This window comes from Sceloporus undulatus, chromosome 3 (assembly GCF_019175285.1).
Source record: "Sceloporus undulatus isolate JIND9_A2432 ecotype Alabama chromosome 3, SceUnd_v1.1, whole genome shotgun sequence".
Lineage (NCBI taxonomy): Eukaryota > Metazoa > Chordata > Lepidosauria > Squamata > Phrynosomatidae > Sceloporus > Sceloporus undulatus.
Window position 1 is genome coordinate 209,236,387 of NC_056524.1, and position 144,179 is coordinate 209,380,565.

General features: G+C 40.1%; 6 protein-coding genes across 13 annotated transcripts in view; 4 read left to right on the plus strand and 2 right to left on the minus strand.

Annotated features, from left to right (window-relative positions):
• Positions 1 to 9,051: 9,051 nt before the first annotated feature.
• Positions 9,052 to 28,333, plus strand: CALHM2 (calcium homeostasis modulator family member 2). The gene is made up of 4 exons (XM_042456777.1): positions 9,052 to 9,149; positions 19,231 to 19,289; positions 22,181 to 22,819; positions 25,829 to 28,333. The coding sequence occupies exons 3-4, from the start codon at positions 22,277 to 22,279 to the stop codon at positions 26,243 to 26,245; spliced, it is 960 nt and encodes a 319-aa protein (XP_042312711.1). The 5' UTR covers positions 9,052 to 9,149; positions 19,231 to 19,289; positions 22,181 to 22,276; the 3' UTR covers positions 26,246 to 28,333.
• Positions 28,334 to 32,120: 3,787 nt separating this feature from the next.
• On the minus strand, positions 32,121 to 69,295 carry PDCD11 (programmed cell death 11). Of its 3 annotated transcripts, none has more exons than XM_042456776.1 (36): positions 69,207 to 69,295; positions 68,216 to 68,330; positions 67,822 to 67,953; positions 67,087 to 67,254; positions 66,216 to 66,377; positions 65,572 to 65,695; positions 65,022 to 65,203; positions 63,890 to 63,997; positions 63,460 to 63,666; positions 62,715 to 62,839; positions 61,692 to 61,752; positions 60,991 to 61,137; positions 59,670 to 59,921; positions 59,078 to 59,221; positions 58,163 to 58,357; positions 56,240 to 56,410; positions 55,171 to 55,390; positions 54,609 to 54,761; positions 53,884 to 53,999; positions 52,063 to 52,577; positions 50,726 to 50,788; positions 49,370 to 49,478; positions 48,888 to 48,977; positions 47,705 to 47,807; positions 45,807 to 45,984; positions 44,211 to 44,267; positions 41,968 to 42,090; positions 40,718 to 40,840; positions 40,176 to 40,326; positions 39,781 to 39,891; positions 39,519 to 39,653; positions 37,459 to 37,709; positions 36,607 to 36,775; positions 34,899 to 35,052; positions 34,032 to 34,197; positions 32,121 to 32,833 (listed from the first exon to the last, which is right to left on the minus strand). In XM_042456776.1, exons 2-36 carry the CDS (start codon positions 68,318 to 68,320, stop codon positions 32,662 to 32,664), a joined length of 5,442 nt encoding a protein of 1,813 aa, XP_042312710.1. In that variant the 5' UTR covers positions 68,321 to 68,330; positions 69,207 to 69,295; the 3' UTR covers positions 32,121 to 32,661. The 3 variants fall into 3 exon arrangements, with proteins under 3 accessions (XP_042312710.1, XP_042312708.1, XP_042312709.1); XM_042456774.1 differs by having other exon boundaries at positions 39,519 to 39,656; XM_042456775.1 differs by having other exon boundaries at positions 39,519 to 39,656; positions 68,216 to 68,327; positions 69,207 to 69,257.
• Positions 69,296 to 69,343: 48 nt separating this feature from the next.
• On the plus strand, positions 69,344 to 75,213 carry ATP5MK (ATP synthase membrane subunit k). The gene is made up of 4 exons (XM_042456778.1): positions 69,344 to 69,498; positions 73,518 to 73,618; positions 73,900 to 73,997; positions 75,125 to 75,213. Exons 2-3 carry the CDS (start codon positions 73,529 to 73,531, stop codon positions 73,990 to 73,992), a joined length of 183 nt encoding a protein of 60 aa, XP_042312712.1. The 5' UTR covers positions 69,344 to 69,498; positions 73,518 to 73,528; the 3' UTR covers positions 73,993 to 73,997; positions 75,125 to 75,213.
• Positions 75,214 to 79,699: 4,486 nt separating this feature from the next.
• Positions 79,700 to 100,091, minus strand: TAF5 (TATA-box binding protein associated factor 5). Its single transcript, XM_042456765.1, has 11 exons — positions 99,511 to 100,091; positions 95,812 to 96,046; positions 94,097 to 94,412; positions 91,885 to 92,048; positions 90,937 to 91,072; positions 90,050 to 90,170; positions 84,863 to 84,992; positions 84,142 to 84,306; positions 83,634 to 83,811; positions 81,947 to 82,124; positions 79,700 to 80,758 (listed from the first exon to the last, which is right to left on the minus strand). Exons 1-11 carry the CDS (start codon positions 100,031 to 100,033, stop codon positions 80,541 to 80,543), a joined length of 2,364 nt encoding a protein of 787 aa, XP_042312699.1. The 5' UTR covers positions 100,034 to 100,091; the 3' UTR covers positions 79,700 to 80,540.
• Positions 100,092 to 101,483: 1,392 nt separating this feature from the next.
• Positions 101,484 to 118,389, plus strand: PCGF6 (polycomb group ring finger 6). Of its 2 annotated transcripts, none has more exons than XM_042456767.1 (10): positions 101,484 to 101,818; positions 105,245 to 105,344; positions 106,963 to 107,059; positions 107,425 to 107,480; positions 108,785 to 108,844; positions 111,578 to 111,683; positions 114,447 to 114,474; positions 115,068 to 115,166; positions 116,183 to 116,269; positions 117,824 to 118,389. In XM_042456767.1, the coding sequence occupies exons 1-10, from the start codon at positions 101,591 to 101,593 to the stop codon at positions 117,890 to 117,892; spliced, it is 930 nt and encodes a 309-aa protein (XP_042312701.1). In that variant the 5' UTR covers positions 101,484 to 101,590; the 3' UTR covers positions 117,893 to 118,389. The 2 variants fall into 2 exon arrangements, with proteins under 2 accessions (XP_042312701.1, XP_042312700.1); XM_042456766.1 differs by having other exon boundaries at positions 101,485 to 101,818; positions 111,575 to 111,683.
• Positions 118,390 to 140,940: 22,551 nt separating this feature from the next.
• NT5C2 (5'-nucleotidase, cytosolic II) overlaps positions 140,941 to 144,179 on the plus strand; it is a 101,648-nt gene continuing 98,409 nt past the window's right edge. For 2 of the 5 annotated variants that reach the window (XM_042458939.1, XM_042458937.1), the window contains exon 1: positions 143,726 to 143,764. Coding sequence is in view for 1 of the 5 variants with exons in the window: in XM_042458936.1 (XP_042314870.1) it covers positions 143,763 to 143,764 (2 nt within the window). In the remaining 4 variants the exon portion in view is untranslated. Of the gene's footprint in view, positions 141,055 to 143,714; positions 143,765 to 144,179 lie in introns of those variants that run through there. The other 3 variants (XM_042458934.1, XM_042458936.1, XM_042458935.1) reach the window with 3 other exon arrangements.

Genomic DNA, 144,179 nt, shown 5'->3' on the forward strand with positions numbered 1-144,179 from the left:
TGGGTGCAAATGGAAAATACATCTCTCTTCAGAGAAAGACCTTGTTTGAACCATGTTTCCATCAAGAAGGTCCTTCAAGCATTCAGCTGTTATAAGCATAGCATCCAAAAGATCTGACCAGAAATTTATTGCAAATCTCTTCTGTGGGCAAAACAGAGTTAAGGTTGCTAGCTTGATAAAGAGGCAATTAACACAGATAGTGCTCAGCACCTAAGTCAGTCTGGGAGAAAAGGGAGGCTAGGAAGACACAGGTGGTGCAGGTGAAGATGGCAGCTTAAATTCAGTGGCTGCTGTGATACAATCAGGATAACCAAAAAAAAAACCTGATGGGTGTTTCTTCTTTGGTACTGTTCATAGGATCCTTGTTGCTTAGTGGGAACTTTCTTCCCTGTTTGCCTCAAAGGGCAGTGTATTCCTACTCATTTATCTCAGCTGCAAGTAAAGTCAAATTTCACACAAAGAGCACCTGGGTCCTTAGTGCGAATAAATGACAAAAAATTATTCCTGTAAGAGAAGACACTGAACCAATGGGCACATGTTGTTGGTAGCAAAATGAAACGTACACTTTTAAGAATATTTCAGGCATGAACCAGTATTTCAAAGGCACTAGGGGGCACTATAAATCAGCAAGAGATACCTGACTATAGCACACAGAGTACTGTAGTTGTTTCTACCTTTCATTTGTACAAGATGTATATCTTTTATTATATGCTGAGAGAAAAATAGCTTGGAGTGAAAAAAATGTGCTCTGTAGAACAGAAAGGAGCAGACTGAATTCGTGTACTTAGAAGGAAGTATTATAAATCCACTAATATGTAAAGCAGGAGACCACATCCCAAAATACAGAATCAACCAAAATGAAAAGCCTTGTAGCTAAATAAATCAACAGCTTCTCTATGGTTGGTTTCATGGTGTTTGGACATTTGGTAAATACATAACAGCTCCTCAAACTATCCTGGGCAGCTCCTCTAAACACTGAAAACTGAAGAAACTGTCCAGTTCAAGCATCCATTCCCAGTGTCCCCAATAGAATCTTGCTTGATTTCAGTGGGATTCCACAGGAAGAATTATGGCTATTTTACTGGAACTGTAATTTGCATTTTAATGATCTCGTAATTTGTATCAGCATTGTAATTAGGAGAATGTGAGGCAGAGCTAACCATCTCAGGCCTCTTAGGGCTTACATAATTTGCTTCCTTCTTCCTGAGGTAGGATATCCTTGTGCCCACCCTCATAATCTTCTCTTGAAACAGCGGTCACAGGACAGTCCTCTATTCTGACAGGGACCACTAGGTGAAGTACTGTCCAAATAGATAAAGATAAAGAAGCCACAAGAAAGGAGATCAAGAATCTTATCAGTTCTCATCAGCACATGCACTTGGACAAATACACAGCCAAGTCATACATAGTCTTCCCCACTTTGGTGGAGTGTATTAGAGAGCCAGCATGATGTAGTGGCTTCACTGTTGGGACATTATCACATGGGAGGAATGTCTCTCAATTTTGAAAGAAAAGAAAGTAGGGCCAATTAAAAAATGAACGCTATTACGTGGCTGGTTATCATACGCACAGAAGAACACAGCACCCACCCCAAAGCCAAAGTAGTGTGAATGCAAAAGAAGTTATCAGATGAGTACATACCCTTCATAGCCTAGAGTTCAAATTAGCATCCCTGCACATGCGCAATGAGGGCAGAATCGGACTGTGACCTTTTTACACTTCCAGCGGGGCTTGGCTCCAGTTCCCATGGTTTTGCTTTGTTTCATGTTATCTATTCATTCATTACCCTTTATTTCACATTATTTAGGCAATTCACATTATTTATTCATTCATTACCCCTGATTTCATGTTATGTAGGCAATTCACCAATTCAAAATCAGTCCAAAGCAACCTTGTATTTGATTTGAGCATTGGACTATGACTCTAGAAGGCAGGGATGGAATCCCACTGGGTGACCTGGTGCAAGTCACACTCTCTCAGCCTCCTCAGAAAATGGCAATGGCAATCCCCATATGAATAAACCTGCCAAGAAAACCCTGTGACAGGGTAGCGCTAGAGAGAGCCAATCTCTTCCCTCCATTTGGAGAGGATGAGTTTGCAAAGGGAAAGAACCAGAAAGGGCTGAGAGGAGGAGGAAGGCAGTGTGTGTGGGTCTCTGTGGGGAGGGCTGCTTCATCCCCAAAACAGCTCCAGAACTCCGAGAGGAGAGAAAAGTCCCCCCACACCTGGAGGGAGGGACGGAGGGGAAAACTGCAGCCAGCAAAGGAGCCTGGGAATTGTAGTCTGATTTTCCCCAAATTTACACATCTCTTGGTTGACCCTGCATTGGGTTTGAATTGACCTAGCATTGACTTTGATTACGTGTGATAACCTCTCGCACAATAACATGAATCCGCATGATTGCATCTGGCATCACACTGCATTGACCTTCCAATTCCCTCCGTGTGATAATGACCTTGGACTAAGCCACCAGGAGACCAGAGAAACTTCTTGAGTGACTTTGGGCAACTCAGATTCTATCAGCCTAAGTGGAAGGCAATGGCAAACTTACTCTGAATCCAACTTGCCCAAAAGCCTCATGATAGAGTTGCCATAAATTTGAGTTGACTTGATGTTACACAGCAACAATATTGTTCTCCTATTTAAATAACAGCAATGATATCTAATTTTGCCCTGTACACATAAATTAACATATGCATATTTCATACAAACTAGTGTTCTTTTTAAAATTTAAAATACATTAGTTGCTTGAAGTCACATGTACCTGAGCATACTCTTTGCAGTGCATGTTTCCTTTGGAGAAGACAAGTGTGGTCACTTATGATGTATTATTAGGTTCACCATAGGAAGAGAAAGGCAAAAGCCTGGATGCAAGGGAGAGGATAACTGCTTGTTTTGTTAGTGTTATACTGTATATAGTGTATGCCTTGCTTCTTTCAATCACCCTACTAAGATACACACCTAGCCCTCAAAGATGTGTAAACCCGTTCTTAGTCTGTACAGCTTTAGACTGCAAGTGAAGTTTGCACTGAGGGAGAAAGATTCTAGACTAGATTTCTTTGCAACATCTAGTTCTGTTTTTAACATGGACTTGGAAGGGATATCTGTTGTTGTTGATTTTAATGTGGCTCAAATTTCAATCTCAGTGCAGAATAAACTAATCAAATAGTGAAGATTCACAACTGGTCTCCTGGTTGGGTTGGGTTTTGATATAGTTATGGTGAGTTACACTTTTGATTAGAGCAATGGAAAGAGGAGATTTTGAACCTTTTCTGATTTCCTAAAGCTGTTTTTCTTTCAGCAGGATATAGGATGAAGTGGCCCATTGTCTCCCCTCATGACTTGGTGGCTGGAAAACAGCTGGGGAAGTACAGTACATCTTTAATTTTAAAAAGAACCTGAAGGGAGAGAGTGAAGCATATTCTCTCCTAATGCTGCTCCAATTAAATTTACAGGTTATCATCATCTATGCAAAAATTAGAAAAATGCTTATAAATCTCCCCTGGGTCATCTAATTTGGACTTGAGGACTGCACATTTTGCCTGAAGATGTAGCAGGCCTTCATGGCTGGTGTTATCCTAGCACCCTTACTTTTAAAAGAGCAGCATGTTCTTTTTCTCTGATGCTGTCAAAACTGATGATCTCTATAATGACTTGTTTGCTTACAAGTGGACAGGTTCAGCATGTACAGGTTCAGCGGGTACTACAAGAATGCTCAAAGCACAGGAAATGTTAGGGCAAATTCGCACTTGCACATTCAACACCCAGTGACTTCAACATTAAGTGACATTATGCAGGTGTGGAAGCCATCACAAATCCCACCATATAATGTCAAACACGTTGAAGTTTATCGCACTGCGTTCCTTCCGTGCGTTCTGAGCACGGAACGGAAGGAGCAGGGCCGAGTGTGGAACGAGTGGGGGACGGATTTTACCGCACGCACCCGTCCCTCATTCGTTCCGTTCCCCCTCTCTTCCGTTCTTAATCCGTTCCAGAGGGGGAAATTTTTGAGAACTGTTCTGAACAGTTTTCAAAAAGCGTCCCCTCTGGAATGGAAGGGGCAGGGAAGAGAGGGGGGAAACGAGTGAGGGACGGTTTTGTGTGCGGTTAAACTCGTCCCCCCACTCGTTTCGTCGGGCCGAGCCGAGAACCCGGTGCGATAAAGTTCATAATTTAGCAATCTGTGCCACTGCAATTGTGGAAGACCTTCCCCTTGCAATCTCCTTGAACCCTTACACTTTAATTAGGCACTTAATAAAAACATGGCAATGCACTAAAGATTTTGAAGCCTAATTGATTTATAGTATTCCAACAAGTTTATGCATATAGTTTTTAATTCTTTTATTCTTTTTAACCTGTTTTTAACGTGACAGCTCCTTGTTTCTAGTGTTTTAACAATATTTTATTGCTTTCAATTGTTTAATCTGTTGAATTTACTTGTACTACACCCTGAGATCTTCTAATATAGAGTGGGACATAAATATTTTAATAAATATAATTTTAATAAATAAATAATATAGCTACAAGTTGTGAAATGGTGAGACCAAGCAATGGACAGGTATATGCAAGTGTCCTGAAGCAGGATCACACACCCTAAAATTCTGGTTAGTTCTCTGCATAGGAAAATCCAGATTATTGTCTCTTTCTGGATTTTGTTTTTAGCTTCTAAGGCAGCATCTACTCTGCAGAAATAATGCAGTTTGACCCCACTTTACTGCCATGGCTCAACATTACGGAATCCTGAGATCTGTAATTTGTTGTGGCACCAGATAACAGAGAAGGCTAAATACCTCACAAAACTACAAATCCTAGAATCCCATAGCATTGAGCCATGGCAGTTAAACCAACGTGAAGCTGCATTAAAAAGAAGATGATGACTGGCATGCTTTGGTATAGAATGCTAATACTCTTACAGGGGGATAGGATTTCCAGGGATTTTTTTAAAGTTTTTCATTTACATGGCAAGCGAATGGCAATCCAGATAGATTTGAAAGACTCAAAGGACGGTGTCAGGAGTGGCTTATTCCGTACTCTGAAATTAATGCCTACTATATCAGCACACTCTGTCCAACTAAAGACCCAAGAGGAAAGCCTCAGTGATATGAGGCACTGAAATATCTCACAACAGTTTAGAGAGATGGTAGAAAATAAGAAACCTAAAATGAAATAAAGATGCTTTATTTATATGTTTGTAGTTAGTATCTTTTTTTAATGTAGCAAATATTGTGAAGTCTGAGCATAAAATGTGTTTGTGGGATTTTTTTTCCATTAGTGGCTACATCTACACTGCCCAATTAATGCAGTTTGACACTGCTTTAACTACTGTTCTATGCTATGGAATCCTGGGACTTGTAGTTTTGTGAGGGGGGTTGTGTGAGATATTAGTCTTCTCTGTCAGAGAGGTCTGGTGCCACAACAAACTACAAACCCCAGCATTCTGTAGCATGGATCCATGGCAGTTAAAGCAATGTCAAATTGCAGTGTGGTGGCCAATATATTTCTTTAATAGCAGCTCTCTGGGTGCTGTTGTTGTTGTTTTCTTAGGACAAAATGAGTCATGTTTTCAATAGGTTGAAACTAAAGGCACCCACTTGGAACACAGCAAACATTCACCTAATGCTCTAAATTTGTTACTTGCTTCTATGGCAGTTTTTTAATTAATTTTTGTATTTGCTTCAAAATATATAATCCTAAACCTGTCAGAGTGAGAAGGGTTTAATTTAAATATACAGTTATAGACTGGTAAGTTGGAGGAAAAAACCTCTAAAGTAAATTTAATCAAGTTTTCATCCTCTTTCAGTAAGCATTTTCTATATCCAAATGTCCTAACAGATTATAAACTAATACATGAAAAAAAAACCTCAGCATATGGTGGTTCAGAGTGCCTCCTGATATACATAATGAGCAGTGGATTCTCTTTCATTTCCATCAGGGGTACAATCTTCTGACAAGTAGATTTTATTTAAAGGCATGTAGCATTTCTGAAGTACAGGCCAGGGGAAAGATATTGAAATGAATGTTTGCTTAGCTGATTAGTATATCTATCATTTGGCATTCTGAACATAGGCGTAAACCAGACTCACCTTGCCATGGGGAACAGGTGCTGCAAATTTTGGTCTTAAGTACATCTACATTATATTCATCAAGAATCATCAAGACATCACAAGAGATGTACTCTGGAAAAAGCACTTGAAGAGCAGCAAATTCACTTTTAAAAATAACTCCAGACTGATCAAACAAGCCATTGTAAAGTTTTATATAAAATCATTTCTTAATCACCATTTCCTTTTCATCACTGTGTGCTTCCTTTGTCACATACCAGAAATTAAAGGCTAACTACTAAAATTAATTAGCCGTACCTCACATATGAGACACACAAACCTGGTACAACCCTTCCTTTTCTCTCTTTTGGTTTTGAATGATTTACACAGTTCTTCCCATGGCGTTCTTCATCCCCTCCCCTTCCTTCCTTTTCTGTCTATGCTTAGTAGCTCATCATGCTCTCTTTCCAGAAAGTGGCCTTTATAGTGGTTTTTCTAGTGGGTTTTTCTTTCTTGCAGCAGTCTGACAATACTCATTAAGATGTTTGATAGGGGCTTTTTACTTCCAGGAATACCAATCCCAGAATCCTCTCCCTGCCCCAACCTGCATGGTTACTGGTGATGCGAGTAAAGAGTTCTGGGGAGTGGGGCTGTAATCTAAAATGTGCTTGTACTACAGTTGCTTTCCCCACAACTTTGACAGTAGAATGGAAGGCTGATGTAGTATGGAGCTCAGATCTTCAGATCAACTGCATCAGGGATCTATGTCATTATTGGATAGCTGATACCTCAGAGGACAGGATCAAAATTCAAAATTATCTTAATTATTAATTTTGTTAGCTTTGGCCCAGCTTTCTTATCTATTAAGGCTTAACAGATTAGAAAGCTGGGCCAAAGCTAACAAAATGAGTTTCAACACTGACAAATGTAAGGTACTGCACTTAGGGCAAAAATATTGAAAAGCATAGATATAGGATGGGGGAACCACCTGGCTCAACAAAACTACGTGTGAAAGGGATCTAGGAGTCCTAGTAGACCACAAGTTGAACACGAGTCAACAGTAATGCAACAGCCTTGGAGCATGGTGGGGTCTCCTTCCTTGGAAATCTTTAAACAGAGGCTGGATGGCCATCTGTTGGGGATGCTTTGATTGTGGTTTCCTGCTGGATTTCCAAGACTGGATGGCCCTTGTGGTCCCTTCCAACTCTACAATTCTATGATTCTGTGATTACTCTGCAATGAAGACAGGGTCTCCTCTGTTTGGACATCAGGGTTTCATCTTGCTTGTGGGATGATTGTAGGTACCAGATGAAATCAGGCAGTCCATTGAAGCTGAATTACAATAGCATAAACATGATACTCTGTTGCCACAAGAGGAAGAAAGGTTTGGTTTCTGATTGTTGTTGTTACAGTCATCCCTCCTTATCCACAGATTTTTTATCCACAGATTCAAGCATCCACAGCTTGAAAAAGCATAAATTCCAAATAGCAAACCTTGTTTTTATATAAGGGACACCATTTTGTTATGCAATTGAATTGAATGGGACTTGAGCATCCACAGATTTTGTTATCCATGGGGGGGGGGGGAGGTCCTAGAACCAAACCCAACCGGATAACCACTGTAATTGCAATTTGGTTAGCTTCAACATATGGTGATCCTATGAATGGAAGACCTCCAAGACTACCTGTCATCAACAGCCCTGCTCAGGTCTTGCAGACTCAGAGCCCTGGATTCTTTGATGAAGTCAATTCACCTATAATGCAGTTTTCCTCTTTTCCTGGCTCCCACTTTACCAAGCATTCTCATCTTTTCTAATGAGTCATGTTGTTCTCATGATGTTGCCAAAGCATGAAATTGGCATTTCAGCCTCTAGAGAGAGTTCAGGCTTGATTTGCTATCCGACCCATGAATATAGTAATGTTGGCAGTCCATGGTATTTGTAGAACTCTCCTCCAAAGCACCACCTTTCCAATAAATAAATCATTGTTCTGCTACCTGATTTTATGAATTCCTGCTAAAAATAAGAGATTTTACATACCATACCTATTAAGTCATTTTGTGTGCATTTGCATTGGCTGCTAGTTTTGGTGGAAAGGCAGAATATAAATGAAGATGATGATGATGATGGTATGTGGGTGTTTGAAGAATATAAAAATGTTTTTAAATGATACAAATTAACATGATAGGGAAGCATATCATTTTTGTAACCTCATATTTATAGCAGGAACCCATAAAGTAAGGTAGCAAAACAAAAAGGAGCACCAAATTCATCCTCAGCATCTTTTAAAGTTTTCATTTGGGGTTAAATTACATGTTAAGAGAATTATTTAATACGTACCTATATTTAACCCACTTTCCAATAACCAGTCAGAAAATAAAGCACATTAAATAAAAGACATATTGGTAAAGAAAACCACACACTGTCACAAACAGACATCATTTGGAGGAGAATCTCTGTAAAAATACCAATAAATGCAACTTCTAATTTGATCTTTAGTATCTCAAGGCCCACTGTTGTGGTCTGATTTACACCTCTAGGGAAGGGATCCTGCTAAATAGTACATATATCTTAGAGGACTGTTCCTAAGGCAGATTTACTTAGCTTTATCCAGTGGACGCACAGGAGCAGGACTGACCTCAGATGTTTAATAAAGTACAGCAGGAGCATAGTTTGGATAAACCAAGCAACTGAAAGCAAAGAGTTCCTTCTTTCTGATGCCAAGCCATGTTGACGTGGCTATGGAGCGTTTCATTTTTTCCACTAATTTTCCTGTGCAATTCTTTGCCTTAAAGGCACATTTTTTCTCTCTGAAAGCAGCACAGTAAACCCCATATTTTCCTTTCCTCTCTTTCTCCTTCCCCCTCTGTACAATCCCCACCCTGACGGTTCTTTTTTTCCCTCCCCTCTCACATGAAAAAAAAAAAACTTTTGTAAGCAAAAGGAAACTACTGGAAACCAGCACACCCACTCTTTTTAAACCATTTCTTCAGTTAGGCGCAATTTCTACATCTGATTCCATTCTGCATTCTCATGTGCACAACTAGCAGATATGTTTGAAGTAAATTGAGTCAGCTAAAAAGCCCAAGAAACTGGATAACCCTCTGAAGTAAGTGCCATCTATTTATTTTCTCTTTCTGTTATGTTTTAGTTGGGTATGGGGAGAACCAACATAAAATTAAAATATGTGCATTATTCATGGTGCAACAAGAATCTTTCCCAACTGCCCAAAGACTGAGAGTGATTGTTAGCTCTGCTTTAATCAGGAAAGGAGTTTGCTGGGCTGCCGGATGTCAGAGCTATAGAACTGGAACAGATTAGATTTGCTGCTTATTTCCTCCCACAGGGAAGATCAGTTACCATTCTGGCATTTATGTCCAGCAACAACAAACTGAAAACACAGGAGAGTGAGCACTTTACACACTACAGTCCTCTGCCTTCTCTGTCAGCAGATCTCTACCACATCATCAAGATTTCAGTTTCATGTGGTGTTTTTATGTTATTCTGATTTTATCAGCCTCTATACAAGTCCAGCTTTTAAACAAATGGAAGATATCTTTACAGAACTGTCACTAACAGGCGAGGGTGTTTAATTGTTTTTAACATTCGGCACTTGATGGAAGGGTGGGGCATTCAGGCAGCAAGATGACATGTGAATTGCCAGGCGTACATGTTTTTAGCATTTATGTTCCAACTGTGGCATAAGACTAACAAATTCCATTATTGTTAACAAAGAGCTATACTGTACATTCATGTATTTCTGAAGATTACACCGTCAAGGGGGGAGGAAGGAGAGAATGACAAAAGCTATACATTTCAGCTTCAGGTTCTCATCTGCAAGCCATCACTTCTTGTATATATTGCTAATCCAGTTTAGTTTTTCCCAAATATATTTTGGGGATCTCTTGTTGGTCTAAAAGTTGGACTTGGCACATTTCTTCAGGAGTCCAGAGGCCATGACTCAGTTGTATATGTGAGTAAGTGGAACAGAATGCCCCAATAGTGTCTCTCTCGCTTGCATTATCATTCTTAATTGCCACTGTCAAATTTACTGTACTACAGAGACTGCAGATGCATAAGTATTTAGCCAGCTGCAACTTTTAATCTATAGATTAATAAATTAAGAAGAATGTTGATTAGGATTGATGGTGGCCAGTTGTAAACAATGGGGGCATATCTTAGTTTATGGAGTAGATGCTGCAAATAAGCCTGGTTGTTTGGCCACTTCATCACTATTCTCTGACCAGGGAGTGATAGTCTGAAATGGAAACTACTGTATAGGAAATAAGTCAAAATATGAAAAATATGGACCATACATAGCCCCCAGGAATCTGGTAATCTTCAAGGGCCATTCCTGTGCTACTTCCTTCCAAATAGAACTAAACTGTCTGCAATATTCCTTCAGCAGGACAGCTTGTAGTTCAGGGATGTTTCCTGAACTACAGATTCTTCCACCAGGATTTGATGAACTGTTAGCCATAGGCTGCCACCATTCTGATCTGGGCATTCAGTAGACTGAGGCCAGGTCCGCACAGGCCAAATAACACATCCTTCCCCCAGTCCTCATGGGGATCAGTCCAGACAATGCACAGCCCAATCTCCTATTCCGGTGCAATTGCCCTGACAGCATATGGCCAGTTCAATACCAAACCCATTGTACACTCACCCATACAAAAAGTCACTTTTTATTCCAGATCTTCCCAGAAAATACAGAACCTTCTAAAGCGATACTGTAACTGTTTACTGTGTGTTCTCTGTGCTGTTTGGCAGCACCAGAGGTGGCACAAGTAATTCCCTCTGAAGTCAGAACAAGGCACCCAACCATGTGTTCAACTCTAGGCACCTTAGGTTCAGCCTCAGGGGAAGTAACTCCAGTGGCAGAAGCAGGAGGCTGCACATCCACAGCAGGATTCAACTGCAAGCAGCTGCCCAGCATTATTCCAGAGTGCCCAGGTAACAGTGGGACTTTAGGGCATCTTTGGGGCCATAATACTCTGGGCTGTTCCTGGAGTATTCTGGCCCATGCAGACACAGCCTGAGAGGCTATTTTGGTTCTGTGGGATTTCTGTAATATGGAATAAACCATAAAATATTAAATATAGCTGTTCCTTTTGTGTTAGGTTTTTATTCTATAACAATTTTATATTGTTTTTGTTCCTTAGATAAGCTTTTTTAAGGCATGGCACAACTGCTGAAAATATTAAAAAGAAACAAAGAAAATAGAAACACATTTTGTTATCTCAAATAGGCATATTGGGGTTCCTGCAATACAGTTGGCCCCTCATATCCACAGATTCTATATCCATAGATTCCACTATCCACAGCTTGAAATTATTCCCCCCACTAAAAAAAAAATCCAAAAAGTCAACCTTGATGTTGCCACTTTTAAAGGAAGGACACCATTTTACTACACTGTTGTATATAATGCGACTTGAGCATCCATAGAATTTGATATCCATGGGGGTCATGGAACCAATTGCAGTGGATACCAAGGGCCTATTGCATGTACAGTCAGCCCTTCTTATACATGGATTTTTTATACACGGATTCAAGCATACACGGTTTGAAAATGTTAAAGTATAAAAGTATAAATTTCAACTACTGAACCTTGATTTTCCATTTTTTATAAGAAACACCATTTTGCTATGTCATATTTAATGGGACTTGAGCATACACGGATTTTGTGATACACAAGGGATCTTGGAACCAAACCCCAGTGTATAACAAGGATCCACTGTACTTTTATTTGCATTGTTTTGTTTAATCAATCACAATAAATTAGAACTTTTTAGTTGTAAAAACAGTACTTGTAACTATATACTACAATCTTAGCTGGGGTCTCTGGAACTTGTACTCCAAAAGTTACATTCTCCAGCTCTGTTTAGATTTCAGTGCAAGATTCAGTAACAAATTGGCTTTAACTGAACTTGGCATGTGGCAGGGATGCAGTGGTGTGTGGAGCATTGCCAGTGACCCAGAAAATGTGTAGGTACTATACCTATCTTCCTCTGGCAATTTGATTTAATGCTGAACAGGTGCCTGTGAGATGATGTAAGTCACAGGCAAATTTGTAGTGAAGTTATGTGGAATCAGTGAATACAGTATAATCCTCTCAAATGCTTGTAAATGTTGGTTCACAGTGAGAACAACACAGTCATAGTTAATTTTTATTCCCTCACCAGAAATCAGAGGGTTAGTTAAAGGAATACTAAAACATATTGTTATAAGCACTGGGGCCTAAATACCCAAAAGATATCCGATCCCTTCTGACCTGGGAGGCTAAGCAGAGTTAACTCTAGTTAGTACTTGAACAGAAGACCGCCAAAGAATACCAGGTACTGCCAGCTATATTTCAGAGGAAGAAACTGGCAAAACCAATTTTGAGTATTACTTGCCTAAGAAAACCCTATGAAATGCATGGCATCACCATAAGTTGATGGGTGACTTGAAGGCACATCCATACACACAGTGGCTGAATCCGCATTGTGGAAATAATCCAGTTTGACACCACTTAAACTGCCAAAGCTCAGAGCTATGGAATTCTGGAAATTGTAGTTGATTTATAGCCTTCTCTCTCAGAGAGCTCTGGTGCCATAACAAACTACAATCCCAGGATTCCATAGGATTGAGCCATGGTAGTTAAAGTGGTATCAAACTGGATTATTTCTTCAGTGTGGATGCTACCATTGTTGCAAGGGACAAACCTCCTTGGGAATTTGTTTTTAATGCAAAATGCTCAAATGCAAAGTACAGTGGACCTTGGTATCAGTGGTGTCATTAGAGAGGTGCAGGTGTGTGTGCAAAGTGCATCAGGTGACAACCTTGATTCTCAAACATCTGTATTTTGGCAGAAACAAGCTGTGGCATTTTCCTGTGTGTCTTTAAAATGCTGAAGAAATGGTTTAAGTGGGGAGAGGGTCAGTAGGACTAGAAAGGAAAGGTCCCAGTTTTTAAAAAAATCAAATTTCAAAATGTAATTTTTGATTTTTTTAAAAAAAATTAAATTGTTGATTTTTAAAAATATATATTTAAAAACATCACATTTTACCAAATTTTCACTTTAAATCACATGAAACTATGTATATGTAAACACATTTATTCTGTGCATGAGATATTGTAATTTAAAGATCATTTTAATTTTGCTAGTTGTTTATGTCACAATTATTACCATTAGATTCAGCAATATATGGGAATTATGATTTATGAGTAAATCAGAACTAAAAGCATGGCTAAGGGTGTGTAGTATGGATGGAGGTCAGTGCGGGAGGGGGGTGACACCAAGAATTACTGCACTGGGTGACACCAACCTTAGTGACACCACTGCTTGGTATCCGCTGGGGTTTGGTTCCAAGGATCTCACCCACCAACCCAGGAATATCAAAATCTGTGAATGCTCAAGTCCCGTTAGAAACAATGGCATAGTGAAATGATGTCCCTTCTATAAAATGGTAAAATCAAGGTTTGCTTTTTTCCAAGCATGGATAGTTGAATCTGTGGATAAAAAATATATGGAGAGACAACTGTATGCCACAGATTAGAAAAGGCATTTTCAAGTCTGAAAGAATGGAACAGTGGTTAAAAATACCCGAGTGGAGGAGGCTATAAAAAGGAAGAAGGCATCCTTCAAAAAGTGAAAGTTCCTGCCCAGTGAAGAAGAAGAAAAGGCCCAAACACTGACAATAAGGAAGGCATAGGATAGGAAGAACTGAGAATGACTGAAAATACTGAAAATAGAATAGTTAAAATTCTTTGGAAATCAGCTAGAAAGGCATTGGTCTGTTAGATAACAGAGAAGTTAAAATAGTCCTAAACAAACCGGGCAATCATTTAAGCAAATGTAGAGCTTGAGGCAGAAAGGAATATGCCCTTTTATGGATGTGTAGCAGGCTAAATGTCAGGAAACAGAGAATATTAATAAAACAAGCATTTTAACAGTGAAGAGAACAAAACAGTTGTAATGATTTGAGTGCTGGACTAGGACCCTTTAGACCAGGGTTTGAATCCCCACTCAGCTATAGAAACCCACTGAATTAACTTAAGCAAGTCACACCCTCTCAGCTTCAAAGGAAAGCAATGTCAAAAAACCCTCTGAAGACATTTTGCCAGGAACACCCATGATAGGGTTTCCATAAGTTGGAAATGATGTGAAGGCACATGATAGCAACCACAAGGATGGTTATAAACCATCAACTTATGAATAAATGATACAGAAATTAGGTGAAGCAGTGAAGTGACCAAATTTGAAGGTGACATTAACTAATTCAATTAACCAGATGGGGAAGAACTCCAGAAGGTCCTGTCCAAACTGAGTCAATTATATATAAGCAAGAAAGTGACAGACACTAATTATTTGCTGTTCCATGCAGTTGAGTTCTTTGAGCAACGAGAATTCCATGGGTGCAGAACGACTCAATGTTCATTTCCTTTGGGATGACCTTACTGGAGGCTTACACAAACTTAGTAATATTTGTGTCTATTTATACGTATGCAGGTTGAGAACAGATAAGGGTTCACAAGTTATGAATTTTAAGTGCATCCTTCACTTTCCCTGACACAGAACTGAATAAAGGGTTTAATAGGGCCTTGGGCAGCAGTGGCATCATTAGGGGTGTGCAGGGTGTATGGTCTGCACCAGCTGACACCCTAAAGGGGTGTGTGACACTACTGCTCCTCAAACAGCTACCTTTTAGCAGAAATGGGTTGTGGCATTCACCTGCTTCCCTTTAAAAGGCTTTAAAAGATGGTGGAAATGGAGTAAAGCTCAGTGGGAGGAGAAAGGAGAAGCCTCAGAATTTCTTAAACTTAAAATTTCTAATTTAAATTTTTTAATTTAATTTTTGAATTATTTTTGAAATTTTAAGAAATTTTAATTATTTTTAAATGTTCTTTAAAACATCACATTTTAACCAAATTCTTTGTAAATGCATTTAGGTTGTGGATATGACCGTGTAATTTGAAGGTATAATTTTAATTTTGCTAGTTGGGTATGTCACAGCTATTAGCATGACATTCAGTGATATATGGGAATTATGATTTATGGGTAACATTAGTCCAAAAAAGCATTACTAAGGATTCTCTATGGTGTGAAATGGTCAATGGGGGGTGGGGTGACACCAACCCTAGGGATGCCACTGTTAGGCAGACATGTTTCTAAGAGCCCTAGAGCCATCATGGAAGGACAAAATGAGGAAATTGTCCTTTAAATAAGAATTCTCTCCCTCCAGTGAAATGATCCTTCAGTCTTCTAGTTTCCAGTATTGCAAAGAGTGACATACTGAAAATCATTTGCTTCTGGAATTCCTCTAATTGCTATATTCAATTCCCTTGATATTTATGCATGCCCTTTTGCTCTCATTGTAAACTTCTAAATAGTTTTTTGTGGGATTTTCAGGCTATGTGGCCATGTTCTAAAAGAGTTTATTCCTAACCTTTGTAAAAGCCCTAAGTTCCTTGTCACAATGATAGTGTACTTGGACAGGGACATCTAGATAAACTCCTTCAATTCTACTGCAAATTTCAACCAGGTTTGCATACTCCAGTTATTTAATCAAGAACCACACAGTTCAAAGGGACCTACAGACAATTTAACCCAATGCGCTAAGCTTACAGCAATATAATTGGAACACAGTACACAATGGAACAAAACATATATTCCTGTCATATCAGAAGCAACAATGCATCTGGAAGAGTCGAAGTATGGTAGAAACATTGAGGAGCATGTCTTTTGTTGGTTTGTGCTACTGTTTTTGCCCAAACAGTTTGTGTGTGACTGGAGTTTATCAGAGAAGGGAAATTGGAAGTATAATCCAATGGCAATCTGAACACAATCAGGGGGTTTAACGTTACTGCATGATAGACTACCACATGCAATTTTGGGCAATGGCAATCTATTTTTGGGCAATGGAAAATCAGTTCGAATGCAATTCAAATTCACATAAATTTGATGAACTAGCGAATTCAGGTGAATGCGTTCTGGCCCCACTTTCTTTTCATTCGAAATTAAGAGAAATTCCTTCCGTGTGATAAACTCCTATGTGTGGAAGAAATCAAGCTTTGGGCAGTGATGGTGAACCTTTTAGAGGCCGAGTGCCCAAACTGCAACCCAAAACCCACTTATTTATTGCAAAGTGCCATGTCCCTCTGGCTTTCTAGTAACAAACTCTGACAAACTCTGTGCTGGCGTGACGGCACATGTGCCCACAGAGAGGGCTCTAAGTGCCACCTCTGGCACGCGTGCCATAGGTTCGCCATCACTTAGTCCTTCTGCCTAGGAAATAGCATCACTCCTACTTTAATGGTTTTCTACCACTGCTAGCACAGAGGTTTGGAACAGGAGGATATCTCAAACCTTTAATTTTTAAAAACTTTAAACTCAACCTTTAACTTATTAGAGTAACCAGTGGTGATGACTAGTCACTAGTTTTGAGTGGAAAGTGGTCATTATACCATCTTTCTTTCTTTAAAAAAAAACCCTTTCATTTTCATAGTGGAAAGCACAATGGTTCAGATGTAAAGCACATGCTTCACATGTCAAAATTCTAGTCCTTGGAATAATTTAAGAGGACAGGTAACAGAAGAAAAGACTACAACTCCCATATGAACATGGTGGCCCGGGGGGATGGGATTCTAGGACTTGTAGCCCATATCTCAAAATCTGGAAGATCCCACAAGCTCCCCTCACTCTTCCTAGCAGCAAACATTCAGCCACAAAATTAATCTGTTGCCCTTCATGCCCAAAACCAGTTGGCTGAGGTGGAGGTATCCATACTGTGATGTTAGGCAAAGCCTGCCTCCCTGATGGACAATACAGTGGACCCTTGTTATACACTGGGGTTTGGTTCCAAGATCCCCTGTGTATAACAAAATCCATGTACGCTCAAGTCCCATTAAATATGACACAGCAAAATGGTGTCCCTTATAAAAAAAATGGAAAATCAAATTTTGATATTTGAAATTTGTACTTTTTTTAAACATTTTCAAACCGTGTATAAAAAATCCGTGTATAAGAAGAGCCGACTATAGTAATAATAATAACAATAATAATAATGTTTATTTTTAGCCCGCCTCTCCCAACGCCCAACAGATTGAGGCAGCAGGTCACAAAATAACAGTTTTTATGGATGAACAGTTAGATCTGGTAGAAGCTAACTTTACTGAAAGATATGGCTGTCTCCATTATAGCTTGCTTGTAATTTGGACACAGGATGTGGCTGACCACTGATGGTGAAGGCAGAATACTGGAGTTGGACTATGGACCTTTAGTATGACTCAGAAAAGTAGTTTTTAAGGCCTTATGCACTGATTGTCTTGCAAACTCTGTTATTCACATTAGAAACCAGGAGACGAATTCATAAGGAACTAGAAGAAATCTAAATTCGAACCTGGATTTTTTCTGTTGGGTATGGTAAAGGATGTAAAACTTGAAAAAGATTTTGGAAAAATTATCTTTTATATGATAACAGCTGCTCGGATGGTGATTGCAAGAAGATGGAAAAGTAAAGAAGCCCTACTGATATCGGATTGGTACTTGAAAGTGTTTGATATGATAGAATCAGATAGACTCACAAATATATTGAGAGATGGAGAGGAGTCAAGATGGGAGGGAATATGGGCACCCATTATTGAACATTGTAAAGAGCAAATAAAGAAAGCACAGAAATAAAGAACAGAAAAGAAATATAGATAAAAATATAGCACGGGAAAAGACTGTTAAATATTAATAGTGTGCTTAGTGAATATAACAAGACGAGTCAAGCTTTGAAAATAAAAGAATGATTGATAGTACACAAAGGAAAAAGAAACACGAAGTGATATGAAGTGTACAATAGAAAATGGAGTTAATAGAATACAGTACAGGAAAAATATATATTCATAGGGGACATTAACAAATATGTATCTGTTAGCTAAATGTTACATAATGTTACAATCTATAATGGTAATGGATACAATTAACACAATATTAATAACATTGAAGGGGTAGCTTTCAATAATCTGCAACAAAGAAAGGAAGAATGTAAAGGAAGAAAGTACACAAACGACAGATGTCTTTAATTTGAAGGAAGGGAAGGGTTTTTAAATGTAAGTTGTTTTTGTTTAATGTGGTTATGGTGGTGTTATTGTTTTGATATTTTGTTGATTTTTTTCTTTGCGTTATGTTTTGTTTGTATGTTTTTAATCAATAAAAAATTTAAAATATATATATATAAAAAAAAGAGAATTGAAACTGAGGAGAAATCAAAAAAAAGAAAGAAAGAAAGAAAGAAAGAAACCAGGATAGAAGAGGCCTCTCTCTATTTTTCCTTTTCTCCTTCAAACAGGGAAGACCCCCTCCCCGACGCCACTCCCTCATGGGTCACATGTCCTTCTGATCAAGGCACAAAAACAAAAAACAGACATCTGGGAATGTATGGCCCGTAAGATACTATTGGACTACAACTCTCAGAAGCCACCCCTAGAGTAGACTGTGGCAAGAGAAGATGGGTGTTACACTCCAATCATGTTAAAAGGGCTACATGTTCCCCAGCCTTTCCTAAAATTCAGATATATTAATTTTGGGTTTAATATACATGAGAATGTCCCAACTGGAACATTTCTCTTGAAGTATTACTCATCCTGCCAATGCAATTTATTTTATTGGAGTTGTTGAGAACTGATTCTGTGGTAATACCTGCAGGTCTTATACCTGTGATTGCTATGGCAATCGTATGGCTGATTGCTATGGCAGCAAATCCCCTTTTCTTTGGCATTTTCTGTACCAAACATGTGTCATTAATCATATTGTCACTAGAGGTCATTTAGTGATGCATTATGCACACTGCTCAAATGAGGTCGAGTGGCTATACTTGTTAGGATACATAGCTGTGTCATGCAAAATGTTGGATTCAAGTTGTCCTTGTTACTCCCATTGATTCAAATTAGTCAGACAATAACTAGTTACTCCTTATCATCTCATCCAACAAGGGCCATTTATTCAGCCCAACCCATGCAGACTAATTTAGTAAATTCATTTTAATATTTCCATGTTGATAAGAATAAATAGTCTGGTCAGAGAGTTAAGAGTCATAACTAGCAAATGGAAGCACAACAAAAATGAAGTTCACAGAGCAAAGTTGGGAAGAAAGGACACAGATGGTATCCAAGATCAACAGCATTGTATTCCAGACTCTCATAATAGTCTTGCTTCATTGCAGATTCCAAAAAACTCCAGTAGATCATTAAAACTCATAGCAACCAGCTGATGGGTAAAAAGGTAAGACAAACTTAAATGTTCTCTTGTAAATATAGGGGAGAATGGAGAATGGAAAATCAGATGGAGATCTAAGAAAATTATGAGAGGGAGAATTCCTCCCCTCCCCAGATAAAGAAATACTCAGTTCATTCTATTTTTCTATTATGATTAATGAAACCAGTTGATAAGCTGGCTGAAGAAAAAGAATGTGCTTTTTTTAATTATTGTGTGCTGTCTGTATTTGACAAAATAAATGTATTTCAGTACATGCCAGTTTGATAACATGATATTTCAATAACTTTTGAAATATCAACATCAGAGTATATAACCATCTAGCACTAGATGGTACATTTTCTAGTGAAATTGCATGAATCTGTATGTTTTTATTGTCATACATTTCTCTGCTAAAATAAATAGGGGTCAGAACTTATTCATGAATGCATAACCTAGAGTCACACATGAATGACTGTTCTCTAGACACAATCCCTAGGCATACCCTAGATCAAGGGATACACAGGGACTGTGAAAGTCCCCCAATTCTCATTTAGCAGGCAGCAGTTGCTGCACTCAATGGGGGTCTGTTTCCCTGGTGATTGGAAAGCAGTTGATTGATATTCCCTCACACCTCACCCCCCTCATGAGAGCGATATCCGATGTGAAAGAGGATTAGGATAGGCACCTTGCTTCTGCTTGTTGCATTGGAAATCACTCACAGGAAGGAAGGGGATGGTTAGTTACTGCTTCCCAATCCTCAAGGGAACAGACCACTGTTGATCACAGCAGCTGCTGCCTGGTAAGACGGGATGGGGGGAGATCAGGTAGGCAGTCACTGCATAGCTATGTAACTGTTCACATCTGCCCATTCCCCACCACCACTCCCTTCTCCTTTTGTGTCATGTCTTCTTAGATTGTAAGCCTGAGGGCAGGGAACCGTCTAACTAAAAGATTGTATGTACAGCACTGTGTAAATTTACAGCGCTATATAAATAAAGGTTAATAATAATAATAATAATAATAATAATAATAATAATAATAATAATAAATGAATTCCAGCCACTGTTTTTAGGATGTTATGTTTCAGTACATGTCAGTAGTTAATTTCTAGTACACCTTACTGATGGGCTCTGAACTGGGAGAGAATGATCAAGAAGATGTTCTTGGGGTTGTGGTGAATAGCTGAATGAAAGTTTCAGCCAAGTATGCAGCTGCTGTAACAAAGGAAATGTCATGTTTGGAATATTTAGAAAAATCAAAAATAAAATTACCACTGTAACACTGTCCTTATAAAACTATATGGTGTGAGTGCATCTGGTGTACTGCACATAATTCTGGCCACTGCACCTGAAAAAAGGATGTTGTGGAGCTAGAAAATGTGCAGAAAGAGACAACCAAAACAATCAAGGGGCTGGAGAAACTCCCACATGAGAAAAGGCTATAACATTTAGGGTTCTCAGAATAAAAGAGAGAGCACAAATATAAAGGACAGAAGTGTATAAAATTAGGCACTGTGAGAAGAAAGTAGATGGAAGAAGTGCTTGTCTTCTTTTTGTTGTTCAGTTTGAGATAATCCATTTAAAATGAAAGGTGTGAGATTCGGAAGCGATAAAAGGAAGTACTTCACACAGTACATAGTTAAACTGTGGAAGTTGCTACTACAAAAGATAGTAATTGTTGCCAACATGGATAGCTTTAAAAGGAAACTGAATTAAAAGTGCCTGCCAATATACTGGATTGCACTAACTGCCAATATACTTCTGGTCTCAATGCAAGGTGCTTTGGATGCCATTTAAAATCCTAACAGCATGGGACCTCAATACAGGAAGGAGTGCCTCTCCCTATATGTGCCCAAAGAGTGACATACACTGAGGGGGGCCCCTCTTTTGTGTCCCACCAATGGGGTCAATATACTGTGTTAAAGCATGGGAGAGGGCTTTCTCAGCCATGGCACCCCAATTTGTGTAATCTTTTCTCCTTGGAGGTCTGATTGGTGCCATCACTGATTTCACGCAAGTGCCAAGTGAAAAGTTAGCTATTCATGAAGCCCTTTGCACCTCAGTTGTTCTCAAATACTGAGGTACATAGTTGTTGTTTTTTTAAAATATTTAACATCTATTTACAGTTGGCCCTTCATATCCATGGATTCTTTATCCACAGGTTCGACCATCTATGGTGTGAAAATGTTTTTAAATATATATAAATGCCAAAAAGCAAGCCTTGATTTTGCTATTTTATATAAGGGAAGCCATTTTACTGTGCCATTGTATTTAATAGGATTTGAGCATCCACAGATTTTGGTATCCATAGAGGTCCTAGAGCCAAGTGGCAGCAAATACCAAGGGCCCACTCACTGTACTATGTTTAATGTATTTTTAGTATATTTAAAGTACTTTTTATTATTTTAAACTGTTTTTGTTTCTTTGTTTTAATCCTACTTTTAAGCTGCCCTGAGATCTTTTTTGGTATAGGGCAGAGTAGATACAAATAAATAATATTTAATAAACTGTGCACATTCATGCAAAAGAGTCTGTTAGCCATGGTAGATATGTATTTCCTCCAGTTAGAAAAGCAGTGTGCCTTTATATCAGTCACCAGGTGAAGACAAGTACAGGGACAGCATGCAATTGCACTCATGTCCTTGTGGATTTCTCATAGATAACTGGATTGGCACTGTTTGAACAGAATGCAGGACTAAATAAGTCTTTGACCTGATTCATCATGATTTATTTCTTGTGTACAGAATGTTGATGCTAAAACCTAGACATTGTAAAATGTAAATGTAGGGTTGTTTTTTTACAGTATTGTGTGTATAGGATTATTAATAGATTGGTTTACAAGTTATAGCTGCACTGTATGTTAGTATGTCTCTTCAGCAATCATAGCATTATTTATGAATGATTATTCTGTTGTTGCAGCCAATGGACAAGCAAGAACACAAAAACTCCTTGTGTTTTTAGATATCTTCACTACATCATAATACCTAAAGAGTCAACTGGATACAGAAAACTAACATGGCTGCCCTCATTGCTGAAAACTTCCGTTTTCTCTCACTCTTCTTCAAGAGCAAAGATGTGATGATTTTCAATGGTCTAGTGGCCCTGGGCACTGTTGGGAGTCAGGAACTTTTCTCTGTGGTTGCTTTCCATTGCCCATGCTCCCCAGCTAGGAACTACATCTATGGTCTGGCTGCCATTGGTGTACCAGCCTTGGCCTTATTTGTCATTGGTATCATCTGGAACCACCACACTTGGAACTTGGTGGCCGAATGCCACAAGCGAGGAACTAAGAACTTTTCAGCAGCAGCCAACTTCTTGATCTTTGGCTCTGTCATGGGACGGGCAGCAGTGGCTCCTGTCACATGGTCAGTGATCTCGCTGCTTCGCGGAGAGGCCTATGTGTGTGCCTTGAGTGAATTCATAGATCCCGCCTCCCTAAATAATTTTCCACCCGGCTACGGAGCAGACACTATGGCCAGGTTCCCTTGTGATGATGTTCCAGGGAATGTGACAAGATTTAAAGATGAAGTTATAAGGCGATTAAAGTATGAGTCTCAGGTATGATATTTTACATAGTTGTTCATGTGAAGCAGAGAAAGGGAACTTCCTCCTTACAAGAATATAGAGAAATCTGTTTCCATGTCTAAAATGTGAATTCTTGTCATATTACAATATGGAACACATAACCAAAGCAGTAAATTCATGTATTTATTATGTACAAGTTAATTTTAACATCTTGGTTGACTTCCCCTGCTATTTTGCAGATGCATGTCATTGATTTAAATTACCATTTTCCTTTGATTTCCTCTTTTTATTTATTCCAGGGTATGGATTTGCTGCCTGTGGATATTATAGAAAGATGGGGAGCCAGAGATAATATTTTGCCCACACAATACCACCACCCTGCAGTGGGCCATACCTGTGCTTCTTGGCACACCAGACTGTCCAGACATGATGTTGTGGCACTTTTAGTAACCATTTTGATTGACTATTGGCCTAAGAGGCAGGTTTGGGGGTGAATTCTGGAGTAAGGGAGGGCAACTAGGCACATTTATGTGCAGTTTAGGAATATTTTGGTTTGGTATTCAGGTGAAAATCACCAGAATTTTTTTTAATGAGGGGTTTGGAGCCACAAAAATGGGGTTCAGGGGCCACATGTAGTCCATGGGCTACACTTTGCCCACTCCCATTATAGACTAATCACTAATGCATCAGAAGGCACAGATTTTAAGAAAGGGTGGTCTATAGTTATTTCAAGAATGCATATGAACTTTGGATATTATAATCTCTGTTTCACAGTTTTCCAAGTAATATGTTTACTGGCTTTCTTGAGAATGATCTATGTACTGTAATTGTTTGACCATGCACTCTTGCAATTCAGTCCTAGCTTCTAGTTCAGCTTCTTCTGTAGTTTTTCCAGATCAACCAGTGTAAAGCAGCATAAAGCTCTAACAACCCAGAGCACAATAAGTTTACCCGTGACGCAGCCCCAGTGAATTTAATTAAGCTACATTGCTGTGAGATGTGCAGAAAACTGCAGCCTTAAAAAACAAGCCCTCGATTTTATTTCCCTATCTTTAATGATGGGTTTTAGTCTCTCCACTGGAAGCTTTGCTATAAAATAGAATTCTCCAGTTTCTCTAGGATATAGTATTAATTTACCATCTGTAGGAATTTGTCATTATATAATAAAAGAAGTGTTCGCAGCCAAAAAAAAAAAAAACAGCTTCAGCCCTATTTTGCTCCCAGCCCTAGTTCCTTATATCTGTGTAAACACTTGTTTATGCTGTGTCTAGAGACAATTATTGGTAACAACTAAATGTAAAAGAAGAAATTGTGTAGCATTAATATCACATAGTGAGTGTCAGTGGCTTCAGTGTTGGACTGCAGCTTTGGAGATTAGGGTTCAATTCTCCGCTCAGCCATGACCTTGAGCAAGTCATATGCTCTCAGCCTCAAGAGAAGGCGATGGCAAACCTCATCTGAACAAATCTTGCTAAGAAAACTCCATGATATGTTTTCCTAAAGGTCGCCATAAATTGGAAATGATTTGAAGGCACACAACAACAACAACAACAAATAGCAGTGAGCAGGCTTGTGACATTTTAATTGACTCTAATTAGGTATTAGACTTCTGATGTTTTAAACAATTTTCCCCTAATGGGTCCACGCAGTTGCCTGCAGTTTTTATAACTGCATGCCTGGCAGATTATGGTTGGGGTAATCAAAAAAAAAAATTAACTTTTCCAAACTCTGGCTCTGTATTGAACTTTTGGACATTAATGAATGCATAGTGACTATGTGGCATAATGAAGTCTTATTTTCTTATCTTGAATATTCATGGCATTCTTCAAAACAACAGCAATGCTACTTGTCTCTAAGCCTGTCTCTTAAAGTCTGAAAGAGACCTGTTGGGTCTTAAAAGGTATGTCCAAATACTTAGGATTCTTATTTCTTCCTTTAGAAAAATCTACAACTGTGGGTTCAAGTTTAAACCTGTGTGTATGTCCAAACTCCTGGGTGCTTTTGTCAGCATCTAGAAAGCTCCTTTAGAACAGTGGTTCTCAATCTTCTTAATGCCGCAACCCTTTAAAGCAGTTCCTCATGTTGTGATGACCCCCAACCGATGGTCTCAGTTCCTAAGACCATTGGAAATATGTGTTTTCCGATGATCTTAGGTGACCCCTGTGAAAGGGTCATTCAACCCCCAAAGGGGTCGCAACCCACAGGTTGAGAACCGCTGCTTTAGAAGGTTTTCAAACTTGTGGTTATTAAAAGACAGATTCATCTGATTACTAGGGTAGAAGCCAGCAATGTAACTGTATTCATATCCATGTTTACAATGCTCTATAGTGTAAGAATTTACCTGGATATGGTTCAGTGTTCTCTGCCTGAATCCAGCATGCTCAAGGGAATAAATCAGAGGAAAGGTAAATAATCTGTAAACTACTCAGTGCATTACAGCAGCATCTCAAAATCTGTGACAACTAGAGGATTACTCTAAAGGCATCAGATCCTTTTGGATCTTGAAGGCTAAGCAGGATTGGCCCTGGTTAGTACTTGGATGGAAGACAACAAATGAATATCAGGTGTTGAAGGCTATATTTCAGAAAAAGGAACTGGAAAAATCACCTCTGAGTATTCTTTGCCTAAGAAAACCCTATGAAAAATTCATTGAGTTGTTGGCAGGCAACTTGAAAGCATATACACACAGGAGATTAAGAGAGTTATAGTCCAATAGAGAGATAAAAAGGACCAATATGTTATATTTATAGTAAAGAACTAATTTTTTTAAAAAGTTTATATTGAATAGGGCATGTTTATTACTCTGACACTTTCTTACGCTTCTAGCATGGAATTTAAATATAGATTACACTACTGCATTACAAATCTTACTGGAAGAACTGTGAATAATTCCAGCCGTGATTTTAATTCTCCTCCTGCTTCTTGTCCCAGTTGTGAGCTTTGTGCAGAAGGAATAAACTACTTGAATTTTGGGATGGAGCTCCATAAAACATATGGAAACCAACTCAAACCCTATTTTGCTTTTATTTTTGTCCTGTTCAGCTATTTGGATGGATGCTCATTGGTGTTGTTGCAGTTCTTGTGTTCATCACCAAGTGCCTGAAACACTGCTGTTCACCTCTCAGTTACCGCCAAGAAGCCTACTGGGATCAATACCGCTCCAGTGAGATCCGGCTCTTCCATCGCACTGCTGAGATACATGCCAAGATCATGGCTGCCAATAACGTCAAGAATTTCTTCGGCTTTGTGCAATTAGACAAGGAAGAGCAGGAACAGGTCCAACAGTTTGTGGTGACCAATGTCCAGCCCAGGCCACAATGGGATGCCATCACTGGAGTCTATATCTATCGGGAGAACAATGGCTTTCCCCTCTACAGTCGTCTCCATAAATGGGCCAAAAACGTGACAGGAAACAGCTTAGGTCCTGACAGCCAGGAAACTGCCTTTTTAGCTACCTAATATAATAGAGGCTGCAATGTTATACCTGATAGTAAGTCCCACTGAATGACTTGGGAGTCACTGCTGAGGAGACATGCTCAAATTGCCCTATGAGAGTGTCCAATATTCATAGTATCTCCATGATTTAAATTATCTCCATTTTATGTACTGACCAGACTCTTGGTACTCATTAATTGCATGGGAATTAAAATCCAAGAAACACAAATGAACTAGATGTCATCCCAGGAATAGATGTCAAATCTTGGAAGTTCACCTGCAGAGTGCTGCCCAGACAGACAGAACAATACCTAAAGAAGATAAAGGATGGGGGCATATCTTGCTGCTCTGATGCACAGAGAAAGTCTCCCAAAGCGGTATTTCTATGCACAAAAGAGAATATAAACTGGATGTTCAATTATGTAAAGGGACCTGCCACAATGTTTCCCCTCACTTTTCAGAGAAAACAATACCATCAGGAGGCCTTGCCTTTATTATAGTTACTACTACCTCATCTTACACTTCCTTGACCTACTTCCTCTGAAAACAGCACACTTCATGTAAACACCACAGAGAAAATTAAAATGTCAACAAGCAACAAAATTAGATGGATCAGAGGGCTAACTCAGGAACTTTTCTTCCTGCCGTTGGACTCAAGTACTGCCTGCAACATTTCTTTTTTGGAATACAATTCCCAGAATCCCCCAGTCATTTGGTTGGGGATTCTGGTAGTTATATTAAAAAGTAATTTTCCCAAGCTCTGATTCCAGATATGGGAAGATGGGACTGGCTCCATTCTGCTTCTCCAAGGAACAGTTGTTCTGCTTTTCCTCTACTGGGTTTTTTAAAAAGACTTGTCTAGACTGAATTATCTTCATTAATGGACAGCTTGGAAAGGAAGATATTGCACTGGGCAGATCAATTTTCTATATATCATCCTTGCAAATGAAGGTATCTGTTCTCTACTTTGGATGGCAGCAGCAACATTGCCTCCATCCGTTGGTCTAACAATGTACAGTGGCCTTTATACAAGCTTCACAATAGTCTGAAGGCCAGCTAGGGTCGTCAAGTAAAATAAAGGACAAGGCTCCTGTAACCTAAATAAATGCAAGAAACACCTGCTGAAATTCCATCTTCTGCAAATGCATTAAAGCTACAGGAATCATCCCTTATTTTACCTGGCAACCCTAGGGCCAGCTTTTTATAACAATAAAACAAAACGTATGTATGCAGCTGAATGTAAAAGCAGCTATTCTTAGGGACTGTCACCAAAACTTGGGCTTGCTGTACACTCTCAGCCTTAGAAGGAGACAAAAGCAAATCCACTCTGAATAAACCTTGCTGAGAAAACCCCCTGATAAGGTCACCATAAATCAGAAACGACGTAAAGGCACACAACAACAAATTACATGAGCAGTAGGATAGCATTTCCCTGAATGAGTGAATGTATTTTCCCCACCTTTTAAAATTTTAGATTTGAATCCAAGGGCTAACTCTAAATGTTAGTCCCATCTAAAGACATTGAATCGATTGCATTTACAATTGCTGGTTTACCTTTCAGCAATTTATTCAGTGGGTCTTCTCCAGTTAGGAATAGCAACTGGATTTTGCTATAAATCTCTAATAGGATTGCCAGGTGAAATAAGGAACAGGCCTTGTTCAATAAGCAACCCCTGCTACAATTCCCTCTTCTGTACAACCATTAAAGGGATAGGAACATTGTCCCTTATTTCCCCTAACAACTCTAGTCTCTGATTCACTTCTTTGAAATGGGAGATGTAGCAGATGGTAGTGATTTTAAATCACCTACATCTCCTCTGTACTATGGAATGTGGTGTACCTGCTTCATGTAGTTGTTACATTGTTGTTGCACTTAGGTGCAGATTTTATCTTTGGGTATTAAACTAATTTCACCCCATTCTAGCTAATTCATATGGCAGAAGTGAACATGTGCTCCGATATAAATAACTTTGGGCAGGTTAATTATATTGCTCTTTGACTTTGCATCTTCTATGCAAGGCAATATCCATATTTAGCCACACTTTGCTACAGGAACTAGTTTAGAATAATAATAATAATAATTTTTATTTATAGACCGCTATTCCGAAATGATCATAGCGGTGTACAGTAAAATTGCAAAACAATACAAAAAATTGCAAGGCCTCTCTCCCCCTCAAGATGGTGGTTGGAGGAGGGCTCTTTGTCTTCCAGGCCAGGCCTCTCTCCCCCTCAAGATGGTGGTTGGGGGAGGGCTCTTTGTCTTCCAGGCCTGGCCTCTCTCCCCCTCAAGATGGTGGTTGGAGGAGGGCTCCTTGTCTTCCAGGCCTGGCCTCTCTCCCCCTCAAGATGGTGGTTGGAGGAGGGCTCTTTGTCTTCCAGGCCTGGCCTCTCTCCCCCTCAAGATGGTGGTTGGAGGAGGGCTCTTTGTCTTCCAGGCCTGGCCTGTTCAAATTTGCTGTTAAAGTGCAACAGGAGTAGAATTTGTAATTGTAAATAATTTCTTTCAAAAACCTTTAACATTATTTCTAATTGTCAATATTCTGTCATGCCAATTGGTCTTCAAGAGCACTGAAATCATAAAACTCTTGAAAGCAAGCAGACCAATGCTTCTTCTAACCAGCTGTAACAGCAAACAGAATATATAGGGCTAAAATCCCCAGAACTTTAGTATACTAAAACTTATTAATACTTGTTCAGTGGTAAACAAAAAGGGTGTTTTTCACACATAACCAATATTTTATAGATGTTAAAGCCTAACCTGAGATTATTGAGATAGTAAACCACGTGATTTACATATAAAGCTAAAGATTAAGTGTTTCAGTGCTGGGTGTGGGTGGGAGAGAGATAAAATGCCCTGATTATTCAAGTTTATCCCACTGACAGTTCCTGTTTATAAGACTAAAAAGCCATCCTAAGATGAATAACATCCTTTAGTATTGTGTGTGTGTGTGTGTGTGTGAGAGAGAGAGAGAGAGAGAGAGAAACTGTCTCAACTTATGTCTTACACAGTTTTATCTTGTATCTCTCCCACCCATCCACCATCATTTAGTTCTTAAATATTGTTGCAATTTTCCTTGGTTTCTAAAGTCTTCTTGGGGCCTTCATCACTCTACCATATAAGTAAAATTATTAGTGCAACATAGCTCTGTTTTGTCATATATCAGAATTTAGTCCCAGAAAATGGCAGCAGTCACATTCTGAATGGCTATCAATATTCATTTCAGCCTCTCATCAGCTTTTAAGAGGTTAATAATAGACAGGATCATCACTACAGCTAGAACATTAAGCTGCTAAATTCTGTAGCCAGAAAAGTTAACATTAGACTAGTCTCCCAGATTCTTTGCACATACCAAAATCTATGCATTGTTCTTTTTGCTTCAGGTATACAGTACTGTACTATCTCCCAGGTATACATGAATGCTGTGTCTGTTTTCACAGGTCTTAATATTAATATGCAAAATTAGGGGAAAGGGGAGGCCTTTGGTCTTTCAGTGAAGTGGGACTCCAGTTTCCATCAGTCCCAGTCAAAACAAGAGCAGTTCAGACTTAGAAGGCTTCAGATTTTGAACTCCTGACAAAATGATTAAAAATGTTTTTGCACATGCACACACATAGTACTGGTTTAAGATAAGCAGTCTTCTGTCATTAGAATACAGGCTGACTCTCCCTTATCCGAAATGCTTGAACCAGAAGTGATTTTTATTTCAGACTTCATTATTATTTTGAATACTTGTATTTGCATGTACGTACATAATGAGACCATAGAATCATAGAGTTGGAAGAGACCGTAAGGGCCATCCACTCCAACCCCCTGCCATGCAGGAAATCCAATCAAAGCATCCCCGACAGATGGCCATCCAGCCTCTGCTTAAAGACCTCCAAGGAAGGAGACTTCACTACACTCCGAGGGAGTGTGTTCCACTGTCGAACAGCCCTTACTGTCAGGAAGTTTTTCCTAATGTTGAGGTGGAATCTCTTTTCCTGTAGCTTGCATCCATTGTTCCGAGTCCTGTTCTCTGGAGCAGCAGAAAACAAGCTTGCTCCCTCCTCAATATGACTTCCTTTCAAATATTTAAACAGGGCTATCATATCACCTCTTAACCTTCTCTTCTCTAGGCTAAACATCCCCAGCTCCCTGAGTCGTTCCTCATAGGGCAAGGTTTCCAGACCTTTCACCATTTAAGTTGCCCTCCTTTGGACACACTCATTTCTCAACATCCTTTTTTAATTGTGGTGCCCAGAACTGGACACAATATTCCAGGTGGGGCCTGACCAAAGCAGAATACAGTGGCACTATTACTTCTCTTGATCTAGACACTATACTTTTATTGATGCAGCCTAAAATTGCATTGGCCTTTTTAGCTGCCGCATCGCACTGTTGACTCATGTTCAACTTGTGGTCCACTTGGACTCCCAGATCCTTTTCACATGTAGTTTCATTCAGCCAGGTGTCCCCCATCCTATATCTGTGCATTTTATTTTTCTGCCCTAAGTGCAGTACCTTACATTTATCCGTGTTGAATTTCATTTTGTTAGCTTCGGCCCAGCTTTCCAGACTATCCAGGTCATTTTGAATTTTGATCCTGTCCTCTGAAGTATTAGCTATTCCTCCTAATTTGGTGTCATCTGCAAATTTGATAAGTATGCTCCCAATCCTGTCATCCAGGTCATTGATAAAGCTGTTGAATAGCACTGGCCCCAGGACAGACCCCTGTGGGACCCCACTGGTCACTTCTCTCCAGGATGAAAAGGAGCCACTGTTGAGCACCCTTTGGGTTCGGCCGGTCAACCAGTTACAAATCCATGTAACAATTACCTTGTCTAGCCCACCTTTTACAAGCTTGTTTGCAAGAATGTCATGGGAAACTTTGTTAAAAGCCTTACTGAAATCAAGATACACTACATCCACAGCATTCCCCTCATCTACCAAGCTTGTAATTTTATCAAAGAAAGAGATTAGATTTGTCTGGCATGACTTCTCTGAAACCCATGTTGACTTTTTGTGATTATGGAATTAGCTTCTAGATGTTCAGAGACTCTCTTTTTAATGATCTGCTCTAGAATCTTTCCTGGTATTGATGTCAGACTAACTGGACGATAATTGTTGGGATCCTCTTTTTTTCCCTTTTGAAGATGGGAACATTTGCCCTCCTCCAGTCTGCTTGCTCCTTATCTTGGAGATGGGAACCAAGTCTAAACACAAAATTCATTTGTTTCATATATACCTTTTACACATAGCCTGAAGGTAACTTTAAATAATATTTTTTTATAATTTTGTGCATGAAACAAAGTCTGTGTGGACTATCAGAAAGCAAAGGTGTAACTACCTCAACCATCCATAAAAAATGTGTTATTTTTTGGAGCATTCGGGATTTTGGGATTCTGGATAGCCTATATATCCTGCTTGCCATGTTTGTACTATTGCAGATCTTTTGGTGATAGTTGCAGTTGATAGGGAAAGGAAACAAATTTTTATAAAGACAATAAAATGTTTAAAGCAACCTTCCCCAACCCAGTGATTCTCAGATGTTTTGGACTTCAACTTCCAGACAGCCTGGGCAGGAAAACTGGCACATACAGCCGAAACCTTTACCTAAGGGTATTAAGCTAATGCAGGCTGGTTTTCAGCCTAAATGCAAAACATGACTCCTATATTAAAATAAAAAAACCTCCTATATTAAAATAAAATAAAAACATCTTAAGGGAATGCACCACCATAGAAAATAATGGAATTTAACCATACACGGTTTTTCCCATATGCAAGGGGGGATGGGGGGATGGATCCCCTGCATATAGGAAGGGGCCACTGTATAACTACAAAAGGAGGCATGGAACTGAAAAACTGTTACCATCTCTTACACGAGACAGACAGTAATTTCCAGGCTTAAACAACAACATGTATCATTTCATACATACACATTTATGTATAAAACATGAATTATCAGTGAATAAGTGCAACTCATACATATTGGCCTAGTCAAAAGCTTTCTCTAATTCAGATTTAGGAAGGAATAGATATGTGTGAGAGAATGAATAAATTAAAACAGGACAAGCCACATTATTAACTTATGACAGAATATACATCCTAAAATACAAGGAAGAGATCAGATATATTCCATACTTTTTAGTAGAAGAAATTTCAATGAATTTAATAAGAAAAACCATCTCCACAGGAAAGCACAAGTTAGTGACTGTTTAAAAAAACAACAACACCAGCACTTAAATAAAACTCCAAACATACATCCTTCTATTTAAAAATTTGGGGAAGGTACAAAAGGTGTACAGTTCTTGAAATGCCATGATTTGGTCATGGCTAACCCATTCTGCTGTTGAGATCATAAAGAAATGTAGTTCTAGAAGAAAAACTCTCCTTTGTACAATTGTGATATGTCCTTTTCTCAAAATACAGGGAAAGCAATTAAGTTTGTCTGCTCTAGAAATTAGTGCTCAGCAAGACCACCCTTAGATTCCACATACTCCAGCGCTGCTGCCTTCACAACCTGGACTGTTTCTGCAGTGCCATACTTCTTCTCATATTCCAAGTAGCGCTTAAAGAAAAACTTCATCTTCTTTGCTGCTAGGCTCAGGTGTATTACTCGTTCAAAAATCTCCCTGTGAAAAATGCAGAATGCTGTTCAGAAAAGTTTTTTTATTCAGATGCCTCTGTTTAAAATGGCTAGACAGCTACTGATGCATGTGTATCATGTTTGTCTTTCAAAATTCAGGCCTCCTTCAGGGGTCATTATGCAATCTTCACACTACCCATCAAACAATACAGACACAGATTTAGCAAACTCCAGGCTGAGTTCATAGCCCAGGATTCTACTGTAGCAATAGGATCCACAGCTGGATCCTGGCTGTTCTGTGAGCTGTATCACTAACTTCCCTACTTACACAAGTGGGAGAGCTGCAGACACATGATAGTGGTAACATTGGGTGGTGGCAGCTTTCTCTGAGGGATCTTCAAAGCCAAGGCACAAGAAGAGTGGTAGCGTAGGTATCCCTGTATCATGGCACAGGTAGTTCTCCAAGGCACTGTTTCCAAAGTGCCTTGGCCTTGAGGATCTCCCCTCTCCTGCAAGTTAGTTGGCTCCCCTCCCATCAGTACTTCATCTTTCTGTTGCTACCACTTTCTTTATTGCTCATGACTACTGCTCCACCACTTCCACCTTTAGCATAACTACACAAGCAGATCCACAGGATCTCAGCCAAAGCCACTTTGTCAACTGCAAGCACTTTATTCGCAGTGCTCAGTCACATAGTAGTATTAAGAGTCCAACCACCCTCAACTGTCTTTTGATACCAGGGAAGGTTTTGGATCTCTCCACATGTACATCACCCTTCAGAGTTCAGAATACACATTTGCTCAAAGACTGAGCACACTGGAAACTATGAAATTGATAAGCTCTTTATAAACCTGGCAGGGGATTTGCCCACATTTATTTCATTAAGTGCAGGCTTTAGGGTCAGTCTGAAGGAGGGGTAGGCAGTTTTGAGATCAATTTTCTGTCCCAGACACCATTGCAATAGCTGCATAAGCTGCCAAATATACCAACAAAACTGGAAAGAGTTAAAAGTCCATTTCTGGTTATGAAAATGGATAAGGTTTTGATGTCAAATGAAGATGGGTGGGCAAGATCTATTTAAAAAAAGAATTGATGCTCATGGAGGCATCCTTTCCTGATCTTAATATTTATTCATAAACACATTATCACCCAACAGGTCTTAATTTCCAGGATAATATGCATTATTTTTCCTGTACTTACACCTTTTCTTAAAGAGTTCAAAAGTTTCCCATGTTAGTACTCACCGTACTTCCTTTTGATTGCCATGTTTTATCATCATGTCTATGTACACTGACCAGATGTCTGTACGTTTAGGGTATGTGGTCAGGGTATTCTCAAAAATGGCCTTGCCATGTTCTGGATCACCAAACTGGAATTCCAGCTGTGCAAGCTTTGAAATCACATCCACATCTGCAAGAGTGCAAAAATGCATTTTATAGCGCTTTCCAATAGTCGTTACTGTCTTTGTTAAAAGTTTGCTCTAGTTATTTTGGCAACGTGATTAGTAATCAATCAAGATGTCCTGCTAGGAAATTCTCAGAATAAACTAGCCAATATTTTTTTTAAAAATGTGTTTCATAATTTAAAAAAAAACAAAAACCTTATTTCAAATAGATTTTAGCTGTATTTTATTTTAATTTGTTGTAAGCTGCCTCAGGTTCCATGCCAGGTCAACGGTTGATCATAAATTAAATCAACAAAAATGTGTATTTATTGCACAAATTGGCAGACTTTATCATTCTAACATTTGGATATGTTTCAGTGTGTTGACAAGTTATGAAATCCTCCCTGTTTCTCAAACAGGGAGCTTTGTAAACAGCTTCATCTAGAAATGGTTACACAAATTTTATCTCCTTATCAAAACTGTGCCCCAGCCCACCAGAGACAAATCCCAACTCCTTTTAAAATTGCCAACAAAGAAAGATTTGAAAGAAGTTGCTAAGTAATTGTCTTTAAAATGTTCAGAATTTCTGCATATTTTGCCTTTCCTGGATTTTACTGCCAATGGCCAAGTAATCAATAAGGAGTTTAAATGACTGGTACAGGAGGTTAAGAGCATAAGCTCTCCAGCAGCTGCTGTCCAGCAGAAAAGCAAATCAAATGGTCCTTACGTTCTTTTTGTGGCAGACACTTTAGTGCACGAGGGAGGAGCCTGTGGGCTGCTTCCACCAAACCTCTTTTCAGAAGGAAAGTGGCATACTTCACCCACACACATTTCTCCTGTCTAAAGCGCTTCAGTATTGTATTGTACAAGTCATCAGCTTCCTGAAAGAAGAGAAAGGATCATTCTAAAAATAGATACATGTTTTTGATTTTGGTTGAAAAACAACCGTTATTTACTATTCTGAGTTTTATTAAATGAATGAGGAAAGCATGAATGTGGGACTCCACAAAACACATAAAGAAGATGCCAAGACTGACTGGTCTTCCAGCTACTGTGAACATTACCAGTGGCTACATCTCTGGCTCAAGGCTGATGAGCACCAACTCCTAGATATTCTCAGGTCTAAAACACACTGCAGAAATAATCCAGTTTGAGGACGCTTTAATTGCCTTGGCTCAATGCTAGGGAATTCTGGGAACTGTAGTTTTGTGAGACATTTAGCCTTCTCTGTCAGTGATAGCTCTGGTGCCACAATAAACTAAAATTCCCAAGATTCCCTAGCACTGAGTCAGGGCAGTTAAAACAGCCTCAAACTGGATTATTTCTGCAGTGTGTTTTGGACCTTAGGTGGAGGCACTGAATATATGACAGAAACAGACATTACTCTCCATACCTTTAGTTCAACCAACAGGTTATTTGGCAAAGAATATATATAAAACATGTTAAAACATGGCTTGCAAACTATGGGTCTCTCCAGGCTTACATTTCCCCTGTTTTGCTCAGATGGTCTACTCTAGATCGTGCCGAGAAATCTCAAATTCAGCTATAAATAAATAAATAAAACAGTGATTCTGTCTCCACTAGACCTACAAAAATGTAGACAACAATTCATATTGCTATAATTCGATTGCCCAACCATGATTGTAAAAAAAGTAATTTGCTGCTTGTTGCTACACATTGGCTGGCTTTCCACTTCATGAAAGGATTTTTCTTTCTGACTCAAATGTCTTTTAAAGGGGGGGGGGGGAATGTATTTTTCAGCCAAACCTCTTAGAAAAAGGTTTAAATTTTCAGTGAACAGAATCCTGGTACAGCATTGACACAAGGGCACCGGACAACAATCACATTGCAGGAGATAATCAAAACAGATGAGTTAACACTATGGCAAGAATAGCAGGTTTCAACAGTTTCTGAGCAGTCCTTGTGTCACCATCACATCAAGCTGTTGTTTTATATGGAAATGAAGGAGAGGCACCAGAAATATGAAGGCGCATTCTACCTAATAACTTTCATTCATACCACGAAGTGGATGGATTACCTTCAACTTTACTGAGTTACTTTTAAATTTCATTTTATGGCTATGCCTTTAGATTTCATCTCCTTCAGACATTTTTAGTGCTGCTATAATTCTAAATATGATTATTACAATTTATAACTGAAAATCCTGCAGCCCTGGAATAGAAATCAGTATTTAGCCACATACACAGAGCAACAGGCTGTATTCCAATACTACCTAGGAGCAACCATGACAAAATAACCCTGTTACCTACCCAAAATACAGTTAACAATCTCAGCATGACAAATCCAAAGTGTAAGAGGAAGTCTACAATCTAGTTGGACAAGTTTACAAGTACTCTTTCCAACAGCAAACAAACAATTTCCTGCCACACTCAGTGAGCTGAAGTGATTTATAACATCAGTATTACTGGACTCACCTTATATTTCTCAGAACCAGTATAGATGTCTGCTAACTGCTGGAAAACTTTCAAAGGTTCATTGTACTGAATGGCTCTTTCAAAGACTTTCATCAGTGCTTCCTCTGTGCCATACATGTTCTCCAAGTTCAGCAGGGCAACCCATACATTGAGCTTTTCTTGTTCTTCTCTGAAAGCAAAAACAAACTCTGCATATGGACCAAAGCTCAGCCTTTTTCCCAACAGCTTACCCAAAAATTTAACCAGGTTGTCTCACTGCCAATGAAAGTTTTCAAAGCTATGTTAGTCTGTTTCAACATAAAAAGAAGAAAAAAGCAGAGCAGTGAAGAAATTCAGCAACAGGTTTAGGTCTAACTGGTTTATTTCAGCATGAGCTTTCATGGGTTTCAATCTGCTTCCTATTTTATTTTCTGAGAAAAATGGAATAAGACCTGGTTTTTGCATTGTTGTAGTAGTTTTCCTAAAATAGCACTTGCAGTATACAGTGGAGCCTTGCCTTATACGAGGGATTTGCGTAAGGCAAATCCCGCGTAAACTCAAGCCCCATTCAATATAATGGGGCTCGTGTTCATGGTGGCACGGTGCACACACACACCATTCATTTAATGGCCACATGGCTTCCCCATAAACAGGAAACTGCATATGGAGCAGGCACACTGTATAAGCTAAGCACAACAGAAGCTATCACAATGTTCTTTCACACCTTGGACAGTAGCTGTGTAGCGAACATGGGAACGCAGGGAAGAGGGAAGAGAGGCATTGCCTATTAATCTCACAGGTATCCATCCTTAAGAGATACAGCTAGGTAAAACACTAAAGTTGAAGGATAACATTTAAGAAAAGTTGATTCACCTAAAGGAGATAGTTTTCAGTGCCCTTTCTGCCACAGCTCTGGCTTTCTCTATCTCTGTAGCCTGTAGATGAAAAGCCATATATTGCAACCAGAGAATGGAGCTGTCAGGATTGCTAAGGACCAAGCGATCAAAATCATCTGCTGTCTGGGGCTGCCGGTTGGGATCCATCAGAGCAGCTTCTAGTTTGGAGAGTTCCTTCTCTGCCTTCTGCCTTTCCAGCTCTTTTTTCTTCTTTGTTTGTTTCTTGGTCTTAAAAACAAATGGTAGGAGTGGGGAGGAGAAGAAACATGACTTTTAGATACACTGAAAAGTGCAGTGCTTTCATTTATATTTAAACCTATTATTAGCACCTGACTGAGGTGGGAACTGTGCCACCCTCCAGGTATTGGTGAACTGCAACTCCCAGTATTCCTGACCACAGGCTGATCTGGCTAGGACTGCTGGGAGCTAGCTGCATTTTCACAATATCAGGATGGGGGGGAGGAACAGCTCTTACTCCTGCGCTATACACTTACCTGGTACTACAAAAGAGTACCCATATTTCTGAATTCAAAACTATGTCATTCTCTTGCAGTACACTGCTTATTCTCCTGTATGTCCACTTGATTACCATGATGTAGCTTCCTCTCTTTTTATTTATTAAAACATATTAAAGCATTCCTTTGTCCTTAAAGATACCAGAGTACAAATGTACCGTAGTTAAAATAAAATCTAATTAAACAATAACAATAAGGTGCAAAAAAAACCTAAAATGAACATAGCAGAGCATAGCTAGGAAAACAGTTTAGCAAACAAAAAGGCTTTGGGCTGGTGTCAAAACAACTCAGTGTTGAGATACAAAGAGGATTCCACAGTTGCAACTCAGAAGGCTCTCCTTCTTGACACTTTGGCAGGAATTCCATTGGTGACACACAGGCATAACATTACACTGCACCTGATAGCTGCATAAGGTAATCAGCACCTGTTTTCTGGGACTGTCAACTTCAACTTATTAATCTCTTGCTTGGGTACACCCTCTCCCAGCCATGGCTATTTATTAGGCAAGGAAAGCCATGCAACAGGCAACAGATGGCTGTGTTTCAGCAGCTGGCCACAGGAGGAAGAAAGCACCTTCAGGGTCCTCTGGAAGTCTAGGAGGACAATATTGTCTTTTTGCACCCAGGTGCTGAAAGATGGAGCCACTGCTCCCCTACTCTGCTTCCCTGGCTACTAAATGGCCATGGAGATGCTACTCCATTGGCAGCTAGGAAGGCTGTGAGTGTGGGGATGTGTGAGGAGGCAGTGATGACTGGTGCGGCTTTATGGTCCACCACTGTAGTGGGAGAAGAGCTTCCCCTTAGGAACCAACGAAGAGAAGGATCATAGGATCACAGAGTTGGAACAGATCTCAAGGCCCATCCAGTCCAACCCCCTGCTATGCAGGAAAACACAAAGCACCCCCATAGAAGTAGACTCCGCATGCTGAAAAAGTGTGTTCTACTGGGATCAGGAAGTTCTCACTGATGTGGAACCTCTTTTTCCCATAGTTTGAACCCATTGGTCCAGGTCCTATTCTCTGTAGCCGCAGAAAACAAATTTGCTCCATCTTCAAGTATTTAAACAGGGCTATCAGATCACCTCTTAACCTTATAGCTACAGTGCCACCTTTGAAGTCCTTAGTCAGCTACATGTGTGTGGGTTGGATAGATGGAGAGAGGGGTGGTGTTTTTTTGGAGTAGGCATAACTAAAAATAAACCTGCATATACAATAGCATATCCATTTTGGATCAAAACAACCTCAAAATAAAACAAGAGATAAAATGAATGTAAAAACCTGAGACCAAAAGCAAAACTTTGAATAAAATAACCCTTGCATGAACCTGAAGCCAAGAAAAGGGCAGTTCAGATCCTGCTACAGCTGTATTTCATCGTCACTGACTGTATCACAAACAAACCATTATCTATATTCTCTGTAGGACAGCAAAGCAGGCCCTTTCACAGAAATACCAAGTTAAAAGATGTGTAAATATGGATTCTAGTTGCCTATAAAAGAAAATCCAAAGCATGTCAATACTGCACCTTGGTCTCTGTATCGTCATCTTCCTCACTGTCAGAGCTCTGCTCCTTTGCTTTCAACATGGTGGCATCCAACACATTCAAGCCCTCTTCCCATACAAAGCTTGTTGAAACCTTCAGCCTTGAAATTTCTTTTCCCTGCTGAGAGGAAAACAAAAAATTGCATCTACATACAAAGAGACACAGACAGCATAATAATCCTACTCAAAATTAAAGCACTGCTCTAGTCATGCCAGAATACCCTTTCCATTCTTCAGTAGTTTACCTTAGATTTCCTCTCACACTTTTCTTCCTCTTCCTCCTCCCGACAGTAGACCTCCACACCACTATCATCATCTTCAGTGCAAGGAGCTCTTTTCTTTGCTGGCTTTAATTGCTGTTATTAGAAGGAGAAATATTCGGTATAACAGCAGCAAATAATTATAATTTTAAAAAATGTATATTTATAAAATGAGTTATCCATAGAATCATAGATTTGGAAAATACCAGAAGGGCCATCCAGTCCAACCCCCTGCCATGCAAGAACTCTCAAGCAAAGCATACCCATCCAGCCTCTGTTTAAAGACTTCCGAGGAGGGAGTTATCCAGTTATGCAATATGGTAAATATACCTGCCAGTTTCTATTACTTTCAAGCCTAATGCCCCTTCCAGAACAAATACCTCCTCGCTTTCAGAGTTTCTTCTTTTTTGCTTTCTTGTCTTCTTAAAGTGTGTATTTGTTTCACCAGAACACGATTCTGGGATGATACTTGGGTTCCCAGTGTCTTCAGGAAGGAGTGAGAGCTCCACCAAGTTCTCCTCTTTATTTATACTGCAGAAGCATTAGAACACAAATTAAGGAAGGAGCAGAAAAAATCTCATAGGACAGATCAAGAATTGCCATGAACATAAATTGTTCCCATTTTGGGTATAAGTGCAACAAACAAAATCTACACAATGCTTTCTTAGACATGCAACATGCTTTACATTCTTTAACTTGTTCAGTCTCATGCCACCTCTAGTGCAGTCATTACTACCATCATTTTAGCACATACTGAAAAGAAAACAAGACAAGAACATTTGTTCCTGATCAACTAGTTATCCAGTGCTATAGTAATAGGTCATGACAGACTCTCCTTTCCTCAAATCTTACTGCATCCCTGTCCGTCCACTACTTTTCCTACCCTAAACTCACTGCTTTATTTAAGAAACTTTACACTTACCTGAAGACCTTGGCAGTGAGGAATTGACCTTGATATATGTACTTTGCACATAAGGAATGATCTGACACCACGAGGGGGCTGATACGTCGCAATGGAATACAACCCACAACAGAGTCAGACAATCTAGCAACAAAAGAACACATTGACTGTAGTAATTCAGAAAAAATGAAAAAAAGAAGCTGCACCTCTTGCTGCAGTCATAAAACCTATAGTAGGCAAAGCAGGAAAGAGCAATAGCCTTTTGACATAACCATCAGCCTAGAGGCACAGCACTCTAGCTCTCATTCCCAGAGAAATAAAACAAGAAAATTCCCGTGGACAAATTAGTAGAAGTCCACCCACCCAGGGTCATGGTATAAAAGAGCAAGCCTTGTCCAGAAGGCTTTCCCAGTGACATCCCCAATGGATAGGGATCTGTTAATTTAGTAGTTCCCAAATTCTGGTCCTCCAGATGTTTCAGACTTCAGCTCCCAGAATTCCTGACTATGGCCAAGTGGCTGGGGCTTCTGGGTGTTGAATCATAGAATAATAGAGTTGGAAGAGACCACAAGGGCCAGCCAGTCCAACCCCCTGCGATGCAGGAGGACCAAAGTTTAGAAATCACTATGCAATGATGATTTTCCTCAGGCATAACAAGGAGTGAAACCACACTGACATACGAATATTCAGACAGCCTATAATGAGGACAGCCTACTTCCATATTATAAAAAAATAATAATTCTGTTTTCTATACATAGGTTGGGAGAAGTGCACAAATACGTTTTGAAGCACAAATTAATTCCCACATGAAAGGCCAGGTTTTTAAAACCTGGTCATATCAAACTTTACGGACTTCACAGTTATGGAATGGTTGTTGTTGTTGTGTGCCTTTCTGACTTATGACGACCCTAAGGAGAACTTATAATGGGGTTTTCTTTGCAAATGTGTCTGCTAATTAACAGCTATGATACATACATATTACAAACATTACTAAAAAGAGATAACATTAAAGGGTGGAATATCAATATTTCTTGTAACTTCGACATATTTATCCTTTCCTTTCAAATGAAATGTTCTGTTGGGCTCAGTCAGGCTGTTTTGTGCTACTTGGCGTATTTTTATCTTTAAGACAGCAGAATCTGAACACTTCACAATTTATTCTGTCTCCACCTCAAGCACATGTATACTTGAGCACAAGCAAGTAGTATGCCAACCCAAATTTATACTTTACAACACAGAATTCACTTTTATGGCCAGCAAGCAAAACTCACCTAAACAAAATGCCTGATGGTGTGATGGATTTGACATAGCCTCTGACGAGCTGATCTTTTTTTATATTATCAAGAGATACAATTTCAGGATCTTCTATCTTACAGTAGCTCTTGGGACTTACCCTATAATAAAGATGGGAATTAATGAAATTCCCTGCTCCTTGGTAGGCAAAGTAAACTGAAACACCTGGAGAGTGTAAAGTAGCAGATCTGGACAATGCAGCCAAAAATCCATACAGACAAAATTCCAGAAACCACTGTAATTCAAGGAATACTAACAATCTCCATAATAATTTTAAGATACCAACAAAATAAATCCGAGGTTTCATGTTTATGGAGAAAATGTAGACTGTGAAATCACTTGATGGGCTGCCAGATCTAGGACATGCCCAGGACCTTATGGATGGGCTGCCTCCAGGTGACAGTAATCAGTTGGCCTGGTTCGATACTGACCTGTAAATCATCCTTTAGCTGTATTGTCTGAATGATCTTGCATTGTGATTGGCCTGTAGAGTTGCTGAGAGGGCTCAAGGGGTGGGCTAGTATCTCAGAAAGTGCCTGACACACTAACCAAGCTGAGTTTCCTATGGTGTAAGACGAATGCGTGAGTTCTGACTTAAACCCAGAGCTGAAGAACTGAAAAACCAAGGGATTGTGCTTTAAACATAGCTAAAGGACCAAACAAGATGGTTCCGCGCAAAGCATTGATGTGACGAAGGTATTTGGCAACCGAGGCGAGGAAAGTCTGAAAACTTGGAAGCTGAGGCGGGGTGCCGTCCAGGTGTGACAAACCATGACCGGGAAGAACCTTATCTCTTGAGTCGCCATGATGAGGAACTGACAGGACAATGGAGAACTTTGAACAGAACGAGTTGCTTTGAACACGGACTGATCTGAACAACCTGTCTGTCCTCCCAAAAGAAGAAATTGAGTAATGGGCTGCAATATTGCAAGACTTCAGCAGCCAAAAGCCAGAGAGAAGAAAAAGTATAAAGACCCTGGACTTTCATCTCCATGTTGTTGGCACCAACCGCGGCAATGGTGTCATCCCCAGCCTTCGAGAACAACTGATCAATGTTCGGCGGAAGGAAAGTGTGTGTGAGTATTGTATGAATGTGTGAATGAAAGAGCTCTTGATAATCAATGGTTGTGTTACTTGTGTGATTCAATACATGTTACATGCATGGTGTTTAAAACCAAATTTGGTGTCTCAATGTCTTTCTCAGCCTTGCTGTGAACAGGTCCACGGAGGGAGAGGTTTTCATTACACGCTCTCAGGATAAATAGGTTGCCCTTACAATCTTGGGCATAACAATGGGAACAACTGAAGTAAACTTTTTGTTCTGGTATTTTTGGTCGAGGAGTAACAAATGGATTTGGGGAGTGACTCACGAAATGAAGAATGCACAAGAATGAATCACAAGATGGAATTTATCAAACCTAGCCTTGCTTGTTTAAAACTTTTTTTAATTTTTAAATCTCTGTAATGGTACTGACCTTGCTTGCTTTCAAAGTAGTTTTCTTTTTTGTAGTAAGTGTAGGGTTTTTAAGTCTCTATGTTTAAGTTATAGTGAACATGCTACAGCAACTTCTGATTTTTAAGGATCGAGTAATGGTGTAGAACACTAATTCATAATCACTCTAATCATAATCTGACAAGTGTAACATTGTTTAGCCTTTTTGTATAAAAATTTAGACAAATAGAAATGGTCCAATTAGTTTCCTTTTTAATATGCTTAAAATAAGCAGGTGGATCTATTTCATGTTTTTGATAAAAAACTTTATCTGGAGATGTCTGGGTAGGGGCCAGTAAAGAACTGTTGTAGGGAACCTTGTATTGGACAGTTTACCAGTTGCCTTTTATCCAAAGTTATTGTAGCCTGCTGTGATACAGATGCTTCATGAGAACAGTTATACAAATGGTTGAGAATTAAAGTAAACTTTTAATTTTAAAAAAAGCAATGATACAATAGGAAATTGAGTGGTATTTCTTTTGTGCCTATTCCTAAGAACTGACAACTCAAAATTAAAAAAAAAAAGCATTCAACTTCAGCAAATATTTATCTCATTTCTAAATAAACTGGAATTAGTTTTTTATTCTCTACAACCAAATGTTATGCTCTATCATCACTAAATCTGAAATAGCAGGACAATTTATGCTAATTATGCTCTTTCTCTTCAATAGCGTAGTGAACAGCTTCTTAAAAACTATTCCTGTCTATACTTCATGTACTGTTCCTTACCTGGATTGCCGGAGAGATACTTTTATTATATTATCTTCATCTGAAAGGACATAACATCTGTATGTAGGAAAAGGAAAACACAAAACATTTATACACCATCCTTTACAGAAAACATCCCCATTATATCATAAATGTTTTAGTCATCACATGTCTGGAATGCTGCAGTGGACTCCATATAGATCTATCTATGGAAAGGACTCTGAAGCCATGGTCCTGAATGAATACAATTGTTATCTAACATTGTATACAGGGACACATCTGACTAACTTATTAAACTATTAAACATATATTTTTTTCTATTTGTTTCAAATTCGGTGTGCTGGCGATGACTTATGAAGCATGAACGATTTAGAAAATGTGCATCTGAAGGACAACCTTTACCAACAGAACCCTGCCAGCTTACTGAGATCAATCTGAGTCCCACCTGTGTATCCAAGCAATGCAAGACGTGGTCAGAACCAGTTTTTATTGTGCCTCTGCCTAGGATTTAAAACTTTAGATCATGCAGTTCTTTAATGTGAACTCCAGAAGAGAAATTAGTTAAAACTTCTCCCTTTAAAGGCAAGAGTTTTGTAGATGGTTGTCTTATTGTTCTGGTTTTCACTGTCTCTTATTCCTTCAAATAACCTTTTTGTTTGTCCTTGGTCAGTGTCTGGTTTTTTTCCAACTGCTGTTTTTATCCCTTGATAATTTTGAAATTGGTGCTTTTAAGTTGTTAATTTATGTTGCAGATGGGAAACTGTTAGAGGCCACATTGGCCTTACAGGAAAGCTTGGAGAGCAATGCCCCCCACACACACTACAACCCTCTTGTAAAAACAATACAAAATTAATTTTATTGCCTCTGAAAACCACCAGTTACCCTCAACAAAGCATGGGAATTTTTTTGCTAATTTTCTGGTCACTTTTAGATTGTTATAGGCCCAAGTGGGGCTTATTTTAGAATAGGAAATGACCTAGGAGTCAACTTACAGATCACTTCCAGTTCTCAAAAAGCCCTCTTCTGAACAGGTGGGATACACAGACCCACCTGTGTATCCAAGCAATGCAAAACGTGGTCAGAAAACAAACAGCAGAAAAGTGGCAAAATATCCCCCGTGAGGGTGTCTGAGGGCATTTGGGAAGATAAACACTTTTTAAAAATTCTTGAGAGCCCTAGTGGCCACAAAAATTGAACTGGAAGTCATATGTGTCCCATGTGCTGCACTTTCCCTGCTCTTTATTTTTGGCTTTACTTCCATCACATCACTTTGATATTTTCTTTGCTAAGGAAAGCTAGGATATAAATGTTTAAAGTCAATTATAAAATGGCACTTCTTGGATATGGACTTTCCTGGACTTGAATTCATTTGAAAATAAAATCCATAAAGAAAACCTAGAAATAGTTTAGGAAAATAGATAATTTGGGGATGGGAGAACACTCATATATATCAGAAGTTAAAATTCAGACTTTTTCAAAATTGGCAACTACCCAGAAATATTCTGCCAGTCAGTGTAATATAAAGTGCTTGATATGAGTACACCGTATTTTGGAAATAAATCATTTATAAAGGAAATTTTTCCACTTACAAAAAAAGGTTTTGCAGGAGGCTATTACCTGACAATATTTCCAATAATGAAATCTTCTAGTGGCTGTTCAGCATATGAGTCACTGAGATGGAAAAAGCTAACTTTGCCAGTCCTTCCAAAGGGAAGCGTAACATGCAGGCCTACATGTGGAATCACTTTTTTTATGCAGCCTAGTGTGATGGTTCCTTTTTCCAGAGAAGAAACTCCTGCAATATGGAGATTCAAAACAGGCTATCAGATATTATAAGCCATGCTCACTTTCAAGATGCTTGAGTGTTAAATGGATTGGATCCTGGACCCCCAAGTACATGCAGAACTAGAATGCATAGTTGAATGGTATCAAGAGCTTTTAACGTTTTTCAACATTTTCTAACTGTTTGTGAATTGTTATTAAGAAATAGTAATTGAATAGTTAATTAGTCACCTTTTTATACTAACTTCCCCATCTTACATGTTAATTCTTTTGCCACATATAAAAGTTTCCTCCAGACTGGAGTACAACATCAGGGATCCTACTGCACTAGTGACAAGGAAAAGACTGTGTGACAGATCTGGGGCCAATTTTCTGTCACCGGGACCTTCAGACCATTTAAAGGATGAATGGCGTTTCTTTTAGGCTTTCCAGAAGGGGCTCTTCATCCTTTTTCTTGGCCGGAAAAAGAGCACCTTGGGGAATATGAACAAGTTGACCACATTTGTTCCACCCTTTAAATCAAATTAAATTTCTAGTAGCAAAAAGAATACATGTAACCTGATCTTCACTCAAAGAAAAACTTTCAATCAATTCAATATGGCATATTCCCAGATAAGTGGACATTGGATTAAAACTGCATTGTCTTGCTTTGCACATCTCATTAAATCATGTTTTGATGAGCTGTACACAAGCCAGAAGCTGACCCTTCAAGCCTCCTGTTCATATTCTTCCCACACTATCAAGACAACAACATTGGCAATATGTACTTTTATTTTCATAGAATCTTGATTTAACAAGCCAACTTTACAATCCATAAAAGCTAGCTTGTTTTGAGACAGGCCATAGTTTGCTATAGACCACATAGTCAACAAGCCAAGATCCTGTAAAAACAAAACAAAATTATACCAAAGTCCTCCTCTCAGACACATGGCAGGTAGAAGGGGGAGAGTGCAAATGTAAGTCCTACTCTAGATGACTGTGCAGAGAGCACTAAGAATAGATAGCACTAAAGGCATATCCATGCTGCAGGATTAACGCAGTTTGACACCACTTTACCTGCCATGATTTTATCCTAGAGAATCCAGTGATTTGTAGTTTGGTGAAGTCTGTCAGAGAGCATTGGTAAAAACTTCAAATCCCAGGATTCTTTAGGACAGAGTTGTGGCAATTAAAGTGCTGTCAAACTGCACTTTGGTATCAAACTTCAAGCCATCATTTAGCACTAAGTGCAAACTGAGCCACTGTCCAGAATCATTATTTACAACTTCACCAAAACTGTGACAGATAACAAAGAGCAATTGCTTAGCTGCCAGACAAACTTTTGAGCTTGCTTACCCTTTTAAGCCAGCATCAGTGACATGCTCATTCACTTTTGCTGACATATGAACAGATTCAGAGCTTCGTAAAAACATCAGTGCACATGGAGCTATCACCTAGCATGACCGTCTCTATCTATTGTGTCATGGGCACTTCCACACACACACACACACACACACACACACACACACACAGTATGAACATACACATGAATCTGGGAGAGACTGGGATAAATGAAAAGCTACCTACGAGTTCCATCAGACAACTGTTATTTTTCATGCACAACCCATGGATGAGAGTTAGAGCATACACACAAAATTATATTTACTGGACACTAAAGATCAGAATGAGGTAAACTGTTATCGGCATCTCGCTTTCCAGGATTTTAATGTAGTGGGCTTTTCTTTTCATCATACCTGATAATGACAGAAAGAGTTTGGTCCCAGTGGTGTCACAACCTGTCACGGTTGCAATCAAAGCCTGCCCATTCTTGAAGTAATTCCCTGGTTTTTTTAAGATCTGATGGGAAAGAAAGATCTGATATTACCAGTAAAAGGGGATAACTTCACAATGTGTTGTGCCTGCAAACAATAATAGCTCACAGGATATACATGAGCCACAGTACATTTTTGGGCAACATCTGCTGGTACCTTTGCTAGTGCTGAACTCCTCGTTAAAAAAAAAACAGTTCTGGGAGAGTCAAAACTATTAATTCTGTTCTTGTTTGGCAAATGCTCAGGGAACAGCTCCCAAGTTTACTTCATATTTGCATTCAAAATCTGACTACAAAGCAGGCTCTACTTGTCTAATTGGTACTCCTCCCTCTGTGAAATACTGAAGTTCCTCCCATTATAAAGCAAACTGTTGGCTAGATAATTTTTTTACACAAAATACAGAATCCTCAAGAGACAGTGACATAACCAGAATGAGAAATGCAAGAAGAGGATGTATGCAGTATCTTAAAGACTAAACAGAATAGAGGCCACAAAAGCTTATGCCACAATATGTGTACTTGATTTTAGCATGCCACAAGCCTTTTCTAATTTTGCTTCAAAGACTGATATAGCTTTCAGTCTAGAAATCAAAGCACATCCTTAACACTTTAAATGGAGTTGTGCCTCCATGCAAGGGGAGGGCAACCATCATGTGTCCCCCTGTGGGCCTCAGCAGACCACTCACACACCCTTGCCCCATATTGTCCAAATTTTTCTTGCCTGCCTGAGCAACAGCCCCTCTAGCAAAGATGTTCTAAGGCTCCTCATATGCAAAGATGCAGAGAAGAGAAAGATTCTGTTGAGGGCATTCCAGTGTGTGGTGCCAAGAAACAATTTCTTGCTTCAGGAACAAGTGAAGTGGGTTGGATTAGCAGAATACAGATGAAAACTTTTCAGTAGGGAAATCACACTACTAAAAGTTTACAGCAGTTTTGTCTGAACCTGGGGGGACTTGAGGAGAATCGGAGGCTGCATGAGATGTGGGAGCCAAATGAGGCCCACTGACTGCACTTTCCACACTCTCTTTATGGCATGTTAAATGTTACTGAACATAGCCTCCTGTATATAAGAGCCCCAAGACCCTTATTCCTGGACAATTGTTTACCTTAGGCTTCAGGGAAAGCAAGAGTTGATGAACTCTCCCTCTGATATCAGGTGTTACTTCCACCTCCAGCCATTTTTTTACAGTGTTGTACTATGAAAAGAAACCATGGGAGAAAAAACAAAGCATATTAGTACAGAAAAATCAGTGTGTGTGTTTATACAGAGGTTTAGGTAAAGGGCCCTAAAATTTCTGCAGGGTATTTCTCCATCAAGTTCCCACCCCATCCTGCACAGAAATTAAATCTGGAAGGTATATATTAGAAAAATGGCTCCCAACAGCTAACACCAGCACCAGCATCATAATTATTCTGAAGGCCACACACCAATAGGCATGATTTCTTAACTTCTGTTCATGCACCCATCAATTGTACTCTGCAGAATTTCATTGTTTCTGAATCTACTGTAGCAACTGGCCCAAAAGTTCAAAGAGAAAAGAAACAAAGTGAACAGACATTACAACCTTTGAAAAGTTTTAATCCTCACCTTCTTAACAAAGCATGTCACTGTCTGCCCAGGCTTGAAGTGTTTCAACATCTCTTCTGATTTACCATCTTCAGGGCCCAGGACTGTTTTGCTTTCCCCTTTCAGCTCACTGATCACAAGAGAAGGTGATGCAATTATGCCTCCAGGTTCTGCACTTTAGTATTCTAATTCTTACTCCCCACTCACTTAAAATATGCCACCTCTACTCATGTCTTCCCATTCAGAGAGTGGCCCAGAGTTAAGGAGTGCCAGTTACAGCAACAAAAAACAAGGTCCATGGCCCACTGAGTTCTTAATTAGAATAAAAAACAAGGTCCACGGCCCACTGAGTTCTTAATTAGAATAAGAAATGCTGGGCATCTACAGAGAGTTGCTCAGACTGGAATCACTGTATATGTCAGTAACCTGTGAATGATCTGAATTCTAAGTTGCTCAATTTTTCATGTATGGGAGAAGGGGATTTCTACTAACTCCTCCCTACATCTGCAGCCCTCCCACATCCTTCCCAAGCAAATGGGCAAAGACAGAAGTCTGCAAAAGGATGAAAACATAAGAAAGACCCACTCTGGAAATTCTGTTGTATTCACAGAATGAAATTTGAGCTCCAATGTAACCCTGTCATAGAACTGAACAACCAATGCAGAATATTAAGCACTAGACACATCTGGTTTAGTCTCTGTAACCACACGTATGATGGGAAGACCAACAGTTTGAGACTCAATTCTTGTCCCCACCAACATTTCTAGGCTGAGATTTACTAATTAATCCAACATTTACTACCTGTAATATCCCTGACCCCCTCTCCTCAGCATAAAGTATTAACCCATCATCCACTAAGAAATGTTATAGCCTATGGCCATTTAGCAACTGAAACTGAAATTGTATACCGTATTAAATCTAAAAAATTATGCCTTAAAATCGACCTCAAAATCCCAGGTATGGGTGTGTATGGTAATGTAATAGCAGCTCTTTCAGATTTCCCCATGCAATGTGAAGAGGCTGAAACCAAAGTTGAAACAAAGCCTCAATTAGTCTCTCTTGCTGCAGGCACACATACACACACTGAAGGAGCCTCCCTATTTTACCTTAGACTTATCCACTGGTCATGGCAAAATCCATAATTTTGGCCCTAAAAACTGACCTCAATTTATACATGAGGTGAAGTATATACGGTGCATATTTGTCTAATAGATTCCCTTCCTGTTATATATTTGATGCAGAATGTTAGGTATACATTTCCTCCTCTGTTCTTGGCATTCAAACCAAGAGCAGATATTTTGAGTTGTGCAGCTGGCTGTATTACATTTAACATGTTCTAAGATTTCAGTTCAACACAGCATTGAAAGGCCTCCTTACCTTGGTCGGATACTGAGCTCTGGCCACGTATGAGTGAAGTGGGGGTGGGTGATAGGCAAATATCTGAAAAGTGACAGCAAGTCAACAACCAGATTAGAAAATTAAAAGCAGATTTAGCAAATCATCCTTGCCCTAGCCACGCTGGTGTTACAAAAGAAATGAAGAAAAAAGAGATGCCATATATACCTCTCTAGCATCAGCAGAATACTAAGCAAATACAAAAAGATAAACAGCTTTTGCAGTGATTAAAAAAAAATCCAAACCAGTATGCTACCCATGGAAGCAGTAACTCTGTTGCCTGAAAGAGGAGATGCTATATAATTTTATTCCTGCTGAGGCTCTCTCTCCACCTGCTTCATTCCAAGGAATGGGGGAAAAACATCGCATTATCTAGCAATTCCCTTAGTGCTATGTATTTGAACAGCACTAGTCTTTTTAGGAATGGGGAGAACCCTGTTCTTCAATTATGTGAGGTCTGTTTCCCAAGAGACCTACCGGTAATATGTTCAATTCCAATTTATCTCAAATAATAGTGAGCAATGCTTCTGAGAAAATATTTATATAAAATGTAAAACCTTGCACTATATACCCATACTGAAATAAAAACTTTTCAGATTTTGTTATTCTTCTCTCTGTCTTATAACTTTATATTTCAGAAGATGTAACTCCAAATGTTATTACAATATTTATTACAGTAAAGACAAAAAGCTAAAAATGAGAAACTCACTCAGGCTTCCTATCCTACCCATGTAAATAAAGACGTTGACAACTTGCAACCTTCCAGATCTCAATGAATTACTATTCCTATCACCTCTGATGGAAATCTGAGTCTAATAATAACTGGAGAATCTACAGGCCTCCAGCCCCAACATTGATGGCCCGCCAAATACTACCTGCATTGTTAGACCCAAAGCATTGAGCAGGTTTCCATTTTCTCTCCTCATCTGCTTCAGAAGGTGGACTGCCTCTGAGAAGGCAAGACCAAAACTGGATGTGGCCCTCTTCACACAAAACTGACAAAGCTTGCCACTGCCACAAGAGAAATGGCAGAGAGCTGGATATGCTTCTCCACCCCCCAATAAAAAAAGTCCAAGCTGCCTCCATATCTGCTCTACATGAAATGAGTATTTATGTAGGAACAGAGCTCAGACCATCTAGCTTTCATATTATTTGAAGGCTGAAAATTATAAGCTAAGCAAAAATTGAATGAGTACACCTGGACTCAGGATACATGCGGAAAGGATTTTGCCTGCTAGATTACTCAGTGATAGTAAGTGAAATAATAGATTACAAATATAAGAAAAGAGACATTTCTAAACTAGAAACATTTCTCTCACCTGTGAGTTCTAATTTCTCTGCCTCCAATGACCCGGGCAGTCACTTTCTGACCAACTTTTAGCAGGGATGTTGGGAAGGTGCCTACAGAAACTTCATCCACAATCTGGGATGCATGAATGGAGCCAGTCAGGTGATCATCAATTGCCACTAGGACATGGGTGGGCTTGACAGACTTCACAGTTCCTTTGACCACATCACCCATATGCAGTGAGTGTTTCACCATGGCCAAAGTCTCATCTAGTGCTTCTGAGTCATGCCGTGACCGGATTACAGCCCTTCTCTTCGCTGCTCCTTGTACAGCAAGCAAGATCCCATAACCCCCTGTTTCCACAGTTTTCAGAACCACTCGAATTGACTGTCCCATCTTCAGTTTTTCAGAATCAAACCGGAATGTGTCATTGAAGTGGGAAGCTACAGGAATAGCAATCAGTTGGCCTGTTCCTACTAATGAAGCAACTGCATGCTCTGTCGCCACATGCTGCACAATGGCTTCATATTGAGAGTCTAGGGTTAACTGAAAAATCAAGAAATAATGAGAAGCACAGGGGAAAAAATTGGGGAGGGTACAGATATATGTGGACATTTTATCATATAACAGAAGTCAGTATTTTTTAACACAATAATCATCATCATCACCACCACCACCACCACCACCACCACCACCACGACAATTCACAATTCACAATTTCATACATATATTGATTACCGGTCAATTATAAAACAATAACAAAATCTTATATTAGATTTTAATCTTGTATTGTACTGTTTTTATAAATCTTGTAAGCCGCCCTGATCATTTCCATGGAAGGGCGGGGTATAAATAAAATTTATTATTTATTATTATTATATAAAAATTATTATTACAATCTATGTGCACTTCATCCCTAGGAGGTAAACATTTTCAGGGTTCAATCATAATAGATCAGGTGGGTATGCCCGCCAGAAGAGATCCGTCTTAAGTGCTTTCTTAAAGGCATCTAGAGTGTTAATAAGACAGATCTCTTCCGGTAGGCCATTCCAGAGTCTTAGGGCAGCAGCAGTAAATGCTTTGTCAAAAGTTGATCTTAGTCTAACTTTGGGATGTTCCAATAGTTTCTTTCCAGAAGTCCTGAGGGTGCGGGGCGGATTGTGTAGGGAGAGGCTTTCCCTTAGTCACATCTGCAAAACTTTCAGTAATGGAACTCCTGAAGCTGACATGCTGCAGTGGTTTGAGTCTTAGACTAGGACTATGGGAGAGCAGGGCTTGTATCCCTGCTCAGCTGTAGAAACTCAATGGGTGACTTTGGCCAAGTCATACTCTCTCAGCCCAAGAAGAGGGCAATAGCAAACTGTCGCTGAATAAAACTTGCCAAGAAAAAACTATAAATCAAAGTAAGCTTCAAGACACATAATAACAATGGAAATTCTACAAGTTTCCTAGACAAGCTTGTAAAATTATTGCAACTCTCCACAGTATAACAGTTTGAATGTTTAAACCCCAACCATAAACAAATGGGAGGAAAAAAATTAAATCAAGAATTCTGAATAGCAGCATTAAATGTTTACGATCCTTATATAACCACACTCTGGGACTATGTGGTTTTGAAATTTGTTCTCATGAGTGAAAAAGTATGTTTCAGCTTAAATCATCTATTCCTTTTCCTTCTCTACAGGACAAAGGAAAAATTGTTCCAAATGAAGACAGCTTTATATGACCTCATAGGCATTCCATTATATATTCTTTATGTGCACCCCAATTCTACAGATGTTATTTGGGTCTCTTCTGCGAATGTGTCTCCCCCTTATCAATGAGTATACTAGACAGTGTCAACTCTTCATACCTTCTTGGGTTTGGGGGACAGCAGCTCCTCTCGAAGAGATACACAGATCTTTGCTTTTAGGTAATCAATATATAGAACCACCACTTTTGCTTTTTCACCCAAAGCAATATTTTTACCTTAAAAAAAATGCACCAGAAATATAACTGTGAGATGCTGATATAATGGACAAGCACAAAAAAGAAACTAAGAACTTTTCCTAAGTGAGATAATCCATATTAAAAATCCAGAATTCACCGTTGCCTTTCTCTCATAAACAGACACACATAGGGTTGGAACAGACTGGCAAGGGGCAGCTTGAAGCTGCCACCACTGAAGACAGATTGAGGCCACAACAAACACATGCTGCAGCCCCAAGCCACTTTGAACCCAGCCCAAATAGGAGCAGAAAAGATCAGTTCCTATTTGGATAGGGAAAGAGACGGCTTTCCCAGCCCTGCCACAGCCCCAGGACAGCTTCAAGACATTCCAGTGGTGTGTGGCATCTAAACACCATGCTGCCAGAGCATCTTGAAGGCACCCATATCTGGTTCCAGGCGTCATCGGAGCATGCAGCGTGTAAACCGCGTGCTCCAGAAGCGAACTTTGTGTGGCCATCTGTTTCGGCTCATAGTCACAGAGAAAAAGGTAATTTTCTGCCATAAATGATGTATTTACCACATGAGAAACAATATACAGAAGGGCAGGGCATAGAAGACAAGAAAGACAGGCCATGAGATGTGGCCTACCTCCAAGATGGTTGTAAGCAGCCATTACAGTCAATCCAGCAACACAGTTTCCACTGAAAATTGCTGAACCATCTGCTTGCACTTCGTGAACCACCAACTGCAGCCTCTGTCCAGGTTTAATTTCACAAAGTTTCTGGGCCACATTTGAATCATCTGAGGATAAAGAGAAGCAGAATTAAAATCCATTTTCCTCTTGGAACTATATTATTAAGCTCTGTGAGTTTTACCTTTTTTTAAAAAAAAGATGAAATATAACCAAATTATGTATGTTTATCTTAATGAGAAAATGAGATACATTTCTCCCCCTTTTAAGCAGTCTAAAGTCATAGGAAGTAACCCACGGTCACACAGAAACAAAATGCACTCAAAGAACCTAACTCTTTTCACGAATACAAAGCGAAACAATAACCACATAACAAGAATGTCATCTTTCTTTAAATAAATTTATGGATGTGAGAAAGCACTCACATGTTTTGCTACAAAATTAGGTTTCTCAAATACAACCACCACCATCCCCCACCCCCCGATAACAACTAGTCACCCCATCCCTAAAGTCTTTTACCTCTTTTGCTCAGGATGCTTTTGATTTCCTGCAGCTCCTTAAAGTACTGTTGCAGCAAGGAGAAGCTCTGTGAAACAGAATCCTCAGAGGAGCAGTCAGACAATTTCATGGATAGCAGAATGCGCTGCTTCTCTTCATCAATGTTGGTCACTTTGGCAATCACAGTCTGACCTATCACAAAATGATCCTTGGTGTCTGTCACAAACTTATCACTCATTGCCTGTAGTGATTAAGAGAAATAATTACTTAAATATTTTTTCTTAAAGTGTGATATCACTTTCAAAATCTCCAGGGGAAAAGAAATACAGTGGTCCCTTCGTTTTCACAGGGATCCGTTATGGAACACCCCCCCAAAACGGAAACTCGCATATATTCAAGTTCCATTGGCTTGAATGGCCACACGCTCACACGCCCGACCGTGCTCGCCCCTCTGTGAGTAATCGAGCCTGCGGACTTCAGATCTGCAAAAACGGAGGGGCAACTGTACATTTCAAAACAGTATCTATAAGCAAACGCTTTGCCGGGGAGGACAACAGTAAACTCATACCCAGAAATTTTCTACATGCTCTCTCTTTTCACAGCACATTCCTTGTTTCCTATTCCATGTTCAGGAAGGTCATATAGTAGACAGAGACAAAAACTTCTCCTTTTCTTAATCTATGATCATTTATAGAATTGTAGACTTCTGTCATATGTGTTTGCATGCACGTGTGCATGTACTGGCGTTTTGTGTCTGTGCATGTGACATTTTTTACGATTCAAGAATATGCATAACCCAGAAGTCTTGCCTCCAATTTTGTTTTGTAACAAATGCTTGAAAGTAAGACATTTCTATCTACAATTAAATGAACTGTTCCCACCCCCCTTCAACACTAGAAAGGTCAATTCAATGGGAAAATTTTAATCCTCAGGGAAAACAGGATTAAAGCACGAGAATGTTTCAAAAAGACCTCTTGTATAATAATAATAATAAATTTTTATTTTTTATTTATATCTCCCGCTTCTCCCTTTGGATCGAATATGCCTGAATAAGCCTGTTTTTAACCAAAGACAGCATGACATGCCTTACCGACTTAGGTGCCAGCCCTGTCAAACCATATGGAAATTCCACAAACACACCATAAGGCATGATGTTTTTCACAAAACCAGTCAACAGCAATCCTGGCTGAATGTCAGAGAAGTTCTTCACTGCATGTTCTTCCTGCACAGCCAAAACCATTGCTGGCTTCCTACTCAGAGTCTAAAGACAATGGGTCAAGGAATAAATCAATTAAAAGGACAGATCTGGGAATTTCTTGCCCTTGGCAACTGCAAGGCGCACATCCAGTTGAAACTTATCAAAATAGAGAGGTATGCAATTTAACTGTCAATGGCACAGAGGCACCAAGGGTCAGTGCTGTCAATGCTAGATCAGTACCTATTTGTTTCCATTCTGATCTTCTCTACTCTCTCCACTGTGGCACTGCTTCTGACCTTTTTGAATGCCTAGACAGGAAAATGGCAGCTGTGGCATCTCTTTGGTGCTTCTCCTCAAAGGAGCTTAAAGAAGAATTGGGCTTCAAAGGATCCTAACAATATATGTGTATATTTGTCAGCTTTTCTTGGTTAAAATCAGGCAAAATTATTATATTAAAGTTAAAGGCTATAATCACTGCTAATGTAGTCACCATTTTCTTTGCTTTGCTTTTTTTATCTTTTATGACATGGGTGTGTTTTCTCAGCCCTGCCCACACCTGGTCACCTCCCCCACACATCACAGAGTCATGATTTTACCATAGTTCCCGCCACATCCATCCAGCCTTTAAGGTACGCACAAATAGTTATGCATACCAGAATTTTGCAAGTTCTTTGGCATGATTCTCCTTTCCTCCATCCTTTAGATGTCCCTAGGTTTTCCCCTTGATTTATCCATGGGTCATATCAGAATCCATATTTTTTACATCAAAACCTGCCCTCAACTTATATATGAAGTCAACTTACAGTCAAGTATATATGGTAAATTAAGGCTGGTATCCAGAAATAAACAAACAAACAAAAAATGCAGGCATGAAAAGGTCACCAAACATTTGCCAGTCAAAGTTATGAAAGACACTGATCAATTATATTCTTGATTGCCAAAGATTTTCTTCCTTTAGACCAGGGATAGGCAACTTTTTTGAGCCGGGGGCCGGGTTGCTGTCCCTCAGACAACTGGGGGGCTGAAGTAAAAAAATAAATAATTAAAAAAATTTTTTTTTAAATTAAATAAATAAATAAACCAGGACAAATGTAGGACAACCTTTTCAAATGGTGGACACTTTTTTTAAAAAAAAGTGGAGGACACGCAAAAAAATTTGCTGATTTTTAAAAAAATGTTAATATAAATGCATGTTTCTGAGGCGTCTATAGACAATTGCCCCACCATGCCCCTCGCACGAGAGGCCCAAGGCCCCAGCGGCAATCGGCGGCAGGATCGGGCTGGGGCCGGTTCCAAGGCCTCGCCGGGCCGCATCCGGCCCGCGGGCCGCAGGTTGCCTACCCCTGCTTTAGACTGTCAAATACAGGAGGAAATCCTACATACTGTACAATGAACTATGAACTATTGAAAAGCAAGACCTACTCACATAAGCAGAATGGGGAGCTTCAACACTAGAACCATTTGCAAGGGAATACATTCCACAATTACAAATGGCACTTGCACAGAATTAAGGTATGATAACACTAGACAGAATCAAGTTATCACCTGCAAGTGATTGGTGAAATATTTCCAGTTTGAAGTGTTTGGAGCACGGAGTGAGAAATGGGGAAAGGATTTTAATGTTGGATACCCTACAAACTGAACATGTTGCAATCCTAAAGCCATACAATTAACAAAGAATTTTATAAGACATGATTAGCAACCAAATTGGTAGCCTAAGGAAGAACTAGTGCAGCATAGTCAGAGTTAACGCCATTGTACAAAATAAAATGACAAATAGGTTCACCAAAGGCCTAGAAGAAATGAAAAGGATACAATATGACGCCCCTTGTCATGGAGGCACACAACATTATGCAGAATATCATCTTCTTTGAGCCAATGACACCACAGTTTGCTATGAGACACAGAGTCAGAGAGATGCATCATGGGAAGGTAGGCAGAAATACTGTTTGGTAAGATTGTAACTTCTAGGCCATCTTCTTTCTTCTTCAGAATTTTCACATCAGCAACCTGAGAACACAAAGATCAGGACAGGTTGCAAACGTTATCACAGTTCTGAGCAACTTGTGGGGACATAGGACCACTCAACCCTTTTTTTCAGCTAGAGGGGTAGAAGTCACTTTCAAAGTTTGAAAATACTTTCCTGGGGCAAAGAGGCCTTGAAAATGAACTCAGATGGCCAACCATTCCACAGGAGTTTGCAGAGGCTCCAGTAGCCAATTTCTTGGGGCCCAATATTGGGGAAGAGCAAAAAAAAAAAAAGGCCTTGTGGCTGCATGGAGCTTGCTGGCTGCTTTTCTCCTACCTCTGAACTACCACTTTACAGTGCAATAGTTCCAGGATCACACTGACGTTTCTTAAAATCCAATGATCTCTACAACAGAAGCTAATATTACTTTAATGTAAAGAAAACCATAAAGTTAGAGGGGCTTATGTATAGTAAGAGCACTAAAATTTGGACACGATATTTCTTTCCTTACTAAGCTAAAATTTTCCTTACATAGCTGAAATTTTTATGTTCACCGGAAGAAACTGACAGAGTGAGAACTATCTAATGACGAAGCTTATAATGAAGGGAAGAAGGATGTGGGATAGAACTCTATGCCTGCAAAGGTAAGTATCCCAGCATGATTTGCACATTTTATTAGATTTTAAAGCCCACCATAATCTCCGGAGGAACAGTCACAATTCCTACAGGGAACAAAAAAGAAATATTTTAAAATAAATTACCTGTCCGGCTTCATATATCACTTCCCGTTTCTTTGAAGCTTTTTCACCTCTACTATCTTTAGCAAGAGGATTATCTGTCAGATTAAATGAGAGGAGCACTTTTTCCTGCTCAGGCTCACATTTTAAGACAATCACTTTGACCACCTGATTTGGAAAACACAAAGAAGCAAAAATAAACATGTACATTCATCACGTTGTACAAGACAAATAGAGAATTGTTATGCCTTCCTCAACTCTGATCACCTGTTTTGACTCTACTTTCTTTCCCTTGTATCCCATTTGTGCCCTGTCTCCTTCTCTTTCCACTGTATATGACTTAAGCATTCTGCAACACTTTATTGAATTTGTTTTTATGAAAATGACATTTGCTAGGATGAGTAGTTTCAAGTTCTACTACTTTGACAAGATTATCAAAATTAGTGTTTTTAAAAAAAGAGAATGAGAACATAATGCTATATCTTATTTCCTAGACTTAAAAATATTCTGCGAGGAAGAAATAATTCACTTTCTAGAATGTAATGATTTTACACACTTTTAAAGATACTTTCCAAATACATACAGTTCTTGCCTTTTATTTTCACTCAATGCTTACCTGACCTTCATAGAAGGCTTCTTGAGGAGGAGTCAAAGGTGGCAAGCCAAGCTCATTCTTGGGAACCAGGCCTTTTAGGTCATTATAGAATTTCACAATGCAGCCAAATTCCCTAGCACACACCACAAAGCCATGGGTGATCAGGCCTGGCTTTGCATCTTCATAACTGGCCAGAACAGGGAGTTTGGAATTGACAAGTGTTTTTTTCAATGTCAGAACAATCTTCCTTGCTTCAGGATTGGAGACAAGAACCTGGGAGAAAAAGACTACATGCTGACTAGGAAAACTGGTTTTGGCCCAAGATGAAAGAAAGGGGAATTATATTATTGGAGTATAAAGTAAGAAAATTTGCACACAGAGAAAATAGTTCCTGCTCAAAAAGTACCACCCATCACTTTGGTTGGGACCCCAGTAGTGTCAAGGGGCATGCCACACCCCTGACATCATCCAACCTGCAAAGAGTCTCCATCTCTCTCCAATTTTGGTTCCTTAGCCCTAAATTACTTCCAATACAGTTGTGGCATGACTAATCAGTTTAGAAACAGAATTGTTCCTGAAGTTAACACACCTATGGGAGACAGAGCTTAAGACTGCTGAATTACATTCTTTGAAGTTAAAGTGGAAGCAACCATTATTCTTTTAGAAAATTAGATCTTTAATTGTACATGTATCTGGCATGAATTAAGTGGGAATTTTTTGAATAAAGTGCATTAATCCTGTAGTTCAGTACAACACACTACATAATTCACATTGGTATTCAAATGGTGATGAACAGGTAGCAGGGATCATTTTCAACAGAATTTATCTATACCATTTGTATCTAATCCTTCCACTTAATCTTTCAGAGCAGAACATAAATTATTCTCCCACATTCTCCCCACAAACTATCCTTTAAATAGCCAAAAGCTTTCACGGCTGGCATACATAGTTTCTTGTGGGTTTTTCAGGCTATGTGGCCATGTTCTGGAAGAGATTATTCCTGACGTCTTGGGAGCATCTCTGAAGATGCCAGCCACAGATGCTGGCAAAACATCAGGAATAAACTCTTCCAGAACACAGCCAGATAGCCTGAAAAACCCACAAAGAACTAACCTGTAAATAGATTAGGCTGAGAGACAGCAACTTGCTCAAAGGTATATAACAAGCATCACAGTATCATATCTACATTCAGCTCAACAAATTAAGCACCTCGACCCCAGAATAATTTAATTTGCAAAGAAGCACTCTGGCCTCCGAACAATCTATGGAGGTTTTTTTCTTACCAAAAAGATCCTTATGACAGCCCAGAATTTCAAGTTTTCCCTTATAGGGAGGACCTTACCCGACACTTGACAGAAGCTCCCACACTGTATTTCTTTTCTGGCTGCTTCAGAGGCACATCTGCCAAATGCAAGGATGGGACTAGGCCCTTGATGTACTCAGTCACCTTTACTTGCATGCCAAATGGCTTCAGAGTTAATACTGTGCCCTAATGTCACAAAGAAAAAGGGTCAAGAGACAATGCTGTGGTCTAGGAAACAAAAGAATGTAGTACTGGAACATATAAGACTAAACTATGGGATAAAGGACTGCCTCAGAGTGTGTGGAGACCCTTTCATCAGAGGTCTTTAAGGGTAGAGGGCAACCAGGAGTGCTTTTGCACTATTTTTCTGCATGGCTGTGGACTAGACAGCCCCTTTGATCTCCTCCAACTCTATGATTCTGTAATTTTAAGTACAATGGGTTCTCCTAATGAAAATAGTGTTGATCTCTAGGAACCAAGGACAAACGTCCAGTTGTTTTTCAGCTACAACGGATGTCAGCTCCTGCCAGCATGGCTACAATAAAATTATTAGTATTGTTATACTAATGTTAAAAATCAGTATTTGGGCCTAAATAACTATACAACATGAAAGTCAAAGGGACTTAATACTTGTTGGAAAAATTAGATAAAACCAATAATCTTTGATTGCATGATAAATGGTTGATTAAGACTATAATGAAAGTTGAGACAGAGTAAAGTTTTGTTACTCTTGAACTTACTTCCAGAACTTGTCCAGGATAAATATCCTGATATCTCAGAAATGGAGCATCTATAAGACGTCTACAAATTTTGAAAAAATAAGAAAGAAAAGCACCAATCTGTTAGGTGGAAGAGGTAATGAAAACAATAGATCCCTTCCATGCTCTTTCCAAAAGACATTCCCGTGTAGCAGCAGCCAGTTATTTTTGCAGCCCATTTTATGAAGGTAAGTGTGCAAAAGTGTCTGACATCTCTTAGTTTGAGCATCTTCACATCCTCTTCAGTCCCTATCTGCCTCAGTTTGTAATCTTCAAATGAAGCAAAACCCATCCAATCCAACATCCATATACAATATTTTCATACTTCTTAATACCAGCATTCTCATTCTCATTTCACCCTTGCAAACAAAGCTTCGTATTGGCCATGACAAGCCAATGTTACTACTAGTACCCACTGCATAAGAAACCCCCAGTATTTTGTGCAGACCTATGATAAGAAATGCTTTTCTCTTGTTTCTCTGTACTCATTCAATCCAAGGCATGACTCCTTTTCTTTTTAATGAAGGACTTACAAAAGATGTTTAGATAACACCGCTAGCTTTTTATATAAGTGAAGCAATAATGTAAAATTGAGTCACTTAAATTATTTAAGTACCTTTCTTTCAGTAGTCTACAAAACTTATAATTTTAATGGGTAGTAAATGAACTTTTTGAACTAAAAGAAACTTCAACTATTTTCCTTGTAGCTTAAGTAGCAAAACGTCATCTGAACAGCAAAAACTCCTGCTTGTTTACAAGCAAGAAAGTTCAACTGATACAAAGCACCTTTTTGAAATGAATAGGCACAATCCACTGTGCAGATGTGAGGCAGATGCACTTTAATCCCTTTGTAAGCCATGAGCACACTTGATCCAGCACTGAAATGTGTCATTTTTAAAGCCGTTGGGAAGTTTAAAAGTAAACAAATGTTTGAAACATGCATTTACAAAGTCATTTAAAAAACCAGGCTTGTTCAAATTGTACTAGGATAAGATAGGAGCTTACTGTTTGAGAGATACCATTGCCACATCATCTATTAGGCTGTAGTCAATAATTCGACATTTGTGTTCATTTCCAGGCTTAAACATCTCTGGCTTGAAACATGTGAGAGTATCTGAAAGATGTTTTCGCTATAAAAAAAAATAAAGAACTAGTTATTTTCCAGCTTACTATCTACCCTATTCTTCTCCAAAACATATAAAGCCAAGAGAATTCACTAGTGTCTAGATTTCATATTCCTGTATGCAATAGAGTACATTCATCCTGAGAGGTTTTTTTTTATATAGCACCACTAATCAGTATTATTACAAAAGAAACTAGAAAAAGTTATTAGGCAACCTCAGATCTAATTTGACTGCAGAAATATTGCAGTTTGATACCACTTTAATGATCATGTCTCCATTCTATGGAATTCTGGGATTTGTAGTTTGTTGTGGCACCAGAGCTCTAACAGAGAAGGCTATCTATCTAACAAAACTACAAATCCCAGAATTCCATAGCACTCTACCATGGCAGATAAAGTAGTGTCAAAATCCATTATTTCTGCAGTGCAGATAAATTTCAGGGCTCTTTTGGATCCTCTTTAGTAAACATCAAGCCTTTATAGGACTCATACTCTTGACAGATGTTGGATTACAGTCATTTCACGCTAATTCAGTAATGGATGAATTGATGATCTATTGCTCTGTACACGTAAGGCAAAATATCTGGGATCAGTCTTATAAGGTACAAAAGGCATTGAGGAACTTACATGTGCAAACCCTAGGCCACCATCATCCAACACAAAGATGGCACCAGTTTTGGGGAGAAAGGTCTTCACTTTTGCGTTTGTCACTACCATCCCAATTCGATCATTGCACAGCTGGCCAAGCTGGATGCCCGGTTGAAGGAAGACTGGGCGTAAAGAAAGGCGTATTGCCTTGGAAGCAGGATTGTTGGAAATAATACAGGCTTTTACCTGCAGGGAAGAAGCAAAGTAGAAGGAGGGTATTTTTTTAAAAATCCCTATTTTGTTAGGCAAATACAGATGTGGCGAGAATATTATCGTTCTTGATCTTTAACATTCTAGCCCACATACATGTAGGGCAAACAATGTAAAAATGCACCCATTCATTTCACAGTTCATTCAAATCCCACAACACTACCTTACATAAATGAACCTTTGATATAATAGCACTTACCATCTGACCTGGTGAGTAGTTTATTGCTTTCAGAGGACCCATATGCATGAAATCAACAATTCCAGTAAAGGAAGAGAGAAAACGTAAAGAAATTCCAGAAGGTGTCACCTGGAAAAAAATTGAATGTAAGATTATATAGGAGAATTTCAGTGACTGATTATGGTGAAGCTTGAGTTCCCAATACAGTTTTCCAAATATTTATGTGTTGTCTATTTTAAATTGCTTTTGCTCTCAGCTGAAGTGATGATTCTCTACTATTAATATGTATTTTAGTTAAGTGTTAAAAGAGAAATCTAGGTGAAGTACAGAGATGAAAAAGATAGCTTTTTAGCTTCATACATATTTTCCCAGAGTTAAGAAGCACAAAGATCTACCATATAGACTTGACTATAATTCAACCACATGTGTAATTCGAGGGTACATTTTGGAGTCAAAGTTGGGGATTTTGGTATGACCCATGCATACGTTGAGGGTAAAATATGGTGGCTGTGCCGCCATTGGGGCACCAGGCTCAAAGTGGCTTACAATTTAAAAGACCCATGCAAATCAAATGAGGACTTGAAGGAACTGGGAAGATAAGCAAAATGGACTCACAACAAATAAAGTAAGTAAAATAGACTCACAACAGGCAAGCAGAGTCCCCCCCACAACGTCCTCCTTTGTTCCCGGGCTCCATTGCTCCTGGATCCCCCAAAAGTCCTCCAGAGGGCACTACTGCTGTCTGTGAAGGCCTTTTTGGGCCTGGTTTACATTAGGCCAGGAGGGGACCTGGGCCTATTTCCAGGCCAGTCTGCAATCTCAGCCCGGCACCAGAGAGTGTGCAGCAGAACTGCATAGGCTCTCCTCCTCCACTGTGTCGTTCACTTCCAAACAGGCGGCAGTCTTCAATGGGTGGACAGCCTTGTCTCTTTGCTGTGTCCTCCTCCTGAGCTGTGTCAGCCATTAAAGGCAATGGAAGCCTCTAGGCCACTCAAAGGTGAATGATACAGCAGCAACAGTGGCAGAGAACAAGGCTGCCTGCCTGCCAAGGCCCCCCTACAGCGTTTGATTGTATAAATACTAAAAAACTCTAAAAGAATTGGGTGTACCACAACAACAACAACAACAACAACAAGAAATTAGGAAAAAATACCTCCTTAACCTGGGCTTTTACCACAAGTCCAGGCAGCAAGTTGCTGAGTGACCAATTTTGTTTTTCTGTGGCAATGGCCATAACAATCTCAGACTGACAGATGGATATGCGGATTATCCTTCCATTGTTCTTCACTTCTTCAATAAGGCAGTTCAGGTACTGCCCTATCTTCAGTTCAGCCCCTGAATAAATAATAATTCTATCAACAGAGGATTTCTATTGCTTTTCTGCCATTATGGTCATATTCTTGCACCTGCTGTTTCTTGAGCACATTTTCATCACAATGAAGAAGAAAAAACTTTCCATCCTAAATCAAAATATTTCATTTCACAAACATATTGAACAGATTTCTAAAAAAAGCATCTGGAAGCAAAACTGTAAAATCCTTATTGCTACTATGATCTTCACTGGAATACCACACTTAGACACAAACACTTGGAAGTGATCCGCCTCTGGCCACTTCCATATCTAAGGTTCCATAACACTTTGAAACATGCATTTCTTCTACTGACAGTTCTATATTCAATACCACTTTTAAGTATAATTGTACCTTTGTTGTTTGACTGCAGGAAACTTTGGGCCTTCTGACGTGGCAGAAATGCTTTTGCTGCTGGGACACCTATGTCAATAATGTAACCATGATCTTCCACACTTGAGATACATCCAGAAAGCAGCTGTGCAGAGAAGTGTTAGTTTAAATTTTGCCATCACATAGTTTACTGCTACCCTGCTCAACCTTAAAATGCACTACATTTCTCTGAAAGAAGAATAGGCCTATGACTCCCACAAATTAGATATTCACGCTTACACACCTCAAGCACCATTATCAGCAGGCTCTCTAGCTACCATGGTGGAAAAAGCTTTTCTTCAATTTATACAGAATATTTGCACTGATTGCTTACTAGAAGCAAGTAAATACATTTTATTTATTCATTCACCCTAATTTAGTGCACTGACTTTTATTATTCTCAGAACAGTTCAGAATTTTCTGGACTTTACAATTCACATTTAAATTTGGAGTTTTACTTTTTTTAAACAGCTTCTGCTCTGTTGCTTTAATTGTCCTGTTGTAACTTGTAATCTATATTTTGCTTAATTGCCTGGTTGTTGTTGTAAATGGTCTCAAATACCTTTACAGAAGCAAGCTATGCATTTATTAAAGGAACAAACACAAGAAACTCGTATTTTTCATACCATGCCAGGTTTCAGAGCTGCAGCATTCAAAGCCTTGTTAACATCCTTGGGGTTAACTGTGAGCTGGATACTCCGACGTCCTGTATTTGTTTTCTCCAGACTAACAACAGCACATCTGACCAGCATTCCTGGAGAGAATAGGTCTGAGAGAGAATTCAGATCCTGCAAAGGACAAGTGAAGAGGATAAACCAAAATAATTGAAGATCTCCAAACAGCAGCAGTAATATCTAAACACTGGCTGTGAAACACTGATCAAAGAAAACATTATATCATTAGCTACTATGTTTGAGTTGTAATAAAGAGAACACTACAATACTGTCAGTCAACGTTTATTGTTTCCATAATAAGGGAGAAACTAATGGCACATTTTCATAAATCACAGATTCTGTCCCATAAGGCCATGAGAACAGACAAATTATAATAAAAATTAAGAACAGCGCAAATTAAAAAATTCTTTTTATTTAACTTTATATATACAGTGGTGCCTCGGGTTACGAAATTAATTCGTTCCGTGGCACCGTTCGTAACCCGAAAAGCCTTCGTAAGCCGAATTGCCATAGGCGCTAATGGGGAAAAGCCGCGATTCCATGCGAAAAAGCCGAAAAAAGCACCAAAAGTTTTTTCGTAACCCGAAAAAACATTCGTAACCCGGAACAATGTTTTCCTATGGGATTTTTTCGTATCCCGAAAATTTCGTAACCTGGGTATTTCGTATCCTGAGGTACCACTGTATTAATTTTCATAGACAGTTTATGGCTTTTCTAGATACCAACTGTGAATGTTTACACTAAAGTGAAGTGTTTTATTAACAGAACCAAATACACATTTACTTTCACTATAGGTTTCCTATAGTAAGACACTATGTCTTACCTCCAAGAGCTCATCAGTAGCCACCTGATTATTCAGAATTTCGTTGTAGGAATCACATATTCGTGTCACTTGAACAAACCCAGTGAGCCCATTTGGCAAACCAATCACCAGCTCCAACTGATGAGATTCTTTCACACATCCTAAGAGCAGCATTCCTTCAGTGAGAGACTGTTTAAAAACACACAAACCATAAGAAGCAAGCAACATAAATACACTCTTCCTAGATTTTTTACTGTGCTGTCCTTGATAGTAAAAAATTAATTAGCTTGCAAAGAAGGCTAATATAAGAAGGCTAGACCTAAAATATCCAAAGCAAAGGAGGAAATCATAACACCACCTTCTACACAAGGAGCTGGCAGCACTGGAATGGCTGTGTAACTTTAGAAGGTTCAGGGGCAAAATTTTGGCATCTAGGATCTTTCATGGACTGCACCAGGCCTAAGCATGAAAGAAGAGAACAAAATCGTCTTCCAGTCCACTTTAGGTTTCTTCTTTCTTTTCCATGGGAGAGCTACAGACACAAAATCACCATTCCAAGGCACCAGAGGTCATAACAATGGCACTGAGAAACTGCCTGTGACCTCATAGGTTGTACTTTGCCCATTCTTATTCTATGTAAACTACAGCTTAGCTCTCAATCTTATTGTGACTCATTCTACAACCAATTCACATGATAAAATCTGAAACAATACTATATATCACCATGTGCAAAATAAACCAAAATTATCCACCAACCTCAGCTGTCAAAAGCTCAAAATCCTTTGGGCTGGTTTTTACAACAACTGTCTCCTCAGACTTGAGCTTTTTGGGTTTCACTTGGTCCTGATGTTTTTTCTTTCTTTTCTGAGTTACCTCTTCATTCTGTGTCTAAAACAAAATAATTAAAAACCAAAAATTACCAAAATTTTTGAAAGGGCAGCTGCTTCCTAATATAACAGACTAAACATTGGAATGCCAAAGAAAGCCATTAATTTAACTGAGAAAGTCCCAGGATCAGTCCTTAACATCTGCAATTTAAAAGACTCTTAAGAAGGCTGAGGGAAAACTCTGCATACGATTTTAGGCAAGCGTATTGGGCTGGATGAACAAATAGCCAGACTCAATAGATGGTAACTTCATATGTTCATACTTGAAATAAATTGTCCTGGTCTACTGTGTGTTGTCTGGATGCCTTTCCTTCTTGTCCTTTCTTCTGTGTGCCGCCTCGAGGGAAGTTTTCTTCTACAGATGACATGGTTGCTCTTCTATGAGGAAGACAACATTATTTTCATCTAAAAATTGCACTCATAATGGCAAAATCAACATATGCACATCCTTTCATTTGAGATCGGCCAAACATAACATGATAATACTGTAATAAAATAAACAGATGCACTTCTGGCAAAGACACATTCTCCAATAAGTGAGCTTTCCTAAGGGGATCATTGCTCTCTTGCAACCTTCCCCAATCTGCACTCCGGATGGTGCAGGGCAACTCCTACCAACACTGAAAATCAGCCATGCTGGCTGGGATCGGAGGCATATCTATTCCGAAACATCAGTGACTACTAGACATGTTAGAAAACACTCAGTTCAGGTGGATATTGCATGTTCTCTTCTTGATAATAAACTAGTGGCTCTTGGTTCATAACTAGTTTGTTCCCTAAATCAAGACAAATCACACCAATGGGTTTTTAATCAGAGTAAAAAAGAAGCAAAGGGGCTTCAGGAAAAGAGGAAGACCACATTCCAGCTGGAAGGACTCAAAGCAAAGAAGCCACAGCCATGAACTGGCAGAAGCTGAGCAGGGAAGTGGACCTGGAGGCCTCTCATCATTCATGGAGTCATCATAGGTCGAAATCAACTCAAAGGCCACTATCAACAACAACAATATCAAGGCTGCATCCACACTGCAGAAATAACCCAGTTTGACACCACTTTAAGTGCCATGGCTCCATGCTATCGAATTCTGAGAATTGTAATTGACTGTGGCGCTAGAGCTCTCTCTGACGGAGAAGGCTAAAAGTCTTGCAAAAGCTACAACTCCCAGAATTCCATAGCATTGAGCCAGGGAAAAAGGGGTATCAAAACTGGATTATTTCTGCAGTGCGTTTTGGACCTTTCCCTCCTGCGACGCTTACCGCCTCCTTCACAGTCGCACGGGCTCAAAAGGCACCATCTGTCCCGTAACCCGGAAGCGGAAGCGAGGCCGGGGGAAAAGGTCAACAGGAAGTACGTCGCGCGTGATACAGAGCGGCGGGGAAGCCGCGCTGGGATGACGTCATAATTGACCCTTACCCAATCAAGTAGTAGCATTGGACCAGGGCCCAGCCAATCAGCGCCGAGTGCAAAGCCTCTCCGATTCTCTCTGAGCGTCGCCATCTTGGAGGCGAAGGACATTGAATGGTGGTTGCAGAGACAAGGCAGAGGACGGTAGGCTGCTGCAGGGCTGGGCTTTGTTGGCGTTTTGTGATCTCTAGAGTGGAGGGGCCTCCTTGGGTTGCCGTAGTAAGTTATTCCCCGTTTAGTAAGCGAGTCCCTGGCCATAGATGGAAGGGTCAATGTTTGTGAGCCGCCTTGGGACCCTTTCTGGGAGAAAGGCGGCTTACAAAATAAATAAGTAAAATAATAATAATAATAATATGTTGTTGTTTTTACTCCTGGTAGCCCCAATAATAATAATAATGATAAATTTTATTTAGTTGTTCTCTTATTTTCTGTTATTTTTGTACTTTTGTTTTTTTCTCCATCTATAAGGTTGTTTTTTTAAGCTTATTCTATTCTGTAAATTTATATGCCGCCTCTCCTGCAGGATCAAGGCGGCTTTCAACATCAAGTAAAAAACACATTTAAAATACAACATACAGTTAAAATACATCCCATTAATTCCGTCCCTCCTTCCCTCCCTACTACAATAAAATATCAATTAAACAGCCAAGGATTAAAACAATTAAAATTAAATTAAAAATTAAATAATCCACCATTCAAACATTCAGCCGGTCAGGGGCAGGCTAAGCTTTCCCACCCCCATCATAGTTTCTATAGAGAGAGGTGGTGCTGTGACTTGAGCTTTAGAATGTGACTCTGGAGAGCAGGATTCGAATCAGTGCTCCAGAGTGACCTTGGTCATAGAAGCCTAGAGTTGGAAGAGACCGCAAGGGCCATCCAGTCCAGCTCCATTCTGCCCTGCAGGAACTCAAAATCAAAGCATCCCCGACAGATGGCCATCCAGCCTCTGCTTAAAGACCTCCAAAGAAGGAGATTCCACTACACTCCAAGGGAGTTTCTTTCACCGTCAAACAGCCCTTACTGTCAGGAAGGTCCTCCTAATCATCAGATTATAGAATCATAGAGTTGGAAGAGACCACAAGGATAATAATAATAATAATACAGTATAATAAAACTTTATTTATATACAGTACTGCCCTTCGCAAGCATCAGGGCGGTTCCCAACATATATCCATACAATTTAAAATAACAGTGCAATCAATACTTTAAAACCATTAATACAATTACATAAACTGTGCCAGATCTGGATGTCTCACGATGGCTAACGGGAATTGTGAGAGGGGAATTCACAGATCTTCACAGAGGGGGGATTTTCACAAAAGGGCTCTCAGACAGGCTTAAGGATAAGCCTGTCTGAATAAAAACGTCTTTAGCTCCTTTTTAAATTGGGCCAGGGAGGTTGCCGAACGGAGCTCAGTAGGCAGTGTGTTCCAGAGGATGGGAGCCGAGGTCGAAAAGGCCCTTCTGGTGGTATTCTGTAATCTGACCTCTGGAACTTTCAGTAACTGCTGCCCACTAGATCTGAGTGTGCGGGGCGGATTATACAGAGAGAGGCGGTCCTTCAAGTACTCTGGGCCCAAGCCATTTAGGGCTTTATAGGTTATAACCAACACCTTGTATTGCGCCCGGAAGCGGATAGGCAGCCAATGTAGGTCTTTTAAGACCGGTGTTATATGGCTGGTCCTAGATGTAGAAGGACCATCCAGTCCAACCCCTTGCCATACAGGAACTCTCAAAGCATCCCTGACAGATGGCCATCCAACCTCTGCTTAAAGATCTCTAAAGAAGGAGACTCCATTACTCTCTGAAGGAGCATGCTCCACGGTCGAACAGCCCTTACTGTCAGGAAGTTCCTCCTAATGTTGAGGTGGAATCTTTTCCTGGAGCTTCCATCCATTGCTCTGGCTCCTGTTTTCTGGAGCAGAGAACTTCAAAAAGGACATTGAGAATCTGGAGTGTATCCAAAGGAGGGCGACCAAAATGGTGAAGAGTCTGGAAACCATGTCCTATGAGGAATGACTTAGGGAGGTGGCGATGTTTTGCCTGGAGAAAAGGTTTTGAAGTGATATGATAGCCCTGTTTAAATATTTGAAGGGATGTCATATTGAGGAGGGAGCAAGCTTGTTTTCATCTGCTCCAGAGACTAGGACCTGGAACAGTGGATGCAAGCTACAGCAAAAGAGATTCCACCTCAACATTAGGAGGAACTTCCTGACAAAAAGAGCTGTTTGAAAGTGGAACAAACTCCCTCGGAGTGTAGTGGAGTCTCCTTCCTTAGAGGTCTTTAAACAGAGGCTGGATGGCCATCTGTTGGGGATGCTTTGATTGTGAGTTCCTGCATGGCAGGGGGTGGACTAGATGGCCCTTGTGGTCTCTTCCAACTCTGTGATTCTATGGCTGACTGGGAATCAAACCTTGGTCTCCAGAGCCATAGTCCATAGCTCATCCTACTACACTACACTCTCTCTTCTGTATACCAGTTGTGCAAACTGTTTTGTTTACCTTCCCCAATGTTCTGGGATTATGTAGTAGTTTATTTATATACAAGTGATTAATAATTTGGTTATCCTTAGTGTTGTGTGCCTTTCTTTGATCCCAAGGGGACGAACCATTTGATTCTGAGTTTCAGAATCAATCCCACTTGCATTTGTGTCCTTGTGGAGAAGGAGTTTACCATCTGAAATTAGGATACCTAATTTGCAAAGCATTTGGTAAATTGCAGCCATATGCCAGGCCCAGTTACCTTCCCCTTAGAATTAGGCTTCTTTCATATTACACAGTTTTAGCACTTTGAAATCATTTTAACTGCTGTGGCTCCATCCATATCGTTTCATGAAATATTTAGAATTGTCTGTGAGAGAGATCTAGTGCCTCACAAACTACAAATTTCAAGATTCTTTAGAATTCTCCCATGGTGTTTAGAATGGTATCAAAGTGCCATAATTATGTATTGTGAAAGAAGTCTTATTTCAATGTATTCCTTGTCTTTTTTGATAACTCCTTTATTGTCACAGAGTAATCCCATCTGAAAATCATTTGGTTTGGGCATCTACAGTACTCAGATTTAGGTCTTTCAGACTGTGGCAGGATATGGTGAGTACAGGGGTCAAATTCCTTTCCCTCATATCCAGCAGTGGCTTGCATCTGGCTGTTTATGACACCAAGACAAATGGAAGTAAGTTCTTCCCATATGTCTTGTGTTCAAAGAAAACTGTAGTTTGTATTCTGCTGCTGTACTCAATTCCATAGTTTGTATTCTACTGTTGTACTCAGTTCCTTTGTTTGCAAAATTGAGTCGGAGGGCTGACAAAAGGGTCAGGGGCTGCATTTGGCTGATGCCAAAAGTACTATAACACTAACCTGACTACAGTATGGCAGTTTATAGTAGTATTCCCCCATATTTGCGGATTTGATTATTCACAGATTTGATTAATATGCTCTCTCTATGGTCAACTTTAACTAAAAGTTGCACTGAAAGGCCTAGAGAGAACACTCCACTAGGCATTTGTAGCTCCTTCAGTGCAGTTCTATGGTCAGTGTCTGTTGGACATTGACCACAGAGTTGCACTGGAGGACCTAGAGATTCTTAGAGAGGTGTCCTCGCAGGTAAAAACATGATATTTTTGTTATTTGCGGTTTTTCCATATTCACAGGGGTCTTGTGCTCCTAAGCCTAGCAAATATGGAAGGACAAGTGTATTTGGATTTTTTAAAATGTGCATTGACCAGTTGAACACTAAAAATGATGTGCTGTGTACCCTGTTCCAGTGTCATAGTTACAGATACCATCTGTTCCACAAATAAGTCTACAATGGTTGCAAATTAATTTATCTGTTAATGAATGTAAGTCAGTTGAGGCAGAAGACACCATATTCTGTCTTCTGGGTTACAGGAACTGTAAGCAGAAATTAAGTTACGTGCTCTTAAATACATCCAAACCTATTAATCTTCTAATGTTAATGCCATCAAAGATATAGAGGTCATTCCACAAAAGATGCAGCACACAATTTAGGATTGTATCAGCATATCTTTGTGTACTAGGGTTAGTTTTCATGGCCAATATACTTATATTTAAGTATACATTAGTGGATGGAGTGAATCTTTTTGACTGGAAAATACTTTAAATACTTTTAAATGCGTTACTAATTTTCTTTTAAAATCTAGGACTAGAAGCAATGGCAGGGCATGATGCACATGGATCACAACATCAGTTCACAGGGTTTCAGAAGTACTTCAATTCATACACCATAACAGGCAGGAGAAATGTAAGTGGCTATGTGAATAATTGTACAGAATGGTTTGGCAGTGATGGCGAACCTATGGCACGCATACCAGAGGTGGCACTCAGAGCGCTCTCTGTGGGCTCACATGCTGTCTCCCTAGCACAGAGTTTGCCAGAGTTTTTTACTAGAAAGCCAGAGGGACGTGGCACTTTGCGATAAATAAGTGGGGTCTGGGTTGCAGTTTGGACACTTGGCCTGTAAAAGGTTCACCATCACTGGCTTGGAGTGTATTTGATCTGACCAATATATTTTTGTGTCTTTAGTATGTGCTAGCCACGTATGCAAGCATTGCAATGATCTTCTTGTACTTTAAACTGAGACCTAAGAAGCAAACTCCAGCTGTGACACAGAAGTAATGCCGGTAAGGGTCTTATTTAGTTTTGTTACTGTCTGCCATTATCTAACAAATGAAGGTTTAAATATAAATTTATTATGATATCACTGGGGCTTCAGTCCTTTAGATATCCATGTGCATGTCTGTATTTGTACATTCATCAAAGACATAATGCCACATCAGGGTTCAAGATACTCATATTGTTACAAATGAATAAAATTCCATAGGACTTAATTCAGGGATGAGAATTGTATAGTTCTCCAGATGGGAGTTGCAATCCAACAGTATCAGTAGGCTCATATGATCCCCTATACAATTTAAACAAATTGATACTATAGGTGAAATTTGTCTGACAAACTCACTAGTGTTTATTTAGCAACAAAATATCACGTGCAGATGTGTGATGTGGGAGCTGGGTTTAATACAGAACCAAATTAGTCTAGCGCATCCGATTTAAAGTCCATTGTCACATTCCACAGATACATTTTGGAGTTAAGAAAAAGTTGAGTAGTAACTGTTGCTTAGTATATGCCAATTAACTGTATCAGTCTTTACCTGGTGGTGTTCAGCTACATGCTTTGTGTCTTGTCATTCTTCACTGTATGGCATAGAGAAGTAACCTTCACTAAAAATATCAGATTAATGCTTTCATATCACTTTCATCTCATATCCAATTGGCTGAAATACATCAGAGGACATATCACAAAATTCCTCTGGGGCAGCGGTAAACCATGTCTATGCTCCTGTAAGACTCCCTTTCCTTCTGTGGAGTTCCCGCTCTACATTTAGTGGCTGAAGTTGAGCAGGGGGGTTGGTGCAAGGGCTCTCTGAAGCCCCCTGTTCTTCACCAGTCACTAAATGGCTGGCAAGTGGGGCACAGGAAAAAGGGGAAGCTTGAGGGGAGAGTTGTTGTTGCATGAAGGAGGTAATTAATTCTGCCATTAGACATCCCACCACTAAAAAGACCCTAGAAACATATGCAGGCATAAGTTGGATTTATTCCTGCATATGTTGCTAACAGGATGCTGGCCAATTGTAAGTCTACTTTTTGTTCTGGACTACAGTCTATTTTTCTTTCCTCATATCGCATTAGAAATTATACCTTTATAGCGATTGTTCAAGATGTGCTGACTGAATAATATTTTCCTTTGCAGGTTGCTGACATGTTGACATTGAACTTTCCCTATTGTTTTGCTGCAACTAGTAGAAACCGATGTTCACATCAATAAATCATGAACAATGATCAAGTTTGTCTTCTGTACACATTACCAAAACAGAAGTGATTGTTCTGTATAAACAGCACACTGATTTTTAATGTCTGCACTTTGTTTAAAGAACTTTTCGTTCATACTGGAAACATTAATGAAGAAGGTAAATGTAGACATTGTGGTATCTTTGGATGTTACTTTGCATTCTGTTTCAGAAATGAAATGTGACTTCCATTAGAACAATTCTTAATCCAACTGTAATAGACCAACATCCTTGATCTATTCTGCGTACTTTACAATCTTGACAGAATAAAATAGGAAGATAGTGCAGTGACAAAATGACACTGAAATCAAAAGTCAAAACAGGTTATTTCATTTACTGTTTCACAGGCATTGATCAGTGTATGGAAATTATTTTTGCAGTGCTGCTTTTAATAATATCAGACAGCCTTTGGAGATGATTTTAGAGAAGTTGGGAAGCTGAAAGAGTGTTAAAACACCTTATTATGCTACTCTTTCTCCAGCATGTTGTAACTCTCAGCTGCTGATCCTTTAAACCAGTGTTTCCTCCAGGTTGTCCTCCAGGTATTTTGGACTTCAAATCCCAGAAGCCCTGGCCAGCTTGGTCAACAGTCAAGAATTCTGGGAATTGAAGTCCAAAACATCTGGAGAACCAGAATTTGAGAACCACTGCTTTAAACTGGTCAGCTGTCACTATACATTAGAGGCCACAGAAACAGTATCTCTGAGGGAGAAATCATTGCATCATAGTTGGAAGAGACCACAAGGGTCATCCAGTCCAACCCCCTGCCATACAGGAACTCACAAACAAAGCAACCTTGACAGATGGCCATCCAACCTCTGTTTAGAAACCTCCAAAGAAGCAGACTCCCATCACTTTCTGAGGGAATGCGTTCCACTACCGAACAGCTCTATCAGGAAGTTCCTCCTAACCTTGAGGTGGAATCTCTTCCTGTAGTTTGAATCCATTGCTACAGGTCCAGTTCTCTGGAGCAGTAGAAAACAAGCTTGCTCCCTCCTCAATATGACACCACTTCAAATATTTAAACAGAGCTATCATATCAGCTCTTAACCTTCTCTTTTCCAAGCTAAACATACCAGCTCCCTAATTCGCTCCTCATAGGACATGGTTTCTAGACCTTTCATCATTTTGGTCACCCTCCTCTGAACACACTCCAGTTTGTCAACATCCTTTTTGATTTGTGGTGCTCAGAACTGGACACTGTATTCCAGGTGAGGCCTGACCATAGCAGACTAGAGTAGTATACAGTATTTCTATTGCTGCAGCCAAAAATCGCATTGCCTTTTTTAGCTGCCGCATCATCTTGTTGACTCATGTTAACTTGTGGTCTACTAGGACTGCTAGATCTCTTTTACATGTAGTTGTCAAGCCATTTGATTAAATGATTAATATTGATGCACTAGAAATAGATTCAGATCTATCTGTAATTGTATCTATAATTGTAAGCCTTTAGGGCTGAAGGGCGAGGTATAAATACTGTAAAATAGTAATAATAATCTGTCAATCCTAACTGCACCCATGGGAAACTTGGAACAAGAAACATTTTACTAAATAGGTATCTAGCCTGTTATGGAAAGTTCTGTATTTTTGTAGACTTTTTTTTAGTGTAGTCAAGTTTCTGTGAACATAAGTGTCCTTTTTTCAGACTTTCAATGCCATTAGAAAGAAATGGCCATGAAAGATTCACTTTAAGATGATGTATTTCTATATTTTCCAAAACAAACCTAAGGATGGTACTAGGCCGCCCAGAGTTTAATGAAGTAAAGCTTGTTAATCTGTTTTAAAGAAGTAAAGCTCATTTAATATTTTAATGCAAAATAACTCTGGTGCCAGAACAAACTACAGGTCCCAATATTCCATTGAAGCCATGGTAGTTAATGTGGTGTCAAACTGCATTATTTCTCCAGTGCGGATGCAGCCTGAGATAGTAAATAAAGACTATAGTTCCTGTAAGGGTTCTGTTCTCTGTAGGTTAGTAGTAATTTTGAGTGCCCATTACAGATAATGTATAGTTGTAAAAGTTGGGCAGATACTTATTCAGCTTATTCGAGATTTAGGGCTGGAGAAGAGTTTTGCAGGTACCCTGGATAAATAAATGGGTCCTAAAGCAAATCAGGCCTGAACTCTCCCTAGAAGCCAAGATTATGACACTAACTTGTACAACTGTAGTGACTGGAGGGGAGCCTTTCCCTGGAGCCGTTGGCGCCCTGTGCGTGGCCCTTTACTCCCAAGGAGTCCCCTCTCGTCACACTTTCCCTTCTAGGTTCTCCTAGGTCCCACTCCCCACTCCCTGCTGAACGGAATGCAATCTCTTGAGGTTCTTTTCCTAAGCTGCCACCACCCAGTGAATTTTATACGTAGCCCCACAGCTACACCTCCCTACACACACACACTGGGACTTGTGAGGGATAGAGGTTTAGTTTCTTTCTGTACTAACCCAGAGCAATCAGTAACCGAGTTCAGGCACGTGTACAGGAGCAAAGAGAGACAGCAGATGCTTTTTAAGAAAGAAGTTTATTTTAAAAAGGGATAGAATAGGATAGAAAGAATTTATATCACTCTTGCAAAGCCCCTTTGCCTTGCAGGTCAAAGAACATGGTTATAGAGTTCATTCCACACAAGCCATTGTTGAAAATAACAAAAGGCCTAAAATGCACTGAGCTAACACGTTCCTAACTACTCACACAGTGATGGGATTTGCAGTCCTTTTGAGTTCCTGGATGCAGGGAGGGCCCCTTACCTCTTGACCTGCATTCCCTTGCGTCTGTGTCTCCCAGACTCCAAGAGACACCATCTGGTTCCCCCCAGGAGAGAACAAAGGGAGAGACGGCAGCCGCATGGCCCAGGGGGGATTTTTATAGGTTCCTCAGGGAATGTTCTTGAATCTTCCCGGTCCTACTCTCAGATTGATCAGTTAGACCTTACATCAGCTATGATGTCACAGCTCATTAGCATGTGATGTCATCTCCCATTAGCATGTACCTCCTCCCAGATTAACCCTTTGTAGTTCAGGAGAAGTCCTCAGGTGACTGGAGGACCAGTCATCACAACAACTACAAATCCATGTTGCTGGAGAAGGACATGCATTTTGTTGTTACTACAGATGGAAACTTTTGAACAATGCTGGTGGGCCAAAATGATTCATATCTCATGTTTACTAGTATATCACCCCCATCTATAGCTAAATCATGCTATCGAGAAGGTAGGGTGAAGAGACAGAAAATAGAATTCAAGCTATTTTTATATTCCATTATGTTTTCCCTTTGGTGATATGTCACTTGCTTTCAAACTGTCTTGTAGTTTGACATATAAATAAACCATGAGATGCTGGCATGTTTGAAAGCTTGCTGGCTAAGTGACAGGATGGGATCCTTTTGCCTATTATGCCAATGTGTTCACTTTTCAAGGGCTGTGTAATTGGCAGGTGGGGCAGGGATGCCCTGCTGGCTACTGAGCAACAGACAGTATGATGGCTTTCTCCTAAACACACCAGGTTTTCCCCAGTTCATCACCAATGCTGCTGTATGAAACAGCAGAATCTTAATTGCTTGCCCTAGCACTGGGCTCTCAAATACTGTCTCTGTGCCTGGGAGCTTCCATTAAGGAGTCATTATTATTTAATCCTCCAATTATATTGATTTTTTAAAAAGGGGTGCTATTTATCATAATCCAGGGAAAGGTATCCAAGGATGAAAAAATACTTTTGAAAATTTGTGTATCTCCTCCAGTCTGCTTCCCACAGAAAAAAAATGTATCTCAGATAAATTTTTATGCAAATGTACAGTTTTCAACCTAGTGCTAAACTTCTAAAGAGGAGATATCACATATGGTGCATCCGCACTGCAGAAATAATCCAATTTCGCACCACCTTAACTGCTATGGCTCAATGCTATGAAATTCTGGGAACTGTAGTTTCTTGTGGCACCAAAGCTCTGACAGAGAAGGCAAAATACCTCACAAACCTAGTTCCCAGAATTCCATAGCACTGAGCCATGGCAGTTAAAGTGGTGTCAAACTGGATTATTGCTGCAGCCATAATCAAGGAAACTCAACTATAAATCAACCTCACGTATAAGTCGATGGCAGGTTTTGAAGGCAAAATTATGGATTTTGATATGACCCTTGGATAAGTTGAGGGTAAAAGAGACATGCAACAAAGGATGATGAAGCAAAGGAAAAATGCCAAAGAGCCTACAAAATTATGGCAGGCATAACTGTTTGTGTTCACACAAAAGACTGAATGGAAAAGAGAGCAGAGGGATTTCAGTGCTTCCAGGTCAAATTGCACTCATGCCTTTCACTAGGGGATGGTTCCCTTTTTAATAAGAGTTAAAGTATAGTATTTACATTGACTCATAGATGTCGACCTTGGTTTTGGGGGGTCAATATTTTGACAATTTCTAGACTTATAATAACAGTAGGGCTGTTTCTGTTTGAATGTTATGAAGATAGGTAAAACTGGATAGAGGAGACATAGCTGGAAAGATATTTACAACATAATTTTTATTATAAAATATCAAAAGTATAAAACTGTACAAAATGCAAAGACACTGCAGGATTTTTTACATTTGATTTCCTCTAAATTTCAATAATTACTATATAGCTGCGACAGTGTTTCATTGAAAACATTAATGAAAGTTACTGACCTTGCCATTATGGAAAAGGTATTGTTTCCTGGCTGTACCTGAAGAAAAAAGGTCTGGGATCCTGGGGTAATAAGGAATTTTAATTCTGTACTAAGGGGCTGGCTTCTTCATTTAAAATTTTTGAAATAATTATGGTTAAAGTCCTCTTAAAACAGCACTCAAATTTCAGCCAGTTTCAGCTTTATCCATTTGTTCAATCCATGCCCTTTGTCTTTCAAATTAGGTTTCTTACATAATCTAATAAAATTTCTGGCCTCCTGTCTTCCCTGTAAATAGACCACATAGTGCTATACAAAAATTCCACTCTTCTATAACTTTTAGAAATAAATCTTACTGATAAGGAAATCTTGGTGTACTGGTCAAACTTGTACTATTGTCAAATTAAGTGCTTTTACAGAGTTATTCATACACTTCCCCAGAGCAACCTGCGCAGTACTTTTGCAGTGCCCATTGCCATTTTTGAACAAGACTGAGCAGTATTCTCATACTAGATGTCAACTTTCTTCCTCAATGATTCCTTTCTACTGTTTGCACAGAGGGACTAAATACAGTGAAAATGTTGTTTAGGTCATAGTGTACAATTTTTGCTTCAGCACAGGTTCAGTTAATTTGTATAATCACTGTGGCTTTCATCTTTCCAAGGCTTATGCAATCAAGTCTTAGGTTTGGTGGGTCACTGAGAACCATATGCGCCAGCAGCAAGAAGCAAATTTCTGCGGGTAAAATGGAGGTGTGTGACAGGGGTTGATTTGGTCATGTATGTACCCAACAACAAGTCCTGAGAGCTTTCAGGCAGGTTTATATGTCCAGTGGCAGTAGTAAAATCATCTGTTTCTAAGTCTTCAAAGGCTTTCACAGCATCCCATAGCTTTACTGTGTTATCCATTGACCCTAACAAAAATGAAGAGAATAAAACCCAAAATTAGTAAGACTTCAATTCACTAATCCAGAGTATAAGGTAACATGATCCACTGTTTCACCATAATCAGCTTGTCACATTTATATCTTATTATACTTATTCCCTGCTACATGTACAATCAATATAAAACAAGACTATATATGTTGCACTGGATGTATTTATAAAAGGGTTTCTATTTTGTCAAATATTTAATATTCTTAACATTCTGTAACAGGACAAAAAACAGTAATTCTGACATGGGGGGGTCTCAAATGACATTCTATATAAATAATCCTAATATAGCATAATCCGTTTCACATTGTTAACTTTGGCCTGTTACAGACAGCCAAAATAAAGCTGCTTCGAGTCACTTTGGAAGTACAGTGGTACCTCGGGATACGAAATACCCAGGTTACGAAATTTTCGGGATACGAAAAAATCCCATAGGAAAACATTGTTCCGGGTTACGAATGTTTTTTCGGGTTACGAAAAAACTTTTGGTGCTTTTTTCGGCTTTTTCGCACGGAATCGCGGCTTTTCCCCATTAGCGCCTATGGCAATTCAGCTTACGAAGGTTTTTCGGGTTACGAACGGTGCCACGGAACGAATTAATTTCGTAACCCGAGGCACCACTGTATGGTATTTCAATGATGCATGAGTCCTAAGAGTCTGGAAGCTTCACCAAAGCTGCACTCCAGTCCTTAGGACTGGAGCGTGGCTTTGGTGCGGCCTTTGGACTCTTAGGACACATGTATCATTGAAATACCATACCTCCAAAGTGACTCGAAGAAGCTTTATTTTGGCTGTCTGTAACAGGCCTTTGATTCAAAAGACACACAGCTTTCCAAATGGAAGGATGTTCTGACTAAGGACAATGATACCAGTTGCAGCTCTAATGTAAACATTTTTGTAGTGGTTTTCTCATTATCAAAACCATTCTAAGCTCCATAATATTAAGTATTAAGTCAACATTGTAAGTGACCATTTATTCATTACATTGAAGATTAAGACTCTAATCCTATTATACAATTTATCAAGGAGTAATTTCCACTAAATTCAGTGTGGCTTGCTTCAAAATATACATGCATAGGATTGTGCTGCACACCTTCAAATCAGATAATAGCAATCATACGTTATTGTTCTTGCATTACTGTTCTACAAAATAACAAATCAATGCATACCTGAGGCTAAGATCTCTCCATCTCTACTGAATTTGAGTGCATAGATTGTGTCTGTATGTCCTTTTAACTCTCCTACCATCAAGCCATGGCCAATATCCCACAGAAGCACTCTTCCATCTGTTGCCCCCGTTGCCAAGAATTTTCCATTAGGAGAAAATGCTAAGGAATGTATAGGTCCCTAGAGTAATAAAAATAAAGAATTTACAGATTTATTTAACTTATATCCTGCTTTTCTTCCAAAGTGGGATCCAAGGTAATTTACAATAATTTTAGAAAGATCCAACTGAAAGATTAATTTACAAAAGTTAAAAGGAATTAAACATCAGCATTATTAAAAGCATACTTAAAAGGGTCAGCCCTCTGTATCCATGGCTTCAACCATCCACAGCTTGAAAATGTTTTAAAAATATATAAATTCCAAAAAGCAAACCTCGATTTTGCCATTTTAGAAGGGATATCATTTTAGTAAGCCATTCTATTTAATGGGATTTGAGGACCCACATATTTTGTTATCCACGAGGGTCCTGGAACCAAACCCCAGGGGCTACCAAGGAGCCACTGCATTTAAAACTGTTTCAGTAAAAGATGTATATATATATATAGAGAGAGAGAGAGAGCACTGCAATTCCATTCAATAGTCTGCCTAAATAAAATGTCCTCACCTGCTGGCAGAAAGACAGGAGCCAACTAGACATCCTGTGGAAGGAAGTTCCATAGTGTGGGAGCAGCCACAGGAAAGGCGCTCTCCCAAATCCTTACCAAGTGTACCCAGCACCACCGTCTGAGTCTGGCCCTCCAGGAAAGAGTGAAGCCAATGTAATACAGTGCCCCCAAAACCCATTCCAGAGAGGCAACCCAGAAGGATGCCATGGTCAATGTTACTGAAAGCTGCTGGTAGGTCCAGCAGAACCAACAGGGACAAACTTGTCATTTCTAGTTCCCTGCCTAGGCAACCAAAACTTAATTTAGTTAGTTTCTAAATGCTAACCTAAGCAACTAGCCAACTGATGTTCACTTTCAAGTATTGAACTGATGTTCATTTTCAAAATCAAAAAGAACTTAAGAAATGGGTATTCCCAAGCTTAAGAACTGTCGCCATAAGATTGCATCATCTTTACATTGTTGTAAAAAATGTATTTGGTCTAAAAAATAAAAAATCTTTACTGGTTAAGATCAATGGAACTATGTATCAGAGGGGGTTTTCCAATGGGAAAGGAACCAAAAGAAATAGTGCATGACTTTAAATAAGCACAGCTTATTTAAAAGGCATTCCTCAAAAATAAGATCTGTGTCTCTAATGCAAGAACTAATGCAGTATTATGTACTTTATCAGTTTGGCACAAAGACTGGTAATAGAGGATGGGAAATGCTGAAATGTAAAATGAATTTTGCTCCTCGATCAACCATCTTGCTTAAATTACAAATCGCCTTTATGTCCAACACATTTGAGACAGATTTATTGACAACAATGATGAAAATGATAGTTTACAATCCATAAAGGCATGCTACAAAAGAAGCTGGTCTGAGGGAAATGCAGTTCAATTATCAAAAGCCCATCTACTTCAGGACCATGTTTCCCATGGTGACCAAACAGATGCATAGGGCAAGGTCACATATAAGACATGAAGGATACTGTTATATGATACCAAATACAATGAAATAATTTCTGTGAAAATTTGACATTTACCTTATGTCCTGTAAAGATTCTTACACAATTCCCATTCAGAACATCCCAAAGCCGCACAGTTCTATCTGCCGAGCCTGTAGCAATGTAGTTTGAGTTTGGGTGAAAACGTGTACATGTGACATCAGCAAGATGGCCAGCAAAGATCCGTAAAGGCTGGTAGTGATCAGTAGCCCACAAACTAAACCAGAACAAAGAACATTGGAAGTAAGTGATCCATAACAAGCACTGCCTCCTGAAAAGTACTTCTAGGCAGACTTAAGGAATGAATAGGGACTGCTCGAGGGAAAATTCCTAATAAAAGGAATTCTAACTGTGATTGTGGGATGACCAAAAAATTCCCCACTCTATTATTTAATAGAAACCAATGCTTTTAAAAAAAAAACCTAGGCATCATACCTTCTTCGTTACAGGCTATGTTCTACAGTGGAACTGTCACCAAGGTAGAGATCAATAGCTCACACTAGAGAAGAAAGGGTTTACATCTAGATAAACTCATGCCCATTCTTACCGAGCCACTCTGTCATGACCACCAGAAACAAAGTAATATCCATATGGAGAGAATTGTGTGTCCCATACAGGGTAGTTGTGTCCTTTGTAGCCCACCAAACAAGAAAAGGTTAAGAGACTCCACAATCGGATAGTGCCATCCTCTGAAGATGACAGCAAGTAGTTCCTGGCAAAGTAAATAAATAGGTAGATAAATATTTTTTTCTTTAAATGTTCATATAAAAGCTGTATTTGATACTCAAAGGTCTCAGTAAAGTGTCAGTGTAGTTTATATTTACCAGGTTTCAAGCATGTCACCCCAATTCTGCAGTGAAGAAGCTGGCGAAATGGTGGCCTGCCTACAACCATCCAGCAAAATAGTGTTTATTTATATAAAATAAATGTATTTTAGATTTCCCAGTTGATATTCCTATACCTTAAGCTGGTACATGTTTTGCTGAAATGTAACTAATTTTTAAGTCAATTGGGGGGGAAAACCCACACAGCCCTCCTCTTCCAAATGGTAAATGATTTGGTGCAGTGAAACATGCTCTTTAATGTTCAAAAGAGTTCTCTTCGACTAATTTCTTTAAACTTATTTCCCATCTAGGGCATGCTCGGCAATCTATCCTGAGATACAGGGACAATTTCTACAAAGGAATCCAAAGAGTCATTGATAGTTGTAACATCTTAAAGAATATTATATGCAGGGATTACCCTGTACAAAAGAATTGTAATTTTACCTATCAGGGCTGAAGCTGGTACCATAGACAGGTCCACTGTGACCATATAAAATCTTCAACTCACTTGCTGTTTTTTCATCCATGATCCTTTCTAAAACGTCATCAGATTCTTTATCTATGAGACTGAGATCTAGATAGAAAAGAATCCCATAGTTATAGTCAGTATAGATCAATAGACCCTGCCTCAAAAAAAAAAATCCAAAGTCATCAGGAGAAGGAAAGTGATGATGTTCGGGTCAAAAGCCTCATGCAAGCCTTCAAATGTCCACTGGCTTCTTCAAGCAAAAATGTTGAAAAATCATAGAGAAGAAAAGTGATGATGACCTGTGACTCTACAGTCATCACTATTTTTCTCCTTTATGAGATTTAACCTTCTCTAACCTGATGAGGTCAAAGGTGGTTGGAAAGCTTGCATTATGAATTTTGTGCACTCTGGTTGGCCAATAAAGGTGTCACTCTTTTGTGGATTTTGTTTTATTTTGCTAGATGGCCAATTATAGCTACTCCAGATATGAAAACTTCCCTCAGTTCATGTATTTTTGTTGTTCATTTGTTAGAGGCTACCATTACAGTTATAAACAGTATTTACACAAATAATATAGGGCAAAGTCTTTATCAAAGCACGGACATTTTAAAAGCAGAAACATTTTAACAACACTAGGATGGATTTTAATAATATAGGGAAGACAATGAAATTAGGTTGCTAGACTCAAATATTTTCAGTATTGTTTGACATGGATGATTCTTGTGGCACCTTAAAGACTAACATGATTATTTGGTCTAAGATTCTGTGCCCACTTCTATAGAGTCATTTACTAGTATAAGTAAAGCTTATGTCAAATAAATAGATTTAATGTGCTTCAAGAGTCTTCCTGTGAGCTGCATGCAGCCTCAAAGGGCTGTTTGTTCTACTATATGGGCCCCCCAAAGGGGTGATTTTTTAAATTAGACAAATATTTTTGCTTCAAAATGCCCCTTTAGGGAGTGTGGAGGATATGTCCACTGTTTCAGGCTGGGCCCCCCAGAGATCAAACAGACTTTTTGCCAACTAAATTGCATTTTTAAATGTTCCAAATGCCCTCTGGGAGGGCATTTCCATCATATTTTGGGCTCACCAGGGCCCATTTAGACCAGGAAAGGCCTTGGATCCCATCTTGGGAGAAAAGCAGGGTATAAATCCAATAAATAAAGAGGAAGTTACTTTACTTCCTATTGAATTTTTTTAGAAAAGCTTTTCTAAGGCCTAAAATGGCCCATTAAGCCCCCAAAAACATGGTGGAAATGCCTCCCCTATGCCGCAGAAGGAATTTGGGGTCAATTTTATTTATTTATTTTGCAAAAGTGGGTGTGACAATGGATACAGTACAATCTTCCAAGGTCTCCAGGAGGGGCTAACGCAGACCGCAACCTTGGAAAGCCAGTGTGGCACAGTGATTTGAGTGCTGTACTATGATTCTGGAGATCAAGATTTGGTTCACTGCTCAGCCATAAAACCTACTGAGTGACCTTGGACAAATCACATACTCTCAGCCTCAGGGAAAGGCAAAGGCAACCCCCCTCTGAGCAAATCTTGCCAAGAAAACCCCATGATAAGTCAGAAACTACCTGAAGGCACACAACAACAACCCTTCCATAGTTGCTCACCCCTGTTGTAAAAAAAATATTAAGTGTTATGAGTCGGGCAGCCTAGCAAATATGTTGCCAGTGATGCTGAAGAGGTGGGTCTCAATCCAAGAAAGCTTCTGTCACATGAAAATTGTTAGACTTTGAGATGCCACAAGATTCTGCTGCCACATTTCCCCTCATGCTTCCCTCCTCCTTTTTATGCTACAAGACTAAGCTTCTAATTATGCTTCTGGAAAATGTTCTTTAATGCTATATTTGTGCAATCATTTCAACATCTCATCTCTGCAATCCTTCAATTTTACCATTCTTCCCTAGCAAACACACACTAATGTAAGAACACAAAATACAGTTGGCCCTTCCCTTACGCAGGGAAATAATGCATATGCTTGAGCCCCACTGAAAACAATGAGGCTCATGCATTTGGTACAGCGTGCGTGCCATTGCCTCTTCTGGTGCGTAGCTTCAGCATAAGCTAAAAGCCGTGTATGGCACACTGTACGTGTGATGTTTTCTATGTATCATGTCCTTCCCTAAGAATATAGCTATGCTCTCTGACCTAAATTCAGCATCATACTAGTGCCAGTTCAGTGGATGTCCACCCACCCCATAGACTTCAAAGACACCAGATCCCATCTATCTTGGAAGCTACACAGTCAGCTCTAGTTAGAAGGAAGACTGCCAATGAATACCAGGTGTTGTAGGCAAAACTACCTCTGTGTATTCCTTGTCTTTAAAAAAATCCTATTAAATTAATGTGGTTGCTATAAGTCAACAAGCGACTTGAAGGTGCACACCCACAGACTTCAGAGTTGCCTGAAAAATGGCTCCAGAAGGATCAGTCCCAGCAGATTTTTGAGGTGCATGGAATGCTGCAGTGGAAAGAGGAGATTGTACCCCTACTGTTTCCACTGGAATCCAGCGTTCAATGAATAGAAGGCCAGCACTGGATCCTGCCCTGTAATTTTTCCAATCTGTGCTTGTTGTTAACTGCCATCAAGTTGACTTCGGTGACTCTATGAATGAGAGACCTCCAAGTTACCTCATCATCAACAGCCCTACTAAGTCTTGCAGACCCGGTAGCAGCTTCCTTGTCAGTGGAATGTGGTGTTGCTCTATTCCTATTGCCTTCTACCTTATCAAGCATTATTTCTTTTCTAGTGAGTCATGCCTTCTCATATATGTTCAAAGTCTCAGTGTTGTCACCTTGGCTTCTAGGGAGAGAGTCCAAGCTTGATATGTTTCAGGACCCATTTGTTTGTCTTTTTAGCAGTCCATGGTATCCATAGAACTCTTCTTCAGCACCACATTTCAAATCACTTTATTTTCTTCCTACCATTTTTTTTCACTGTCCAGCTTTCACAAGCATACATAAAAACTGGAAATATGATGGCAAGGACAATCCTAACTTTAATATTCAGTTAACTATCTTTACACTTCAGGATCTTGTTTGGTTCCTTCATAAGCTGTCTTTCCAAGTCCTAGTCTTCTTTTGATTTCTTCATTGCAGATTAACAATTTTGATTAATGACTGTCAAGGTATGGCTTACAGTACATCCCCCGTAGTCACAGAGGATACATTCCAAGATTTTTCTGGCAAAATCACCTGAGTATGCCTTGTCTTGATAACGAAAAAAGTGGATAGCAGCAAAGATTATTTATTTTTACCTGAAGTTAACTATGTCTTGGGCTTCCACCCCAAGCATATAATAAAATCACCCTAGAAGACCTAGAGACATTTTTTTTTTTGTTGGATGCAGGTAAGTGAAATCACATATACCAGTCACACAGATACAGGGGATGCACTGTATTTCAATGTCTTCATCATCTGCTTTAAAGTTATATAAATCATCTGTGGTATCATTTTTGTTTTCTTAATGTTCAACTGTAACCCTGCCTTTCTTCCTTCACTTTCTTCAGTAATTGTTTCAAATTTCTGCTATTTTCTGCCTGTAGTATGGTGTCATCTGCATATCTTAAATTGTTGATGTTCCTTCCTCTAATTTTCACACCTTCTCCAGCTGTAATCCTTTTTTACCTATGATATGTTCAGCATACAAGTTAAACAGATAGGGTGACTGCCATTCTTTTTATCTGTATTCAGGCCCAGCTCACTACAAGTAGGTAGAGGTATATCGGATGAAGTAAAAATAATGTCAACTTGTTTGTTAGGCTGCTATTCCAAAATTAGTGTTTTTACCTGAGCAACCTTCTTCCACATCAGGGGTCGGCAACCCCCGGCCCGCGAGCCACATCCGACCTTGGGACCGGCCCGCTCCTGGTCCTGCCACCGATTGCCAAAGGCCCCGCACCGGCGGCAATCGGCAGCAGGACTGGGCCGCTAGCGCGAGGTCAAAGGCTCCACCCCTCACGCGAGCGGCCCTCAGCCGGTGGGCGCCCAGAGCCAAGGAGCCTCTCTGCAGCGAGGTCTCCTTGGCCCTGGCCGGCTCCCTCCGTCGGCGGGCAGGCTGCCAGAGCCAAGGAGCCCCGCTGCAGCGAGGTCTCCTTGGCCCTGGCCGGCTCCCTTCGCCGGTGGGCGGGCTGCCAGAGCCAAGGAGCCCCGCTGCAGCGAGGTCTCCTTGGTCCTGGCCGGCTCCCTTTGCCGGTGGGCGGGTTGCCAGAGCCAAGGAGCCCCGCTGCAGCGAGGTCTCCTTGGCCCTGGCTGGCTCCCTTCGCCAACGGGGAGGGCTGCCAGAGCCAAGGAGCCCTGCTGCAGCGAGGTCTCCTTGGCCCTGGCCGGCTCCCTTCGCCGGTGGGCGGGCTGCCAGAGCCCCGCTGCAGCGAGGTCTCCTTGGCCCTGGCTGGCTCCCTCAGGGCAGGGAAGGAAGGGGGTGGGGGAGGAGGAGGAGGAGGGAGGAAGGAAGGAAGGAACGAAGGAGGAAGAGGAGGAAGGAAAGAAGGAGGAGGAGGAAGAGGAGGAGGGAGGAAGAAGAGGAGAAGGAGGGAGAAAGAAGAGGAGGAAGGAGGAAGAAAGGGGAGGGAGGAAGGAAGGAGCAGGAGGAGGAAGCAGAAGAGGAGGAGGAGGAGGATTTCCATTTCATTTGGTGAGTGTGACTTTCCAAAGTGCATTTCTGTGCATTTTCAGTGCATTTAATGCTAAAAGGTCTGCTGTAACAATGATAGTGGTGGTGGTGGTCGTGGTGATGGTGATGATGATGAGTGAGCTTGAGAGGCAGGCAACTACTGTTTCTGAAGCTGAGAAAGTGTCACCTTCCAAAGTGTGTTTTGGGTGCTTTTAATGTGCTGTTGTGTGTGTTTTGGAATGCAGGTTGGGGGTGTTTGTCCAGAAAGGGACCGAGGAGGAGAGGCCGGGCACACGCCTCCTCCTCCTTGTGGGGCTTCGGTGGAGGCTCCGCCTCCGGCATGTGGCTACACCCCTGGAGGGTGGAAGCTCCGCCCCCAGCATGCAGCCCCGCCCCTGGATGGTGGAAGCTCCACCCCCCAGCTTCGGCCCCCTCCCCCCGACTTGTCTGAGGGACAGCAACCCGGCACCCGGCTTCAAAAGGTTGCCTACCCCTGCTCCACATGAACACCTAATGAGAAAGTTGTAATGAGAATAATTACCTGCTGCTGATTTCACACTGCGTAGCTTTTTGGGTGTTACAGACCATACTCTGACAGTAGAGTCAGCAAAGCCTCCAACAATCATGCTAGAATCATCTGTAATGTCCACTGCTGTCAGGCCCTGTTTAAACAAAGTTGCTGTTTTAAGAAGTTGTATATCTTCTATAAATGTTTAATACTTAAGATCTGTTCTTGGAATTAATAATCTGTAATCAGACTGAACAAGGAAGTAAGAAATGCCACATTATTCAGCTAACTAGCAAATTTTTGCTATTTGGCTACCCTTGGTAACAAGGTATTATTTGTAACTGCCACTTACCCAGCCTCCTGCAGAAGCCCCAACTCCTATGTTATATGTAGCTAGAAAGGGAGCATGCTTTCTTTTACACCAGTGGTTAGAACAGTGCAGATGGGGTGAGAGCTCCTGTGTAATCCTGAGCCCCACATATCATTCTCCCCCTCCCCCAACCTCCAGCTTTGTTTTCTCTTGGCCCAGTCCCACATTTCCTCTAGGAAGTGTGACATTGCATTTTATTATTATTATTATTATTATTATTATTATTATTATTATTATTATCCCGCTCTTCAGCCAAAAGGATATCATTTAATCATCTCCTACCCCAAACAGTCTAAAATAATTTTAAAAGATAGCCAAAAAGGGCCAGTATGTCATTTGCTGGTCTGTGTCAGTGTTTAACATGTATTTGGGTTTCTCAGCACATTTACCAACGTAAGTATTGTAATCTATTGCTGAAAAAAAGCAATATATGTAACATTTTTCAAACAAAAATATTAGGTATCAAAGAGTTTGAATTCTCTGCAGACTTAACTACCAATAACAATCCCAGCCACAAAGATCTGCACCACTGTCAGTTTGACACACTAACCTGATATGCATTAAGGAATGTGTAAAAACAAATGGACGGCAAGCAGTCAGGACCAAGACGTACACGCTTAGTAGCTTCCTTCATATTCATTATTTTATCCAGCTTATCAGAGTCCTTCAGCTCAGGAAGGGGGATTCTATATGGAGAATAACATATTTCAAAAAATATCCTCCAGATGTTGAACTACAATTCCCAGACTTCTTTGCCATTATCTGTACTGGCCAGGGCTGTGGGGAGTTGCAGTCCAACAACATCTATAGGGGAACTTTTTAAAAATCAACCAAATTATATAGACTCTAATCTTTAGGGAAAATTTTAGACTAAACTACAGTTAGTTTTCACTAAGATAATAAAGTTGTGTCCAGGCTTTATACCACTTTAAATTATGTTGGATTTTAACATGATTGAATGCTCCTCCATACAAAAAACAAAAATTAATCTGTCCAGAATGCTAGATGCCAGAAATAGGATAAAAAGGTTTGTCTACTTTTCTAGCTAGAGGACCATTCAGCCCTTTCATTTACCACTTGTAGTGTGAAGTGGTACCATTTCTGGAGAATTGAATCTACGCAGCAAGGAGGAAAATCATGGCTGCAGTCCTGTGACAACATAATGGATGCATAATTTGTGCATACCCCAGCCTTAATACTTTCCCCAGTTATGCTAGCATTTTTGCATACACTGGCTGATTTCTTTAATTTCATACCATTTTGCTGTAAGTAGCAGGGAAAATATAAATCTGTCACTGGGGATGTAGAGAAGGGAGAAAAAGGGATTGCTAGAAGCCCTAATTTTCTGAACCAATATCAAATGCAGCTGAAAAGACTCTGGATCCCTGCAAACACGGTTATTTTGGAATAAGTCCTATTCCGAATCCATTATGACTTACTTCTGAATAGATAGGCATACGACTGTGAAGCAAGTGAACCTTTTGTAATTCAACATTACCTATTCTGAGGAGGAGCATTTGGGTCTTGCTTTTTACTTTTTGATCCAGTGCTATCTTTTCTTGGCTTCTTCTTCTTTGGTTTTCCCTCCTCATTTTCCCCCTCTTCATCTTCATCATCCAAAGGAAACTCAATTTCTGGCTCTTTCAATAAGCCAAAAAAGACCTGCAACCAAAAGCAGAGGGTCTTGGAATAAAAAATTATTTGGTATAGAGTCAGCGAGTTACTGGGGAGGGAAGTTCTTCCTGGGTCACAATAGCCTAAGAATCTAGGACTAGTCATATTGAATTGGGCAAAAAACTCCATAGTCCTGTACTAAGTTCATATAGTAGCCAATAAGATTTCTATGCAAGCCTTTAAACAGGATGTGAGCACAATATCACACTTGCATTCATGCTCACCAGTAACTGGTAATTAGAGGCCCACTGCCTCCACTATTGGAAGTGCTGTAATAGACAGTCATCTTGACTACAAGCCATGGACAACCTTATCATCCATGAATTTATCTAATACCTTGAACTTTATACACTCCTCTCATGTTTCCCCTTTCTCACTTTTTTTTCTAGGCTATACAGTCTTAAGCACTGTAACCTTTCCAGATCCTCAGTCATTTTAGTTATCCCTTTGTTAACTTTTTCCAGCTGTACAGTATCATTTTTCAGTTGTGGTGACCACAGTCATACACAATATTTCAAGCATAGTTGCACTACAGATTTGTATAAGGGTAGTACGTGATGGCCCAGCCAATGTGTCTCACTTTACATTGGGTTATACTGAATCAAATGCATAAATACGTTTGTCATTCAAATGCCTATTCCCCCAATTTGGAGATAATGTTTTGGAGTTCTTTGCAATCTGTTTTTGGTCCAACCCAACCATAAATAATTTTATATTATCAGCAAGCCTAATCAATCAGACTTATCATTTATTCCAGATCATTTATTAAAAGCTTCAGTCCAATCCTCTGATAAAGAAATCAGTGACATGTTACATTTTGGAGGGGGTGTAAAAGATCACCAGTTTCACATTCGAGTTATTTCAGAACTCATGAGGTTGTCTTTTTGTTTTTTTTTTTTGTCTTTTTTTTTTTTTTAGTTTTTCAGTAACATTTAGAAATTTACCTCTTGAAACTGCTACTTGATTCAGTTCCCCAGACTCTCTTCCTGAAAATATCAGTTTGGCTAGTGATTGGTACCCGATATCTTCCACCATAAGGACTGATCAAAACATCTGTTTATCTTATCTGAAATGTCTTTCTCCTACTTTAGTCTTTATTCTACATTAACTCTGCTGTCATCCAAATGTACAACTATCTCTGCAGCCAGTTTCCTGTTCTAACATACTCAAATAATTATTTATTCTTGATCTTGATACCGTTAAGCAATACATTTCAATACAGTGCAAATAATGTTGAGTAAATGTTACATTAAGGTAATGAAACATCTAATTTGTACAAAGTTCACAAAAGCAGCTATATAGCTACTATGGCAAAGATAGAAAATGAGACCAAGTATTAATTCAAAGTGAAACCAACATCAAATTCAGAATCATAGAAGAAAGCAGCCTATTCACAGAGATGACTTGAGTGAGGTTTTCTCCATCAGCCTCTCAATCTATCCATTAAACCAAAACTTAACTTTCTATTTGAACACAATTCATATTTACCAAGCAATGTACTCTACCAAGACACAAAGACTACATACACCAAGCTGACTTCTTTGATCGCAATGGACAGAGTGCAGCCTATACTTTGTGGCTCTCTAAACCTTTCAGGGATCTCCTAAGGTGCTAATGTGGCCACCTAGCTTCCCACAGTTGTTGACCTCTGCCTTTGAACATTTATCACATATATTAGGCCAAAATATATACAGACATTTTACCCATGAACGCATCCTCTTCACTCCTAGCTTTGTATCAGCTGACAGTTTTGCATCAGCTGACATTAAACTAGCACATGTTTAGTTAAATCTCAACTTAGATATTATGGTTACAGCTTTGGAACACACCAACTTCAAACTGTGGTTTAATATCTGGACTTGCTCTGAACCAGGAAATGGGAATCTTCATGGGTTGTGTCTTGTGAAAATAAGATAAGATAATAAGCTGAGATATGATCATTGGAGGATAGCTATTGCTATGTTAACTGCAAAATCACATAAGTCACAAACATAGTCTAACAAAACAGCCATGGTCTGTGTAGTAGTGTTTCATACCTTTGCTTTATTAGCCTCTCGTTTCGCCTCTCCTGCCAAACTTCCTACCATAGCATCTATCTGTTGTTTACTGCGAGGCATTCCATCAAAAATATCAATGTAAAGATGTTCTTGAACAATATTCCAGATCTGATTGTTCTGTTTTTCCTGAAGGTGTCTTTTCAAGAGCTGATAAGAGTCACGGGAAATGCGAAGCACAAACTTGCTTGTTCGGAAATCCAGCATTGTCTCATTTCCTCTCATATGCTCTTTTTTGGTTAAACTTGATAAGACACGTAAGTCATCTTGGTAATAACATTCCTGATCCCCATGAAATCTAGAAAACGTTGAAAGCACATGAAAGATGGGTGAGAGAAGTGCTTCTGAAGAACTTCAATTCTGTGATCCTGAGGAGAACATAGTAGTAATTTAATGTGAATATAATTTTAAAGGTAACCTTTATTATGGCTATTGGTACCAGAGAAAACACACTCTCTGATGTACAGAAGCACACACTAGAAAACTCATGGAACTTGCTATGGGATATACCTTGTACTTTCTATTAGCAGCATTTTTTGACATTAGCCCATAAAACTAAACCATACAAGACTAAAAAAAATCTTCAAAGACTTCAATCACTAGAAAATATTTTAGGAATTCAAGACCTCAGGGACACAGGGTTTTATTCTGCTTTAGTACTTGTAGTTGTCCCTACCACTTTCACCCCAGGACCAGTGAGACTGGTCTGCATTCAGCATTATCCACAGTAAGACAAGACAGCAAGAAAGGGCAATTGCCATAGATATGGGTATGCTATCTCTGCAGCAGCCATACCACTCCATTTTCTTCTGAACAAAGCCAAATATGACCTTGATTTGCATTTCTGCCCCACCCATCCCCACCGAACCTAGTGGGTGAGTGTACCATATGTGGAAAAGTTAACTGCTGCTTCAGGAGGAGTGATTTGACATTTTTTAGGAAGAAAAATTGCTGGGATATTTTTAAGTGCATGAATTTGCAGCAGGGTGTCTGGAGGTATTAAGGGGATATGTAAAATCATGAGCAGAACATGAGGAGTGCATGAATACAGTAGATCATACTTTCCCAGCACATGCAATATTGAGTTTCAATATGTCTTTGCTTACATACTATAAAAGAATGATGTTCAGACCAGGACCTTTCAGAAGGAGAATGTAATACTGTAATTGGGAATACCTTAGTTATGTCCTATGTTGCTAATTAATATATTATTCTATGTCTCTTCTACACTACACAGTTATAGCACTTTGATATCACTGTAAATGCCATGGCTCCATTCTACAGGATCCAGGTGTTTGTTGTTTCATGAAGTATTTAGAATTCTGTTCCAGACACCTCCTAGTACCTCAGCTATGCCAGTTAAGTGGTATCAAGGTGCTATAATTGTGTAGTGTTAAACAAACTCTAGAAGAGAATTAGTGTTTTTATAGCTCCAGGCGTTGAGTACCACAGGCTATTCCTTTTGGAAAAGAAAATCTCCCTTTCTCCACTTGTAAAACAGTATCATTTTTCATTATAACATAAGCATCTTTCTTGCCCTCAATGTCTGTCTGAAAATAAATGCTTCAGACTGTCTTGTCTCAGCTCACTGCACTTCACATTACTGGTCAATGTGAATGCCTGCAATAACTAAACGTTGCGATTTTATCTAGCAAATAGTGAAAACATGCAAACAGAGTAAAAGAACAAAAAATTACTTTTCGAAGAATGACTTTGCTTCATTTTCATGTCCATTGTAGACTAGTTCCAAGTACATGTGTACAAAGAGAGGGTAAAAAAGCTGTGATAACTCCGCTCGATGACAGTCCAAAGCACATTCAATGAATTGTTTTAGTCCACTGTAGTACTCTTCATAAAGTGCTGGGTCTCCTTGTTGATTGTAGGCAGACAACACTGCACTCACATCTGGTTGATCTTCCACAAGGACGCCAACTGCAAAGCATTAACAAATGTAAATAAATCAAAATTTAGATTCTGTGAGATGGTATATTTAAATCCTAAGCATAGAAATCTCCCTAAGACAAGTACTTTTGTTTATTTGAAGTCATAAAATGCCACATACATCAATAACACAATTTTAATCATTATTCATATCAAAGGCACTTGATGGATAACTACACAATAGATAACAGACTCAATAAATAATACACACAATTCTCATCAATTTATGAAAAACTAAACACTTTTAGGAAAATCAATAAATGCTGCAAGGTTCAATGTTCCAGTTCCAGATGACAACTCCCTCTGTAATGTTGTTGTTAACTGCCACCAAGTCATATTCGACTTATGCCAACCCTATGAATGAGAGACTTCCGAGTCACCATGCCATCAATATCCCTGATCAGGTCTTGCAGACTCAGAGCTTGTGGCTTTCTTGACTGAGTATATCCACCTGTAGTGCTGTCTTCCTCTTTTCCGACTGATTTCTATCTTACCGAACATTATTGTCTTTTCTAGTAATTCATGTCTTCTCATGATATATCCAAAGTATGACAGTTTCAGTGTCATAATCTTGGCTTCTAGGGAGAGTTCAGGCCTGATTTGCTTTAGGATCCATTTATTTATCCAGGGTATCTGCAAAACTCTCCTCCAACCTATCTCAAATGTCGATTCTCTTTCAATCAGCCTTCTGCCCAGCTTTTACAACCATACATTATTTGTAATGGGCAATGAAAACCAACAAAGGACAGAATCCTTACAAGAACTGTAGTCTTTAGTATCTCAGGCTGCATCTGCACTGGAGAAATAATGCAGTTTGACATCACTTTAACTGTCATGGCTCCATATTGCAATTTGTAGTTTGTTGTGGCACCAGAGCTCTCTGACAGCAAAGGCTAAATAGCTCACAAAACTAAAAATCCCAGAATTCCATAGTGTTGAGCCATGGCAGTTAAAGCAGTGTCAAACTGCATTATTTTTGCAGTTCAGATGCTGCCTCAAATACAGATTACAAGTAGCCCCTTAAACACATTTGGGACAAACATGAAGAAGAATACATGTTTTATGTGAAATATTTTATAGTGGTTGTAAGCACATTTCACTCTTGTCAAAAGAACAACACTCATGTAAGAAAAGTTCGGGGGGGGGGGCTCAATAGAGCCTAATATTCCAGACACCACCTGCCCACACACCCAGCACCATAACATCTTTTACAGGGTATGGAAATTTAATGTATATCTACAACACCTATCTGGCTTTTTTCACTGCTTGATGTATGTTACTTGGGAGACAGATGCTAAGCAGCTTGTAATCAGGGTAGAAAAATGACTAGATAGCAATATGACACATGCGCATGGCCCTATTCTTCCTACCATCATGAATAAAAATGACAGGTATACTTCACTTCTCTTTACAGCAGTGATAGGACGCATGCAGTCCTTTGGATGTTGTTTTACTGCAATTCCCACCAATGCCAACCAGTAAAATAATGGTGGGGAATGCTGTACTGTTTTAATACTGTAAACTGCTTTGGGACCTTACTTCACTAAAAAGAAGACCCTACTTCAACTAAAAAGTGTAAGGCATGGCTTTATGAGAACCATCATGGTGTGATGGTGTGAGAGTTGGACTACGACTCTGGAGATCAGGGTTCGATTTCCCTCCTCGGCCATGGAAATCCACTAGGCGATCTTGGGCAAGTAGCATTCTCCCTTGGTCTCGGAGACTAGTAATGGCAAACCCCATTGAAGAAACTTGCCAATAATAAGAATATGTTTGGCTCGCTGAAAGTAAAAAAAAAAAGACTTGGAAGTGCACACACAACAACAACAACTACAACAACACAGCTTTATAAGCCTTCCAATAAATAGCACCTTTTTAAAAAGGGAGGGGGGTGTATGTTTACTCCCAAGACAATCATTTTCACAATTCACGTGAGCTCCATCATGAAATCAAACAGCCAGATTGGAGCACAGAAGGAGTTGTTCTCAGGTATGAATTAGGCACCCCGCCTGTCATGCCTGTAGGGTAGCCCTAGTTAGAATGAATTCAGCAACATAGCTATGGCCCTGTACACACCGGCCATTAAGGCTGGCATGGGGGATGAGTTGCGCGCCGCTCCCCACGGCATCAAGGCACTCTCCAGTGCTGCATCCATATGATGTAGCAGCAAAAGAGCGCCATATAGCCACACATCATGGCTATGGCGCCCTTTCTAGGGAGCCAAAAGGAGGTGCTTTTTGCGGCTCATTTTCGCACCCTGGAAAGGCCAAATAGGGGCCGTGCCATGTGGTTGCCACGGTCCCGATCTGGCTAAGAAAGGGGCAGCATCCCACCATCCCTTAGGGGCTGTAGGTACATGCCCTATGTTAGTCTGGAAAGTCAGTATGCAAAGGGCTCTTGTAGCACTTTTGAGACTAATAGACTGTACAGACCAGCCATTAAGGTCAGCCTGGGAGCGGAATCAGGGCATGGCATCCATATGACGCATGCCCCCACTCCTCCCCCAGGTTAGTGTGATGCCACATGCCATGCAACACTGTGGGCAGTGTCACAGTGCTCCCCTGGCACTGCGTCTAGATGACACAATGCCAAAGGAGAACCCAAAAGCGGCTACAGTGCCCTTTCCACAGCGCAGAAAGGAGCCGCTTTTTGCATGAGGTTACCACAGCCCCAATCTGGCTCTAAAAGGGGTGGTCTGTACAGTCTCTAACTGAAAGAAGTAAGTATGTAACATGAGCTTTCATAGACTTGGGCCTACTTGAAGCTCAAAGCTCATGCCACCTACCAACTTCTCTCTTTTGCAGAGTTGGAAGAGACCACAAGGGCCAACCAGTCCAGCCCCATTCAAAGCATCCCTGACAGATGGCCATCCAGCCTCTTTAAAGGCCCCCAAAGAAGGAGGCTCTGCCACAATCCAAGGCAGAATATTCCACTGTCAAACAGCCCTTACTGTCAGGAGGTTCTTCTTAATATTTAGGCAGAATCTCTTTTCCTGGAGCTTGCATCCATTGCTCTGGGTCCTTGTCTATGGAGCAGCAGAAAACAAGCTTGCTCCCTCCTCAACCCGACACCCCTTCCAATGTTTAAAGAGGGCTTGATCCCCCGCTCCATCGTAAAAACCCACTGGGTGATCCTGGGCAGGTCACATTCTCTCAGCCTCAGAGGAGAGCCCTGGCCAACCCCCTCTGAAGGAACCTTGCCCAGAAAACCCCATGATAGGTTTGCCTTTGGGTCGCCAAGGTCCAAAGCACGCTGCAGAAATAGCCCAGTTTGAGACCACTTTAACTGCCCTGGCTCAGCGCGAGGGGATCCTGGGAATGTAATTTGTCAACTCACATATATTCCCAGAATTCCATAGCCTTGAGCCAGGAAGAGTGTTAAAGCGCTGCTAAACCGGGTTCTCTCTCCTGTCTGGAGGCAGCCCCAGCAGGAGCCGCTCTTCCTCCGCCTCTCACCTTTGGCGGGGGCGGCGTTGGCAGCGGCGGCGTTGGCGTTGGGTCCCGAGGCTGCCCCTCCGGAAGACACGGAGCCCAGAAGCAGCAGCTCCCCGGCCTCGGCCCCTTCCCCTCCGAGGGCTGCCGAGGCTGCTGCTGCGGCGGCGGCGTCCGCTTCCTCGGCCAGCAGCTGGGCTTCCTTGCGGAGGATCTCCTCGGACTCGCGGAGGTTGCTGCGCCTGAGGAAGTGGAGCACGGCCAGCAGCGTCTGCCGGTCGGTGGGCCCCTGAGGGGCCGGGCTGGGAGCCTTCGCCGGAGGGAGAGGAGGAGGGGGCTTGGCGTCCACGGCTCCCGCCAAGGGCTCCCCGTCGCTGGGCAGAGAGCCTGCCGCCGCCGCCGCCGCCGCGGGGGAGGAGGACGGCGACGGAGACTCGGCGGCGGAAGGCGGCGCTGGCGCTGGCGCTGCTCCTGCGTCCGGGTCCGGCTTCACCGCCACCGCCTCCGGCGGCAGCGGCTGCTGCTGCTCCTCCGCCAGAGCCGCCATCTCGCCCCCGTTCAGGCAGCCCGCGCGGTTTGCGACAGTCAGGGCATGGCGGCGGCGACACTCCAGCACTTCCTTTACGGCACTTCCGGTTCCGCTCGGCTTGCTCCGCCGCCCGCGATGGGAATGGAGGGGGAAAGGAAAAAGAAAGGGAACGGGTGCCGCCGCGGACCAAAGTTGCTTCACTTAACGGCGGTTGGGAGCACCGCTTTCCCTCTCATCCCTCAATGAGTTGCCAAAAGGAAACAGCGCCTTTGAAGGAGAGAACCCTGTTTGTTGGTCATGCGCTGTATAAATAAATGTATTATAATAATAATAACAACTGTAATCTATATTATAATATTTAATTAGAATCATAGAATCATGGCTTCTAATTAAATATAGGATTGTGGCCTTAATTTCCATGCTGAAGAGTGCTGTGACATTAGGTAAGAAGGTGTTCAATAGGATTAATCATTCTGCCATTGGAGAAATAGAGAGTTTCCTCTTTCCTGACTTAGCTTTGACTATGGGCAATACACTTCTTGCAAGCTTTGGGAGCTCCATGGGCTTCTTCATCAGCCAAGAGGGGAAAACCATTGGAGATATTAGTCAGGTGCCTAGATGTTGTTTCTGTCCTTAGCAAAGATGGTATACTGGGGAGGATATCTTTTGGGTAGGCAGGCTCCTCCTCCTCCTCCTCCTTCTGGCCATCGGGAAATAGGGAGGTTTGCAGAGTCCAGGAAATGTAAAGGCCATTTGCATCTCAACAAGGACTCCTCCTCTCTTGCAATCCAATGTGTCTCCATCCCAGTGAGGTCCCAGGCCTCTTTGTGTGCAGAGAGCAAGGGATTCCTCAAGAAGTCTCCATCTTTTTGCATCAGGAACATTTTGGTGTTATAGAGGTAAAACATTTTCAAGCTGTGGATGCTTGAGTCCGTGGATAAGGAGGGCCGGCTGTATTAGTATTATATACCACTTCTCTAATTTACACCAAGACAAAAATAAACTGAAAGAAGTAGGAAGCGGAAAGGCATTTCCCTCTCTGCTTTTAAAAACCTTTCGTTGTTCGGCCACTTGCTTTCAAAAGAACACTTGCCCTCATGACACATTTTGCCTCAATGTTGTATTTAATCATTTTCGCAGAATGGGCCAGGATTAATTTATCTATTTTAATCGTATGTACAGCGCCTTGTGAATTTACAGCGCTATATAAATAAAGCTTAATAATAATAATCGCATTCCAAGAACGGTATCTTTGTTTTCAGATAAAAATTACAATTAACCTTTTAAATAAATAAAGTAGAAAGAAAAAAACAACACATATTTATATTATTTTAGTGACCCAGGCCAGGCCTCGAACCGACTTCCTGACGTCCTGAACCTGAAACGAAAACTCTATTTCCCAGCAGCCTTAGCGCGGACAGATATGCAAATGAGGCAGCTGTGTGAGAAAACCTCGCGCCAACAACAGGCTTCTTCGCGCATGCGCCTTGGGGCTCCCAGTCACTTTACTGAGGATTCCTCCTTCGAGGGGAAGAGTGAGCTTCCCAGGGGCTTGTTTCCCTCTGAGAGGCGGCCATGATGAGCGAAGGGCTGGAAGGAGGGGAAGCGGGAGCCCTGGAAGCCCCTGGCTGCTCCTCCTCTGGGGCTGGGCCCCGCTTCGAGAAGGGAAGCCTTTCTGAGTCCAGCGGGGAAGGAAACGAAGAAATGGAGGAAGAGGATGAGGATGAAGAAGAGGAAGAGGGGGAAGGAGGGGGTCTAGAAAGACCTTTTGAGACGAAGGAAGACGAAGCCAATTCGGAGGAGGTAATAAGGTCAGGGTCCAAGGCACACTCCACTTTTGAGACTGCTTTACCTGCCCTGGTTCAGTGCTGGGGAATCCTGGGAGCCGTAGTTTTGGGAGACATTTAACCATGAGAGCTCTGGTGCCACGATAAACTACAGTTCCCAGGATTCTCTGTCACTGAGCCAAGGCAGTTAAAGGGGTCCCAGATTGGATTACTTCCGTAGTGTGTTTTTGACATTAGTGTAATAAAGTATCCATATTCGGGGTCCTAAATAACCCCAAAGGTCCAAAACACACTGCAGAAGTAATCCAGGATAAAACTGCTTTAACTGCCCTGGCTCAATGCTAGGGGATTATGGGGACTGTAGTTTTGGGAGACATTTAACCAGGAGAACTCTGGTGACATAATAAACTACAATTCCCAGGATTCCCTAGCACTGAGCCAAGGCAGTTAAAGTGGTCCCAAACGTATTTTGGACCATGGATAGGGACTAAATACCCACAAAGGTCCAAAGCCCACTCCAGAAATCATCCAGTTTGAGACTGCTTTAACTGCCCTCATTGAATGCTAGGGGATTCTGGGAACTGTGGTTTTGTGAGACTTAGCCCTTTGTTGGAGAGCTCAGATGCCACAATAAACTTCAGTTCCCAGGATTCCCTAGTACTGAGAGCAGTCTGGCCAAAGACACAAGATCCCATCTTATCTTGGAAGCTAAGCAAGGTCATCATCTCTTGTTAATACACGCGTTCCTCCATATTTGCGACTTTGATTATTTACAGGTTTTATTAATATGTTCTCTCTAGGAATATCTAGGTCCTCCAGTGCAACTCTATGGCCAACTTACTCTAAAAGTTGCACTGAAAGACCTAGAGATTCCTAGAGAGAATACTCTACTAGGCTTTTGTAGCTCCTCCAGTGAAGTTCTATGGTCAGTGCCTGTCAGATGTTGACCACAGAGTTGCACTGGAGGACCTAGAGATTCCTAGAGAGGTGTCCCCTCAGGTAAAAACAGTGTTTTTGTTATTTGTGTTTTTTCCATATTCACGGGGGTCCTGTGCCCCTAACCATAGCGAATATGGAGGGACAAATGTATTTGGATGGCAGACCGCCAGTGAATACCAGATTTGTTGCTGCTGTGTGTCTTCAGGTCGTTTTGGATTTAGGGTGACCCAAAAGGGAACCTATCACTGGGTTTTCTTGGCAAGATTTGTTCAGAGGAGGTATGCCATTGCCTTCCTCTGAGGCTGAGAGAGTGTGACTTGCCCAAGTTCTCCAAATACTGTAGACCAAGCTGGGAATCGAACCTGTAGGCTATACAGTATTTCAGAGGAAGGAACTGACAAAACCAACTCTTGAGTATTTCTCGTCTAAGAAAACCCTATGAAAAAATCATGGAGTTAGCATAAATTGACAGGCAACTTGAAAGCATGTATACGCACAGTAGGGTTAGGATGAGGCAAGGGGGAGCATAATGTCATGCTCAAGTAAAGAAAGCAGCAGCTCCTAGTGGTTAGAGCAGTGGACTCAGGTTGGAAAGGCCTGGTTCAAAACCCTTCTTGGCTGTGGAACTTACCTCTTAGGGTTGTTTTGAAAGGAGGGATGGTTAATAAACGTATATAAATAAATGCTACCGAGAATATAGTGTGCCTTCAAGTATGATTGTAGAGAGATCTTGTAGCACTTTTGAGAGTAACTGAAAGAAAGAAGCTGGCAGTATGAGGTTTCGTAGACTTAAGTCTACTTCCTCAGATGCATTTGGAAGTAGACTTTAGTGTACAAAAGCTCAAGCTGCCAATTTCTTTATTTCAGTTAGTCTCAAAGGTGCTACAAGATCTCTCTGCGTAATGATTCTACAGACTAACACGGCTATATCTTTGAACTCTTGGCATCATTAAGGCAAACCTATCATGTTCTCGTGGCAAGATTTGTTCAGAGGAGGTTTGCCCTTGCCTTCCCCTCAGGCTGAGAGAGTGTGACTTGGAGGGAGGGAGTTTACATGGCTGAGCTGGGAATTGAACCCTGTTCTCCAGAGTAGGTCCAATGATCAAACTACTATGCCATGCTGGCTCCCTTCCCAGAATACTTTGCTGTAAATACTACTAGCAAGGTGCTATGTTTAGCGAGCTGGGTTTGGATGTAATGAATTCAAATTAAAATCCTTGATCAGTTTTACTTGCTCTCATTGCACACTGTGGCAAGGTTATTACTAGTGTAGAATATGCTTTGACTTCCTTTAGGAATGAGTGTTGTGGTTTAAAAATGTAATAATTTTGTTTCCCCTCCAAACGTGTAAGCCTTTGCTGTATTTCTCATGATGTCGTATTTCTTGAATGTCCCATGTTTTATTTTATATTTATTTTATATATTTGCATACCAAATTATATATATAGTGGACCCTTGCTATACACTGGGGTTTGGTTCCAAGATCCCCTTGGATAACAAAATCCGTGGATGCGCAAGTCCCATTAAATATAATGACATAGCAAAATGGTGTCCCTTATAAAAAATGGAAAATCAAGGTTTGATATTTGAAATTTATACTTTTTTGGAATATTTTCAAACCATGGATGCTTGAATCCGTGTATAAAAAATCCGTGTATAAGAAAGGTCTACTGTATTTGCATATATTTCAATTACCTGGTTGCCAGAGTAAAATAAACTGAAAATGAGATAAAACAAGGTAGCAACATTAGTATAAAATCAGCACTTCATGTCTTGTCTGTTTAAAATCTTCCCGCTTCCAAGATGACAATTGCCAATTAAGACTTTTGTGTGGGGATATCAGTGTAACCTTTGGAATGGGGGTGTTGTAGCGCCAGCATGGTAATGGTTTGAGCATTGGACTAGGACACTGGGAGACCATGGTTTGAATCCTGGCTCAGTCGTGCAAACCCACTGTGTAACCTTGGGCATGTCACACTCTCAGCCTCAGAGAATGACAATGGCAAATTCCCTCTGAAGAAATGTGCCAAGAAAATCCTTTGATAGGTTTGCCATTGCCATTTACCTTAGGATTGCCATAAGTCGGAAACGACTTGAAGACACACAGCAACAACAATTCCTTATGTTCATACATTTGTCAGTATACCCTTTGTACAGTAGGTACAGATTTAGAACAGTACTGTACTTCTTATCCCATAGGGGAAAGGAACTCAATGTGGACAGTATTTCTCTTAAACTTCACAGGCTGTGAAGGTAATGGCCTGAGCCCTGTCTTGCACTCAATTACTGAGGCAGCCAAAGATCACACTACTCTTACATCTGTATTTATACCCTTTCTTTCCAAAGTGGATTTGAAGTCCTGTTGTTGAAAAGAAAGATTAATTAGGCAAAATTTTAAAATTTGCATGTATTCAATATTTCAATTTCTTTTGGTATATCTTCAGTATTTTTAGCAAATAAACTTTTAAAATATTCTGACATGCTTCGTATTTTGCATTTGCAGCGCATGATTAACCTCTCTGACCTGACACCATATATCATGTGTCCTATCTGCAAGGGTTACTTTATAGATGCCACGACCATCACAGAGTGTCTTCATACATGTATGTAGTGGTACAGATTTCTTGTTCAAAAGAAGCTTAAATTTGCATATAGAGAAAGATCAGTTCACTTTAGCAATCCATCTGGGTTTTCAGAAAAGGTTCATTCCCCTTATCTTTAATTCCTGTCAGTTCTGAAAATTTAGAAGAAAAATATGTTCTAAATAATGTTTTTACTAGGCTAGACAGCTACCTACTAGGAATGCTTAGCTGGAGTTCCTGTACTGAACAGGGTTGGACTCAGTCTATAATGCCCTTTCCAGCTCGATGAGTCTATGATACTTGTACCTGCCTTTCATTTTCACTTCTTACATAAAGAAATAACTATCTCACCCTCAACTTTTGGTGCTTTTTCTCTTCATTGTCATAGACGAACCAGTGCAGATCATCACATGGCAATCCAAACCTATAGCATGTTCTCCGACCTTAAATCCATGAAGTTACTTGTTAATACTGGTATAACTAGGGGACACTGGTATAACTAGGGGACACTGCTCTGTTTTCAAAGCAAAAGTAGAAAGCCAGGTTCTTGAGATTCATATCATGTTTAGTCAGTGGAATGGCCCCACACTGCTCTTTATTTCCTGCCTTTCTTCTAAGGTGGAATCCAAGGCTTCTAGGTAAGCTAGAAAGCTGGTTGATACCAGGTTAGACTGTTCATCAGCTCTGAATATCTTTGATTTTCCTCGTTTCTGGTAGAAATATCTTTCACATTACCTGGCATCTGATTCTTAAAAGAGAGGGAGAAAAACCAGCAACAGAACCTGAGACTTACTGCAGGCAAAGCATTCTGTTTTGCCACTGAATGTTGGTACCTTGTTAAATTACAAATTTCAGTATCCAGTGGCTATCATTCAGTAGCTTGTCTGAAGTTCAGCTACTGCACTTGGCTCATCATTTTTTGCCTTTCGATGCCAATGTTAGAGGGAAAAGAATAAACTACTGAGTTGTCAACAGCTGGGGGAATAAGATCCAAAACACACTGCAGAAATAATCCAGTTTGAGGCTGCTTTAACTGCCCTGGCTTAGTGCTAGGGAATCCTGGGAATTGGAGTTTATTATGGCACTAGAGCTCTCTGACAGAGAAGGCTAAATGTCTTACAAAACTACAGTTCCCAGGACACCCTAGCATTGAGCCAGGGAAGTTAAAGTAGTGTCAAACTGGTTTATTTCTGCAGTGTGTTTTGGGCCTAAGAAAGGATAAAATACAGTGGTTAAAGTTGTGATAACTTAATGTGAAGGGAGGGCTGTTCCAGAGCAAAGTTGGGTAGGATAGGATCAACTCTGTTTCATTACATTATTTTGTGCATGTTGCTGATATTCTGAAATAAAGACTGTTTTAACCAAATACTAAATATTTGAAGAAGTGAGGCATAAATAAAGTTGTTAATAATAATAATACATATTGCTTCTCCTTCTGCAGACCTTATTGCTAAAAGTCTCTTTGTAATCACTTTCAAATATTTTTCATCCAAAATAAGGTAGAAGTCTACATAAGCAACACTGTTTCCTTTTCACTTTGTTTATTTTAGAATTCGTCTGCAGTTTAGCCAACACTTATTAACATATTGCATTATATTTGGTAATTGTCTGCATATAACTATAAATTTATTTTTTACAGTCTGTAAAAGCTGCATAGTTAGACATTTTTACTATAGTAACAGATGTCCGAAATGCAACATTGTAGTGCACCAGACACAGCCTCTTTATAATATCAGGTAATCATCTTATATATTACTTTTTATTTATGTTTAGTTGGTTTATAAGAATAATGGTTTTGAGTCAGCATTCATATTTTTATTCCAAACTGTGCTTGTTGTGATATTTGAGTGGAGGAATATTTCAGAGCAGGCAGACTTGTTTCTGGGGCTTCAGATTTTCCCTAGTACACCAATACAGTATTTTAAAGATAATAACTAAATTGGTTTTGCAGTTGTGGCCTGCAAACTACCTTAGTCTTGTCCAAAAACTTTGCTTGTAGGACAGAGCCATTTGTATTCCAGGCCACAATTATAGATGAAAAATGTTAATGTCTAATTAAAGTATTTCAGTCTAGTAACTATCTTCTCATCTCTTCCTGTAGGTTGGATCGACAGTTGCAAGATATAGTATATAAGTTAGTTGTCAACTTGGAGGAAAGTAAGTCTTGTATTTTGATCTTACTAGTATTGATTAAAAAATAAAAATAATGACAGGCTTAATTAGAGCGTACAGGAGTACCAACTACTTTTTGCATTGAGTAATATTCCCAAATCATCTTGTTTTAGATTCTTAAGATCAGAATTTTCTCTTTCTTCTGTAAGTGCCATTTGCTACAGTAAAAGAAATTTTGTTGTTAACTGGATATGCTAAAATGATCACCTTTCATTTTATCATACTTTCAGACTATAATTTATAGAAAAGCTTAACATCTTGTTTGGAACTGCTAAAGCAATGCCAGAATACCACAGAGGTCTAATTTCTACCACCAGTACATATAGCTTGATCAGCAGGTAGTGCATCTGTCTCTTAATCCTCACTTTTTCTTTTCATCTTCATCGCAACAATTTAATGGCCATAGTTTCTGTAGCCCACATAATCTTTTTTTCTGTATCCACAATTCCTTCCCTTCCCCAAGTCTGCTAGAACATTCCAAATGCCAAAATCACATTATTTTTTCAAGCTATTTGAGGACTACAGTTGTCCCTCCTTTTTCACGGGGATCTGTTCCGGTCCTCCTCGCGAAAATGGACTTTTGCCCTATTGGCTTGAATATAGGCATGGGGGCATGCAGGTGTGCACCCCATTCATTCTCCCTCCATTCATCCCTTGTGCATAAGTGAGGGATGAGGGTCCAAAGACCGTGAGAACAAAGGGAGGACTGTAATTTGAAAGTTCCTGCATAAATGCAATTTTTGGGCCTCATTCTTTGCTAAAATTCTTTCACAGATACTGTTCTTACCATTAATGATTACAGCTTGCTCATGGCTTGCCTAACATAATTAACACCTATGAAATATAACCAGCGAAATGTAGAAATGCCAAAGCATGTTCTGCAGGTTAATGCTAAACAAATGAGTATGTGAAATCAAGTGGAGGAGACAACACCAGAACAAGGAAGCAAAGAAGGACAATGAAGGAGAGGGAGAGTTTGAAATGGGGCCAAAACCCATTGTTGAGGTACTGAGCCCTACAGAGTTCTCACAGCAAGTTATATCTCTTTACTCTTAAAATTATATACTGAAATGGATTATGCATTTCATAATTTGTATTAAAAAGTCCTACGTATCTTAGCAATGTTACCATTTTCAGGCTTTGCTTTCTTGTTTTCTGGTCTTTATCATCTATGAAAATTCTGTTGGATTTGGTAGCTGCTGTTGTCAATGTGTATTTCAAAAAGATCTCTAAAGTTCCTATATGTACAATGATCAGTAACACAAGAAATTATGTATTGCATATTTTAGGAGAGAAAAAACAAATGCACGATTTCTACAGAGAGAGAGGTCTAGAAATACCCAAACCTGGTAAGCTGTCTGTATTACAGTTTAATAGTATAATGTCCATGCTATTTTCTACTACTGGATCATATTGCTGAGCCTTCCAACTACAGACTATGATTTGTTCACTACCATAAGGATGTTTACTGACAGGACATAATCAGGGTATGTGTTCCTTGCTGGACAGTTAAGTTACTTTGGTAATACAGGCCTGCAATGAGAAAACATTTTTCAATACAGTATTGTAGCCATTCTTGATGTATTTGGTTGCTGAATTCAAAAAGCATAGTAAAATATTGTATCCCACATAGTTTTTCACAAATTCAATATTTTATTAATTCATTTGTTACTCATCTTTGATTAAGTATGGATGCTGATTTTCCAGAATGATTTCTTTTAGTCCTTTTGAATAGATTTCTGCAAATTAAAGTATTTTAAAAGGCTATTAGAAGACATTAAGCCCCTTTTTAGGGGCAAAGTAGACCTGGGCTGCAATGACCGCATAGCCCGCTCTCTCTGTTATGGTCCCAAATGAGCCACCAGCAGGAATGGTTCTTTACTTTTGCCGGTGGCTTCGGGCCACTTTGGGGTGGCCTCAGAGCAGCTTTTGGCCATTCCAGAAGCATGTGTCATCTGCATTTCACACCGCTGAATGGGTCGGAAGCTGCTCCTTTTGGCCCACCTGCTTCAGACCTAACTCTTTACAGGATAATCATTTGCAGGATCATTTCATTCAATCATATATTACAACATTGAAACGTCAAAGCTAGTTATGAAAAAAAAACTGCGTGGTGGAGCAAATTTGAGGCTATTTTTTAAATTTTTATTTGGAACACCTAATTGCAAAGACAGCAGGCATTTTTAAGAAAGTTTTATCACCTTCAGTTTTGCAGGCCTGTAATTAGAAAAGGTCATAATTGTTTGTTAAACCTTATTATGTGTTTTTTATATGTGTATGTAGTTTGTGGTTTTATCAGTTCACTTCTTCAGATAGATTATTAAAACCACAGCTTTTTAAGCATGGCAGGTGTGGGAGATACGGGTTGCGCTAGGTGACACCACAGAAGGGGGTGACACCTGGTCGGTTCCCCACCCACCCCCCATGGGCCCTTCCTGGGGCCTTAGGTGCCTCATCTGGGCCGCTGCATACTTTGTATGTATGTATGGTCCCATGCGGCGCATGGTGCCGGAAGTCCCTCCTCCAGAGGCCCCACCCCCTGCACCGGGTGTTACCACTGAGCACAGTTATACACTTGTAGAAGTATGATAGAGTGTAACAGGATACAGAAGGATGCAAACTGTGACATCATGAACACTTTCATGTCCATGAAAGCCCATGCTAAAATAGATAATTTAGTCTAAAAGTGCTAGTAAATTCTTCTTCCCCTTTTTCCTTTTTCTCCTTTTTAGTTAGTGACCTTATTCAAGGGTATGGAGAATTAAGGGACAAAATCTCACTATAATGGATGTCATTAGTCCAGACCTGTACACAAATTGTGGTAGCTTTCCTAACTGTAACTTTATTGTGAAATTCAGAATACCCATTGCTTGTGACTCTTGCATTTTTATGGTAATATCCAAGAGTTGTCCAAGCTCATGGGAATGGTGGATGGCCGTATACATCAGCCTTAGGATTATGGCTTGACGTTCTAGCCAGTCATTATTTGTAGTTACCAGTGTCCGTATGTATGTACCTTGATTAACAGATATATATAGTTCCTTCTCCAGCATTTAACATAATATGAGACACATCTCCTAAGGAGGAATATAGGAGTTTCTCATATTGTGATAAACGGGTCTGTTGCTTGTACTTGCCTGGAAAACTGAAGAGTAGATTCAGAGACCTGCCTATGTCATTAGGTCTGTTCTATTTTTTCTTCTTTGGATTTTAAGGGTTTGTGTGTGTGTGTGTGTGTGTGTGTGTGTGTGTAGTCTGTACTAGCTTTTCTAGACTGTAGCCAACCAGTCAGCTTTGCTTCATGTCCCATTTATGTCTGAGATTCCTTTGCTGTTACAAGTTGCTGGGAGAGTGAAGCCTTTGGTGTGTGGTGGCTGTTAAGCTCAAAGAGTAGGAAAATAAGGATGAGGGGAGTAAAAGTAGATATGTAATAACAACTAATGAAAGAGACTGAAAAACTAATGTATGGTCATGCAGTGAGATTTGTGGAGGAAAGAAAGATGGGAGTGAAACAGACTTAGTTACAGGTAGGAAAAGATGCCGTGGGATACAATAAGAGTAAGGCCTAACTAAAAAAATGAGGGTTGCAGTACTGTGGATACAAAGGTAACAATAGGTGATAGTTCAGAAACAGAGTTGCCAAGATTTTTTGATTGGGTAAATGAATCAATAAATGACTGAGACATAGGGTATTATTGGGCAGATAGCAAAAAAATTAAGGGTGGTAGAAAGAACAAGTAGAATGGGAATGCGAGAAGAGAGAGCATACTATATAGAACAGATTGTTGTTGAGAAGTCTTTGGGGGAATATGGAGTAATAACAAAAGAAGCAGCCTTAATACACTGGATTGACAGAAAATGTTGAGTTGAAATTGTAGCAAAAAGTTCTTTGGCAATCTTTCTAATGATTTGGCCCATTTGAATTAGTAACAGTAGCCCTAAGCAGTTTGGGTTGTGCATTGCTGAACTATGATAGATATCTGTTCACCTTATTTCAGGTTTTATTCTACTGCAGATGACAAATGTTACTGTGCTACCTGGCTATTTATCTTAAAGTTTTGTTTATCTTATTATCTTAGCAGCACCACAAGCAGTTACTGTAAGTAGAGGAAGGCCCCGCAAAGTTGTGGGTTCAGTGTTCCGTATTCCCCCAGAACTTGACACATCACTACTCCTGGAGTTTATTGGGTAAGTAAAAGTTAATTTTTTCCATTTGGTTCTTATAAGTAACCCCATAAAAGTAATTAAAGGATACATCAGATCCTGTTAATTCAGAGAAATTCTGTAATTAAAATGGAAGACAGTCACATATGTATCACTGTGCATGATAATTGTATGCATGACTCTTCCTAACTTGTTTGCACTATGCCCATTTGTGTGTACATATTGCGAAAAAATTCAGGCAGTTAATCCCTTTTGAATTTGCATGATGTTTAGGAATAGTATAGCATTTGAAATTGGGCCAGAAGAGAGAAAGATAGTACCAGTTAACAATCTTTGGGTATAGAAGAATATTGGAAGAGCAAATTCAATATATGGATTTTTCTTGAGCTTGTGAGCTGTTTTGAAACAGTTTTTTTATCTACTATCTGACCAACTACAATGCAGAAAAGAGTTTACTCAGGAGTGGGTTTTCTTGACAAGTTTCTTCAGAGGGGATTTGCCAATGCCATCCTCTGAGGCTGAGAGTGTGTGATTTGCCCAGGATCATCCAGTGGGTTTACATGGCTTCGCCAGTATTTGAACCCTGGTCTCCAGTGTCCTAGTCCAACTGTCAAATAACTATACCACAGTGGCTCTTGGCAAGATAATTGTTTAAAATACTGTATATACTCATGTATAAGTCTAGAAATTTTAATCAAAAAATTGACCCCCAAAAAGCTGTCTCGACTAATCAACAGGTCAATGTAAGTAGTGTATTTTAACTCTTCTTCTCTGAGCAGAGTGACAAAAGGTAAGAGCTTATGTGAAGTTGAAGGCTTTCATAGCTGGCATCCATGGTTTTTTTTTTGTGGGTTTTTTGGGCTGTGTGGCCATGTTCTAGAAGAATTTCTTCCTGACGTTTCGCCAGCATCTGTGGCTTGCATCTTCAGAGAATGCTTGCCTGGAAAGGACTTGGGTATATATATTGCTACAGCTTAGTTCATCCTGGGAGCACGGGGAGAAAAGCACCAACCCCTTCTACTGTTTCCACCATGATGCTGCTTCTGGCCTTTTTGAATGCTTGGGTGGGAAAATGGAAGTGGTGGCACTTCTTTGGTACTTCCTCTTAAAAGAGTGCCAAGAGGAACTGAGCTTAGAAGGATCTGAATAAGACATTTCTGTATGAAGACAGTAAACTTCGTCCTTTACATCCTTTGCTGCATGACCCTAAATTTTATCCTCGATTTATCAATGAGTCATTTCAACATCCATAATTTTGGCCCCAAAACATGCCCTCGACTTATACATGAAGTTGACTTACAGTTGAGTATGTACGGTATCTGCTTTTTTGAAACACCAGAGGGCAGTGGCAGCTAGCAACTTTGGAGTAATAGTATTAGAGATGTATGAAAAATTTCTCAGTTAGCATTTCATTGTGAATTTTCAAAATGAAACTAACCATAAACTGGAATACAGTCTTGATTTAACTAAAATATGATTGTGTCATATGTTTAAATTTTTAGCAAGCCAGTCTTAAACCACTGAAAGATTTGATTTGGATTATGTAGAATCAATTAACAAAATACACTAAAGGCTCCAGATCTTGTATGATCTTGGAAGTTAAGCAGGATCAGCCCTGGTTAGTACTTGGATGGAAGGAAGGAACTGTCAGAACTACCTCTGGTTTATGACATACAAAAATTCATGAAATGCACTCTGGACTATCCAGGAGACATACCTTAGACATGACCTCTATAGATCTCACAGTGGCCTGATTACATGTGACTGTTTTTCTACTCCAGCCTCTGCTATAAAATTAAACATTTATCAGGGCTGCCACTAGCTCCTCTTCTTGGAACTTACACTTTTTTTCTCAAATCCAGATCCTTTGAGTCTCTCCTTAAAGCTTCTCTTCTCAGTGTCAATTCTGATAGACAATTCTGTAGCTTCATCCAGAATGCTGTTGTAACTAGGACCATTTTGAACTAAGAACAGCTCTAGAATTGACATGGATGTGGTCACTTTTGATACTGGATTAATCCTTCCATGGAGTAAAAAGAATCTCCATATCTACATTAACATGCTGGATCAAGGCCTGCATAACTTATCTCACCTGATTTGACCTCAAAATATTCTACCTGTAGATCCATAGCCGTATGAGCAGCCTTCTCCACCAGCCTGAAATCTTTATTGTGGGATGCAACAAATGGGAGTGCCTTTTCCAAATACTACCATATGAACTTATTTTCAGCTGTGGCCTTTGGGAGATGGGTCCTGCAGTCGGTTGCTTACACTCAGTACAACAATAGCCATGGAATTAATCTTAGTAAGGATGCCTTATGATTGATCTCCCAGTGAAGAGTACATTGGTACTTCTAACTTTTTCTTCTGGGGAGGTTCAGATGAAACCCCACACTTGAGGGGGCTGATGGGGAATCCTGCATACTTTTAGTGCCTTTTGGATTGTTGCATTTGCCTTTATATCTGTCAGGTGAGAGCCCTTTGCATCTGCTTTCCTCCCTTTTCTCTTCTGTGCTATCCTCCTACCTGAATCATTGCTCAAAACATGATGGCTGTGGTCAAAACTGAAGGTTGAGGCAAAGGACAGCTTTTTTAAAAAATATAACATCGCAACTTTGCCTCTCCTGAGCATTGAGTAGAATATAGCCTGCTCTACTTTGGACTCCCAAAAAGGAACAGTTTATGGTAAGTGATATATAATGGCATCTTGTTGATTTAGCAGCTGAGAGATCCAAGAACACATGCAGCTTAAGACATATTGATTGTGTCAATTCATTTTTCTTTCAGAGCTAATGATCTCTCTGGGAATTTTAAGGTATGAATATTGCTAACATTTATCTTTTTGTATCCTGTATTCTATTTTAATAACATCCATAATTAAACATTGCAGTATGAGAAGAAGTGATTCTGTCCTAAACTGTTCTGTTCTAAGTCCATTATTTACAGCAGACAAAAAAAAGTTTTTAAGACTGGGATGTAATATTTTAGTCTGACCAGATAATGAATCACAGTGGGAATTCCAAATACTGAATAACCTAATTGTCTGTCTTCTATGTAAAATATCCAGAAATTAAAGTACCCACAAAGGTTCACAAGCACAGCTTAAAAAAAGGTTACTTTTGAAGGTTGGAAGTAAGATTTTATATGTAATGTTGCAAATACATATGAAATCCAATATGATATAGAGATTAGAATCATGATCTACGTAAGTCAGATACAATAGGTATCTTTCTTGGGTTTGATCCCCCAATATGGCCCGGTTAAAAAGCTGGTCTGTCCAGTTCCTAACGAAATTGCTGTAAATCTATTAGACGACAGCTGCCATCGTTGCAAAAGATTTTGATTAGAATTTCTTGCTGCATTGCATAGAAACCTTACAGTATAAACTTTGCTGCCTCTTCCTTGCAGCCCCTTGAAAAGAAGTTTGTACGTGTTTCAGGAGATGCAACAATTGGCCATGTAGAGAAATTCCTCCGCAGAAAGATGGACCTTGCTCCTGGCTGTCAGGTATGCTGTGGTATTTGCAGAACCATACAATGGGCTGTGTCCACACCATATGGTAAAACACACTTTGTAATAGCAAGAAGTGAATCAATCTTCTAGCTTTCTTTGTATGTTCCTTTTCAGAAGGCATTATGTAACTTGGAAAAGCCCAATTTGTTACAGTAAAATTATATAGTGAAGAGGGCCTAAATACCCTAAAGGCATTAGATTCCATCTGATCTTGGAAGCTAAGCAGGGTCAGCTCTGCTCACTACTTGTATGGGAGATCGCCAACAAATACCATGACAATTAAAATGGAATACAGTTGACCCTTGGAACTCGCGGGAATTTGTTCCACCATGCCTCCCCGAGTTCCAAAACTTGTGCATATTCAAGCCCTATAGGCTTGAATGGAGCACGTGCATGCGGGGAGCACGCCATGGGCGTGCACCCCATTGGCATTAATGGCGGTCGCCCCTCTGCAGATTTTCAAGTAGGGGCAACTATAATAGCAACGTAACTGCACAATGTGAATTATCAGTGCCACAATTATTTTCTGTTGTTTTACATTTTATATCTCAATAATTACTGTATATTCTTCCAGCATAGAAACTATATTGGTTGTGTGGCACACAACTGTGTCAGATTTATGGATGTGTGGTTGAAGTGACTGAGTGAGAAGGCATGAACTTGCCTGATTGTTAAGTGGCTCTCCGAAGTCCGATTTTCTAGCCCTCAGAAGGGTAGGCACTGTTGGTAGGGCCTTCCCCATTGTAGTGCCCTGGCTTTGGTATGCTCTTCCCAGTGAAGCTTGCCAAGTGCCCACTGAAATATATTTCATTACTAGATTTAACACAAACCTTTTTCACTCAAACCTGTTGTTGTTGTGTGCCTTCAAGTCATTTCCAACTTATAAGTCAGAAACAACTTGAAGGCACACAACAACCATGTATGGCTATTAATATGACGATTTAACAATTTCTTGTTAATTGCATATAAAGAGAATACTCTTTTGATTCCTTCTAAATGTTTATTTCTAGGTAGACATAATATGTGGTGATCACCTACTAGAAAACTACCAGACTCTAAGGGAAATCCGACAAGCTCTAGGAGAGAGTGCAGTGCAGGTAAGTTAGTGGCAAATTTAAAAGGCACAGGGAGGCTCAAAAGGCTTAGTACCATTTGTTGTTCGATGGAATAGGCAATCTTTTCATCCTGACTATCAGAGTTGATAATCAAGAGATGCAGAAACACACATGCACAGCTTGCCCCCTCTCCCACTATCGTATGTACTTTGTCCCCACACTCATGCACAAAGAATCACAATCCTTCCATACCATCCTAGTATGTGAGGGTAAGGAAAGTTTGAAGTCTATCTCTGTTCTGAGACACAAACTACACACTGTATTAAAAACATTGTGTGCAAACTGCAGTATGTTTTTCTTCATTTGCAAATAAACATGTAGGCTGTATTGACACCAATGGGCAATATTTTGGTCAGACCTCTTTGAGTATTGAAAAAGAGATAGGAGTGGGGCCTAGATGAAACCCCACATGATTAGGTGAAGCTTTGTGTGAAATTGTAGATCTTTTTAAGCTATCACATCTTCTTTATCTAAATACAGCACATGGCAGAGGAAGCCAAAGTCCCTTTGTTCTCTTTCACAACCACTTGCAGCCACCATTTCAGGCTCCTCAGAAAAACAGAACTGATGACTCATTAGCCAGGCTGAACCTATGTAAAGGCATCATTTATGTTAATGAGTACCTCAGTCCTCACCTTGTATATGGGATTATTGTGATGTGAACTGCCACATTAGCTTAATAAAATTCACACAATTTATACATGGTAACTAATAGTTTGTCAGGCATTTGCATAGTATCACCAATAAATAGGTACCCATCTTGCATAATACTACCACAACAGTGCTTATGGTTTCAATCATTCTTTGTTCCATTGGACTCAAGCATTTTGTTTCAGGGAAAAAAAAATGTGTTTCCTTTTAGTCCTGGGAGGTGAAATTGAAGCTTGTTCTCAAGAAAGGGATTGGCATCTCCCTTTTTGTTAGACCTGCATCAGTCTTGATCTGAATATACAGAGGAAATCTAAAAGAATTCAGGGTTCTTATGGTACAAGGTCATATGCATGTATAATTGCATATCTGCCAATGACATTTGATATGCTTAGCTAAGAGAGACAGTGGTTTAAAGGCAGAAAACATAAATTGTCTTGTAAAGTACAAAGTGGCTCCCATACTTATGGGAAGGAGTATTAAACTCTGAGGAGCCATTATGATGAGCTTGTCCAGGTGGGAGAGCTGAATCAAAAGATGAAGTGACTACATTCTGTTCATACTACAGTACAATTCAGAAGTGGGTAATACATTTTGATACAGTTACTTCTTTAGGGGGGTATTTCATTGTACAAGCATAAGTAAATAACTGAAACAATAGAAGAATATATTGATTTCTTCAGATGTTTTACCACTATCACTTACAGATTGTGCCAAGAGAAAACTACAAGGTAACTTCATACTCGGGTGCTGCCTATTTTGCTCCTTTCCTTCACAGCCAAGAATAACTTTTCATTACATTGTATAAGGAAAAATAGCTTTGGCAAGCCTTCACTTTTCCACTGGAATTGTTTCTAAATGTAATTTTCTTTCTTTCTTTTTTTCTAGGATGGTTTACTTGTGCTTCATTATGGCCTGATTCTTAGCCGAGATTCCACATTTTCAGGGATTTCTTAAATATCAGTTAAAGCAATCTGAATGAAAAATCATCCTCAGTGTGAAGTGCGCTAGAGAAAGCCATCTTATTGGGAGAAATTAAACTAATGCACTGCTGTTTGCTCTGCACAGTGATGTAGCATCTGACTTAAACCAATGAGGGGAAAAAACGCTGCACCATGAGTACAGCTATGAATACTTCAATGCCCTTATGTCTCAAACATGGAGGTAGCTCAGGGAAAAGGAGTTGTTTCAAGATAATCAGGATTAATTTTAAATGCTGTTTGTTGTATCATTGATAGCTTACTTTCAGAACTTGAGCTAAAGACAGGTATTTATCTAAAAGATCTTAACTATAGAGTTACATGGTATTCTCAGGGATGATGTTGGTGTATTATTGGAAGAGTCATGTATTCTTTTGGGGAATATTTAATTGTATACTAATAGACTCAGTTTAGAAATAGTAAAGGCAACTTTTCAGATTTGTGTCCTGGACCAAATGGAGCGTAACTACCTTTTAAAAAAAAGCAAACATTACATCTCATGTTTTATGTGAGAAATAGCATTAAAATATGCAGTAGCCTGTCAGATTAATGACATTGTGCAGAAGCTTTTAGAGTAATGTTAACTATACGACAGGTTGTTAACTATTTATCAGACTGTCACCATTCTTTACCCAGTCTGGATTTAATAACTGATTGTACAGAAGCTTTTAAGGACCTGATTATAATCCTATTGAAGTCAGTAGTTAGATTATATTCTGGGAGAGTCCTATGGATAATAAGATTGCTTGTTTAGATTGGTTTCACATTCTCTGGATGGTGCAGTTAAGCTGTGGCTTAAATCCCTCAAATGCTTGCACTTACTCCTCACAGGATTTGCCACCTTCCTTTATTGCAGATGTTCAGCAACAATCCACTATTTATCCCAGCAGCTGCCATTTTGGATCTTCAATATCTTCTTCCAAAATCAACCTTAAATTATGTGTTTTTAGAAGTGTAACTAAGTTGTACTTAGTTACTCAGCAACTCAGTAAAGGATTAGTTGTCAGAATTTTCTGGAACAGAGCCACAACAGTGGTCTTATTGCAGGGTTTTTATGGAATGTTTGTTATAAATAAATCATTTATCACAGGCAGCACACTGAGTCTTTCTGTTTGATTGCTAGGCAAAAGATAGACTTAGTGATACGGCTTCTGTGCTTGTATGGAGGTATAAGAGCTACTTCTGCTGACTTTAGAATCCTTTAGCATAAAATTGTTATTTCATGGTCTTAAGGACACCAAAAATGTGCATTTATGGTTTCTAAAAAATGCCTGCTTTTAAACTAAACTTGTTTACTTGTGAAAATAATGATTTTATTGCATCAAATTTACTGCAGTCTGTGTGCATATTTGTAAATATTTATGTATTTTATATTCAAGATACTTTTTCTATAAAAGTAATAAACAGAAAGGGACTGAAATTATTTCTTTCAATATTTTGTATACTATTTTAAGAGATTAAGGGTTGTGGCTAAGGTCTTCCTAAAAAGAAGTCATTTCAAATGAAGAAATAAAAAGTGGTAGAAACTCCAGAAAGGCAATAATAAATTGAAATAATGCTTGCAAGAAAAATGAGGATGTGGTTGAGAATCTTATTGGGGAAAATTAAAAGAAACAGTACATTTATATCAAAATACTATTTATTTGTTAAAATATTTTATTCCATCCTTTTATGACGAGATCCTAATTCTTTAGAAGCAAATACAGAAATAGGAACAACGAATACTTGAGAAACAAGAAGACACTTAGAAATGTGCTTGAAACATTAGAAAATGAAGGCATGCCAGAATAACCAAAAGAGAATAGTGAGATTGCAGAGAGGTAAAATGGTTTATGTGGACTGGAGTTCCTTCCTTCAGCTGTTGGGCAAATAAAATTGTCACAGGATAAGAGAAATCCCAGTTGCCTTACGAATTTATAATAGATTAAGAGGAAAATAATGAATGTATTGTTTTCATAATGGGGAGGATTAAGAATGATAAATGCAGCATATTCACATTATGTAAGTACTGTTATATAAACAGGAATTAGTCCTGAAGATCTGTATTCAGCCTGTTGATATTTAATCAGTCTGTTAATGATCTGAAGAGAGCAGTACAATGGTCAAGTTTCTGTTTAATACTGAATTATTTGAACTGGGGGAATACTTAGATCATTTGCCAACTGACAATTTGGTTGGTGTACAGAAGCTATCAAGTATTTAAGTATATTGGTTCCTTGGTATATTATTCAACTGATAGAATCGTAGAGTTGGAAGAGACCACAAGGGCCATACAGTCCAATCCCCTGTCATGCAAGAATACACAATCAAAGCAATCCTGACAATGGCCATCCATCCTCTCTTTAAAAACCCCTAAAGAAAGAGACTCTACCACACTCCAAGGGAGTGTGTTTCATTGTTGAATAGCTTTTGCCATCAGGATGTTCTTAGGATCAAACAGTTACCATATATATTAATGTACAAGTTGACCTCATATATAAGTCAAGGAAGATTTCAGGGTAAAAATAATGGATTATGACCTGTGTATAAATTGGTAAAACTCACGGGGCTATAACAAAGGATGGAAAGGAAAACACTGATTCCTTCTCTGGATTTTTCCCAGCCACCTGACACCACTTCGCAGATGCTGGAGGAGAGGTTTGAAAATTGGAAGGAGGTGGGATTAAATGGGGTGATTTTTAAATGGGAAGAGAAGGCTTTAAAATCGGATTGGGAAATTCTTACACATACACGCACTTCTGCCTTCAGGCACAAAGAGTGGGCCATCACAGCGGTGCTTGTTTCAGGACCTTTCTAAACAGTCTAAAAGTCAATCCAGGATTTTAGGGTCTATTTTGGAGCATGAATTTCTCGACTTACAGTCGAGTATATACAGCAAGTATATACTGGTCTGCATTGTTGACAGTATAATTTTATGGTTGGGGGGGTCACCCCATGAGGAACGGTATTCAAGGGTCAGCATTAGAAAGGTTGCGAAACACTGGTTTAGAGAATGATAATGGTATTTGAAGGAGTTCTAAATAAAAGCCTGTCTGGCAGTGTTATGTCTTTAAAAATAAGCCTTCAAATAAAATTTCCATTCCTTTGGTGATCCACTGCCTGAGGCCATTTTGTGTAAGAGACACATGGGGGCACATGTGTATTTTCCATGTTTACCTTGAGACAACATGGTAGAGAAGTCTGTCTGAGGAAGGATCAAGGTGGGAACATACCAGAAAAGATATCTGTCACATGCAGGCTCTTTTTTTGTGAGGATAGGAGCTCTTTTCCTCTTTAGGAAACTTCTAGCCCAGGGGTCGGCAACCCCGGCCCACGGGCCGGATGCAGCTCGCGGAGGCGGCAGGACCGGCCCCAGCACAGTCCTGCCGCCACCACCTCCTCCTGGGCCACGTGACCACGCTGCCCTCCTCCTCCACTGCGCAGAGGAGGAAGAGGAGAGCCGTGCGGCCTGGGGCAGAGAAGGCAAAGGGGGAAGCCCCGTGCCACCCTCCCTGCCTCCCCACGCGGGCCCGCACTGCCCTCCCTGCACAGGCCCGCGCCACCCACCTCCTCCTCTGCCCTTCCCCCAGGCCACGTGGCGCATGGAGGAGGGGGGAGGAGGAGAAGAAAGAAGAGGAGGGGAGAGCACAAGGAGGAGGAGGGGGAGCAGAAGAGGAGGAGGGAAGAGCAGAAGGAGGAGGAGGGGGAGGAGGAGAAGAAAGAAGAGGAGGAAGAGGAGGAGGGGGAAGCAGAAGGAGGAGGGGGAGGGGGAGCAGAAGGAGGAGGAGGAAGGAAGAGGTGGTGAGTGGCCAGAGGCCTCAAGGTTTTTTAAATTTTTATTTTGGGTGCTTTTAATGCTAACAAGTCTCCCTTGTTTTGACAGTGATAGGGTGGTGGTGGTGGTGGTGGTGGTGATATGAGTCAGCTTGAGAGGCATGCAGGCACTGTTTCTTAAGCTGAGAGAGTGTCACCTTCCAAAGTGTGTTTTGGGTGCTTTTAATGCTAACAAGTCTCCCTTGTTTTGATGATGATGATGGTGGTGGTGGTGGTGGTAGTGATGATGATGGTGGTGGTGATGATGATGATGATATGAGTCAGCTTGAGAGTCATGCACACATGGTTTCTGAAGCCAAGAGAGTGTGACTTTCCAAAGTGCCTTTTCTGTGAGTTTTTGGTTCTTTAATGGTGATATTGATATCAGAAAGCTTCTGAGGCAAGGCCAATGTAAATTGCTGTGATTTTTACAAACTCATGTGCAGTGAAGAAAAACCAAAGTCCCTTGACCAAGTACACACTTCTGAGAAGTACACTTGGTGCAAGAACTGTGAAACCACCTTGACATGTTCAATATGCATAGCCATGTGAACCCATGTTCAGTGTGAAACCCAAAGAGTTTGGTTATGCAATAAGCCTCTGAAATACGCAAGAGGCCATCTTAAGTAAAGCCATGTTCAATGCCCAAATGTGCTGTTTGGAATGGGGGGAGGGAGGTTGGCCAGAAAGGGAAGTACATTTCTGCCATCTGTCTAGGAATAATGCCCAAATGTCCTCCATTTTGATCATGCCTAAGAAACATGCATTTATATTTTTAAAAATTAAAAATAATCAAATTTTTTGTCCTCCATTTAAATAAAATTGTCCTACATTTGAAAATGTCACCTATATTATTAATTATTATTTTTTGGCGCCCCCCCCCCCCCCGTGTCTGGGGACACCAACCCGCCCCGGCTCAAAGGTTGACCTACCCTGTTCTAGCCTGATCACAGTGAAGCCAATGCTATGCACATTGCCTCAATTTTCTAAAAGTCTTTATTAGACACTAGCTTTAGAATCCAAACTGTAATTGACTACATCATTCCCCCCTCCCACATTACCACCACGATAAAATTGTAGCATTGGTCAAACTGAATAAAAAGAGAAAGGGAAAGAAAAATGTTAAGAGCTTGTAAGAGAAGACTGAGTCATTCTGCAGCTGTTTAAAGATTTATCACTGTGCAGCATCTCACTGGAAAAAGAAAAGGAAGGAACATTGCCATTCTTGGATATCCTAGTCATCCATAAACTGAACCAAGGTTTGGGCCACACAGTATACAGAAAACCTACACACATGGATAGATACCTACACAAGAACTTCAACCATCACCCAGGACAAAAAAGAAGTACAATAAGCAAACAATAAAAACACTGGTAGACCAGGCAAAAAGGATCTGTGAACCCCACTTCCTGGAAGATGAATTGAATTATTATTATTATTATTATTATTATTAAACTTTATTTCTAAAGCGCTGTAATTATACACAGCGCTGTACAAAGTCGGTAAAATTAAAGAATATAAAAGCCTGCCCAAGGTGTACATTCTAAAATAATAACAATTAAAAGAGGAATAGATAAAATTACCATATAGAAAAGAAAAAACAAATTAAAAACATCAAATATACTGTAAAATAAATCACATCACATCAAATATTATCAGACAGCCAGATGACAATCACAAATTCCCTGAGAACGCTTCCCTAAACAATATGGTTTTCAGCTCAGCCTTAAAGCTGGTTAGGGAAGTGATGAGCCGTGCATGCCAAGGAAGAAGGTTCCAAGAATGAGGGGCAGCAAGAGAGAAGGGACGGATCTGAGATGGGGCAGAGGAGATCCTGGGTTGAGAGAGGAGACTTTGGCTACCAGAGCGGAGAGTGCGAGTAGGGATGTAGGGAGAGAGAAGATCAGTTAAATAAAGAGGGGCCAGCCCATGCAGGGCTTTAAAGGTGAGTAGCAAAAGTTTGTACCTGATGCGGAAAGGAAAAGGGAGCCAGTGAAGGGAGGACAACAGAGGGGAGAATTGAAGCACCTAGATGGGGCTCTACAGACTAATGCTTACTCCAGGTCACATCAGAAGGGCTGCCAGACCCAGAAAAGCCCATAGGAATGAAGACTAACAACCACCCAAAGGAAATGTATTTTAACATGTATCAAAGGAGTTACAGACAGAATAGGGAAACTGGTGAGAAAATGCAACCTCCAAACAATCTACAAACCAACCATGAAAATCCAGCAAATGCTGCGCTGAGCGAAGGACAGGAAAGACCTTCTCATGGCAGCAAGAGTTTACTGCATACTGTGCAACTGTGGAAAAGTCTACTTAGGGACCACCAAGTGGAAGAGGAAGGGGAAGGGAAGGAGAAGGAAGGGGAGGAAGAAAAAGGGGAACAGGAGAAAGAGGAATATCCGCTGCTGCTACAGGGAGGTTCTGGAGCTTGTAGGGCATGCCCCAGAGGAGGAGGTACATTTTAAAAATTGAAATTTTAATTTTAAAATACTTTGGGGCCTCTCCTTTCTCCTCTCACTGAGCTTCCCCTCACTCCCTCCATCTCTTAAAGCATTTTAAAGGGAAGCAGTGAATGCTACTGACAAAAGGTAGGTGTTTGAGGATCAGTGGTGTCACCCCGCTTAGGGTATCATCTGGTGTGACCAGGTGTCCTAACCAGAGGAGAAGGCACCACAAAATGGAGGGCCTTACAGAAAAATGGAGGGCATAACCCAGAAAAGTTCAAAACACTCATAGAAATGTAAAATCATGGTTGCATGGATTTGGGTCCCTCTGACTGTAGAATGACAGTGAAGAGACTGATGTTCCAGAATGAACTCTTAGGGTGCAGGTCAGAGGAGGGAAAGTATGCAGGGTTGGTCACTGGCTGGTGGTGTTTTAGCCTATCTTTCCTTTTCCTAATTTTGTTGGGAAGCACTTTGCTGGTGGAGCTGTCCAATCTGACGCAGTGCTGATATCAGGCAACGCAGGGTTTTCACACTCAGCAATGATCACTCCTATAACAGTGACATAAAGTATGACTTGCCTTTGGGTCTTCCCTCTCCCCGAAAAACCATTAAACAGATTTCTAACCCTGCTGACTCTCCATGTAACACTGCATTTGCAACTCTCCCTCTTCCTTCCCTCACTTGTAGGTTTCTTCCTTTTGCACATTTGATTTATTAATGCAATCAGCAAATTTGATTTCTTACAGCAGTGAGAGATACACAAAACCATAAAGAAGGCCAAGGTAGAGTGGGTCTGCGCAAGGAAGGAGGGGGAATCCTTGCTCCTTACTGCAGTAGGGTAGGAAGAGAAATGGAAGCACCTTCTAGGTTTGCTAAGGGGGGTAAACAGTGTGAGAGGACTGTGAATTAAACAGGCTGTGGCTGTAATGCTTTGCAGCTGTTTTCCTGTAATATTGTATTTGTATCCTCTATTATATGTATGTTACATTAATTTAACAATTAAAACAACATTTCTAACAATAACATGAATCGATGCATTAGAACTCAGCTTGAGAAGAATGTGTAAACCTGTGGCTGTTTCACAGTGGATTCCAGCAGAACTGCAGTATTGATTTTAGGGGGAAGTGCCAACTGACATGCAGTTGCAGCTTCTCTAAACACAACACCAACAAAAGAAAGAGAAATGTCTGGATCTGTGGCTGTGTATGAAACCTTGCTTCTCTAATGTAGGGTACATGTTTTTAAAATAGTCCACTTTTAAAATATTGCTTGAGTTCAGGAAAAATACACAAAATAATTCCACTGTAGGCCTTACCAAGCTATTTAGCAGGACCTTTCTCTATAGAGGCCTGCATACTATCTGTGTAAATCCTGAGGACAGAATCCAGTACTCTTCCAATTCAGAGCAAACAATACCTTGTCTCAGTGCCAGGCATCCATGATCTAAATCCAATGGTTAGTTAGCAACTAGGTCAGACCCACTGAATCTGTCGACCTTATATACATGGCGATTTACTATGGTCTCGTTGCTTCAGTGGGTCTATCTTGTCATTTTTATTTATTTTATTAAAATATTTATATCCCACCATGTATCTAAAGATCTCAGGGTGGTGTACAATAAAATCAACTTGGCCAGATTAGAACAATGTAAACAATAACAGTGATGTTAAAAGGCCGAAAACCTGTTAAACACTTTAACAAGTTAAAAGAAGACAGAATAAAACAGGTTAAAATAGCTTAAAATTATTTAAAGCCATGTACTGGTGCAGTTTAGTGTAAAACCAATTAAGCCCCCAAGATTTCAATAAACAATATTTGAACTTGGTGCTGGAATGACCGCATACTTGTACTCTCAAAATTCAGAGCAGAGATCTCATGCTGATAGGCTCAAACATGATGTGTTGGGTCAACGAAGCTTTGAATATTTTACAGTTGCACTACAATTGCCAAAATCTCCTGTCTGGATTTGGAGAGTTGTAGTTCAAAAGTCACTTTCTCAAACTCTGTGGGTTGCTGTTTAACCATCTAGTGTTGCTCCTTCAACCACCTGTCTGGCTCCTCCTCATGTGTATCGGAATAAGGCCCTGAGCTGCTAATCAATATGGAGATTTACCAAGTGAAATTATTACCAAGTGAAATTATTAGAGCTGATATCTTTGTGTCTTTTACAGCACACAGATCATGATTGGATGGAGGTTGGTAAAATAATTGGTTGCTATTGTTCTGACTCTACTTTGCACATGGCTTCTTAATGAAAAGGGAAAGCTTTCTGTTAGCACCATATACCACAAACAGTTTGTGTGCTACTCATGCATTTTTCAGCACACTCTATTAAGCCAGGGCTCTCTAGCCTTTCACCACTTGGCTTCAGTATGGAACAGTAGTCTGAAAGAACCATGCTCTTCTATTTTCTCATGGCTATGGAGCTCATAATCATTTAATATTAATTATATTTCCACCCAGTGCTAAGGTGATGTGCAAATTAGAAGAAAAATGGCAAGACGTCTTTAGGATAAAACAGAAAACAAACATTAACATTTATTAAAAGCTCTGAAACATGGCAAAGAAGAGATTTAGCCACCCTGGGAGAGGAATTCTGTTCTTGAAAAAATACCTTAACTTATATATTCATCACTAGTCTCTCTGATTCTAATTCTATGTTCAATTCAAATGGGAGAAAGCTGTGTTTCATATATTCTGGACCCAAGTTAGGGCTTTATAGGCAACTACTATTTATTTATTTATACTGTAACTTTTTTTGAATGATACTTTGTAATCTGTGGATATTTATTCTTTTTGTCTTTATATATGTTTTAAAACAATAAAAAAATAATATACTGTAACTTTGAATTAAATTTGGAAAGAAACTGGAAGCTAATTTAAAAACAGGTTTTATATGGTATGTACAATACAGAGCAGACAACAGTCTAGCCACCACATTTTGTCCAGCAGCTTTTCCTGGACTTGGCAAAAAAATGGTTTTGTCTAGACAAAAAACCATTAAGGCATAGTTCACTGTGAAGAGATCCTCCTTCTTGCAGGAATGGGAACAGCTAGGATCTAGCCAAAACTGAATAGAGGCACTCTGGGCCATTGACATTATCTGACATTTCAGGTTTCCAGAACACCCTTAAACTGCAAACCTGATTTTACAAAAGAAGTACAGTGAATGAAGACTGAAGAACACTGTTAAAGGAAAACATTTGTTAAATATGGCCAAAGACAGGTTAGAGGTCATTATCAAGACAACTCTATGACAGTGATGATGACACAGATACACACACACACACACACACCACCTTTGCCATAGTTCTGGAAAGGCTGTCTCAATTATGAGTTTGGCATACGGTTTTATTGTTTACTGTTTTGGCTTTTGTCTGAACTGCTGATTCCAGAGGAGGTGCTGGGAGACTTTTCTGCTCTTCGGTGAGACTCCATTTTTGGCTTCCTTCACAGCTCAGATTTTACATATCTAAGTGCAACTGCTGGGAAAGATTGTCCAGAAGAATGGAGTGAGGTATCATTAGTATGTGGATGACAATCAGCTCTATTTCCTTTTTATTAAATGCAAGGGATTCAAATGCAAAGCAGGGATTATTTTGAATCAGTGACTGGATTCTGTAGTGGTATGAAAGAAGACTAATAGAGACATGAGAGAAGATGGAAACTCTGCTAGATTCTGGGAGTTTGATCTCTGGAGGACTGCACAATTCCCATCCCAATCTTCATTAAATTAATAGGAGATGATCATAGATCCACCTCTGTTACTTAAGGCCCAGTGCTGTGGAATGCCTTTGATCAGCTTTGGCTGATATAACATCTACAACCCTAACTGGACCAAGATAGCCTGGCTGCAACTGTCCAAAAACTGGTAGCCTCCTAGTTGGATTGTGAATGTGGGGCTACCTGTGAAGATGGTCCCAAAATTGCAGTTTATAAGATAACAGAGCACTGCGTCAGTTCGATAGGACTGGCTGTTTTGAAGACATTACTCCTGCGCTTCATCAATTGCACTGGTTACTAGTCAAGTTGCAAGCCTAATTCAGAGAGTTGATGTTAACCTTTAAAGCCCTAAATTGTTTAGAACCAGCCTGCTTCAAAGGAGTGCCACCATTGTTTTGCCTGCAGACAAAAACGTTTTTAATCAAGCAAGCTTTTAATATAAAATCATTGTCAGGGAGGCTTTTGTATGGGGTTTGTATGCTAGTTATGCTTTTTAACTTTTATATGTTTTATGCAATTTTATACTGTTTTAGTAAGATGATTTTATCTTACTAAATCATGTGTTAATTTTTTTATTGTAAAGTTTTAAAACCATTTTATCTGAAATCCATTTTGGGTCCCTTTCTGAAAGAAAGGTGGCATATTAAATAAACTAAACAAACAAGGGGAATAGTTTTCTCTGTCATGCTGCTCATCTGTGGAATGGCCCTCCAGCAGCACTTTCTGTTCTCATCATATGCATTCAGATGCTAAGCTAAAATCATCTTCTGTTCATAGCAACTTGATACTGGAATCAGCTACATTATTGTTTTCATTTATTCTCTTGGGTTTTTATGATGGTAAACTTCACTGATAGCATTTGCCAGTTAGGTGGCATGTAAATTTACTAAGTCAATTAATGTCAGCAAAACAGCAAGAGTGAAAACCAAAAACTCTTTCCCTTGGCTTTATGTAGAAGTAAAAAACACATAGGGAACAAAATCAAGCTACAAGTAATAGTGGACCAGGGATGAGCAACTTCCAATCCATAATCCCAATACAACTCATACAGGCTTCCCATCCAGCCTACCAGCCTTTCTGAGCTCTGAAGAGGGGAAAAGATCTCTTGTCTCTAATCAGTAATCATGCATGTGTGCACCTGTGTATGAATGAGAAACCAAAGTGAATGGCAGATGCGTGTGTTCATGCGTGGATGCCTACCTGTGATGATGGTATGTGTCTTTGGCCATGCCTATTGCTGGCATTAATTCCATGGTGGATGGCATTAAACGTCCCTGAGAGGTCCAGCAGAATTAATTGATATACTGAACTCTAGCTCTGCTGGTTCCCAATGTAGGCCATCCGCATGGCTATCTCCACTCCCAAACCAAATCTGACACTGAAACCAGACTGGAAAGGAACCAATAATCAAATCAATTTAATTCTGGAGTTGTCATGCCACTGTGTGATCTTATTAAAATAAATGTTACATTCACCAATAATTATGGGTTGTTATAGAGGACATAGAAAATTACTGTCTTTCAAATAAACAGTTGTTGTCTCTAGCAGAACTTGCAAAAGCTATTTTTTGAACAACAATTCTCAGAAAAGCGTAGCTGCTATGACCGTTGAACTCTCTCACAAATTGGTCAGCTGTTAGGTAGCATTTCTGATAATCCAAGATAGGCAAGAATCCAAAGAACTGGTGGTCATCTTGACTCTTTCAAGGAACGTGTTCACATCCTCAGGCTGAACACACTGAAACCATCTATCAGAACTCAACAAGTTGGTGTTTTTGTTATCCCACCAATCTGTTCTTAATGTGCAGTCTTTGACCTGAATCCTAATGGTAGACTCAACTAGAGTAGAACCATTTTTGTGTATCATCAGTTGTTGAATGGTGAATTAATATGTATGTAAATCCTAAGAATTGGTACCTCTTTGACTATCATGACTCCATCCTATGGAATCCTGGGACGTGTAATTTGTTGTGGTATGAGAGCTCCCTGACAGAGAATGCTAAATATCTCACAAAATTACAAATCCCAGAATTCCATACCAGAGGCACATTGGATGAGGATGTGAGAGAGGATCTTCCTTCCTTGTTTTCCTTCTGCTCTCTGGCAAATACATTTTTATACAGGTAAGTAGGCTTAAACAACTGACTGGCTTTTAATGGGGGGTGGGGGGTGAATGCTGGATATATATATATATATGTGTGTGTGTGTGTGCTCTTTAAATTGCTTTTAATTTTGTTGTTGTTTTAATACTATAATTTGCTTAATTCCATTTTCATATGATAATGTGTTTTTGTCTGCATCTGTTTTTTATTTGTATGGTCTGAGTCCCAGTTTTAAAAATAAGGAAAGATATAAATTAAATAAATATGCTTCTTGAGGCATACGACCCATGAAATAAATTAATAAACACTATATACTACCTGAAACAGCTCTCTTGGATAACCCTTTTCCCAACATACTCGGAACAAAAAAGGACTTCTTCACTGCTCTAACAACCAAAGAATAGGCTTCAGGCCGTGAAGTCAGAAGTCTCTCCTATTTGTGGGACATTAGTGTGGATGAAATCCGACAACACAGCTAATCTGAGGGAAATCAACACCACGTCTGAGACCTCCTTTAATGTCTTAGACAAAAGAACAGTTACGTAACAGAGTAGACAAGCAAAATTATCTGTCTCGTCTGTTTGCACTGTCATGAGCTACATACATCTTGGAGACTGACAGATATAGTAGCCCAGTGGGGATGGATGTGTGTAGATTCACTGTAAGTCACTATGATTCTGTCTCCCTTCCCAATGGATTTTGCATGCTGCTCACTTGAAAACCTAGTGCAGGGGTAGGCAACCTGCGGCCCATGGGCCGGATGCGGCCCGGCAAGGCCTTGGGACCGGCCCCAGCCCGGTCCTGCCGCCGATTGCCACCGGGGCCTTTGGGGGGCAATTGTCTATAGAAGCCTCAGAAACATGCATTTATATTAACATTTTTTAAAAAATCAGCAATTTTTTTCACGTGTCCTCCATTTTTTTAAAAAAGTGTCTTCCATTTGAAAATTTTGTCCTACATTTGTCCTGGTTTATTTATATATTTAATTTTTTTTAAAAAAAATATTTATTTATTTTTTGGCTTCGGCCCCCCAGTTGTCTGAGGGACAGAAACCCGGCCCCCGGCTCAAAAAGATTGCCTACCCCTGACCTAGTGGGTATATTTAAGTCAAAGAGATCCCTCCATCTTGCACAGTGAACATCCAATGTGTATAGATCTTTTTATTTGGATGGCATGAACTTGTTTGTTTTGTTATACACTTGTCAGCAATGCAGCCCAACCCTTTTTTTTTACATGTCGATTCAAGTTCATTGAAACCTATTTCCAGATAAGTGGGTAAAATCTTAGGCCAAGATATATTTCAGAGAAAACCATGGAGAAAATAGACAGTGGTCTACTTTGGACAAGTGTGACATGATGGCTGAATACATCTGTTTCCCATGCAAGGTTTTCTACTTGCATGGCAACACTTCCATGGTGACATATTTCAAAATAATCTGTGTAAGGATGATAATTAGTGCAATTACATATTTGTGTTTTTGGGATCCAAATTGGTTTAAACAACTACAAAGTCTACAGGGTAGACCTTGGGTCTCAGTTCTTGGAAAAGAGCAGGATATACATAAATATTATGATAATAATAATAATAATAATAATAAAATGTAGACTTTGCCTCTTCAATTGATTCCTCGAAGCAATAGGTTGTGTATGTTGATTCTAGTTGTGTAAATATCTGCAAACAGTAGAATAATATACAGAGAGATACTATATCACCTTGATTATTTATTAATTTGTTTGTTTGTTTGTTTATTTGATAACTCATATGCCTCAAGATGCATATGGTCTAGAAAGATTCAGTACTGGAAACTGAGAACAGAGTAGCAGTTAGATCCCAAGCAAATAGGCAAAAGACCTATGCTGAAGTAAGATGAATGTTGGATGCAAAGGCCTATAGAGTATATTTCTTATGTAAATTATGTACTTATTTGATAGTTAAAAAGAAGTGGAATTTGTTGTGTGACAATTTTCTCTGTATTATTTTTTTTAATGTGGAAGGAATTACATTCCATGTAATTCCAAGTTGTACGATTGTAATTATCCACTGACTTGCTCCCCTTTCACCTGTAAACATTGCCTAGACCTACAGACAATGCAGAAAGTCTATCCTCTCGTGAAAGCACCATCTGCCATAGCATTGTGCTGTATCTGCTATAATGCTATCATGACTGCATTGCTTTTTCATTTGTTTTTATAATGTTAAATATGAGGGCTATGTACTGTATATGGAAAACAGCACCCTCCACAGTGCTGTCTTAGTAAAGACAGGGATTTTTTTTTATGAACAGGAAAAGATGCCAGATTTCACACAGCTGGGACAAAAGTTGTGGGATTTCCCAGGGATGGCAGCCCACTGGTAGCACCACCCCATACCTCCCCAACTAGTGATAACTATTGTATGGAGCAGCAGGGGTGGCATCCAGACAGCTTAAAATAAATTAGCATCATGCTAATTTCCCCTTGCCTGTAATATATGTAAGAATTACATTATTGGAAAATTAATATGGCAAAATTAATATGTCAACACTGCCCCTCCCTCCATAATTAAAAGTTCTCCAGATACCTACTGTCAGCTATAATGGACCCTACTTGAGTCCTGACACCTACCTGGGTATGCCATGTACTGACTGGCATAGAGCATGCCATTGGACTTTCCCTATCCAGAACCAGAATCTTTAACTTTGAGACTCCACAAGAACCTCATAGAAAACTCTGTCCAGTCATAGAATCACAGAGTTGGAAGAGACCACAAGTACAACCCATCTAGTACAACCCCCTTCCATGCAGGAACTCACAATCAAATTACCCCTGACGGATGAGCATCCGGCCTCTCTATAAAAACCTACAAAGAGGGAGACTCCACCACTCTCCAAAGGAGTATGTTCCACTGTCAAACAGCTCTTACTGTCATGAGGTTCCTCTTAATGTTGAGGTGGAATCTCTTTTCCTGTAGCTTGTATGTCCTAGTAGTCTCTGGAGCATCAGAAAACAAGCCTGCTCCCTCCTCAATATGACACCCCTTCAAATGTTTAAACAGAGCTATCATCTCACCTCTTACCCTTCCCTTCTCCAGTCCTTGTGGAAGCTGACAAGGCTGCTTTCTCTGAATTTCAGAGATCATAGCACTGAGGCAGAAAGGAAGAGTGAACCGCTAGACCCCTCCCTGACATGTAGTTAGACTTGTAAAACATTTTATACAAAGGAGCTTTTAGATATGTCGGCCTGTAGACCCAATCTGAACTTCAAACACAAAGTTTTCACCTCAGCTGTGAGAACCAGAGCAGTGTTGTTTAAAAGAGACAAAAATAAAAGTGCTTCTGTTTCTGGCTTTCACCCTGTTTTATTTCTAGAAGGCCAGGAAAGAGGCACAAGAGGTGCTTGCAGTGTTGTGCTTCAAGGGACCATGCTGACCAGGCTTTCTAGAAGCTGCTCTACAAAAGTACCTTTTTTCAAGTTCTGTTGTCAGCTTTAACACAAAGACTAGGGTCTAAACTGCATTGCAGAATAATGTAGTTTGACACCAGCTTAACAGCTATGGCTCAGTGCTATGAAATTCTGGGATTTGTAATTTGTTGTAGCACCAGAGATCTGCAACAGAGAAGGCTAAATATCTCACAAACCTACAAATCCCAGAATTCCATACCATAGAGCCATGGCAGTTATTTCTGCAGTGCAGATCAAACCAAAGAAACCAAAACCACCTGGTTCTGAATCAATCAGTATGACTATCTGACTGTCCCTCCCTCCAATAGTGACTTACAACACTCCTTTATGCCTGTTGTTATTATTTTATTTCCTTATATCCCGCCTTTCTCCCAATATAGGGAATCAAGGCGCCATATTTATGTGCCTTCAAGTTACCTGTCAACTTATAGTGACCCCATTAATTTCACAGGGTTTTCTTAAGCAAGGAATATGCCCATTGTTTTTTTAATAGTTCATGTAAGTAGTTGTTCATTTTGAGATATATTTTGTCTGCCTCAACCTTGGTTTTCATATCGCCACACACCATACTGTCTTTCTTCACTTGTGAAGGAGACTCTGTATTGATGGGTTCTTTAGGTGAAAAACAGAGCACAGCTTGCATTTCTAGACCCTGACTAAGAAGCTGTACAGACCGGCACCAAAGGCCGGCATGGGATCAGAGTGGGGGCATGGTGTCCACACAACGCACGCCCCGTCTCCACCCCCATGCCGGTGTGACGCCATGTGCTACCATATGGCAGGCAGCATCACAGTGCTCTTCTGGCACTGCATCAGGTGCCGCAGTGCCAGAACACCAAAAAGCTGTGGCACCAGCAGCTATGGTGCCCTTTCTGCACCATGGAAAGGCCAGTTTGGGGCCATGGCCTGTAGTTGCTGTGGCCCTGATCCGGCGAAGATCTGTTCCCTAAGACATTTTCCAGAATGGGTTGCCAGAAAAAAGTTTAGTACTCACTCTGTAAAATAAAATGCACAAAAATTCTGAGTGCTTCCCAGAGTGAGAGAACCAAGGGGCTATTTTGGCTTGTGCCAAGCCTCCCCCCCCCACACCATTTTTTGGATAAAATGTGCACTAGGTACAACCTCTACTATAAATTTTCCTTAATGAAAGTTTAAATTGCAATGTTATATACATATACTTGTGGAAAATCCATTTGACTTAATGGCACTCACTTCTGCATAGACACGTACAGGGTGGTAGTGTTCATTGCTTAATCCCTAAAAAACATGTTAAATAATAGAAATGGAGAAGACAAAGTGTCCCTTGTCTTTCTTTTTCATGGTCTTGGTGGATGGCCAACTCATTTTAGGGGTCGTCCCCACTGGGAAAAGCCTCAAATCCTGATTCGATGTATGTGCCCCTAGTTCTCACTGGAAATCAATCCCAACCCTCATTGGATCGATTCCAGTGGAAAAAATGCGAGGCAAATGCCAAAAGCCCAGGGTATTTTGGTAGCCATTTTTTGGTGTTATTTTGGCAAAAATAGATTCTGACGCAATTCCTAACAGTGGGAACGCCAGATCAGAATTGATTTTTTTAAAAGGGGAGGGACAAATGGTAGCGTGGAAGGGGCCATGGGCGGGCCGGGGGAGGGAACGTAGAGGCTGGGGGAGGGGCCAAGGCCAGGCCAGGAAGCAGGTGGGGACGAAGGTCCGTGCCAAAAAACAGTGATTCCAAAAGGTCCCCATTCATATATGGACGAAGAACCTTTTGGAATCAAATTGGCATAGCGGAACAGAGCTGGATTGAGATTCGGATCTTTCAGTAAGTGGGAATGACCAGTTGTCAGGTGGATAGACAGACAAACACCTCAACTCTTATAAAGAGAATTGCTTTTATCTCTATTCAAGCATTAGTTCACTTTAATGCAATTCTATACATGTCTACTCAAAGGTAAGTCCAACTGAGTTAAACTGAGGTTATTCCCAAATATATGTGTACAGGTTTGCACCCATAGAGTTTGGAAAGTTACTGTATTGTGGTCATCTCATTCCTCTGGGTGATATTATTTCTACAGTCTCATCACTTACCTGGTTTTGGTTTTCTTTTAAATAAAGCCACTGGAGGCTTATGGTGTTTTATAGTAATTATCTTTATTTACAAAGGAACAAGTTGACCATAGGAGGAACTTAATATACCTATATACTGCCATGAGACTCCGCTTTCACACCGAAAACTCTCTTCCAGTCTCTCCTAAAGTTGCACCCAGTTGTCTTTGTTTGCTTATACAATGCTCTATGCCCTTCTAAGAGCTGGCATTGCAATGGACCATGGCTCAGAGTTAAAGCACATGCTTGGGATGCAGAACATCTCAAGTTCACTCCCCAGCACATCCATTTAGAAGCAATCTAAGGTTGCAAAGCTATGAAATATATTTGCCTCTCCTTTTCACAGGCCTTTATAATCTGAGCTATTTAGTTTTTACTTCAGGAAATACTTTAGAGTTCATAGATTTCCATGTAACACTCCCTGATTTGTGATTAAATACTCTGCTTCTTGATTTCTCAAGGATCGCTGCAATTCAAAACATTATTATGGGCCCTCAGTATCCATTGGATGCTTGTCTCATTGTAAATTGGTGCCACTTATATAAAATGGCAAAATCAAGGTTTGGTTCCAGGACTCCCCATGGATACTAAAATCCACGGATGCTTGTCTCATTATATATATATAATGGCATAGTAAATCGGTGGCACTTATATAAAATGGCAAAATCAAGGTTTGCTTTTTGGAATTTTTGAGGGAAGGAGGAATATTTTCAAGCCCTGGATGGCTGAATCTGTGGATGCAGAATCCGTTGATAAGGAGGGATGATTGTACTATGGGGACATCTGTGTGTGCTGTTTGCATTCAAGTCATTTTCAGCTTATGGTGATCCTAAGGCAATCCTATCACTGGGTGTTTTTGGTAGGTTTCTTCAGAATGAGTTTGCCATTGCCATCCTCTGAGGCTGAGAGACTGTGACTTGCCCAAGGTAAACCAGTGGGTTTTCATGACCAAGTGGGAATTTAAGCCCTAGTCTCCAGAGTCACAGCCCAGTACTCAGGCCACTCCCCGCCATTGGCTCCTGTTTCACATTAGCAGAGTTTCTACATCAAATTTCCAGTCTCAAATCTAAAGGTTCCACCATGCCTAGCCCCAGAGGCAGATGAAAAGCCCTGCCTCCATCCGAATGTCCTAGCCTTGGAGGGAGAGAAGGGAGTTTATCACATGGGAGAAATTTCTCTTAATTTCGAATGAAAAGAAAGTGGGGCCAGAATGCATTCACGTGAATTTGCTAGTTCAGCGAATTTATGTGAATTTGAATTGCATTCGAACTGATTTCCCATTGCCTGAAAATAGCTTGCCATTGCCTGAAATTGCGCGTGATCACCTCTCACACAGTAACGTGAAACCCCGTGATGGCGTTCGGACTGACTTCCCATTGCTCGAAATTGCATGTGGTAGTCTATCACGCAATAACGTTAAACCCCATGATTGCATTCGGATTGCCATTGGATTATAGTTCCAATTTTCCTTGTCCGATAACGTCTAAGGAGAGGTAGGCATGGCTTTGTCGTGCCTAGCCCCAGAGGGAGATGGAAGGCCCTCCCTCCATATTAACTGCCACTATCCTGGCCTTAGAGGGAGAGAAGGAGAGGCAGGCACAGCTCCCTCATGCCTAGCTCCAGAGGCAGATGGAAGACCCTCCCTCCATCTTAACTGCTACCATCCTGGCCTTGGAGGGAGAGAATTGTCAGTACAGTACTGTATCTGCTGGACTTGATCCCCTGCTGACTGCCATTCCCTTCTCTTTTGTTGCCATGCCTTTTTCCGATTGTAAACTTGGGGGCAGGGAATTATCAAATCAATAATCAGGAAGTGGCTCTAAGTCCCAGTTCTGGGGAAAAAGCAGGATACAAATAAATATAATAATAAGCCACTCTGAGAGCCTTTGTGGCAGAGGAACATGGTATAACTCACTCTAAATAAATTAATTAACAATTAATAAAATAATATGGGGGTCCTTTCAAATACATTATGTACTCAATCTTAAATTTTGTAAGTTCCTTGGGAGATTATGCGTGTCAAAAAACAAAAAGCAGGAGAAAATATAATGGATGCAAAAACAACCACCCCACAATGTACTGGAAACTATTGCAACCAGCCCAGGTTAAGCATAATCGCTGAGTGATCTTTACAAAAGGAGGGCTGCTCAGGATTCACAGAGCCTCCTGTTATTTGGTAAGAATTCTTGGAAAGAAGGCAGGCGCATTCATTGTGCAAATCGACCGCCTGGCTCCACAGTCCCTGCTGCCAAACCGATTGCAGCTCTCCCAACCCGAAGCCACAAAACAACTTCACTGCCTTCTCCTTTTTCATTTGCTGGATGGGTTTCCTCCCCTTCGCGCATGACTTTTAGCCTTTATTTCTCTTAGGGATGGTACACAAATTGCTACTTTTTCCTCCTTCACTGGTTTTTAGCAGGGCTGGGGAGTAGGAGTAAGGTTTTTACAGGAGAAGGAATAAGAAGTAAAATATATTTGTTACTCCTTATGCCTGTTATTCTATTGTACACGCAAACACCAAAAAACAATTTTATTATATTGCACTGGGCAAGGGGCTGGGATTCCGGGAAGCAAAGGGAGACTCTGACACACAAACACACACATGCCAGCCTTGCAAAGCAACCAAGGCTTTTCCCCAGGGTTAGGGAGTAGGAGTATGAGTAAGGAGTAAAAGGGTTTTACAGGAGTAGGAGTAGGAGTAATGTTAAGAAAATATATCTTACTCCAGAGTAGGACAAGGAGTAACCCCATAATCATCACTACTCTCCAGCCCTTGTCTTTAGCAGACAAAGTGCATAAGAAAATATCCTGCTTTGAAGAAATTTCCAAAAGGGAACAACCTCTGTTTGCTTCTTCTGCATTATTTGGGAAGCGTTAAAGCAAGGGACTGAGAGCCTGGGTTGGTGTAGTGGTTAGAGTGTGGAGAGCAGAGTTCGAATCCCGGCTGGGCTGTGTAAAGCCACTGGGTGACCTTGGGCAAGTCACACTGTCTCAACCTCAGAGGATGGCAATGGCAAATCCGCCCTGAACAAAACTTGCCATTCGTAATCAGGGTGATCAAGCAAGCATATATATATATGTATATATTGCCACAGATATTTGTTTTGTTATTTATTCTTTACAAATTTATCATAGCCTTTTCATTTATAATGAAATGGTGTTTATTTTCATGTCAGTTAGGGCAGCAGAAGCAAATTCCAATTTTACTAATTTAGCTACAATACTGCTACAATTTAAATAAATTAAAAATGTGACACTGCACACACAGAGGGCTTTTAAATAGTATGTTAAGGGCAGACTTATTAGAGGACCTTCTGTTTATTTTTTAACATGTTGGTAATGCAGTAGTAGATTCCAGTTTAAATACCAAGATACCAGATCCTGTCTGTTCTTGGAAGTTAAGCAGGGTCAGCTCTGGTTAGTACTTAGATGGGAGACTGTAAGCGCAACTTCCATACCCCACACTGTATTTGGGGTCCCCATATTTTATATCTGGAGCCAGCATGTTTGAGAGGTCACAGTGGCCTTTAGGAACACTAAAGTCCGGTCCCAGGCAGGGTGACCAGATGTCCTCATTTTCCAGGACACATACTACATTTCAGACACATACTACATGTCCAGAAGGAATTTCAAAATGGAATTTTGAAAGAATGTCATTATTCCTTTTACTTTCCCATCAACCTTTCACTTGGTACTACTTATCTTAGCTTGTAAGCCATAAACTATCAACTACCTTGAGTTCATATGAAGAAAGGTAATAGATGTAATATATAAAGGTGGGTGGCTGGGTCTATTTAACAGTATTATTTCTGGTCCAAAGATCTGACATGCTGAAATCACAGTAGAAGACTTCCGCAAGAGACATTTTATGTACTGCTGTTTCTGTAATAGCAGAGAAAAAAGTTTGTTTGTTACCTGAGATAAAAGTACAAGAAAATACCTCCTCCGGTTCCATGGAGAAAACCCTACCCAGCCTACGTCTGAATTTAATTTGACACTAGCAATGAGATAGTATATGGCCCCTGAGGGTAGTAGGCAGTTTTAAACCTGCTGCAAATTAATTGGTGTGGTTTATAAATGAACCAAGCAGGTCTGAACCTGCTATTAGTGAGAACATGAGGTAGCTGCCGCAGGTAGGGCCTGCTTGTAAGTCTCCAGGGCCCTTCCTTTTGAATCTCCTGTTTGTATAACTCCTCAAGACAGCTTCCTAATAGATGGTGCTTACTTCTTCTTATTTTGGGTGGCCTGGCTGTCTCACCTAGTTGCTTTTTTAAATATGTCAAGCAAAGGCCTAGTCCAAGCAAACTGGTAGGCAGCCACCCCAGACCATGCACTCCAAAACGTACTGTGTCTACAGTTTTTAATGTGTTTTTCGGGCTACGTGACCGTGTTCTGGAAGAGTTTATTCCTTACGTTTTGCCAGCAAATGTCAGGAATAAACTCTTCCAGAACATGGCCACATAGTCCCAAAAAAACCCACAAAAAACTACAGTATGGATACCAGCTGTGAAAGTCTTTGGCTTCATGTTGTGTCTACAGTCGCCCCTCCGTTTTCGCAGGGGATCCGTTCCACCATGTTACATATTAATTCATAACTGTTTTAACTGTTAAAATTGTTTGTTTTTATGTTTTAGGTTTATACATTTGAATGTTGTACTGTTTTAAACTGTTGTTTTTAAATTTGCTGTTAGCCAAATGGAGTCCCTATGTTGGGAGAAAGGCAGGATATGAGAAAATAAAATAACTATTATTATGATGATGATGCCACGACTTCTTTTCACCCACTTAGGTCCAAAACACACTGCCAAAACAATCCAGTTTGAGACCGCTTTAACTGCCCTGGCTCCTTGCTAGGGAAATTTGGGAACTGTAGTTTTGTGAAACATTTAGACTTCTGTCTGGGACCACAACAAACTACAATTCCCAGGATTCCCTAGCACTGAGCCAGGGCAGTTAAAGCGGTCTCAAACTGGATTATTTCTGCAGTATGTTTTGGACTTTAGTCTTCAAAGTGCTACAAATCCCCCTTGCACAGCCACAAAGGTCCAACACCACATTTTTATTATTATTATTAACCTTTATTTATAAAGCGCTGTAAATTTACACAGCGCTGTAAATACAGTCTTTTTAATTAGACGGTTCCCTGACAATTTGAGACTGCTTTAACTGCCCTGGCTCGATGCTAGGGAATCCTGGGAACTGTAGTTTTGTGAGACATTGAGCCTTCTCTGTCAGAGAGAGAGAGAGAGAGAGAGAGAGAGAGAGAGGGCTCTGGCGCCACAACAAACTACAATTCCCATGATTCCCTAGCAGCGATGCAGGGCAGTTAAAATGGTCTCAGACTGCAGTGTGTTTTGGTTGGGCCCTAATAGCTGGGTTTGCGTCTTCGCCTCAGGGAAGCACCTTCTCTTCGCTCCCTAAAATGGCGGAGGGGGAGGCGCTGTGTTGCGCATGCGTGGCGCGCGTATATGTGTGTCTGGCGCTGCGGCAGCCCAGTTGGACGGTTTCTTTGGAGGCGGCAGCGCGAGGGCAGCGGAGAGGTGAGTGAGTGAGTGGGGGCCAGAGGAGGCCGGCGAGGGGACGCTTAACGGCCGTGTCTCTGCGACTCGCGCATGCGCATTTGGTGCAGGGGGGGGTGAGGGGGGGGCGCCTACTGAGGAGGAAAGAGACTAAATAATGGAAGTGGAGCTGACTGACAGGAAGTCAGTGGGAGCTCTAAAACACACTGCAGGGATAATCCAGTTGGGAACCGTTTTAACTGTCCTGGTGGCTCATGGCTATGGAATTCTGGGAGTTGGAGTTTGTTGTGGGGCCTCGGGCCCCACAACAAACTCCAACTCCCAAAATTCCATAGCCTTGAGCCACCAGGGCAGTTAAAACGGTTCCAAACCGGGTTATCTCTCCAGTGTGGATGCAGCCCTAGTTTCCAAAGTCCAAAGCTCAAACCATTGCCCCCATCTCTGCCTTTAGCCTGAGTTAAATAATAAACAAGCAAACAAACAAATAAGTGCCTCTCTCCCCAAAAAGAGACAATACTTGAATTAAAAAAGGATTTTCTTGCACACATTGGACCCACCCCTCCTTTCAAAATTGGTACTAGGGTCTTCGCCAACACCTCCATAGCTCAGCATTAATAATAATCATAGTAATAATAATAATGTTTATTTATATTTCCCGCCTCCGAAGATTGAGGCATTATTACGACAATAAAGTAATACAAGATGATGCAAATACTAATACAATCAATGAAACACTAATATAGAATTTATCAATTCCTATCAGCTCTCTAAAATCAATTTGTCAGTGATCATAGTCAAGAGTGGAATATTGTCATATTAACTTCATCCTTTTTTTAAATGTAGCTGGATTATATTTATAACTCCATCCAGTTTCAGGTTAATGGTACAACACTGCAGATCTTTTAATTCAATAATAATAATATAATTATATGCCACCTCTCCTGCAGGATTCAGGCGGCTTACAATATCAATAAAATACAATGTACAACATATATTAAAACACATTCTATTACTTCCCTCTCCCCCTAACTGTACTATAGTAAAATGTCATAAACTGTTAAAACAGTTACTGTATAATCAAATAAAAATATTTATTTATATCCCATCTTTCCCTTTCGAGGATCTAGGCGGGTAATAACAGTCCAATATAACAATTTAAAAACAGTTAAGAGTTCAGATTTAATTAATTTTTCCCCCACTTGGGAAAAGTTGCTTTGCTGAGGGAGAATATTCTGCATGTATGAAGCCAAGGTTTTCCTTAGTGATTGATAGGAGAAATAACTTGCCTTCAGAGGGCAGATGTTGAGATGAGAATTGATCCTGGCAATCATAATTTCAGTTCCAGTTGAAGTGATCTGATTTGGGGGGGTATTCTTCCCTTAGATCAGTGGTCCCCAAACTGGGCTCTTTAAGGGGTTTCGGACTTCAGATCCCAGAATCCCAGACATTTGGCCGATAAGGCTGAGGCTTCTGGGAGCTGAAGTCCAAAATCTCTTGAAGGGCACAGTTTGGGGACCGCTGCTCTAGATTTTACAAGTACTGGCCCAAGCCATCTTTCTACATGAAAAGGACCCTAATTACAGTGATGTATTCAAATCTTTCACTCCAAGGTCCAAAACCCATTGCAGAAATAATCCAGTTAACTGCCCTGGCTCAGTGCTAGGAAATTCTGGGAACTGTAGTTTTGTGAGACCTTTAGTCTTCTCTGTCAGAGAACTCTGGGACTACAATAAACTACAATTCCTAGGATTCCCTAGCACTGAGCCAGGGCAGTCAAACTGGATTATGTCTGCAATGTGTTTTGGATCCAAGTCTCCATCTTCAAGTCTCAAGTCCTTGCAAGATACTTTCAAGTCGAGTCTTAAGTCTGGGAACCAACTTTAATTTTTAAAAAAGCTGCAGGTGGTGGGTGCAAATGTGGGTGTGGTGGAGTTTCAATAACTAGAAAATAAGATGTGCACAAAGTTAGGCAGAAAAAAATTAAACGAGCACAAGCAATTTATCAAGATTGCATTTTAGAAAAACGAGGTCTGCTTACTGAGCAGCCTGTCCCTGCTGCCCGTCGGAGGAGCTTTCTAAAGCTTTTCCTGGGAGCAGCAGCTGAGGCCTGATCCCATAGTGTGGGATGGTGGAATAACTTTCTCGAAAGGGAATAGCAAACATGTTAGGCAATGAGCTTGAGGTGGAAGAATCCTTCTAAAGCTTTTCAAAAGCTTTACAAGCCTCCTCCAATGTGCAGCACAGTCGACCTCAAGCCCATTGCTTAACACATTTGCTGCTTCTGGATGAATTTAGGCCAAAAGTCGGTCACTAAAAATATGAGTCACAAATCGAATCAAGTGTGACATTTATTGCCAAGTCAAGTCATTGAAGCAACTTGAGTCTGATTTGAGTCAAAGTTAACTGACTTGAGTCTACATCACTGCCTAATTGACATTCCTATGCTTCGAACACTTTTAAAAAAGCTTTGCAATACTGTTGGGACACACACACATACATAGAGGGAGTGCTTTGGCTGTCAATGTTTTGCAAAACTACCAACATAAAAATACGCAAACTCAAGTCAGCTAAGAATTCAAAGATACAGCCACATTTGTTCCTAGCTTTCCACCCCAGCAAATGCATCTGAGGAAGTAGACTTAAATCTAGGAAAGCTCATGCTGCCAACTTCTTTCTTTCAGTCAGTCTCAAAGGTGCTACAAGAGCTCTCTACGTATCAAGTCAGCTAAATGTAAGATCTCTATTAACTTGACTGTTTTATTTTAGATCATGTTTTTAGCAGTGGTGTTAGATTTCATATTAGAGGGGTGTGTGTGTGGGTTTTTTTTTCCAAGTTGCCTGTCGATGACCACATGAATTTCATAGTTTTTTTTATGCACATAATCCTTAGAAGTGGTTTGCCAATTCCTTCCTCTGAAATGTAATCTACAGCACCTGATATTCATTGGCAGTCTCCCATCCCATATAGGTTCTGTTAAAAATCCAGTAGCAATAGCCCTAGCTCTAAGGTTGACCAATGTTTTGGAATGATGACTGGCATTTCTTCATTCTCACTTGCATCATTATACAACCATGAAACCTAGTGGAGAAAGAGGGTTGTGTTTAGAGTGAGGCAATTGTTTGGCAATATGTCAGGTACTTCAGCT

Excerpts from the sequence above, each read along its gene's own strand:
- PCGF6 (XM_042456766.1), top strand. The coding sequence starts at position 101,591 with ATGATGAGCGAAGGGCTGGAAGGAGGGGAAGCGGGAGCCCTGGAAGCC. Across the intron at positions 107,060-107,424 it reads CAGCCTCTTTATAATATCAG|GTTGGATCGACAGTTGCAAG; the intron begins GTAATCATCTTA and ends CTCTTCCTGTAG. Across the intron at positions 107,481-108,784 it reads AGTTGTCAACTTGGAGGAAA|GAGAGAAAAAACAAATGCAC; the intron begins GTAAGTCTTGTA and ends TGCATATTTTAG.
- PDCD11 (XM_042456774.1), bottom strand. The coding sequence starts at position 68,320 with ATGTCATCTGTAGAAGAAAACTTCCCTCGAGGCGGCACACAGAAGAAA. Across the intron at positions 63,667-63,889 it reads ACTACTCACCAGGTCAGATG|GTAAAAGCCTGTATTATTTC; the intron begins GTAAGTGCTATT and ends TCTTCCCTGCAG. Across the intron at positions 58,358-59,077 it reads TGATATATGAAGCCGGACAG|GTTGCTGATGTGAAAATTCT; the intron begins GTAATTTATTTT and ends TTGTGTTCTCAG.
- TAF5 (XM_042456765.1), bottom strand. The coding sequence starts at position 100,033 with ATGGCGGCTCTGGCGGAGGAGCAGCAGCAGCCGCTGCCGCCGGAGGCG. Across the intron at positions 96,047-99,510 it reads CAACGCCGCCCCCGCCAAAG|TTGGCGTCCTTGTGGAAGAT; the intron begins GTGAGAGGCGGA and ends AATGCTTTGCAG. Across the intron at positions 94,413-95,811 it reads GCAAAGTCATTCTTCGAAAA|ATTTCATGGGGATCAGGAAT; the intron begins GTAATTTTTTGT and ends AACGTTTTCTAG.
- ATP5MK (XM_042456778.1), top strand. The coding sequence starts at position 73,529 with ATGGCAGGGCATGATGCACATGGATCACAACATCAGTTCACAGGGTTT. Across the intron at positions 73,619-73,899 it reads CCATAACAGGCAGGAGAAAT|TATGTGCTAGCCACGTATGC; the intron begins GTAAGTGGCTAT and ends TTGTGTCTTTAG.
- CALHM2 (XM_042456777.1), top strand. The coding sequence starts at position 22,277 with ATGGCTGCCCTCATTGCTGAAAACTTCCGTTTTCTCTCACTCTTCTTC. Across the intron at positions 22,820-25,828 it reads GATTAAAGTATGAGTCTCAG|CTATTTGGATGGATGCTCAT; the intron begins GTATGATATTTT and ends TGTCCTGTTCAG.